Raw genomic sequence first — 144,179 nt, 5'->3', positions numbered from 1 at the left:
GGTACCATCCTATTAGCAGTTTGGTAATGTAGAAGTTAAAAAAGATCTCAGATGGGAACTCATCAAATCCCGAGATGATGCTCAGCATCCCAACAGAGACAAGCTGATATAGGAAGGCAAAGTGATACAGCCGGGCAAGAATTCCTGAGAGATTTCTGTTTTCTTTCACAGAGCTTATTTATAATCACACTTCTTCCCATTGTTTATTACTTCTTGGCTGTGATTTTTCTATACTATCCCCTTTCTTCTTTCCTTCCTCCCAGGGACACTTTTTAGATGAGAATATAGTCATTCTCCTTTATGACATTGTTCTAAAGAGTAGTCATTGCGCCCATTTTATTCACAGTCCACCTTGAGTCCCCACATAAAACTGCTGGCACAAATTCTGGTTTAATGAAGCTGAAACACGGGAAGTATCATTTATGGTGTTTCTACCTGTACCATGTGACCCATGACTTGAAACAAGGCTATTTAGCGAATGCCAAGAGCCTAAGTTATTCTAAGTTTTAACAAGCATAGTAGGTTGCTGAAGTACTTAGGACATGAGCCAATTATTTGTAACCTCTAAAAGTAACATAGACTCAAATCATGTAACACCTCTGCTGTAAGGTCTTGATTCTGACCTTAAGCCATGAAGGACTCCTTTCTTTGTAGTTCTCTATGTATTCGGTGTGTTTGTGTCTTTTTTTTTTTCTCAGACAGCACTTCCTACACCCTGGGAGTAGTATTCAGAGACTTGTCTGAACATAAAGGCCCAAATTCTATAAAGCACCAAGACTTGACATTCCCATTCGGTCTCTAGCTCCAGAACAATGTCCCCTTTGATTATTTGGTTTTTTTGTCTGTAGACATTTCTGACTCATCATTTACGCAAACAACCAGACTGGTATTCTCACCTGTGGGAATCATGCAACTAGAAAAGACTGCCATAAAGTCCCGCTAACATTGACAGACATTTTGAATGGCATCACCTTGGCATGAACAGTGATGGATGATCACTCTAGATTCCTTTTGGCTAATCATGGCAGTATCTATGCCATTATTAATTTTTATTTAACTGACAACAATGAAACAGTTCAGGAAGAACAGAACAGGTAGTCCTCAAGGAAAGGACAACTTATTTCTCTAACTGAGGTTGATCCTCACGGCCTAGATTTTCATTGCTATGACAAAAAACCTTGGAGATACCCAGGATAATCAACTAGAAATGGAGGAAGGTCTATTTTGGCTCATGGTTTTGGAAGTTCTGGTTCACAGAGATTGGCTTTAGGTTGGTGATAGTTTAGAACGTTGTGATTGATGTACTCTGTAGAGAAGACCTCTCCAACTCATGGTACTGAAAAGAAGGAGGAGGGAGAGGAGAAAGGAGGAGGGCTGGGAGGAAAAGAAGGAGAGGGGGAAAGGGGAAAAGAGGAAGAGGGGAAAGAGGAAAAGGAATCGGGGAGGCAGAGCGGGAGAAGAAGGAGGTGGTGGAAAAAAAGAGAACCTGAGTCATTCTAAGTTTTAACAACCAATTTAACAAAGGAGATAATTAGTTCTAGCTCCTTTGGGTCACACTTCCTCTGACCTTACATGTTGCCATTAGGCTCCACCTCCTAAAAGCGTAAAGGCTGGGTACCAAGTATCTACAACACATGGGATTTGGGAAACACTCAGTTTTCAAGCTGTAACACTCAAATAAATTTTCTTGACCTGGGTTGTCAACTAGACTTTCCTGGGTCCATGTATCTTATAAGAACTGCTAATGTTTTTTTTTTGTTTGTTTGTTTGTTTGTTTGTTTGTTTCCTTTTGGTTTTGTCACTTTGGTCATTATTACATCTTTGTGTTTTGCCCAGAGGAGCTTCTCTCTCCTCAGATTTCCACAGTGATGATGACAAGCAGTTCAAAATGAGTTCACACGGCACTGAATACAAGGGGAGTGGACAATCCCTAAAGCATTGTAAGCTGTAACTCCAGCTTTTCGTGATTATGTCAAACTTCACAAGTAGAGTAACGCCGAGAACATTGGAAACCAAGGAACTGAATCTACAGACAGATTGTAGCCAGGCAAGAGAACTCTGTCCCACAGCCTCTGTGGCAACAGCCAAGACAACCAAACCACAACCTCTGCCATCGGTATTCCACGATGGGCAGGGAATATTTAGTACTAAGAACGTCTGTTTGTTTGTTTGCTTGTTTTTTTTTTTAAGATTTTATTAGTTTTTTATTAATTCGTTTAACACAAATAAAAGATACCATTAAATGGTATCAATGAGATTAATAAATTTAATAAAAGATCTGTGATATTAATAATGAAAATATAAGAAATAAAGAAATGTGTCAGGTCTGCACACTGGAAGAATTCATCTTGTAGCATGCGTCAATTATTCTTAAACTTAAGATATGAAAATGAGAATGAAATGATGTTGGAACTACATTATTGGACATATTGACTTTCTTTTTTTTTTTTTCCAGTATTCACCCATTTGACTTTATAGAAGAGATAATTTAAGAACCTTAAATTACTTTCAAAATTGGAGGAAAACATGGAGTTAGTCAATTGGCATGGAGCACGTCTCGCCCCTGGGGGCAATGGTCTCCTGAACCTACTCAGACCTCGGACACCACCACTGCTAGTTCTAGAACTGATGCAGGATGTTCCAACGAGGGGGTTAAGGCTTCTCATAATATTTCCTATAAGCCCACACCTGTTTGTCTATATCCCCCATTTTTATTCATTATTAGCCAGATAGAGCCAAGTAATTGTGGTAATGATACTTGCTTTTTTGCCCAATGCTGGAATGCTAGTAAATTTAGGTATGCCCTGGTTACTCGCATGCCTCACTGGGTGCCTGTGCCCGTTGATGCCCCTCACGCTATGACTCTCTTCAGACAGAAAAGGGATCTTGGAACCACAGCCACCATTGTTACTACCATCTCATTGGCGGCTGTTGGAGCTACCACCGGGGCATTAGCCATGAGTCATACTGGGCAGACTGCTCAGACCCTGAATAATCATTTAGCCAATGTAGCTCATGCCTTAGTTGTACATAAAGGAATTAATGCTCAACTAAAAGGAAGCTTGATGGTGGTGTTTGCTTGTTTTTTGCTTTGCTTTTGATTCAGGATCAAGCAATGACAGACACAGACTCATTGCCTGCTGGTGTCAATGCACTCAGTCATTCCCTGCTCCAGCTTCCCAGGGCTGGTCATTTTAACCAGCTCCTGACATTTTCTCTTTGTTCACTATCAAGATTCCCCCACTTCCCTGCCTGTCTTTGAACCTCTGCTAAATGTGCTGCAGGTGTTTTTAGCTCTTTCTTATTTCAGCAGGGAGTGATTGGCCTCAATCAAGTCTTCATCCCAGCAGTCTTCAGTTATTTCTATAGCTTCCAGAAGTGGCTGAGCCTTGTTTTATGGCATCCGTAACAATGGACATAAAGACAGCAAAATCATAAAAGCACCGTCAAGCATGAAAGGTGACTTGAGATAATAAGGAAAGACTTTGTTCAAGTGAAAGAAAACAAATAGTTTCTGAAAAATTGCTTAGGAGCACTCTGGAAAATATGAAAGGGAGGAAAATAAGTGATTTGTTTGACTTTATAAAGTGACTTGATAGAATGGGAAGAGTCCTTACTTTTTACAATAAGAAAGAGGAAAAAAATGTTCACCATTTTGTATTTGAGAGCAATCTTCTGTGAGCTCTCAAAGCACTTTGAAAAAAAATTGTCCGGTGTCAAGGATTAAAAAAAATCCTTTTCAAAAAACAAAAAATGAGAGCACAGTTGATTTTTCGAAGAGAATCAAATAAATTCTTTTTGTGCATCTTTATTAGCTATTGAAGTAATCATTCTGGTATAATGAGGCTAGTCTGTTTGGCAGGCTTCTATATATTATTCATGCTATGTCAACTCCTAACAATAGAAAATTCAATGAAGAGTCACTGACTTTTAAATTGGACATGCCTCTTCCCACTACATAAAGAATGGTGGTGCTGAGCTACATATTTATATAGTGTGATTATGTGGCTGGAATTAATCCCTCCCCTGACCTATGGACAATGCCTCCTATTGTCTTGGGTTCGTTCTCTCTGTCTTGCTTCTATGAAGGAACAACAACCGAAGAACCACTGTCACCATCTTCATTTATCTGCTCTTGTGTGGAAGAATTGCTTTAATATTAAACCCTGCCCTTTAATTCTTAAGAGCATAGTTCCTCGTTTTAGATTTTATCAGACAAGTTTCTCCTTCTTTTGTAAAATATGACTTACGCATATTTTACGTGAATTGTATATGTGGGGATTTAAATAACAATGATTACTATATTCTCATATATTTGAATGTTTGGTTCTCAAGGAGTGACACTACTTGGGAGGGATTAGAAGGGATGGGTGTGGCCTTGTTGGAGGAAGTGTGTCACTGGGGCTGGGCTTTTCTTCCAGCCACATAATCACACTATACAAATATGTAACTTAGCACCACCATTCTTTATGTAGTGGGAAGAGGCATGTCCAATTTGAAAGCCCAAGCCAGTCCCAGTGTCTCCCTCTGCCTGCCACCTGAGGATTCAGATGAAAAACTCTCAGTTCCTTCTCCTACACCGTGGCTGCCTGTGTGCTGCCGTACTTCCTGCCGTGATGACAATGGACTAAACCTCTGAAACTGTAAGCCAAGCCCAGTCAAACGTTTTGCTTTGCAAGAGTTGTCATGGTCATGACATCTCGTCACAGCTATAACACACTAAGACAGTATATAAAATGCAAGCTGCTGTAGATTATCTGACCTATAAAAAGACCAATATTGAAAATGATAGCAAAAAACATGTGCCAAGGGTTGTTTTTGTTTGTGCGTTTTAAAGCAAAGTCAGCTATAATGGAATAAAATATCAAGAGGACGTGATATTCCAGGAAGCATGACAGTGGGCTCTCCTAACCTGGCTTCTTCTTCATGGTCTTGTTTTCCTCACTGACAGTCCTGGACCAGGACACTGGACTTGGGATTACTGCTGGCTTGTTGGATATTGTAGACAAATTATATCTGATTTGTTTTTCCATCTAGGGTTTCCTGTATATGTGTGTGTGTGTGTGTGTGTGTGTGTGTGTGATTGCTAGAGAAACTGAAATCAGTTACCTAAGGTGCCCTGTATTCTACTCAGGCTAAGCTTATCTGCCTGGGTGACTTTTCTCTGAAAATCCTTTCACATCTTCCAGAAAGCGCTTTATTTCCTTCTCTATTTTACTTTCTCTCCTTAGTCACACATCTACCTATGTTACTCACACTTTTCAAGGCCAAAGGAACTGAGAGTTTTTCATATGTAAATACGAGTGGGTTCCTTCCCTGTCACAGGTCTTTGAGTATAAACACAAGATTACCTCACTTGGCTCCCCATTTACTTTTTTCTTCTTGATACTTTTGTAATACAACTAAGGAAATGTCTAATTTTTTTTTTTTTCTGTAAGACAGAACCTTTTCACCTACAAAATTTTAGCCATGTATCTAAAAAAATTCTTATGGACCACTTGCTGTGTGTTCATAACATACTAAGGGTGCAAAAGATGTTTGAGATATGACCTTGGCATGAAGAATTCACAGTGAACCAGCGAAGATCAACAAGTTTAAATCAAATGGTGGTTTAGGTACTCTTTCCTTAAACATTTAAGTGAAACTACTCAAAAACCTATTGACTGTGCCAAGGCCAGGAGCTGCCGTTGTCCTCTTGAAGGTTTGTTATGGCTCTTATTTTAGGTTCCATGGGCTTGCAGTCTTAAAGTAACCTCACTCTCATATCCTGGTGAGGCTAAGCTCTTGATTTTGAGTCTTACCTTCCACGACTACTCTATTTTCTATGTTCTGCATGGACCCAGGTGTGGAATTCCGGGTCCTGTCCTGGATTTCTTATCTGACGAGCATGTGTATGACAATCACATGACTGACAGTTCAGAGAAGGTTCCCGAGAAGTCTGGAAAGCTTTGGCACATGATTTGAATTAGTCTAGGAGCTGTGAGTAGTGTGCTGATAAAAGACCACAGAGGAAATAATTAAATGTGAATGTTATCTAATCCCTTTCTGATATTTCAGACCACCTCCATTGCCAGGTGGTGCTCAGTTTGATCTCTCTCTTTCCTAGCTGTGGAAGCTGCTTGGTTATTCGCTCTGTCTACTCTCCTATTTTTTTTCCCTGCCCTATGTCCACGCTCCCAAATTCCTACCCATTTTGAAGGCAAAGTAATTTTATTCCCTCTTTGCTCTACTGACCTGTTCGAACTCATTCTCTGGATGTCTCTTTCCTCCTGTAAACAGCTTTGTTAAGTAGAAGACTTTCTGCTCACCAGAGACAATTTTACCTCTCTCTTTGGGCCAAAAGTGGAAAGGCGGCTCCAGTCAATGTCAGTTTTAAATAGCACTGCAGTTTTGCCCTCCGTTACATGCGAAAATGATACCCTGCTCTAGCAATCACTATGGAGACCTCATCAGGGCATGCTGTGCGCTTTGACAGTTCAGAGAAGATGCCCGAGAAGTCTGGAAAGCTTTGGCACATGATTTGAATTAGTTTAAGAGTAGGAGGCTGCATTTACCTCTCAGAAAATGCTGGTGTATGTGTGTATGAGTGTGTGTGTGTGTGTGTGTGTGTGAGAGAGAGAGAGAGAGAGAGAGAGAGAGAGAAAGTATCTTTTATTCTAGCTTACTGCATACATACTGGTAGAAATAAGGGGATCTATTAGCTGTAATTAATATAGCTAGAATAAATAAGTTTTCATGATTCATATATTAAGAATACTTTACTTGTTCTTTTATTGTTTAATCTGTTCACAGTGTTCTTATCTTTGGAGGTAGTCTATGTCCTCCGTCTTTGCTGTGTTTCTCTTCATTGAACCTTCACTGTCTCTCTCCTCTCCAAATCTTTGCTGTGTCTTTCTTCTTCTCTTTGTCTGCCGCCTTGTTGTCTTGCTCTGCCTTATGTTCTACTATGTCAGCTGTGCCCTTTACTGAACTTGACTCTGTCTGCTTTCACCGTTATCTTACACTGTATATCAGTCTTAACACTGGATATGCCCCAAGGTTTTCCCTAGTTTGGTTGCATTGTTACTCCCCCAGAGACAACGATGGAGTAAGAACTGAAGGGAAGTGAGCTCTTGCTCCATGCTGCCTGTGCTTTCCCATCCCTATGAAATAACACCAAGTGCAGAATCATTTAGCTTCTTATTTACTCCTCAGAAATAAGAGCAACTCAGGCCCCGTGAGATGGCTCAGGAGGAAAATGAGTTCAACACCCAAGATCCATGTCAGAAGAAGAGAATTAACTTTTATAATAATCTAGACTCTGACCTCCTTAGTGTGGATACATGTGAACACACACACACACACACACACACACACACACACACACACCAACCCACAAAATGTAAAATCTAGAACTACAACGGAGCCACCTACAGTAATATTGTTAGGGTGAGATGGTGAGAGTTGGGTAATCCCAAGCAGTATCCTGCCTTGCTAGACAGGGCTAAGAACTAAGTACTAGTCTGTCATAGACTAAGTACTATTCATATCCTCCTCCCACTTCTCTCTTCCAAGGTGCTACTTAGGACACCGTCAAGGTTTTCTTTTCCAATTCTGAGTCAAATGAAGATTTAATTTTCTGCGATTATCCTGTCTTCCTAGCAGCTTTCTAGCAATCAAACAGAAACCGTTCCTCAAGCCTCCTATATCTTCAACTATAATTTTGACTTCATTCCCATTGTCCAGCAGTTTCTTCTTTTGTTAACACTATTTGTAGACCATTTCTCCTCAGGTGTCAATACAGCACTGGACTGTCAACTTCAGCAAGTAAGCCAGTCACGTCTTCTCTTCCTTTCAAAGGTGGGAACAAGCTGTTAAGACAACATCACTTCTGAAATATCTTTATTGTTTCTGTTGATTTCTTTGGCTCCCCGATGCTGACTTCATGGTCTACTCTTTATGCTGTTCTTCACCAGTCTCTGACATTTGACCCTGAAATGGTCCTTTTTGCCTTCATTTTGCAGCCAATCTTACACTTTCCAAGTTCCAATGCTCCATTCTACAGAGAGGGTTTACTCATCAGTTTTTATAGCTTCCACCATTGTCTTTCTGTTTTTTAAAAAATGTTATTCTTTTCTCATTTTATATAGAGAGGGTCTAGATATGTAGCCCAGAGTTTCTAAGAACTCATTATGTAGCCCAGGCTTCCCCAAACCTTGTGATTTTTCTATCTCCTAAGTGCTTAGAGTAAAGGTAATCTAAAAATCCCCCAATCATGTTACACATTATCTTCATTAGTCTTCCCTGATAAGGTACGGCATGGCCAAGAGTAGCATCTCTCTACCCTGGTCTAGGGTGATAATTGGCCTGTCTTTTCTCAAAGGGAATAATTAAGAAACTGGTCTTAAACGGAAAGCAATTCTACTAAAATCAGAAACAAATTGTCTATTCTCTGTATACCATTCAAGGACACTAAGAGGATACAAATGAAAAAAAAGAAGCCAAAGTATATTTAAGTGCAGATAATATGATAGTATATCTAAGTGGCCCTAAAAATTCCACTGGGAAATGCCTACAGCTGATAAACATGTTCAGCAAAGTAGTGGGATATAAAATTAAATCACAAAAAATAGTAGTCTTCCTATGCACATCTGATAAATAGACTGAGAATGAAATCAAAGAAATAACATCTTTACAAAAGCCTCAAATAATATAAAATATCTTGGGATAACTCTAACCAAGCAAGTGCAAAAGACTTGTATACTAAAGGTGTTAAGACATTGAAGAAACAAATTGAAGAAGATATCAAAAGATGGAAAAGCCTCCCATGCTCATGGATCAATAGGATTAACAAAGTAAAAATGGCCATCCTCCCAAAAGCAATTTACAGATTTAATGCAATCTGCATCAAAATTTCAAAACACTCCTTCACAGATCTTGAAAGGATAATTTTCAACTTTATATGGGAACACAAAAAAACCCCAGTATAGCTGAAACAAATCCTGAATAATCAAAGAATTTCTGGAGATGTCACCCTCTCTGACCTCAAATTGTACTACAGAGCTACAGTAATAAAAACAATGATACATTAATCAATGGAGTCAAATTGAAGACCAAGACGTAAATATACGCACTGGTGGACACCTAATTTTTGATAAAGGAGCCAGAAAAAAAGACAGCATCTTCAACGAATGGTGCTTATCAAACTGGATGGATGCATGTAAAATAACACAAGTAGATCCATCCTCATCACCCTGTACAAAACTCAACTCCAAGAGGGTCAATGACCCCAACATAAAACTAGTGATACTGAATCTGATAGAAGAGAAAGTAGTCTTAAACTCATCAGGGAAATGCAAATCAAAACTACTCTGAGATTCCATCCTACACATACCTGACTGGCTAAGATCAATAAAACAAATGACAGCTCATGACGGCGAGGATATAGAGCAAAGAGAGCATTCATCTATTTCTTGTGGGACTTGTACCAACCTTATGTAAATCAGCCTGGCAGTTCCTCAGAAAGATAAGAATCAAACTACCTCAAGATCCAGCTGTACCACTCTTGGGTATGAAGGACACTTCATCCTACTACAGAGATACTTGCTCAATCATGTTCATTGGTGTTCTATTTATAATAGCCAGATATTGGAAACTACCTAGATGTCCCTCAGCAGAAGAACAGATAGAGAAGAACAGAAGAATGGATAGAGAAAAATGTGGTACATTTACACAATAGAATATTACTCAGCAGTTAAAAAAATGAAATTATGACATATAGAGGTAAATGGATGGAACTAGAAAAAAATCACCCTGGGTTAGGTAGTCTAGACCAGAAAGACAAATATGGCATGGTTTGCTTATATCTGGACATTAGATCTTAAGTCAATGCAAGCTACAGCCCATAGAACTGCAGAGGTTAGTTGTAAAGGACTGGGGGAATCGGGATAGATAGATCTCCCTAGAAAAGGTAAATAGAATAGACAGGTATGGATGGAGGGAGGATTAGAACAGGAAGATCAAGTGGGGAGGATGAGGGAAGAGGGGGACAAAGAAGGACATAGAAGGAGAGACAGCTAAAATTAAGGGGCATTTAAGGTGTAGTATGGAAATCTAATAGAATGAACCTAAAGCATATACATAAATAAAGATGATCTAGTTGAAATAATGGAGGTAGACAGAACCCCAACTGGGCATGTCTTGTCATCAAATAAAGCTTCCCATACAAAGAATGAGTTATATCTAATTTGTTGCTCTCCACAAACTGATAGCAAGGCCCTATTGCTGAAGATATCACCTATACAACCTATTGAATATGGGGAAGTCAAGCGCTCTTTCCCTAACCCTTACAGGCTAGCATCTTTAGTACAGGAAGGTACTCTGCAGACTACCAAATGAGGAGCATGACAAACCCTTTGATCTGCAATGGTTTCCTGCCTATAAGATACACAAGTGCAATGGTATCACAAAACTTGTGGGAAAAACCAATCAATATCTTATTTGACTTAAGGCCCATTTCTCAGGATGGAACCCATACCCAGAATTGCTTGGGTGACCAAGAACCCAAGACTAAATAGCCATGGATCTATGAGGAAAAAAACACAAGTACTATTGTTCTACTAAAAGAACGTGGCAATAAAGTGACTTGTAATGGCGTTCTATTATACGCATAGATCCGTGCCATGCTCAGCTCTCGCCAAAGAAGTTTCCTCCTGCAGTGCAGAGAGTAAGAGACCTTGGAACACTCATCCCCAAATGGGATCTCCCTCAGATTCCTCCTTTCAGGGTTCAGGGAACCCTGCAGAAGAGGAGGAAGAAAGTGTAAGAGGCAGAGGGAAAGCAGGACATCAAGGAAACAAGGCCTCCGAGACATAATAGGATTAACGTACATGTGGATTCACAGAGACTGAGGCAGCGTGCATAGGACCTGCATGGATCTGCATGAAATGGGGTCCTCTAGACGAAAAAAGTGGATTGTTGGTACGTTCTGACCGCATGCTTTAAGCTCTTTCTGCCCTTATTTCCCATGACTGCACCCTGAAATTATGAGCCAAAACAAATCCTTTCTCTGTTAAGTTGCTTTTCTCTGAATATTTTACCACAGTAACTGGAAAAATGGTTCAATATATTCATGACCAAAGCAGCTTGGGGAGAAAATGGTCTATTTGGCTTACATTTCTGCATTACTATTCATCCTTGAACGAAGTCAGAATAGGAACTCAAACAGGGCAAGATTCTTGAGGCAGGAAATGGAGAGGCCATGGAGGAGGGCTGCTTATTGGCTTACTTCTCATGGCTTGCTCATCTTACCTTCTTATAGGACCCAGGACCACCATCCCAAGGATGGCACGATACACAGTGGACTGGACTTTTCTTCAATCACTAATTAAAATTGCCTACAGGCTTGCCTGTAGCCCTATCTTGTGGAAATATTTTCTCAATTGAAGTTCTCTTCTCTCAAGTGTTCTCTTGATACCAAGAGAAAGAAAGAAAGAAAAAAAAAACTTGTTTGTGTAGGGGGTTTTCTGGGAAAGAATTGACAGATTTTCAAACGGATGGAAGAGTATGCTAACAGAAAACGGATTAGGTCTAAGACTTTTCAGCCTGGACTCAAAGTTAGGCATTTGTGAGACTAGAAGGGAGACTAGAGGCAGAGGTAGATATTGAAGCCAAGGTGTGATGGGGAAGAATTCTGGACCCTCTTTCTCATGAGGCCCAATGCAGGAGGGAAGACATGTTCTCAGCTGCTCAGCTCAGAGATGGGAGTGGTCCGCATACACAGTCCTGAGGCAGCTTGCTTTACTGTTTTGTGGACTCACCCAGGAAGAGTTTCCTTCAGAGTTTAAATAGCTGATTTGTTCTGTTTGGGTAGTTTTCTGGTTATCTGTCACTGTTGATCCATTTGTCTGGCTTGAAGAAACCTCCATGGTTCCTTAGATAGTCTCTGTGGCTTTGCCCGGACCCTGTCACCTGAGCCTGATGACATTAAGCTGGTAGTAACGGTTGGGTTCCCTGACAGCAAAGCTGCCAGAATCAGTAAGGAAGCTTAAGGAATGAACCAGGCTTCTGAGCCCCTTTTGTTGGAAAAGCCTGGCCTGTCATGAAGTGGCTCTTCATTTCAGCTGCTATCTGGTACCTGCTGATGCAGCTACTGGGATTTTAAAGATGTGGTTGTTAGCCAACTAAGGGAAAAAAGGCTACTGCTCCCCACCAAGGCTGTCAGCCGTCTGTGCAAGTCCTGTTGGCAATGAAGGACTAGTAGGCAGAGTATCTGTCCAAATTAACTGTTTTTAGCGTAAAGGTGCCGTCGAATGTGATAGGTAGAAAGAAAAATGTCATTCTCTCTATAATGTCAAATGTATAAATTGATTGCAAAATGTGCCTCCACTTCAGAAACATTTAACTGACTATGAAATCTTCATTTAGTGATTAAGGAAATAGGAAAAGTTTCTGGCTACGTGATGGTTAGGTTAGTCTTGCAGGATTGATGATATTGAGATCAAGTTGTGTCCTGACCTAAGTTATTCTATATTGTGTGAAACAGTGTTTATTGTTGGGTTTTGCAAGGGTAGGTTATTTTAGGGGTGATTATTCCTTGCCCCAAGGGATTCCATTTCACAAGTACCACTTGACTCCATCCTGAGGGCAAATGCAGATGGAGGCCATTCGGCACCTTGCTGGATATGTAAACAATACTGTGTGTCCAACATCAGAGGCACAGACTGATAGTAATTATTCTCCACAGTAGAAAGTGTGCCACCCTGTAAATCTACCAGAGTGAATTGGGACTACAGGGACATGTGAGCATGTGCGTGTATGAAAATCGTATCAGGAAAAGCCAGGCCTGAGAACTTACCCAGCAATAACAGGATAGGGTGTCACAACCTCACCTGGACCCCATGAAGAAGAAGACACACAACGCTGATGACAATGGCCACCACCGATATGTCATCAGACCACCCAATGTATGTGCCAGGAGACTCAAACCACCCAATGTGTGTGTCCTAGCTTGCTCCTGCTCTTGACACTGTCTTCTCCAATTGGCATCCATCCAATTGAAACTTCTTGAACTCTGATGTGGCCTCTTAAACTCTTCATAGCCATTCTATTACACACCACACACACACACACACACACACACACACACACACACACACCTTACTGTATGATATATCATGTGTGACTTGAGAGTTTATATTTGTAATAAAAATGCGAATAAAAACAACGAAGCCTCTGTTTACCTCAGCCAGCTATCAAGGAAATTGGGACTACTTGGCAAATTCTTGCTCACATCCCCCCTATCAAAAACCCAAGCATATCTTGTGAATGGCTATCATTCAGTAAAGTTTGACTGCTGCTCTACGCTCTTCAGTTTCCCATGAGTACCCAGTAGAACCCTCTGAGCGCTTTCTCTGAGGTCCATCTGAACCTTCAGCTCACTTCCTTAGGGGAAAATCTTTAAAACCTTCAAAGCAGCTTTCCTGTGAGTGTTTCATATTCAACCAACAGGTTTTTCTCACCCCACAACTTCAGTAACACAGGCTAACCCAGTGCGGAAACCGAGCCTTCACTTCTCCATCAAAGCTGCAACTGTTCAGGACAGTGCCCCTTGCCCCATGGGCTATCAACTGTGCCTTCAAACTCCAGGTAGAAAAAGGAAACTATGATTATAATGTCACCCATGAGACAAAGGCTCCCACTAGATTGTCACTACCCCACAGCACCCCATCGAGTTTTCTTAGCCACTCCAACCTCTTTTCATAGGCTAGAGCTAATGAACCACTGTGGTCTACCAAGACTTCTTTTTGGAGATGACTTTTTGTACTCCTGATGATGTTTTGCTGATGGTGATGGTGGTGGGTGGTTCACATTATCTGTGATTTGCGGAGCATTAGCAGAAGAGAATGAAGAGGAAAAACCTGTCTATTCGACCTTTCATTTCCTCATTTCCTCAGCTCTACTAGGCTCTACGCACAGGTTGTCTTCAAAGTCCCTGTCCTTGGCTCTGCACTCACCATCTCACCACGACTGTTACGGATGCAAGATTTATAAACCTGGTTCACATGGTCTTAGAAAGAACTGGAGATCAACTCAAAGGATGCCGCAGCGGTGCCAGTATGATTCCAGTGTGAAACGAGGAATCAAGAGCTTTCTCATGTTTCCTTTTAAATCTTTATCTTCTTTTTAAGCATAATTAAAAAGAAACCATTACTGTTAGACAAATGCAAACTGAAACCACTTAAAAGACTTTATTTCCTTTATCAATTAATGAGAAAACTCAAAAGATAGCATAACTTTCAAAAAAATCCCTTGAGAAGCTAGGAATTTATAGGCAACTTTGTAAAAACACCATAAGGTAAGATTGCTAGTTGGAGAAGAAAACCTAGTTAAGCCCAACAGGGCTACCCACTTTAACCTTTAGAGTCATCCTTTCTGCTAGACAGATTTTATCTTTCTTATGATGGCAATTCACTCACCATGGGATCTTCAATAGCAGCAGCCAAGAGTGAAACAAACCAAGTTTATTTCCACAGATAGAACCTGAACAGCTTCATCCCAGCACCTTACTGGGGGGAATGTGTGAACTGCAAAACTTTCCCTTTTTCATGGTTTTCCATAATGGCTTTACTCCTCTCTGTGCTGGTTGTTTTGATATATAATTTTTCTTGGCCACTCAAACATCTGTAATTTCCTCTCCCATCTCCTTCCTATCCTCCCCCTCTTTCTCCTATACTCCTCTTCTTCATCTTCGCTGTATTTGACTTTGTCAGCTGGAGGCTTCTCTTTTTCTTGTCATTGGCCATCCCAGTGCAGAGTCTGACATACATACATACATATATATATATATATATATATATATATATATATATATATGTCATGAGAAAGTCCTCTGGTTTCACTGATTGCACTGACTTGTGTCATGTGTCACTCATAACACAATTGTCAAAGGGATTAAACTATATGAAATGGACTTTTCTAGGACTTGTTGTCTTCCACTCTATAAAGGAGCTGATTTTTCGGGAGTAGATTTAAGATTTGGAAGAAGGAGAAGGGCATGTTGTGAAGGAAAATGCATGCCCTGGGCATGCGCACACTCATTCTCCAGCCCCTGCCAGTCTTTCAAGTGTCTTAACACTTAGGAGCCTCATCAGAACTCAAGAACCGCTACATCCAGGCTAATTACTTCCTACTCCCAAAGGCATTTACTGGCCATTGTCTGGTCTTACTTGATGTCCTCTGAGGGTGTATCAGTCTCTCTGCAGCTGTGCCCTTACTACCAAGGGCAAAGGCCTCTCAGGGACAAAATTCTGCAGTGGCTGTGGGAAAGTGAAGACATGCTAACCTTCCTCTTTGTCAGAGTTTGTCGGAAGGGTCACAAAATAGTCTGACTTCATATTTTTCATAACTTCAAAAAAAGAAACCCACTATCTCATATTTTATTAATTAAATTTAAATTTAATTAAACTAAGTTGAATAATTACTCAACTCTCCGTTGAAGTCAAACATGCTGGTAAGGAGGCAAATGAGGACAATAAACATGTTTGTGCACTCAAATGTCTGACCTTTGCTGCCCTAGGAGTCAGGCTGTCTTCTCCTGGGTGCTGTTTACCAAAGAAGCACCTGTGTGCTCCTGCAGTGGCCAACAGGCTGACTGCCACAGTAGTTGACTAAACATGCCCAAACATGACTAAACATGTCCAGGTGCTCAAGCTAGGAGCTCGGCTTCCAGTAATGAAGTCATCAAGCGCCAGCACAGAAAGCAGCTGATATATTCAGATCTATTCAGATCCGTATCACCTGGCAGGCAGAGCAATGAAGATTGATAGAGGTAAAAGAGTCTGGGCTGGATCATCCACTTGTCATGGGCAGAACTAAAACAGAGCTCAAAATACCCTGAGGCCTTGGCTCATGTTCTCCGTGTCCTTAGCAGATGATAGCATACTGCAGTCACACTCATGCCCAGGAAACTACTTCCTGCTTTCAGGATGAAGTAACATTATACACCCATCTATAAAAAAAAAAATGGAGGCAGTAGAATTTATTCAGAACAATCAATATATGTGGGAGATCCGCCAATCTAGATGGTAATGCTGTCAACTGGAAAACACACAAAAAAGAAAAAAAGAAAAAGAAAGACGGTTATCCCCCACGGTCCATTCTTTCTTCTCTTGACTCCAGTTAAATCATGAGCTTTCTGGTTTGTGCCATTCAGATATGAGGTAAGGTTTGGCAGGTCTCCTGTGCTTGCTTTCTTCATTATCTCTCCAGAGCAGTGCAATCCCCCTAAAAACGTATGAGGGAGTATTCTCCTCTGATACTGAAATATTCCATAAAAGTAGGAGAAAGGAAAACTATGAACTGAAGATATCCGAACCAAGAGAGACAGAGCAGTAAACCGTAAGAACTGGCTTGAAATGGTCAATTAAATATTTCTGTTGTCACTGTAAACTGGAGGTGGGAAACCAAGTTCAGGTATAGAAGAGAAAAGGAAGTCGACAGCCTTGTGGTCCCTGGTTATATCACTTTACTTAGGAGTCACATATGTTTTTAAAATGTCACCACTAGATTAATTTTTTTTTTTTTGAGCTCAGAAAAACACGACCTAGCCTTTGCAAAGGCTGGTTACTAAGAGCTGGCTGCCTTATCTCATGGACCCTTTGTTTCATGGGGAGCCACGGGGGCTTAGTTATTTCACTGTAAGCATTTCTCATCTAATTATAAAAATGAAGCATCTATAGCCCCAGGTATGCCCCTCAATCACGTAATTTGCATGGACTTAATTAGCATCTTATGTTTAATTCTTAAAAAAGAAACCTAACCCCAATGAATACCTGTGTTTATGACAGCCGAAGAGATCTGTCATAGTCAGTCTATCTCTGTGCAAAATTCATCTACCACTGATGCTCATCAGGCAATAAATACCAGGGGGACAGACTGCCAAACCCAGGGCAGCATTTCCTTCCTGCAGTAAGCACATTCCAAATCATTTTTCTTTTAGTCTCTCCCCTTCCTTGGTTTCTAACAGAAGAAGGTGAGGAGAAGAGTTAGTGTCACCCTTTTCTCAGTCACTTGGTTTTAAGTCACTCCTCCCCAGGACAAAATGATGCTATGCCCTTCCCAGCCCTGGGACAGGAGATTTCTGAATGGCTTAGCAGGGCATCAAGGAGTTGTGCCTCATTTTTAAAACTGCACTTCCCCCTCTTTTTATCTTAAAGGGAGATGGCAGTATTTTAAAAGTTAAGGCTTAATGGCCTGTGGTAAACACACACTTAATACTATGGTTTTCTTGAGATAGGAGTTTCATGTCGCCCAGGCTGGCCTTGAACTCCATGCCTCCACGTCCCAAGTGCTGTGAGCATAGGCATGCATTTACATTTCATTGCATGACTGGCTTTTGCATGTCATGGAGCACATGCTTTCTGGTATCCTCACCCATTTTCTAAGACATTCTTCTATTCATATACCCTGCCAGTGTATATTTACAGTGACAAGAGCTCCCTGTTTGGAAAGAGGTCCCTTTGTACTGGAATCTGAAGGAAGCAAAAGTGGGAGTTTAACTCGTCCATATTTAAAAATAATTGCTGGACCCACATACTTGAAACAAGGTTTCATTATCAGTCATCATCCCTCTGAATTCTTCTGTATCCACTCTATGCAATCAGAGTAATCCTAAAGTCAGGGGGCACAACTTCAGTTTGTGGTAAAAACTTAAGAGTTGGCTTTTATGGCATGGGATTGAGCTAAATATCTAAAATTCTCCTTCCACAGTTAAGGGTACTTATTCTGATAAGTCAACCTTCAATTTTTCTTTTGGCTTCAATTACTTGAGTAATTCGGATTATAATGTTTATATATATAAAGTTGAAGTCAAGGCTGTTCTGCTGTAGCTTTCTTGAAAGGCACTGTTATTATTTAGCTTCCCACTGAGCCTGGAAGTGCTGTCGGGGTTCTATCAATTGTCAAACATCTTCAGTGGTTTAAAAATCTGTTTTTTTTTTCTAGCAAAATCCTTCCCCCTTTTGAGATTCCTAATATCAAATAGCTTCAGATTTCTTGGTGTTCTTCAAGTTGGCTATCTTGTTCTCTGTGGTCTCATTGTTTCCCTGATGTCTCCTTACGTTATCAGCCTGGGTGACTTGAGAGTCTATAATCTACTATCTTGGTTTCCAAGTTGTCTGAAAGCCTTATTTTCAACAGTTAAGGATAGACCACTGCAGGCATTCCCCAAGCTCATATCATCACATGCAACTGTTCTACCTCTGAAAGTCTGCATTTATTCAAACTTCATTGAAAGTTCTACCATTTCATTTTAGGTTTCCCATCCGTTATGAATTTCCACCCCATTCAGATTTTATTTTACTATAGGAGAGAAAAATTCAGTTAATGCTCTATTTTCAATAAATAGTTGTTCATTTGTCTCATAGGGGTAACTATGAGAGTTTTATAAACTCTGTACTTAATTGGCTAGAGAGGTTGCAACAAAGGACCACAAGTTCAAGTGGCTTAGACCACAGAATTATATTGTACATATTATATACACTGCACACATATATGTATTACGTATATTATACACAATTATATTATATTAATGTATACATATATCTTTATCAGTCTAGAGATTGAAAGTCCAAGCTTATGGTGCTAACAGAGTTTGGTAGGGAAAGAATAGATCATCTTCCCTTTAGTTGCCATTGGTTTTCTGGCCATTTTTTATATTCTTCAGCTTTAGTCTCTGCCTTTATCTTCCCATAATACAGCATAGATTCTCTCTGTCTCTGCCTTGTTTCTGTTTCTCTCTCTCTATCGCTCTCTTCCCCTCTGTATGTATGTATGTATGTTTGTCCAAATATCTAATTTTAAAAAGCAACTTGTCTAATTGGATAAAGATTCCCCTTATGATCTTATTTTGCCTTGATTGTCTATCTCTACCTTAAATCTCCATGTCTACGTAAGTTAACTTTGTGAGGTACTAGAGGTCACAGCTTCAACAGATGATTTTGGGGAGCTCTAATTCAACCCCTAATTATACCTTAATGCCATGATAGCTCGCAGCATGTTCTACCTTTCTTCTCTTACCTTTCATCCTTAGCTTAATTGTTTTGATTTTTGTGCTTCTGCCTCATACTTCAGAGAAAGCTACTGCACTGTTGAGCTTGCAGACAGGAGGCAAGCGGAGATAAGTATGTCCACACTCTCCAAATCAGCTCCTTTTTCATAGGAAGGCAAACCAGACTTAGAGTTTCATGTGTTTCGTCAGAACTGTGTCATGAGGTAACACTCAGATGGAAGGAAAACTGGGAAATGAGGAGTTTTGCTTTCTAGTTTCAAAAGTGGAAGAAGAAAAGAGAAAGGGTGGTTAGGAATTGTTGTTACGACTCCATATAGCTTTTCGTAACACCTTCAGCCACTTTTACCAACCCTATATGATCATGTTGTTGCACTTGTTTTGTTCACTCATAGCCTTGGGTGGCACAGCTTGATGTCTTCTCTACTATGTTATCCAGGCCCAAAGAACTTCAGGAGGAAAATCACAAACTTTCTTAATTGGGATCAGGTAAAGGATTCCAAAACACGGGACTCTTCGTATTATTTTAAAAATACTTGTACACATCTTTGATCAGCATCTTCATCTGTTTAATCACAGTAATACCAAACTTCGATGCTTTTCCTCATTTCTTCTCCTGGTACACACTCTTTATCACTAGAAACCTGTATGGCTTTTGTGCATGCTGTCACAGTATCTGTGAGTTCAGATGTGCCAGCTAGATCTGACTAGCATTCATGGTTCTGGAAGGCTCTTTACAAGCAACTGAAGAAGAAAGATAATCATCATTATGAAACAGCTAGAAATCCTGTGACCCACAACAATGACCTGCCTGCACGATATACTAATGCAAAAGTGGCACAGATCTTATGGGAGTAATTAAAGACTTTCAGGTTGAATGTAATACCTACTCCATAAGATAGAACCCATATCTGACACTGCTAAAACTAGATAGGTCATCGCCCTAGGGGAAACATCTAATTATTGATCACTGCCATAATATCATCCTGCATTTGAACACATCATTCACATTCATCGTGTCATTTAAAGCTCATAACAGCTGGGGAAATTAAATCTTCTGGTTAATGCATATATTAGAACAAAGTAAGAGACTGGGTGTAATTGTATATGTTTGGGAGTCAGAAACTTTAATGGACCTGCCCAAATGGCACTGATAAATGGAGATACTAACAGCCTAACCACATATTTTATATCAAAACCTATTGTTCTTCTTACTCCACTAAGGCGTTTGCCCATTTATACATTTCTGCAATGGCACACAGTCTTCAAAGATACTGGGACACAAAGATGCACATACATATATATTATTTTTTTTAAAGTATAAAAATAGATATTATCAAATGCTGACAAGCACAAGAGCCATGAGAAGCACCTTGTGGGAGTGATGCCCATCTTACGTTCGTTAACTTGTTAGTGTCGGTCCTGAACAGATAAGCATACCCTGATTCGTTATTTTTTTCCTCATGAAAGAGCAATGGCTTAAAGGAGGTTGGAAAGAGTTTGGAAAGCTTTTTTACTTTAATTCTGTAGAGGGTGCAGCTAGTTCTTCTTCCTTGAAGATGCAGTTTAGCAATGACAATTGGGGACAACTTTCATTCTGAGTTTGAGGGCTGCATGATCTGCATAGTGAGACCCTTACATACGTGTGTGTGTGTGTGTGTGTGTGTGTGTGTGTGTGTATACACACATAGCCTCAAACTCAGAGGTCGGCCTGCCCCTGCTTCTGCAATGCGGTGACTGAAGGTATGCGTCATCTTCATCACGCCCAGTGGCAGCTTGGACTTTCATACTTTTCTGGGTCTTCCATTGTTTAGACTTAGGGCCACAGCTGGCACTGTGGTTTCTGAGTCACAAACCTGTCCTGGGGAGAGGAGCTTCTACCCCATGTATTTAATGTTATTTTTCATTTGCCCACGAGGCTGATATTCCCTCCCTTCAGCTTTATCTGAAATTGAAGGCTGAAGCATCCCTTCTTGAGTGTGTTATTTTTAGCAAGCTGGTGAGCGGGCAACATTTACCTGCACTCTCTTCATTCCCACTCCCCCTGCTGCTGGTGCTCACTGCTCCCTCCGCCCCTCACGCACTCTCCCTGCGCAAAGTGCCCTGCATCTTCTCTGCTCTTGTTAGCAAAGATGTTTTTAAGCAAGGAAAATAGTAAATGTAGCTATTTCTGTTATGGACTGAATTGTGCTCTCTAACAATTCATGCGTCGCAGCTTTTCATCCCAGTACTGCAGAACATGATGACATTGGAGAGAAAGACATTTAAAGAGATGACTGAATTTAAATAAGGCTGTTGGGATGGATCCTAAGTCAATCTAACATCCTTAACAGAGGAGAGTGGAACACAAGGATGTGTCTGCACAGTGAGAGACCACGTGAGGGCATGGCAAAGGTGGCTTACAGATCAGAAAGGGAGGTCTCAGGAGAACCCAAATCTAACACCTTATCTCAGATTTCTCTTCTCTGGAGTTATAAGAAAATATCATGTTATGATTTAGGTCATTCAGGTTATTATTATTATTACTATTATTATTATTACAGCATCCTAGCAAACAAATTTGATCATGAAATTTCTGGTGTCTTGTGAGGTTGGATTCTAGCAAAAAGCAAAGGCCAGAGAACAAAATAGCTCCAGTCAAGAAAAAGAAGGGGGAAGATGGGGAAGTAGATGAAGTAGATGCAGTCTACCTGTCTGTAAAGGCTTCCATTACTACAATCTAGGCGTCTCAAAGCTATTTAAAGGAATGTTCGCATCAGCAGCGTTTCTCAAGTGTCTGTAGAAGCATGGTGTGGAGATGGTTTGAGATTTTCCTACATTCTTGTTCTCACATCGTGACTCCACTTGACTTCATCACGCCCATTCCTGCACGATCAATCAACACTCTCTTCCTCAAAGCTGCGTGAGCTTCCTCATCCTCATCCTTACCCTCAACTCCAGAAATTCTGCTGACTTAAACATTACCACTGCATCAGGAATTCAGGGAGGCCTGATCCAAGCCAATGCATCTCTGGCAGTCTCTTCATCTCTGTTTCCCTGAAACTGTCACCTGAAAATGTTTCCCCAGATGTCTTAGTTTAAGTTTATAATCCCTGGTTGGTTTTGAAGAACATACCGGGCCTTAGAGTTGGAAGGACCTTGATGGGTTGGCTTATTCCTGGACCCAAAGCCTCCTTTAAAATGTTCTTTACCAAGATGAACATTTCAAGGTATCAGAGATTTTTAGAAGAGTCCATTCCCATTTCAGGCAGTTTTGATTTTTATTTAGCTGCCTTGGTTGTGTATATCATAATTATTTATGAAGTTGAGAATGTGCAGAGGGCAAGTATGAAGGATATTTGTTTATTTATTTGTTTGTTTGATTTGAATTTTAAACAAGGTTCAAATTCTCTATTAGCTCACGGGGTGGGGCGGAGGAGCCATGGGGATGTGCAGGCCTGCAAACCTTAGCGAAGCCTCTGTTTTACACTGACACCTGGTGGTCATGTGTGATCAGCCACTGCCCCGACAGTGAAGAATTTTATTGGAGCAAAGATTTGGCTATGTTGTGTCTAGCTCTTGCCAGTAAATATTCCAAAGCATGGCTATTTATTTTTCATTTTCCGTTGTTATATAAAAAATCAGGGTGGCTGTTGGGATTTTACTGTAGTTCTCAAAGATTTAAAAATATTTAAAATATTTTGGCTGAGCACTTCAGCTTTTCTAAATGGGTCTCAAGGAAACATGCAGACAGATTTATGTACAAGCATGTTTCTCAGTGTTATTTATACCAGAAAATTTTGGAACACCCCAAATGTTCCAAAATAGGGATTCTTAAAGTGAGTGTTTCATAACACTCTACTTTAGAAAAATACATAATGAGACAGGAAATGCTTATAGTCCACGTGAAGTACACACAGCTACTGAAAAAGTCTCTTTTTGGATTTCTGTATATTTCCCCCTTTCAAAGGCATAGACCTGAGAGTTTTGAAAGCAGAAACAAAGGAACCCAATATGGTACGTACTATGTGTGCCTTGTTAATCACATGGGAGAGTTTGATCTCATTTCTTTTTCAAAGTAACAAGTCTATTGCAATCTTTCCCCCTGAATCTGGGTGCATAGATTTGCCAATATAGAATATTGGTGCAAAAGGTCACGAACAATGGCTTTGCTGTTCTGAGGCAGAAATAATCAGGGAAGCTCACACACACAGCTGCCGCTTTAGGCGGCTAATGGGTCTCGTGGCTGCAGCAAAGCATGCTATTTCTTACATGGCCCCAAAGACTCATTAATTTCTTCAATTAATTTGGCTTAGGTTTTTCTTCCATGTGTTGGTCAGGATGTGAAAGGAGATATGAACTGAATCACTGTGCATAATAAGCAGGAAGCAGAACTGTGTTTTAGAATTGAAGACTGTACATCTCTTCAAGTATTTCTGAGACATAGGAATGCACGAATAGATTGCTTCGCCTGCTTCACTGGTCCTTTGACCATGAAAAGAGAGGCGAAGGAAGCTCACAGTTTTCCTTTGAAGACCTAAAAGCAGCTGCCTGTGGGTAACAGAAGTAGCCTTAAGGATGACCAGACCTATCTGAAGGGGCCCTCATAAAGCATTTTAGCTTTCGCATTGGTTTACTAAATACTTTCAGACAAGGTTTAAATTTTTTAATTGATTATTTATTACCATTTATTCACTTTGTATGCTGGCTGTGGCTCCCTCCCTTGTTTCCTCCCAATCTTACCCTCCTTTCCTCTTCTCCACCAATGCCCCTCCTCTAGTCCACTGATAGGGGAGGTCCTCCTCCCCTGACCCTAGCCTATCAGGTCTCATCAAGGACTGGCTGCACTGTCTTCCTCTGTGGCCTGACAAGGCTGCTCCCCCATCAGGGGGAGGTGATCAGAGAGCCTGCCACCAAGGTCATGCCAGAGACCGCTCCTGTTCCCCTTACTAGGGAACCCACATGGAGACTGAGGCTATGGGCGACATCTGAGCAGGGGTTTTAGGTCCTCTGCATGCATGTTCCTTGGTTGGGGTATTAGTTCCTATCCTCTCCAGGTCAGACAAGGCTTTTACAGAATGATTATTCTGTCACATGTGTCAGCCCTGTGAGCACCAGGTGTCTGCTCCAAGTGGAAGATCATTCCCTGCTTGTCTAATCAGCACTTTGAGTTTGTCCTCATGAAATGATTAGCCTGTTGGCTTTTTGTTTTTTTTTTATTTAGTCAGTTGGTCAGCAAAACTGTGGTGCCTATTGCAGAGAAGTTCATGATTTCTCGTGCGCATTTGATTTCCCAAGCACATATGGTTTCCCATTCACACCATGGCCCTGCAACTGATTTCCAGCTCTGGTTCAAAACAGATCTTCCAGGTCTGCCATTGAATGATTTCTTCTGAATTCTTAGCTGTGGTAGACTCAGCCTGGCTGCTTTCTGTTTGCAGAGAAGTAAAATTTATCCGAGTGGTAACCATTAGCTGTGTTTCTGAAGCCAATGTTCCCAGTCACCTTCTATCAGTTAAGACTTATAAAGCGGAGCTTAACAGCAGACTTTTAGGTAGGTATTAAAACTTTTAAGCTGTAGACTTATATAGCTTTTGTATGGGAAGTGTTTTAAAAGTTCAATGCATACTCATCTATTTATCAATGTATTTTCTACATAAAACACATTCTCAAAGCAACATTCATCAGGAGATATGAACTCAGGCATGAATATTAATTTACACATAGATTTTAGAGACTATCATTCAGTGTCAGGTTCTGGAGTTGTAACAAGCATACCTAAGATGGGAAAGATGGAGAAAACCATTGCCCAAGTTACAGGAAATTAAGAGGAAAACACCTTTTAAATTTAGACTCTTCTTAAGCCTTACTTATTCAGACTTAAAACAGAACATTTGGCCTTCATAAATGGTTTCCACAATTGTTTCTGTCTTGGTTACTCTATGCATTTACCTTCTGCAGTTTATTGCTTTTCAAAATTCAGAGAATGTATTCTTTCTTGTTTTTGGATCAAGAAACCACAAAAGAAAGAAAAAAATTCCTTCACTTAAATATCTTGATACTAAACTATTAACCTAAAATTCCAAATATCACTAGGGCACTATTTGAAAGTAAAATGTTACCTTTGAAAAAGTTAGCTCTCAGGCTTTATCCATTGGGGAGAAAATGAATATATATATTTATGTATGATAGTTCAACATGTCGAATCCTACTACAGTATTTTTTCATGTGTTAATTCACTGCTTATATGTATCAGTGCTGTGAAAGCCCATTTCTCCCCGCTCTATTTAGTATTGCTTTCTAGTATAACATTTGATCATGATGGCGAAGCTCTTGAAGTAGGGCTACTGAAGCTGATGGACCAAATTTTTAGCTTTATTTAATTTTCCTCAATTTCAACTAAAATCACCGCTGTGGCCAATTGTGGCTGTGAGAGGGCAGCCTAGGGCAGCGACAGGCTTTGCTACCTCCAGGGTATCTAGCAGACGCTTTGGTTCTTTTACATCTGTTTCCTCGTTATTCTTCTCTTCCTCTCCGAGTCATAAGATCCTCTCCGAGTCATAAGAGTCTCCATCTGTGTTCTCAACAACAGCATTCCCACGAACTAGAACAGTGCTTGCTTGCTAGTAGGCACTCAAATTATTTATGTCAAACACTCGAGAGTATCATCATTAATAGGCTCCAAGGACCCAAGCATAAACATAGCTCATGGAAGTTATCATGGAGGAGGGCTATCAGGAGCCTTCCAGTATATCCTCCTGGTTGTTACTATAACTGTGGTCAGACTTCAGCCCTCAATAACTACTCCCCAAGGGTGGAAACTTCTAGTTGGATCAACATTAACAGCTGACTGAAGAACTGTGATGAGGTTTGGTTGTTAGCTTTCTAGACTGTTTTATTTGCTTTTAGTTAATGCACTATCCCAGAAATTTAAATGCCCAAATATTAATGTCTCCAGTTAACACTTTAACCTAGCCTTTCCCAGACTGTGTAAACCACTTCATATTCTCATGCTCTTTGAGGTGCTATAAACTGCCGAGGTTGTTGGAAACACAGTGTCCTAGAAACATGTTTTTCCTAAATCAGGTTTACAATATATAAATAAGAAATACATTGGTTTTTCTTGTTATTTATTTTGAGATAGTGTGTGTTAGAAAGAAAAAGTAAGTGTGTCAAAAGTCCTAAAATGTTACATGAAGGGATGCTAAGGCCAGGGCATGTGCTCTGACACAGAGTTGGACCACAAATGCATCGTTAGGTTAATGTGCACAATCCCCTTTGGATGTTTGTCTGTGTTGTCCATCTTCCCACACACTCATGCATGAGAGAAAAGAGTTACGTGAAGACTTTCCAGTTGATTTAAACAAACAAATCAATGTTTGAAAAATGTGAATAACTGTGCACACTGGTTTGCTAAAAGTTAAGAAGTTTGATGGGGCTGGAGAGATGGTTCAGTGATTAAGAGAACTGCTGCTCTTAAATAGGATCTGGGCTCTCAACGCCCATATGGTAGCCCACAACCATAAGTAACTCTGGTTCTACAGAACCTGACACCCTTTTCTGGCCTCCGTGGACAATAGGTGCACACATGTGCACAAGCAAAGCACACATAACGTAAGATAAAATAAAATAAATGACTCTAATAAATTATACTAAGAAGTTTGCTTTTTCACGACAACACAGAGATTAGTTTCAATGGCCCCGAGTGAAACCTATTAAATACTGACAAGTGTCAGCTTTATGCTCTTATCTTCACTCCATACACGTGAGCAGACGGACATTTTCAGAGGATGTCGTAATGGAAACAATATATAAAGCAGACTTGTGACTGGGTCTGATGGATGCCCGGATATGGAAACGGCATCCATTTATAAATTTAAAGCACTGTTATAAAAACTTAACACACACGTAAAATGATTATTTATATTTGCTCTATTTTGCCTTTGACATTTTCTTGTGGGGCTGTAGGTTGTACTTGCGCAGGGACAATCCTGGTTCGATTCCTAATAAACTGGTGAAGGGGCAAGGGCCAGATGAAGGGCTGGGTCTCTCAGATGCTATGTGCGATGTTTTGCATGTGTTATCAGGAGTGTTACTGTTCGAGGTTAAGAATCAGTCAGAGTTTTTTAAGAGTAAGATAAGGAGTGCAGAAAACCTGAACTTGATTCTCAAACGTGATAGTACTCTCAAACGCTGAACAGCCCAAAAAAGCCCGAAGGATTGTCTTGAAATGAGACCACTGTTAGAGATAAAAAGCACCTTGAATCTAGGGGGTCAGCGCGTGAGCTTGAGATCATTTAACTAATTACAACAAAGCTGCAGCAGCATTGGTACTCTTGGATCCAAATAGTTTCTCTTCACGATACTCAACCAACTTTTCTTCTTGTTCTCACCATGGGAAGTTCATCAGTGATCATTTACCATTTTAATAGTGGTTACCAAGAAGCTGTAGAATCAGATGTACCCGGGAGAGTTTTGAACTTTTATTTTTACTATGAAAAGAGGTGTTAATAGCTTCTTTAGGTCTGTAGATTTTAGTATGTTTATCCTATATTAGATGGCTAATATCTGCTTATAAGTAAGGACATACTATGAGTGTTTTTCTGTCTCTGGGTTATCTCAGGATGACTTTTTCTAGTTCCATCCATTTGACTGCAAATTTCATGGTTTTCTTGTTTTGGGTAGCTGAGTAGTATTCCACTGTGTAAATGTACCACAATTTCTGTATCCATTCCTCAGCTGAGGGATATCTAGGTTGTTTCCAGATTCTGGCTATTACGACTAAAGCTGCTATGAACATAGTTGGATGCTTAATTCTCATTAAGAAGGGAAAACAGTATAGACACCTGAAGCAGTAGAAGAGAACAGGTCAGGAGCCTACCACAGATCTTCTCTAAAATACTTCACTTGGCAGGAGATTGAAGCAGATGCAGAGACTCACAGCCAAACTTTGGACAGAGTGTAGGAAGACTTAAGGAAGAAGGGAGAGATAGAAAGATCCAGAGGGGACAAGAGCCCCACAAGGAGAGCAATAAAATAAAATAAAATAAAATAAAATAAAATAAAATAAAATAAAATAAAATAAAATAAAAAAGCTGCCCCAGGAGGGACTACAGAGACTGATGCATCAACCAAAGACCATGCATAGAGAAGACATTAACCCCTTGCCTAGATGTAGCCCATAGACAGCTCAGTCTCCATATGGGTTCTATAGTAAGGGGAGAAGAGCCATTCTCTGACATGAACTCGGTTGCCTGCTCCTTTATCACTTCTCCCTAGTGGGATGACCTAGCCAGCCTGCCAGAGGATCCAGACAATCCTGATAGGCTAGGGTCAGACAGTAGGGGAGAAGGACTTCCCCTATCAGTGAACTAGGGAAGAGGGATAGGGGAGGAAGTGGGAGGGAGGGTGGGACAAGGAGGAGACGAGGGAGGGATTTACAACTGGGATACAAAGCGAATAAATTGTAATAATAAAAATATTTGTTAATAACGTCTTTGGTTTTCTGTGGACATCAACATAACGGGTATATGAAGCGCTCACCATTTCGCTGCCTGAGCCAGAGGGAGGATGGGTTTACAGGTGACAGGTTTTATCAGCACTTTATAACCCGAAAAAGCCAACATGTATGTTGATCTCTGGTGTAGAAAACCTGATTCTCTGAGTTCTTGACATGTTCATGCCCGTGCTATACAAATGCACACGACACTTGTGACCGTTAAAGGTGAAATAACTTCTCCCTTTGGACCTGCTCTTCCCGCTGCCCCGCCTTAATGAAGTCTTAACATTTATTTAGACTGACAGAAACAACAACACGACCAAGGTATCTCGATTTAGGGAGGCTTCCCAGACGTGTCAATAGTTTCTTGCAAGTCCTGTGGAAAAGGCAGGTTTGATAGAGAGTGCCCAGTGGAGTCTTTGACCTGTGCTGTTTTCCACTTCTATTTGTTTTAAGCAGTTTACGACTTACTAGGATACATTACTAGGGAAGGAATCCAGGGGAAATATGAGGATCAGCTCGCTGGGGACCAAGTATTTGTGGTGAGTTACAGGCAAAGGCTTGTTGTCTCGGTCATCATGCCTCAGAGTGCTCACAGTGTAAAGAAGAACAGACCCCCCCCCCCATCCTTGCCACAGCATCAGGATAAAACATGCATTTCAGAATTCACGCCCACATTTCCGGTAAGGCTCTCACTGTAGGTTGCGGCATATTCGTGTTCCATTCCATCTCACATCCTTTTGATTTTCCGACGGCCAGTCATATCCCTACAGCAAGACTCCCTGTCTCTGTCACTCTCTTCCACTAAACAATGTATTTTTATTTTACCAGTCTCTCAAATGTTCTTCTTCTAATAGAAGCCCTGTTCAGCCTCTAACCAATCCCAGAATGTTCTGTTTCTGTGAAAGCTTCGAGATTTTTTCCTATGAATCTTGGAGTGAGTACCACGTGTGTTTTTCCCTGTGACAGATGCTTGCATGAGCTGTAGAACAAAGAATGGAGCCTGGGCTGCTTGTGCGATCTCTCTAGGTGTGTCATTTTGTGGATGTCAAATCGTGTTCACATTTCTGGTTTTGTTTGCTGAGCTGGCAGTGACATGCCCCTTTCTATTAACTGTTAGTGTAATTAAGACTTTTGTTTTAATAACTTAAAGTTTTCCCTTTGTTACTTGGGGGTTTTTCATTCAGTTACCTTTGTAAACATCCAATAAAAGAGCTGACATTCAACCAAGGACCATGTATGGATATAACCTAGAACCTCCACTCAGATGTAGCCTGTGGTAGCTCAGTAACCAATTGGTTTCCCAAAGTGAGGGGAACAAGGACTATTTCTAACAGGAACTCAATGACTGGCTCTTTGGTCTCCCCACCCCCGAAGAGAGGAGCAGTCCTGTTAGGACACAGAGGAGGGCTTTGCAGCCAGTCCTGAAGATACCTGATAAAACAGGATCAGATGAATGGGGAGGAGGTCCCCCCCTATCAGTGGACTTGGAAAGGGTCACGGTGGAGATGAGGGAGGGAGGGAGGGACTGGGAGGGAACAAGGGATCGGGACACGGCTGGGATACAGAGTTAATAAAATGTAACTGATAAAAAAATAAAATAAAAAAAGAAAGAAAAAACAAACAAACAAACAAACAAACAAAAAACCCCCAGCTCATCTGGGTACAGAACAGCCATTCAAATAGCTCACCTGTGTTTTAGACTTTATATTTTTGGTGATTTCTAGAATTGGTGCTCACCGTTGGATTTTACATTTCTCAAACCCCTTTTTAGGTCATGTGGACACATCTTAAACCAGGAAAAAAAATGGTGATTCATATGTTCCTTGCCTGCAGTTTTTTTTTTTTTGACAGCCTAGGTTTAGGTGTCAAATGAAATCAAATTATTGAAAGTTTAAATTGTACAAGGCACTCTAGTAGGCATTGAGGAGGAAACGTGAGATTTACAAAAACAGGTTATAATCTGATTAGAAGATGAAGCCTAAAAGTGGGAAAAACCTTAATTCATAGCAAATGATATATTACAGCTCAACTAATCAAATGCTCTAAAATGGTCTATGATAGGTGGCCACATCAGCAGGAAATTTAGGCACAGCTGGTACTGTGTTTAGCTGGTATCAGGATGGAAGCTGGAGTAAGGGGCTGACACAGGCGAAGATGCAGAGAAGGTTCTTTAAGCCGGAGTCTCATTGCTCACCTGATGGCGAAGCATGGATCCAATGAAAGGCAAGGCACGTGAGCTTTTAAAAAGCAGTGCTAACACAGGGGTCTTTCCTGAGGCTCATACTCCAACCAAGTACCATGCATGGAGATAACTTAGAACCCCTGCACAGATGTAGACCATGGCAGTTCAGTGCCCAAGTGGGTTTCATAGTAATGGGAATAGAGACTGCTTCTGACATGAACTGATTGGCCTGCTCTTTGATCACCTCCCCCTGAGCGGGGAGCAGCCTTACCAGGCCACAGAGGAAAACAATGCAGCCACTCCTGATGAGATCTGATAGACTAGGATCAGAAGGAAGAAAAAAAGGAACCCTCCCCTACCAGTGGACATGGGGAGGGGCATTCGTGGAAAAAGGGAAAGAAGGGAGGGTTTGGGAGGGGAGGGGGGAGGGGACTAGAGGTGGGATATGAAGTAAATAAAGTGTAATTAAAAATAAAATAAAATAAAAATTAAAAAAGCAATGCTAATTTCTCTGTCTCAGTGAGGTTTGGTGCTGTGTTGCGTCTCTCAGTGCCTTCCTCTGTCTTCCAACTCTTTCCTCATCTGTTCAAAACTGAGTCAGCATACATTTCAAACCTGCTTTCGGTTATAATCAGTGCTAGACCATGAATCTGCTAACCTCTTTCCCATGGCATTTTCTTTTTTCATGATTACTTTAAAATCATTACCTGCTTAAATAGGCCTCTGCTGACTTAATGATTTGAGATACTGCTGTAATTCAGTGTATTAGGATTTGTATAAGTTCTTGGGAATTTGTATGTCACTAAGCCTTCTTCGAGAACTGGGTTGGCTGTGGTTGACTATTGCTATCTGGCTAACCCAGTGGTAGAATTTCTTACCCCCATCTTAAAGCTCTGAAATGGAAGATAAAGTTTCTTGACTCATTTGGAAGCAAAACCTGACCTCAGCTAAGATAAGGTTATTTATAGACATTGTTTAGTTCACATGGTATGAGTGTTTGTGTGGCTGCAGAATGCTAATGCATTTAATTATGGGGTACTGCCCTAGGCTCTTCTGAGGGTGTTAAATATTTTAACACACACACACACACACACACACACACACACACACACACACACACGCAAATAATTTCTGAAGAGATACATCTGTCCTCAGGGCTTCCGGGAAATATACAACAGTATATAGGAGTGTTCCACTCGGGAGCTGGAAGAAGCTGAGGGTCACGGGGGATAGGGTAGAATTTCGAATGTAGGTTTGTGGTTCACATGCACAGCTCTTACAACAGAGAAGCGCTCTTGCATCCCTGAGAGAGGAAGCGACGGTGGTCTAGGGTTGGGCATGGGTAGCAAATCCTTTCCACACTAGCTTCCTGGGGATCCCTGGTGTCCAGCTAGAGCTGAGAAACAATGACACGAACTAACGAGTCTCCAAATGGAGTTTACTTACCCTTTCCACGCTCTGGAAGTTATGCCATCTGGTAGTTTGGAGGTACACTTTTCCGGGATGAACACAAGCCATTTTTCATCGGTGCTGAATGTGTCGAAGCTCTGGCTGGTGTTGGGTAGGGGGTGGCGTGGGAAAGGGAAGTCAAGAATTGCTGAGCGTGATACCCAGCTAGGAAAGAGTCTTACACCACAAGAAAAGCTTCAGCAAAAGGTTGCGATTTAACAAAGAAAAATAAAAAATAAAAACAGGCAACTGTGAAGGTTTTCTGACACAAGACCTGTGCTAGAGGTTGGAAAGCCCTCTCCAAAGTAAATGGAGTCTGCTGCCAGTTTTGGTCTGACCTTTGAGAAAGGGGTTTTCACCCTCTCTCTTTTATTTATTATATCTTATTCATTATGTGATTTTGGGAAGTGGGGCTGTAAGAAGAGGGAACAGTATTTTGAACTCTAAGGTGTTTTGACGTGTAAGTCTAGAACAGCATGGAGGCAACTGGGATGCCTACTTCACAGTCCGTGGAACAACGCTGCTTATTTTGCTCTGATGGGTTAACATGGACTATTTATATTTAGTGTTTAAAGTAGACTTTTTCCATTCTTTTTCTTTTCTATTGCTAGCAGGGCAGCCAGCGGCCCTTCAGCAAGGATTGCTGTTTCCATGGCAGTCTCATGGTGAACGCATGGTACCAGGTGCAGGTTCTTGATGAAATACTGGTCAAAATTCATAACAGAAGAGAGTGAATCACCCTCTGGAGAGGGCGGAGGAAGGTGTCAGCTGTGGAATCAATCTGCCTTATGCCAAGAAACACAAGAAATTATCACACAAAAGCTTTCCATGCCATGCTGGCTGCTCTCCACCTTTGAGTGTTTGGCTTCATGGGTGGAACGCCATTCCTATGAGCTAGATTGGACATCCTCCCTATTTTAATTTATAGAGGCACGCGGCAGCCATAAATTATAAGCTCTCAACCCTCGCCTCAGTAATGACAAATGAATTAGGTCATGTGATGTACCTGGGTAATGTGTTCAGATACTGTCTCCTGTAAAAGCAAACCTTCCAATATGTATGTATGTATGTATGTATGTATGTATGTATGTATGTATTTCCCCTTTGGAATATTTCAGATGCATGGGTGCTTTAAAATCCAGCAATAGTATTGTGTGGGCGTGGAGTACATGCTGCTCTTTAGTTGTCACCATTAATGGTATTATTGCCATTTATGGAGGTGTTGGGAAGCTGATGAAGTTGTAGTACCAGATACCTTGAAGGTACGAATGTGTATGTCTCAAGCAGACCAACTCCCTTCTTGTCACCACTGTCATAGTTCTTGTTCAAGTTTGTAACATCGTTTGTATCCATTTTTGGAGGAAGACCCAGTACGTGACTGATGCTAGCTTAGCAGAGGTTCCTGGGTTTCAGGTCTGGAAAGGTCATCATGGAATAGAGGTGCAGATCTGGGGTTGGGGGTCAGGACCCATGTTCCCTTTTGAGTTTTGTTGTAGACTAGAGCTGAGGAAGTGCAGGTCGGTTGCTTCTTTCCTTGGTCCCGTGTCTTCAGGGATAAAAGGGGAAAGCAAAACTGAGGGACTGCTACAGATGTAAGCACTTTAAAGATAATTGATTGTGAATTTAAGAAAACCCAACTCAGCCACGCATGGTGATGCACACCCATAATCCCAGCACTCTAGGAGGCAGAGGTAGACAGATCTCTTTGAGTTCAAGGCCAGCCTGGTTTACTGAGTCCAGAACAGTCAGAGCTACACAGAGAAACACTTAAAAGAATAAAGAGGAGGAGGGTGGAGGAGGAGGAGAAGGAGAAGGAGGAGATCCAAGTCAAAAGGAGATGACTTTTAAGAACCCAGAGGTCAAAAAGTTGGGTTTCCAAAGCAAATATAGCTTGTCAGCCTTTGTTCACATTTGAGCTAAGAAAGAATTTTCCCACTTTTTAAAGTTATCATATTTAAATGGTTATGGTAATGTAGTGTAATACTTTAAATTTGCCTCTTGAAATGCAAAGCCTAAAATATTCACTATCTGACCTCTGAGAAAAGTCACCCAATCCTTACTCTTCACACCCTATGTAAGGAGTTCAGAATAGAGAGCCCATGGAGAACTCCAGTTAAAAAAGGGTAAGGTCAGTTCTATTCTAGGCATCAAGATAGATGCCTAGCTTGTATTTTTCCATCAGTCAAATTAATTGCTCCCTTTGATTTTTGTCTTAATGCTTTAAGATATCTTAAATTGTTACTTTATCAAAAGAGCAACAGTTTCTTTTATAAATAGATATGAAATATTCTAAGTCAAAACATTTCTTTTCACCTCTTTACCTTGGTAATGGCTTCAGCCCTCTTGGTTCTTTTATGGAGTCTCTAAAGAGAATATTTACAGTATTTTTCTTTCCAAGATTCCTTTAGCATAGCTCTCTCTCTATCTTTCTCTCTCTCTAGGACAGCCGGCACAGTGAGTCCTAAGATTTCCCTGGCCAAAATTGGGTGACATGATTTGATCATTTCTGACTGTGAAGATGGAAGGATACAGGGGCTGATGCTGCCAGGGCCCTGTCATTAGTCTTATTGACAGGCCAGTCTACGGCAGGAGAGAATGCTGGTGACCTAGACAGACCAGAATGCATGACCAACAGAGGGATAGGAAATAGTTAGCCTAGACTTCTGCTTCCTTGAGTGGCTAGTCCTAAGAGGTCCAACTTTTCCACTGGCCCAGTTTAGGCAGGACTTATTTACCACCAGTTGTTCCTGATGAAGAGTGTTTTTTACTTTTAAAATCCCCCTTTTAGGATGTGAATATCAGAACCTAGAATATGATTTTACTTGGGAACAGGATCTTTTCAAGTACAATTTGCTAAAGGTTGTTGAATTTAAGACCGACCTCAAGCAGTGATGAAATCCTTGTAGGACAGTGGTTCTCAACCCGTGGGTTATGACCCCTTTCTTCTGTCTCCAAAAATATTTACATTATGACTCATAACAGTGGCAAAATTACAGTTATGGAGTAGCAACAAAAATAATTTTATGCCTGGGGGGGGAATCACCACAGCATGAGGAAGTGTATTGAAGGGTCACAGTATTAGGAAGGTTGAGAACCACTGGTCTGGAAGACAGAGACACAGAGAACAAGAGCATATGAAGACAGAGGCAGACCCTGACGTCAGTTGCCCTGAACAGAGAATACCAGTGCCACCAGCTGGAAGAGGCCAAGAAGCATTCTTCTCTTAGGGCCTTTGGAGAGAATGTAGCGCTGTGGCCACTTTGAATTTGGATACTTATTCATTTGAGCTATAAGAGAATTCATTTTTGTTGTAAAAATCCTGCCTGGTATGTTGAAGTTCATGGTGGCAGTCCTAAGAAATCAATACACTCTCCCAGTAATAGGCCAAGGAGAACACAAACAGTTCCGGTTTCTGCAAGCATCTACTAAATGTCACTGCATGTGGCATGTATGGCAGTGGCTCCATGGCACACTCTGGGGCTGAGCTTGTACTTCTGGTTTCTCTGCTATGGTGGTATGTTTCTCCATAGGCAAAGACTTTAGGCTGTCATCTAGTTCTACTCCTCTTCCAACCAGGCCTGGTCAGTCAGATAAATGTAGCATAAAAGGTTGAACAAACTGATGATGTCCAATGCTACACTAAGCACCGAGGAAGCATAATAATAAAATGCTTTTTTGTCCCCTCTTCCCCGCTACTAAAAATTTAGAATTGGGATGAACAGGAAAGACAGACCAGATCAGATAAACTTTGGGGTCCTAAGGAAAAGCACTGTCAGTAGAGAAAGGAGAGCTAGGAACACATTTGGATCGCCAAGCTCAGCGTACCTGCCCTTCCCTCAGCCCATCCAGATCTGCTCTGGAATCAGCCTGACAGTTTCCACCAGCCTGACCCCGCTGTTTCTGAAGCACACACCTCTCTAAGAAACCCTGGGACCTGGTTGTTGGTGTTTTTTCTTTTTTTTTTTTTTTTTACATGACCCAACTAAGTTAGGACGTGCCCAGTTTGTAGACACTGTCCAGCAACTGGCAAGGCTCACAGCTGCTGGCTCATGATTACTATTACTCTTCCAGTTCTTTCTTTCTTTGCATCGTTACTCCACCCAGCTATACCCCTGCCATCACCATGTGCACGGCACATTTAAAGCCTGATACAATTTCCCTCCCAAATTTAGTCTCTCGTTCTTGAAGCTCTGTTTTTTCTGGGTACCCACACTAAAAGCGTTAGAGGCTGATGTCAGTTTTTGTTCATATGAATGCCCTGATAAATCCCATGTGCTATCTTACCCTTGCCTGCTTTAGGTTTAGGTTGTCTACTCTTTGTACGCATGCCCTTCTAGTGCCCTCTAGTTCTAGTCAGAGCCACTAGCGAGACAGCTGGGACTCTTGTATTTTTTTTTTCAAGAGTCAGGAATGACATTTTTAATACTCAGAATCTGAGGCATATGTTTTATAACAGTAAAGCATTATTTCTTTTTTCTTTTCTTCCTTCTTTCCTTCTTTCTTTCTTTCTTTCTTTCTTTCTTTCTTTCTTTCTTTCTTTCTTTCTTTCTTTCTTTCTTTCTTACATTTTATTGACTCTGTATCCCGACTTTATCCAGCTCCCTCATTCCCTCCCAAACCCTCACTCCCTCATCTCCTCCCTGCCCCTTTCCAAGTCCACTGATTGGGGAGGACCTCCTCCCCTTTCATCTGACCCTGTTTTATCAGGTATCTTCAGAAATGGCTACAAGTCCTTCTCTGTGGCCTAACAGGACTGCTCCTCCCTTGGGGAGTGGGGAGGTCAAAGAGCCTGCCATTGAGTTCCTGTCAGAAATAGTCCCTGTTCCCCATACTATGTGAAACCAGTTGGTTACTGAGCTACCACGGGCTTCATCTGAGCAGAGGTTCTAGGTTATATCCATACATGGTCCTTGGTGGAGTGTCGTCTCAGAAAAAACACCTGTGCCCAGATATATTTGGTCCTTGTGGAGCTCCTATCCTTTCCATGGCATACAAACTTCCCCTTCTTTCATATAGTTTCCTGCAGACTCTTGTATTTTTTAAAGGTAGCTACAACTTGGAGTTAAAAGTGTGGTGTGAATTGTTTGTGTTTAGTGTGCAAGAGATAGACAATATAGGTATTCAAATCTATAGATACATACAGTTCCTTCCCTTCATCCTTCCTTCCCCTCCCCTCTTTTACCCTTCCCCTCCCTTCCATTCCCTCTTTCCCTTCCTTCTCCCCTTTCTTTCCCTTCCCTCCCTTCTTTCTCCCCTTTCCTTTCCTTCTCTTTCCTTACTCTTCCTTCCCTTCTCCTCTTCTTTCCTTCCACCCTTTCTGTTCTTTCCCCTCCTCTCCCTTCTCTCTCCCTCCCCTCCCCTCTCTTTCCTCCCTCTTTCTCCCCCTTTCCTTCCCTCCTTCCCTCTCTTTTTCCTTCCCACTCTCCTCTTCTCTCTTCCTTTCTCTTTCCTTTTCTCTCCTCCCTCCCCTCTTCTCCCTATCTCCTCCTCTATTTCCTTCTCCTCCCTTCCCTCACTCCCCTTCCTTTCCATCCTTTTCCTTCCCTCCCTCCCTGCCTCCCTTCTTTCCTCCTTTTCCCCTCCCTTCCTCCTTTCTTTTTTCCAATCTTCCTGGCATGGTCCCACTGTGTCTTTAGGCTAGGCTGGTACTCAGTACATCCCCCAGGCTGTCTTAGAACCACCACCATCCTGCCTTGGTTTTCCAAGCTTTGAGACCCTTTGGTGAGACCCTTTGGTGTGGTCTTATATTGTATAAGACCACTTTGTTATTTCTTATACAATATGTTCCCTGAGGTCCTCAGCATTTAGCGCAGTTTCCATTTTTCTTTTTCCACCTAAAATGATGACTGTTTTGAAAATCACATATATTTTCAACACACTACCACATGGAAAGTATTCATTTTGTTACTCTTGACTCCAATAAAGCATGTATCTGTGGGAGCTCCAGGAGCCAAAACTTTAGGGAATTACTCTCCTGATATCTTGGTCCTTCTTAACCTGCAATCCCATCACCAAAATGCCAACAAGGTCTGACGTCCCAATAACTCAGCTATCAAATATTTGTCATGTAAAATCACTTCTCACACTATCCACTGTTGAACCCCAAGTCTAACCACTATTGTCTTTCACCTGGACAATTTGAAACAGCTAATGCCTGCTTTCCCCGTGTTGCTCCCCATATTCTATTCCTTGCACAGCATCTAGAAGAACAGTTTAAGCTGGAGTAATGGCCATAAACCAAAACTCCACTCCTGTGAGGCTCTGTGGGTTGGCTGAGGAATTCCCGCTTCAGACTATAGCTCAGTCATGTGTGCGCCTTTGGTTCTGAGAACAGCAGCCATCAGGGCATGCCTTCTGATGGCAGGTGCCATAATACACGAGAGGAATCAAAACTTCTGGGTAGATAGGATTTTATGACATGTAATTCCAGACAAGTAAGGCAAATGAAAGGTATGTGCCCAAGTTTGAAGTTGATGGGAGGAGTAACAGCTGCCCAGACTGAAACTATGGAGAAGGAACAGAGAGCTGGGGAACAGACATCCCCTACACCATTGGCTCAAATGTGTGAGCACGATCTCCTCTGCCTCACCAGACCTCATTTCCTCATTGCATCCACCCAAATTCTTATTCAGGTATTACCTCACACGAGGACAATTCCTTGACCTATCAATCAACAGACTGCCAGAAATCCATCACTCTCTACTCTTTGTCCTGCTCCATTTTTTTTCACAATAAATCTTTCTTTAAAATATTGCATATACTTAATATGTCTACTCCAAGATGTTGTCTGCCATTCTCCATATCTGTATCCCCATTCTGTGGGACACCATAGGACCCAAAATGAGACCTTAATACACAGTGGATAAAATACTGAATTAGGCAGCAGTAGCAATTACTTTTATTTTTTGGTCCAGAAAGATCACACTTTCTTGGGCTTAAAGATTAAAGCATACACACTTACTCCTATCTCTTTCTCTCTCTTCTTTGTGTTGTACATGCACAGACACAATTATGTGTGTTTTCTACTTTTATTGGAAAGTTACTTCAATTCCTTCTAAATTCTCATAGAGAAGTAGATGATGTTAGCTTAATAGAATAATGGAAATTTTTAACTTTTATAAAGCTTAAAGTCTTTATCCCTCAAAATCTGTACTTTCTCCTGATTTCATCCATTTTTTTAATTAAGTTGGACTTAAATTCTTTTACATTTGAAATTCTACAATTGCATTTGGTATTTACTTTTTTCTTTTTAAATTATTATCATTTATTACAATTTATTCAATTTGTATCCTGGCTGTGGCCCCCTTCCTCATCCCCTCCCAAACCCACCCTCCCTCATGTCCTCCCATGTCCCTCCCCTAGTCCACTGATAGGGGAGGTCCTCCTTCCCTTCTATCTGACCCTAGCCTATCAGGTCTCATCAGGACTGGCTGCATTGTCTTCCTCTGTGGCCTGGCAAGGCTGCACCTCCCAGGGGGAGGTGATCAGAGAACCTGCCACTGAGTTCGTGCCAGACAAAGTCCTGCTCCCCTTACTAGGAACCCAACTGGAGACTGAGCCTATGGGCTGCATCTGAGCTGGGTTTTAGGTCCTCTCCATGCATTGTCCTTGATTGTGGTATCAATCTCTTCAGGGCCCCCAGCGCTCAGTTTTTATAGCTCTGTTGGTCTCCTTTTGGAGCTCCTGTCCCCTCAAGGACTTTCTATCTCCCCCTTCTTTCATAAGATTCCATGCACTCTGCCCAAAGTTGGGCTATGAGTCTCAGCCTCTGCTTCAATATCGCGATCAGTAGTCTTTCAGAGGCCCTCTGTGGTAGGGTCCTGTCCTGTCTTCTCCTTCTTCTGATGTCAATCACGTTTGTCCTTCTGAATAAGGATTGAGCATCTTCCCTAGGGTCTTCCTTGTTGTTTAGTTTTTTTAGGAGTACAGATTTTAGTACGTTTATCCTATATTATATGGCTAATACCTACCTATGAGTTAGTATATACCATGTGTGTCTTTCTGCTTCTGGGTAACCTCACTCAAGATGATCTTTTCTAGTTCCCACCATTCGTGTTTTTTTTCCTTCTTTAACTTTTTTCTAATTTAGTGTTCAACAAGGTAGACTCCTAAGCACCTGATCAAGATCTCTCAGCCTTTCACGTTCGTATATCTTATTCTACCTTTTCCTCAGAGTTTCTGAGCTCTCCCTTTCCCTCAACTGTGAAACCTTGACACCATTTGCTGAGCCTATGGGCCAGAACTTTTATCCTAAGGTGAATTACAGATATGGTACCTAAAACTGAAGCATTCACTTCTTTCTACCTGAAGGGCATGTGATGAGAAAACAAACAAGCAGACAAAAAACACTCTGGCTGATGAGTCGACTTAGTGGTAATGGCCCTTGCCACCAAGGCTGGTGACGTGAGTTCTGGCCCTGGAACCCAGTGCAAAAGGAGAGAACTGACTCTGTAAGGTGTTCTAGGGTCTCCACGTGACACAAATACCATGATGCCCCTGCACCCCATCTGGATAAATAAATGCATGTAACAGGAGAAAGGAAGGAAAGAAGGAAGGAAGGAAGGAAGGAAGGAAGGAAGGAAGGAAGGAAGGAAGGAAGGAAGGGAATTTTTTTTCCAGTTCATTGTTGCCTTAAAATGAGTCACTTCCCCCAACCATAAATATAAAGGATTACTTTGAGGGGTTAAAGTGCAATTCATCAGAAGAACTAAGCCTAGAGTTACTTATATACTAGAAATTCAGATTTAACTATCATCTTATATTTTCACTTACTAAATCTGTAACACTTCTTTGAAGACAAAAGCAGGGGAATTTTCAAGAATTATCTAGAAGGCAGTGAAGTAAATCCATCATGGTGGAGGGTGGATCACAGGGCTGATGTGGTGCTGGTGGAGAGATGGTGGTGGTTGTGGTTTCTGGGGCCCCTCTCCCTGCATGGTCACTTTAGATTTAGTAATGTCTTCCAGGAATTCTAAGCTCTCAAAGTATACAAGTTTCTGGGTCACCACAAAGTCCTTTATATTAGATTCCTCCAGAACTTTAGGAATGGACCATTTGATTGAGTTATTATTCCCAGTCTAGAGATAGGAGGGAGTCCAGCTGTCAGGCTTAGTTTATCCCTTTGGAGCTGTTCCAAGCAATGGATACCTGCCCTGCAGCCAAAGAACAGTCATGGCAACAAAGCTTCATGTTTCCTATCTTACTGAGCCACATAAAATTCCCGGGAGGTGGTTATTGCAGGGGAGGGCACCAAATTCAAAGCAGGGTAATACACTTAAAAGTCACTTGAAGGAAGGCCTGTTTTATTTTCTTAGGAAAAGCAATTAAATGACAAATGTGAGTTCCTTTGACGTGATGTAAACTCTCTCCTCTCTGCCTGTAGAACACCGGTGATGCAACTTTGGTGCCTCATGGATAGGGTCCAACTTTTAAATTTGCCACTGAGGAGTAACTGAGAAAAACCCGCACTGACCGAGTTTTTAAACAGTGTGGGCATTTAAGTAAAATTTATTTCTTTAAATACTGCTCTAATAATGCAGCCATGTTTTGAGCATTTCTGTGCGCTGGCCATGGCTAGGTGCTTGGGACTTAATCGTCAAAGGAAGTCTCAAAGTCAAATGGTTTCATCATCCTGTTACACTCTAGCTGGTGTGGCCTGTTTCACCTGATTCACAGAAGTGCTTGGCCACAATCTCATTTATTTTCCAAATGAATCTCTGTAACACTCAGGTGGAAGGATGCTCCCTTTAAATCCACCAACCTTCCACTTCACTGCTTTATTTCCACACACACACACACATCCTCCAATTCTGTCATGGTTGCTCTAGGATCCCAAGGGCGTACTGGTATGGTGAAGGCTGTTCCATCTCTCACAGGTCAAGCATTTCGTGCACAGACGAAACACCCCTGTGCATCACATAAAGTGAAACAAGTAAGTTTTCTGAAAGATCAGTTATAGTTAATTAGTCAGGCGGGGTGGCCGTGTAGGTGGACTTCAGTTTCATTCCTGGGGGACTGAAGAGAAGGCTTGTCAAAAGTTGAAGGTCATCCTGGGCTATATAATGAATTCAAGACTATATAGTTGCGGTCTGTCTCAAAAAAAAAGTATAAAAGTGTGTGGAGGGTAGAGAGAAACTTGTGCTGATATATTTGTGCACACATACATACATGCATGTATATGTGTATACATACTGGAAAATATATACATGTACGTTAAACACATATTTATGCAATTTAAAAATGAAAAGCAGATAGAAATGTGCTGCAAGAAATTGTTCATAGCTGTAAACAGATGGCTTGCGTTTTCATTTTTCATTGGCTTTTACTTTGAGGAAGGGCAGCAAATAACCTTTTTTAAAAAAACAAATGTAGGTAAGAACTCACCGCTTAATACTTGACAATTTGCAAAGCAAAACAAAACAGAACAACAACAACAAAAGGACCAGCACTCCTGTGTACTCCAGAGAATCCCAGAAGGTTCAACAGTTGGAGGGATCCATCTACAACCTCAGAAGTTACAGCAGGGGATAAGGTTAAGAATGGGCACTGAGTCCATGTCAGAAGAGACCCCACTCTCTCCTTATTGCTAGGGACCTACAAGAAGACCAAGCTGTCCATCATTTACATATGTGTTGCAGCTCCAGTCCACGTATGCTCTTTGGTTGGTGCTTCAATCTTTGTAAGCCCCCAAGGGCCCAGGTTATCTGACACAGTTGGTCTTCTTGAGGGGTTCTTGTCCCCTCTGGGACTGTCTATCCTTCCTCACACTCCTCCACAAAACTCTCCTACGTCCACCTAATGTTTGGCTGTGGGTCTCAGCATCTGTTCTGCTGCTCGGTGGAGCCTCTCAGAGGACAGCCTTGCTAGGCTCCTGTCTGCAAGCATAGCAGAGTGTTATTAATAGTATCAGGGGTTGGCTTTCTCCTGAAAGGTAGGTCTCAGCTTGGACCAATCATTGGTTGGCCGTTCCTCTTTCTCTGCTCCATCTTTATCCCTGTACATACTGTAGGCAGGATAATTTTTTTGTTCAAAGGTTTTGTAGGTGGGTTGGTGTCCCCCCTCTCTCCACTAGAAGTCCCACCTGGCTAGGAGGTGGCCCCTTCAGTTTCCATGTCTCTCGAAGCTAGGAGTCTCAGGTAGAGTCACCACTGTATCCTCCCAGGAGCCTACTCTGTTGCAGGTCTCCAGCTGGTCTCAGAGATGTCCTTACACCTTGGTTTCCCTTCTCGCCCCCAGCCCTCTTGACTCCCACCTCTACACTCCCCATGTCTGATCCCCACCCTTGTTCTCTTCCCCACACCTTCTCCCACCCAGTTCCCTCTCTTCATCCACTTTCAACATCTATTCTATTTCCCCTTCTGAGTGGGATTCAAGTATCCTCCCTTGATCCCTCCTTGTTATCTTCTTTGAGTCTATAGTACAGGTTGTCCTGTACTATATGGCTAATATTCACTTATAAGTGAGTACATGCCATGTGTGTCTTTCTGGGTCTGGTTTACCTCACTCAGGATGATATTTTCTAGTTCCGTCATCCATTTGCCTACAGATTTCATGATTTCCTAGTTTTTAATAGTGAGTCGTATTCCATTGTGTAAATTTACCACAATTTCTCTCTCCATTCTTCAGTTGAGGGACTATATGGGCTGTTTCCAGTTTCCGGCTATTACAAATAAAGCTGCTATGAACATAGTTGAGCAAGTGTTCTTCTTATATGGTGGAACATCTTTTGGGTATATGCCCAGGGGTGGTATAGCTGGCTCTTGAGGCAGAACTATTTCTGATTCTCTGAAATCTGACAAGGACTTGGTTGTCTGCGCTTGGATCACTTTCCCCTAGCTGGTCTGCCTTGTCTGTCCTCAGCAGAAGAGAATGTATTAAGTTCTGATGCCATTGGATGAGTCAGGGCGGGTTTGTAAGGGGGTGTGTGGCTTTTCTGAGGAGAAGGGAAGGGGATAAAGCTTTAGAATTTCCTCTCATACCTCCTCCCTTACTTGTCTCCCTCCTTTTGAGTTTCCTTCTTGACATTCTTCGGGTATCTGGCCTCTGTCCTCATCTTTCAACACCTTGACCACTGTCTCACCTTGTGGAGCTGCAGCATGCTGCAACCCCAGCCACACAGACACAGACTCACCCTCTGGATGACATTACTCACCTATACTGATAGCCTATACTGATATCACCTATACTGATAGTTTCACACAGAATCTTGCACAATTCCTCTGTGCCAAGCTGGGAGGTCTAGCTCAGGTTGGCATAGCAAAGGAAGAGAAGGAGAATTCAAAGTAGTTGGGGTAAGGAGGCAAGAGATGTAGCTCCAGAGTCACGACAGGACAGAGCCATGCACATATGTGTGTAGGACTGAGTATATGTGCCTATGCTTTCCCAGGTGAATCCATAAATAAGTGTGCCTGGGTTTATGTACAATGGCATCTCTCATGATGTGGATCTTGCCTGGTACATCGGGTATAATATGTTGGCTGAGAGGCCCTCAGTTGTTAAGATGTGTTCATGATGGGCATGCTGCCCATTAAACATGATATGCTTTTTCTTTTTCTTAAATATATTTTTTTTATAATTTATTCACTTTACATGCCAATTGTAGGCCCCTTCCCGGTCCCACCCTCCCTTCTTATTTCCCCCTATCCCCTTCTGCTAGTCTTCTGAAGGACCCATGTGACCCCAGCCTACCAAGTCTCATCAGGACTGTCTGCATCCTCTTCCTCTGGGCCTGGCATGGCTCTGACATGCCCTCTGTTGTCTGATCCTTGATCACTTTCCCCTGGCATGATATGCATTTTCAATGGTCAACCTGAGCATATATGTTGGTCTGGTGCTTTGTATTCTAATGCTAATGACTGGCCCCCAAGATCTGGTTGCTGCCCAGCACATTCTCACAAAGACAGGTCTTTGTTGTGTAAATTTTCCTCTACCTAATTGAAAGTTAATTGGTTAGTAAAATAGATAGAAGCCTGTAACTGGGCAGAAGAGAAATAGGACAGGTTCCCAGGCTTGGAATCAGAGAGAAACCATAAGGCCACGAGGAGAAGAGAGAGAAAGCAGAAGATGTATCAGGAGGAGAGGAGGCTGGGGTAAGGAAGTATTGGCCATGAGTATGTGGCCATGGGGACTGGCCTGACAGAACAGAAGCAGCCCAGACACAAGCGATTAAGGCAAGTAACATGGGGAGTGTAGCTGGGAAATAACAAAATAACTTAGAGGGTTGATACCTGCGCAGTTATTGTGCTTTAAGGCTTGCATAAATCCAAGAAGTCTCTGTCTCATCTCGATTATTTGGGAGCTAGCCAGGGCAGAGAAGCCCTCTAGAGTCTAATATCCTATTTCAAAAACACATATATGCTGGGAGGAGGAGTCAGCTGTTACAGTGAGTCTTTAGATATGCTAGTTCTGATACTTAGAGGATCACTATGAGATGTGCCTGAGAAATGAAAACTCTCACTATCTATCTCTTCTGTGATGAGAGATCGTGTGTGTGCATGTATGTGTGTGTGTGTGTGTGTGTGTGTGTGTGTGTGAGAGAGAGAGAGCTCAGGAAGGGTGTGGAAAGCCTGTGTGGGTTCTGTCCACTTGTATATCTCTACAGTGTATATTTTCCCAGTTGCACTCAGACAGTGTCAGAACTAGGCAATCTAGGACATTTATTTGAGTTCTTGAGTGAGAGCCTGCACTCCTTAACGTGAAGCACAGCACTCGGTTAAAGCCCTCGCCTTTTTGCGAAAGGTGTGGTTAGTGAATTTGTTTTGTGGATCCTCGCCAGCTTTTTTAGTGGAGACAACTCAGTCTTGGACATTGGTGCTGAGTACATTTTCCTCTGGGCCACACAGAAGGGCTGCACCTGAGACCTTTCGGTCAGCTGCTTTCTGAAATGACCGTCACTCCAGAACTATAAATGGCTAATGACATAGTGCCATCCCATATGCTACCCAAGTCAGTGTGGCCTTAATTATTTCTCCTGGGATGAGCTCAAAGCCTCAGAGATTCTCAGGAAACTTGGAGTGAGACTGTGACTTAATTTTTAGCCAGACAGGGTGTGATTGGATCCCCAGCAGACCTTACAGCTGTGGCCTATCTGCTTTGGAGTGATGATATACACAGCTGTTGCTATGGTGACTTTCAAAACTCAGAGGGTGTGGGAATTTAGGGATTCCCATGGGAACACTGCAGTTTCTCACACCAGGCCCCTGTAACCTGTCACTTACAGGCCTTCAAATCGAAGTTGTACTGAGCAAAATTCATAAAACTCTAGTTCCTTGGTATCTATATGCAGCAGAACCATGACATTTAATGGAGAAATTAATTTGCCTATACGTATGAATGTGTGTGTGTGTGTGTGTGTGTGTTCGTGCATGTGTGCATTCTAAGCCTGTGCAATAATGTCTTGCAACCCATGCATCCATTTTGTTTCCGACAATTACAGCAATTTTCTTGATCTTTAGTTAATCATCAGAAACCCAAAGTTTTCTTCTTTTTTCACTCTGCTTTTTATATTAGTCCTTTGCAATAGTTTCAATTTTAGTAATAGTTTAATTTTGTCTACCATGAACTATTGTTTCTACCCTGTGTGTAGAAATATATTTTACGTTTGTTTTTCATATGTGAAAAAGAATGGTATGCGAAGAGAAGAAACGGTGATATGTAGGGTCTTCTTGTGCAATTTAATCCTTGAAAAATCTTTCAGCACGGGCCAGTGAGGTGGCTTAGTGGGCAGAGACATTGCACAAAGGCTGGATGGCATGAGTTTGAGTCCGAGATTCCATAAGGTGGCAGGCGAGAACCGACTCCATTTGAGAGCTGCCCTCGGATCTCATGTGCACTATAGCATGTCCACATATGCATGCAAAATTAATTAACTAATTAATAAATTAGATTGATTTTCAAAGAAATTTAATTTTTTTTAAAATACTCTAAACAATCCAACAGATCTGTTAGTGAAGTAAACATGAAGAAATGATGCATATCAATTTACAAAGTCTGTAAAGGAAGAAAACTCCTTATGTGATTGATAATCATTGTTCCCCAGATCTCAATGTTCAATGATGAATAATGAAAACACTTTATTTATTTATTCCTTAAGTCAGTCAGTCAACACGCACGTCTTGAACATATGCTCTGTAGAGGTCAGGTCCTCTACATAACCTAAGGCGTACCCTAAGTTAGATACTTTGTTTTCATGAGCTTGCAGTAGAGTGGAGGAGTGAGGACGCCGAACAATGTGGCACATCACTGCAGTTTGAAATAGACGCAGTGGAATGGTAGCCATGGACAGCAGAGAGCTGGAGAACTACTTAAACATACATGAAATATTGATTGTAAGAACAGGCTTGGATAAGTGTAGTTCTCCTCCTGCCTGGGGAGCTGTCACCCACCAGCCCACCAGCTCCTCTAGGAGGAGCACTGGACAAGGAGCAAGGCTGGAAAGGCTGGTGAGCATGTACGGAAATCAAACACTCTAGGAACCACTTCATGGAGCTGGGGAGTGGGCGGGGGGCTCCAAGAATAGGTGTACATAACTGGTTGGGACTAGGCACTTCAAGGATGCTTGATTTGCATTAAACAGCACACTCCTATCATATGGATGGAAACATAGTACCTAATTATCCTATAGGCACAGGGAGGGGAGGGCCAGCAGGTAGCCGTGTCACAGGCCGTTATCAAATGTGGTTAGGGACATCTGTGTCTAGAGACACTCTTCAGATGGAGTCAGGCAGAGAGCAGGAGGGCCTGCTGGGAAGAGGGCGTCCTGCACCTCAACAATGAGCTCAAAATGGCTATCCGCACTGAGAGGACAGCAACCTCAAACCCTAGGGTCCTTCCAACAGATAAATTTAGAGCTTATGCAGACTCCGAGCTGTAGAAGATAGGGACTTTTGTACCCATGTACAGAAATACATGCCTCACTAGCACCTGGAGAGCTGAGTCTGGGGCCTTATATTTCAGTGAATGACCGAGGAAGATGTGGAAGAGGAGGCATCTACCTACAGCTTCTTCTGATACCAAATGAAGATTTTCTGTAGGTAAGAGTGGCATGTTGAAGATGAGGCAATCTTTTGAGCTATGCTGCAGGAGAAAAAGCCTTTGTGTAGGATAGATCCTTAGGAGAAAAGCCAAGAAGGGAGAAAAAAGAAACGTAGAAAAAGTAGCTATCACAGATCAGGCATTCTGCTTAGCAGAGGTGTTCTTTTCTGCTAGACAGACTGGGAAACAAACACACAGAAAGTTAGACGATTGGCTCAGGTTTTCATAGCAATACAGCAAGAGGATAAGGTATCTGGAGTTTAATTCCTTGCCTGCAAGACTCCATAACTTGTACCCTGAATTATAATCAGCATTTCCATGTTCTCTAAGTCACAGATGTGTTGGGCGTTGGTCTGATGCTTGTATCTTGAGGCCAGTTACTAGCTCTCAAGATCCGGCTACTGCCTGGATAAACCTGTCCTTGTTGTGAAATCCTGCCTAAGACATTATACCTAGTAGGTTGATATAAGGACTAAAACCTGGGCAGGGCAGAATGAGGTAGGCGTGGCTAAGGTCCCTGGGCTTTGGAAACAGAAGAATCATGGGAAACAAACAGGTGGGATGGAAGAGAGGAAGAAGAAGGATGCCGGGATGGGTTAGTGTGGGGGAAAAAAATCTTCATGGACTGGGAGTAAAGACTCCAAGGATGGCGTAGATGGAAAAAGACAAAACAAAACAAAACACCAAATAAAAGCAAGTATTTGTGAGATCCCAGATAAGGATGGTTACGGTGGATGGCACTGGATGGGGGCTGGGAAGTGGATGATGAAGTTATTGGGATACTTTAGGTAGATATAGGCAATTATAAAATCTAACAGGTATCTGTATCTTATTATTTGTGATAGTGGGTTAAATAATAGCGTCATAATAATTACAGGGCAAATAATAAGCAACACATAGCCCGACACATTTTATTTACTACAACGCAGATGCATCACCTATATGTAGTTTACAAATAACAAAGGTAATTCAATTTATGATGTATTGTCTGCATATATCTTATTTACATTTTGCATTTCTCTGTAGCATGATGGTATACGATATAATAGCATATATTAATAATTTAAATGTCGCTTTAAAAGCTCTGAAGAAATAAAATGTAAGGAAAAGCTATGTTCCTAAGTTGTTTAATAGAAAGTATCTTTTCAGTTGAGGTCCTTCTTCCCAGACAGCTCTAGCTTGTGTCAAGCTGACAAAAGTCTAACAGTAGAACATTACAACACTGTTTCTCTTCAGAGTACAGAATGTTATCCTAATCTAAAAAAATATCAAGTTTGTGCAAGCTATTAAATTTTAGCAACTTTGCTATTTAAAAATTTTAATATATTTATATTTAATATTTTATGGTAATGCCTATTATTTGTTTCAATTGAATTAAAAAGAATCCAGATCTAAAGAGTATACAGTGTATCATTTGTTTTATAAAAGTCTAATATTTTCCCATCTTCTTAGAGTATATCTTATAAATTTTTGCTTTAAAATATTTAGGACCTGTGACCGTTATCCTGAAATAGAGTCAGATACTCAGATAGGCAATTGTCTTAATCGAGTTTCTATTGTTATGATAAAACACCATGACCAAAAGCAGCTTGGGGAGGAAAAGAGTTTATTTCATCTTATATTTCCAGGTATAACTCATTGCTGGGAGAAGTCAGGGCAGGTACTCAAGGCAGAAACCTTGAGGCAGGAACTGAAGCAGAAGCCAAGGAAGAGTGCTCCCTACTGGCTTGTTCAGCCTGCTATTTTGTACAGCCTAGAACCACCAGCCCAGCTGTAGCACCGCCCAAAGTAGGCTGGGTCCTTCTACTTCAATCATTAATCAAGAAAATGGCTCCAGATTTGCCTACAGGGCAGTGTGATGGAGGCATTTTCTCAAATGAGGTCCCTCTTTTCCCAGATGACCCTCTTTTATGTCAAGTTGGTCAAAAACTAACAAACACAGCCATACATCACCATTCCACTTAAGAGTACATAATTTTATCCTAATTTGAAAAAAATATGAAGTTTTTGTGAGCCAGGAAATTTCAGCTAAAGAGAAGCCTTCAAGATCTCATTATGTGTCTATGATCTGTTTCACTTGAATTAACATTAATGAGCTGAAACTCCAAAGCCATTAAAAAAATGCCTGGCAGAGTGTAAGTGCTACGTTTGAGTGATACTGAGCAGACGGTTTCCACAGAGATCTCATGGGTTATTAAGCTGAGAAATGATTAACTGTGCCCCCAAACAGGTACTGGGCATTGCGTATTTTAGGAATAGAATTTCTACTTGGTTACACAGAGGAGGTGGGTCTTTTGCAGGCAGATGCTTTCAAAAAAGAGTAAATAGCAAGATTATTTAGACTGCAGACAGTTGAGCTCCTGTTGGTAGGCTGGTTCTCCTATTTATACACTCAGAAAGCGAGCTAGGAGATGCACTGCTGCTCCGGTCTATCTGCTCACTTCAGTAGGTAAGCCTTTCCCCGACTGTACTCTGAGTCAGCTTTCTTAAACAGTTCTTCTCTGGGCTCGGAGTGTTTCCTTTCTGCGGTTTTGATAGGATCTGAGAGTGTCCCACGAGGGTCGCTGTTAGAAGCTTCCTCTGCGCTACGGAAGGGTTAAGACGTGGTCTCTAAGGAAATTAATTCTCATTAGAGTGGGTTGTCAGAAAGCAACGGCATCCCGCATCCCCTAGTTTTCTGTGTGGCCCGTTTGTTCTCTGCCGCTGTATGCTGCAGACCAGGTCCTCACCAGGGACTGAGCGGATGAGGCTACCCAATCTTGGACTTTTGAGCTGTGAGCTACATATACCCTTATTTTAAAAAGTTATTATTATAACACATGCAGCTTCAGATATTTTGTCTCAGCAACCGAGTAGTCTAACCCCACCCCTAGAATCATCTAAGTACTACTTGATGGGCGTGAACAATGGGTTAATTATGCGGGAAGATGCATTTCTAAGCGAACACCGGTCCTGATACAGCCACAGTGTATCAGTCTATCAGTTACTTTTCTGTCACTCTGATGAAACACCATGACCAAGGCAACTTAGGGAAGGGAGTTTATTGTGGCTTATGGCTCCAGGGGGTTAGAATTGCAGTGACGTCATGCTAAAGACTGGGCAGCCGGAGCAGAAGGCGGAGGTCTCACATTCTTCACTGCCGAGCAGGAAGCCCAGAGAGTGACGTGGGAGTGACCTGAAGCTCTTAACCTCAAAGCTTGCCCCTGGTAATGTATTTCTGCAAGACTGAACCACCTAACTCTCCACTAACAGCGCCACCCGCTGGGGACCAAGAGCTCAAATACGCAAGACTATTGGGACATTTCTCACTCTGTTGGGACATTTCTCATTCAAACGGACACACACGGCATGAGCTACTTGGATTCCCTTTCAGGAAGGAGTGTGCTTTGCTGGAGGCCTCTAGCTACAGAAGCGCCGAGTCAGCAAATCATTCACATTGATGCCAATGTCGTTCTCTAGTAGGCAGAATGTGTTGCGTCTGGGGTAGCCACGTTTGCCCAGAGGTTCCAAATGACCCTCTGGGTTAGTCATGTCAGCTCTTCACCACACTGTGTGAGGCTCTCCCATATCCATTCTGCTCCTTTTCCTTCCTCCTCCTCAGGGTCTGGGCTTAAAGGCTTTCATGGCTCCTTCCTCTTCTTCTTTCATGGACTTGCAGTCCTTTCCACAGCTTTCCATTAAAGCCCTTGCCTTTTCAGTCTGTCTTGGTGTTTGCCCCTGGAGATCCCACACTGGCACTTTCGTATGGATAAAACAGTTTATCTACACCTGCTAGAATTTATTTTCACCTCTTCTGTCTGATGCCAGTGTTGCTGCTGCTGCTGTTGCAATTACAGTCACGGCTTGAGTGTGGTCTTCCCTCTGTGTGCGTAAGATTCATTAAGATAATCGGAGATTTATCCTCGCTTCCCAAGAGCATCCGATCCAGACGTTATCCCTGCTTCCACAGATCCTCTTTCAAACTCTCCCCATACGAACTCAAATCCAGAAAGTCCTCTATAGCACTCCCATTGAGACTGGCTCCCACCTGGTCCCATCGTAGTATGTCATAGAGACCATTTGTCTTGGCTGTGGGGATAATAAGTCAAACTTGCTCAGCTTCAGTGCGGTTTGGGTGATCTTTGGCCCAAGGACAGTGACAAACTTATTCTAGCAGACAATTCTCCAGAGATTCCCGAAGCCCCTGAATTTCCTCATTTACTGGCTTATGCATTCTGCACACATTTTTTGAGCAATTATTTTATACTGAAGACTTGTAGACAGTGGGATGTGAGATGGACTGTGTGCTGATGTCTTTCATAGTGGCTTGGTGCCTGGCACTGTGCTAGCTGCACTACTTAGATAGCCACCAGCCCTTCCATTATCTGGCCAAGAAATAATCATTATTTGACTTCTACAGGTGAGAGCACTCAGGGCAGAAAAAAACTGAAATAAACTTAACTGGAAAACTGTGTGTGGAGAAGGGCAGGGTTTACAAAAATGGTCTTGTTCCATGCTGTCACACTGTGCCCAAAACCTCCTCTAATACTCCACATAAAATGGATCTTCTACCTCAGATGTATTTATAAGTCAGCATCGTTTTAAGAAAGAGAAGATTTATAGATGTCTAGGGTTATAAGGTCTTTTGCTGTAATGTTAATTAATCACCATCATTAGTCACGTTTATATAGAATTAGTCACTGTATTAATATAATTAGCATTCTAATAGATATTAACCATTGTATTAGTGGCTTAGACTGTTATAACCATATACCACAGCTGGAATAGTCTAAAGAACAGTTAGTTATTTTCTTCGAGATCTGGAAGCTGGAACTTCCAAGATTAAGGTCCAAAGGGTGGGATCACCTCCTGACCAAGGCCATCTTTTTGGCTTACAGACTCTGGTTTCTGTTCTTGTAAAAACCAACCAACCAACAACCAAACAAACCTAACCTCATCATAAGGGTCCCACGCTTGTGTCCTCATCTGATCCTAATTATCTTCAAAAGATGAATCTCCTAGTCCCCTCTCACTGGGGCCAGGGTTCAATATCAAGTTTTACAGCATGAACTTTCAATCCATAAATCTAGCACATGTCATTTCATCCACTGTGGACTCCCTCATATCCTAAAGTATGTCTTTGCATCTACTCTGAGGTTTTTGGTTTTTGTTGTTTCTTCCATTTAATCCAAAACTACACAGCTCTGGAGGCTGCGTGACTTACTGTGGCCCTTTCATGAAAGTTCATTAACAGTCTTACGGCAATCAATGGTGATAAGGCTGTTTGACAGGAGGGGAGGGTGACCTTGTGTCTAACTCAGTTCCACCTTACTAATCAAATCAGGGTGGCCTTAACAATAAAATAGAATGAAAAAGTGAAGAAAAGGCAAAACACTGTGCCTCTCAATATGCTCCTGTGAATAGTGAAGTATTCTAGTCAAACCACATTCCTTTTAAAGTCTGTAACTCCTGGTTGGAAAATTCTCACATTAAACCATGTTGGTGCTTTTAGATATCTTTTAATTAGAAGCTAAATACACAAGATAACATTTGCAACACACACAAAAGTAAATAATAGCAGAATGAACACTTTGTGTCCCTGGCCACATCTTGAGACATGGAACATAGACGGTGTGTTTTCATGGCTCCTGGAGGACTGTTGTGCTGTAATCCATACTCTGTCTTCTCATAGATAGCTGCGCACAGAATTTGGCAAGGTTTTTAAAAGTGCTTTTTCTTATCCTTACATATTTTTGCTATATGTATGCTAACATCTCTAAGTATTTTTAGTTTCATATGAAAGCAAGATGTATAATAAATGCATATGTTCCACTTCAAAACATTACTAAAAAGTATTATTTATAAAAAAGTCATAGATATCTCATTCCAGATCTTTTCTCTCTCTCTTTTTTTTGTTTCAACTAAATATAGAATAGATGGGAAAAAAGAAGAGCAATAGCAATGTTTTGTGTTTTTAATTGTAACTTTTTTTTTAAATGTAGTCTCATGAGCCCAGATAATTTGATGTAGCCAAGAATGGCCTTGAACTCCTCCTCCTTCCACTTCCATCTGATAAGAGCTGGAATTCCAGATGAAAGTCACCTACCCAATTGTTCTTCTTCAAGTGTTTTTGTTAACATATATTAGTTAATATGTTTATGACATTTTCATATATGTATATGTATGTATACACACAAACATATATGTATGGGTCTATGGGTGACATTCACTAGCCTCTTACCCTCTTTTGTCCCCTTCCTCTTACCTCTAATCTCCTTCCTCTTCACAAGGAGCCTCCTTTATCTTCCTTGTCTTCCTATGTTGACATTAGTTCCTTTAAGGTTGTCTTCAGGAACATGGGTGTCTTACACCACTAAGAAGTGTCTCTGTAACTCCATCAGACATTAACTATAAATCCCCAGGGAGCAGTGAGCACCTGTGCATCACAGGGTGGTGATGTGCTCAACTTGTGGAACTTTTGTGCCAATAGTCACAGCTGCTACAAGCTCAAGAATGCAACAGCCATGTTGAAATATCTGAAATCCAGGGTTCCATACCTTTCTTCCTCTTCCTCTGGCTCTTTCATTCTTTCAGCCCCTTCTTTCAAGATGGTCCCTGAGTCTCGGAGGGGTTGATACAAACATCCCAAATATGACTAGCCATTTACTTTCAGCACTTTAACTAGCTCTAAGCCTCTTCAGTCATTGATGACCAGTGTGAAAAGAACTCTTTGACCAGAGCTGCCAGAGGGACTATCAATGGGCACAAACATGGTTATTTAGAAGGAAATTAGACAGGAACATCATGTCCACTTAAGGAAGCAACCGTAGGATCTTCCCCATGAAGGTCTATTATCCCCATGGGGCTTTTGACCAGGTCTATAGCAGGGGATATTAATTCCCTCTTGTAGAGTGGGTATCAAATTCAATTAGAAAGTGGTTAGTTACCCTCATAAAAGCTTGCTACGATTGTACCAGTAGGCTAATTCTTCCTGCCCTGTTAGTTCCGTACATGGCGTTGACAGCTAACTAATACTCTTGGTAGTGGTTTTTCCCCAGAAGCGTGCTTAGCACATTACAGCACACTGAGGATAAACCAGGAGAAATGACAGTTCTAGCTTTGTTTCACTATTTGGCCTATATTCAAACCATTCACATGCCTTACTCTCCAGCTGCACTTTTCTACCTCTTGAATCCATGTGATACATGGATTCTGTAAGGAAATCCTGGAGAGGGGAGAGCTAATGCTGGAAATTTCCTCAACTCCATGCCTGTGACATGTGACTGAACTGACCAGTCAGAGAACTCTATTTCCCTCCACAGAGGTAGGTGCAGGGTAAACATGTGACCAAAGTCCGATCAGTAAGAGTCAAGCAAAGACCCACAGATTCTGCTGGGAATGCCATCAGTCTCAACTTTGTAAACTATTGGATGGTCACTATCACCAGAGCCCAATTATATGAGTAATCACGATTATAGCAACACAGTGCTTTGGTTAATGTGAAGGCAAACAAGAAAAAACGGTTTTGAAAAAAAGGATAAAAGTAACTTATGAGTCGGCTGTCTTTATTTCACAAGTCAAGGATGTATCAACCAGCAGACACTCCTCATTCAATAGCAGTTAACCCATTCACTCTCAGACAGGAGGCCAGCTTCCCACATTCTATTCACTAAATATCCTACTCATCAACATCAAGATGAAACACATTTGTTTAAAGAACTTAGTGAAAGTAGTGAGGGTGCTCTCACTAGAATAGGCTTCTGTAAGTGACGTCACCCCACATGCCTGGCTAGTTCTATTTTTAGACTTCTTTACGTGATGTATGAGCTTCTGTTTTCACTCTGAAACTAGCTGTTGTTGTTGTAGTGTTCAGAACCTCTTTTCATCTCCAGGAACTTCAATCTCAAATCCTAAAGTTTGCTCCAAACGTGTGAATTCTTCCCTTTCCTAATTCCTATTCTCTCTCTCTCTCTCTCTCTCTCTCTCTCTCTCTCTCTCTCTCTCTCTCTCTCTCTCCCTCTCATATGTGTACATGTATAAGTAATAGAGTGTGTTTGTTGATATTAGGTGTATTCCTTGACTCTTCTTTCTTAGCTTAATGAGACAGGGCTTCTCACTACCTCTAGAGCTCTGTAATTTGCTTAGATGGAGTGTGTAGAAGTTTTCAGGGATCCTTCTGTCTCTGTCTCCCCAGTGTTAGAGTAACAGGTGTGTGCTGCCACATCTGGCTTTTTAGGTGGGTACTGGGGAATCGAACCTAGGTTCCCATGTTTGCACAGCAAGCAGGTTAGTGACAGAGCCATCTTCCTGGTAGATTCTTCTCCTTTCTTATGTTTTAAAATTCTGGTCACCCTGGAACTTGATATGCAGACTATGTTGTCCTCGAACCCACAGAGATCCACATGCCTCTGCCTCCCAGTGCTGAGATTAAAGGTGTGTCACCATGCCCAGCATCCTCTCATTTTTATTAGCACTTTCTAGCTTTCAGGAATCCACTCCTGCCTGTTGAGCCGTATAGAACAGCATGGTTTGGTGCTTTGCGTTTGATGGTTACCTATGCTTCTCCCGAGGTCTGCCTGCTGACACTCACGTACCCCCAATGAAGTTTGTAACCTTGCCTAAGAAATTATTTCCTGCTTGGGGTGACATGGGTGCAGAGGAGAGCTATCCCTGCTCCTTACCAACTGCAGCACTTGGGAGAGCGGGCCCTAGACCAACGACTCATTGCAATGAGTATTTGCAAGTGCAGATGTGTGGACAAAGGGACATACTGCGGGACACGCTGTTCTACTGCAGCTTCCACAGGAGATGTGTCCAGTGCTCTGTTTTTGTTGCTGGGACAGTGGTATAGTTTGAATCTTGATTACCTCTGAGAGCCCACGTGTTGAAGGCTTAGTCCCCAGCTGCAGTAGAACCTTGAAAAGATATGTCTGTATGACTGGAAGTTAGGTCATTGGAAGTGTGTCCCCAAAGAGGACGCTGGGTTCCTGGTGTCTGTCTTTGTCTTGCCCGCTTCTTCCTTTCTTCCATGAAACGAATAGTTCCCTTTGCTATGTGATCTCACCAAGATATGCTTCCACAGAAGCAAAGCGAGAGAGGCAAGCACGTGTTGATTGGAATTTGTGAAACCAGGAGCCAACATCAACCTTTCTTCTGTTTAAATTATCGCAGGTATTTTGTCGCGGTGACTGAAAACAGCTTAACACTAGGTGATGACAAAGATGGCGGTACCAGCTGCCCCCACATCCGTAGTCATGGGAATCTCACATTGAAAGCTGTAGACATCCGCAGTCAGAATTTCTTTAACCCAAAGGGCAAGTGTGATCCAATTTACTTTAACGAATACATCAGAACTTCGCCTTTTCCCTCCAGCCAAAGCATATTCTGATTCAAGAGAGTCTAACTGCCTTGTGAAACTGTGTCCCCAGACTCTTGCCTTTGTTCTCTGCCTTACTCCAAGGCTAGACTTCCCGAAGAGTCTAATCCCTCTCAATTGACTATATTAACTATGGTTTGGGGAGTTTGATATTTTAAAAGTGACTTTTGTTAATAAGAAGGTAAGAAGGAGGTCTGGACAATGGCCTGGATCTTCCGGATGCTTTAGTAGGAACTATGACATTGGAGATAAAACAAAATCTATACACGTCTCCTCACTATCTATAGTTCCAGAAGCAGAAGTCTGATTCTGAAACAGGATGAAAGGTAGATGAGTTTGCTGAGATGAGAAAGGTTTTCAGTAGAACATAAAAACAAGAATGAAGATACTGGGGCTGGGTGGCATGGGGGGAGGGGGTGGTCATTACATTGTCATCTTCGATTGTGACTCCACCGAGGGAAAATAACACTCAGGTCACTCCTATACCAGGGGAAATGTATCAAGATGATTTTTCTGTAAAAACTAATCTTATTTTTATACTTTCTGCCAAGGAAAAAGGTGGGAAGTCTTTTTTCTCGGTGGTGTGTAGGGGACAGAGGAAGCCCAAGTGAGTGAAGGTGAACTCTGCAGTGAAGGTGTATTTTGACTTGAGCACAGCCTGTTGAGGACTCCAAGAGCAATTGACCTATGGGATAATGGCAAAAAAAAAAAAAAAGAAAAAAGAAAAAGAAAAAGAAAAGAAAAGAGAAAAGGAAAAAAAAAAGAAAGAAAAGGAAAAAAACCCAAAAGAACAAACAAACAAACAAAAAACCCCCATATGGATCAGGCTCAAACAGAACAGCAAAATTTCCCTCTGGAGCCTGAGTATGAGTGTTTATGAACTATTGTGTGTATTCAGTGTATGAAAAGACTAGCGGCTGTAGCTTCCTCTGTTGTGGATGTAAGCATGTTTTTGTTTTAATCGCAGGTGTATGATATGGGACCGATTCAGACTGTCCACAGCAGCAAACTATTTGCCTCATGTGAGCTCTGAGAGGGGCTCTTTGCCAGCTGCAGATAGTTTAAATTTGAGGACTCTGGAGATGAAATATATGCCAGAGCCCAGAGCGTGTTGAGGAGCTCCAAGAAAGAAGAAGGCTGCTGGTGCTTTCCCCTGCTGCTCCTGGTTGCTGTTGATGCAGTTTGAAGAGAAGTCAGGAGATTTTGTGAAACAAGGATTGGAATTGCCACAAGGACCCCAAAGACCCTAAGCAGTAGGAAGTAGCTAAGGAAAACTTTGCCCCTTCTCTCTACTAACCTTCTTTCTCTCCTACCTGGTGTTGGAAGGGATTGGGGTGGAGAAGGGAGAAAGGGTCGTTAAGAAATGTAAGCAAAACAGTTAAAAACTAGCACCAACATTCCTTCTCCAGGATGTTTAGAGCCTGAGACTGCTCATCTACAGACAGTATGATGATCTAGCAGCCTTCTCTTGTTCTGCACCTAACGAACGTGTTCCAGGTTGCTGCAGCAGTGTTAGATCTAAGGTTTACTGTACATGTGTCTGTCTTTTTTTCATTCTCTCACAGATCCTAGCCAGGGTTCCTGGCCCAGCCTCGTGGGTTGTGGCAGTGTGGTTGGAGGACCAGGCAACTGAATCTACAGTACTATGTACTTAGCATGATCATTGGTCTCCATCCAATGTCAACTGAGGCAGAAGCTCTGAGGTCAGAGCTATGCATTTTAAAATACATTGCCCAGGAAGATCCAGTGCACAATGAAGTTTGAGAGTTACTAACTCAAAGATAATTGATAACATGCATTCTCATTTTTTAAAAAAGAATTGAAAAGCACTTTCATTTATGAATCAAATATCTACCATAATCATATTGAAATAAAATATGTACATGTACATATATACACACATATATACGTCATAACATGCAAATAAACATACTTTTTGAATCACAGACTCTCCATAGTTCCTTGTCTAAATCAAATATGAATTCCAAATGTAAGTGCAAATGACTAAAATAAGAACATAAACAAACCACAGTAACAAAAGCTCCATTTCACTAACCACTCTATCTTCTCTAGAATCTACATTCTGAAAACCATTTCCTGAGCGTCCTTACACATTGGTGCCTGTAAGGCTACAGCTGTGGAGGAGTGCTTCTCTTCATTCTTCCACCATGTGAGTCCCTCTGTTTAGTATTACAGACAAACAGACACTTCAGGATAGCTAAAGGAATTAATTCCCATCTTTGTCACCACAACTTACCCACTGTTATCTACTTTTTACTGTGCCCCCAGTGGTCTTTCTGACATTCCTCCTGATCCTTTTTTTACAAGGATAGAAAGAAACACAGAAGCCGTGTGTATTCTTCTAGGACCACGTTTGACCGAGTTTTGCCATCTTTTTTCTTTTTCGTGTTACAAGGTCACTATAGCCTTCTTTAGACCAAAGTTTATTTTCCAAGGTTGGCTCAGCTCACAAATTATCTTTGAAAATAAACAGACACAGGCTGAAGACATAAGGGCTCTACTGAGAATGTTCTGTTTTATCTGCTATGGTGCCCTGGAAAGCTTCTCTGGGCTTGACCAACTTCTGTGTTAGACAGCTTATTATTTGCAAGGACTCAATAACATGCATTCTCTTTCACCCATTTTCCCAACTTCTGATGTAATTAGGGAGAAATGAAGTAACACTGAAAAAGTCCAGGGTAGACTCAGGTGATAAAAAAAGACACTTGTTTCTCAGTGTGTTTAAACTGAACAACTAAAGAATAAAATAGAGGGGTGTTTCTATTCATTCTTAAGGGCATAATCTCATCTGACTTTGAATTTGAAGAATTGCCAGTTTTAGAAATTAATTAATATCATGAATATCAAAAGGCACTGATTGTAAGTAAGATAGGATGAAGGATTTGATTTAAAAATATCAATATTAGCCCTGAGTCTGTCTGTTTCATCTTCTGCATTGCTGTCCTAAGGGAAGAGAGTTGAACAAGACATACCATTTAGGACTGAGTGTTCCAAGGTCTTCCATTTTTTTCACATTGTCCAGTTGTGGGTCTCTATATTAGTTTTCGTCTCTGCAGGAAGAAGCTTCTGTTAGAATGAAACTCTGGTCTAGGATTTTGAAGAAAAAGCATCTGATGGCTAATTTGTTGTTGTTGTTGTTTTAAGACAGAGTTTCTCTGTGTAGCTTCGGATGTCCTGGATTCTCTTTGTATAGCAGGCTGACCTCAAACTCACAGAGATCCACCTGCCTCTGCCTCCCTGACTGCTGGGATTACAGGTGTGCACTACCGAGTCTGGCTCCGATGACTAATTTGTAACAGAAAACATGGCTTGAATTTGGAAATTATAAGTGCCGAAGAACTATCTGACTTATAGTCAGAGGGAAAGGAGCTTTAGGGAGAAGAGGACATTTGGAGAGACTCCATTATGTGTGGGGAACACTGCAAGCCTTCAAAGGGAAAAGGGAGGAGCTTTTCTCTTTATCTAAATGAAAAGTGAAGTGCTGTAACAAATTCAATGTGACCTACAAATTTATATGTTAAAGTTGTAAACCCCACGGTGATGGTATTAGGAGATGGAGCTTTGGGTTGTGGTTAAGTGATAGGGGTTAAGTTCTACCCTTACAGTAGGTAGAACTGATATCCTTTTAAAGAAGGCCTCCATGTGAGATAGGAGTGTGATAAGAATGCAGGCCCTCAACACACACAGAATTTGCTGTGGACTTCATAGACTCCAAAACTGTGCCCAATAAATGTATTGTTTTTTTTAACTGTTTTTTAACTTTTTTTAAATTAATTACACTTTATTCATTTTGTATCCCCCATAAGCCCCTCCCTCCTCTCCTCCCGATCCCACCCTCCCTCCCCTTTTCTGCATGCATGCCTCTCCCCAAGTCCACTGATAGGGGAGGTTCTCCTCTCCTTTCTGATCTTAGTCTATCAGTTCACATCAAAAGTGGCTGTATTGTCCTTTTCTGTGGCCTGGTAAGGCTGCTCCCCACTCAGGGGGAGGTGATCAAAGAGCAGGCCAATCAGATTATGTCAGAAGCAGTCCCTCTTCCCAATACTAGGTAACCCACTTGGACACTGAACTGCCATGGGCTACATCTGTGAAGGGGTTCTAGGTTATCTCCATGAATAGTCCTTGGTTGGAGTATGAGTCTCTGGGAAGTTCCCTGTGTTCAAATTTTCTCGTTCTGTTGCTCTCCTTGTGGAGTTCCTGTCCTCTCCTGCTCTTACTATTTCCCACTTCTTACATAGCTGTCTACTATATATTTTGCTATTGTGCTTTGAGAAGCTAAAGGATCGTGCTCACAGGGGATTGTTGAGAGTTTGCTGGGGTCATTATGAGTTGCTAGTAATTTAGACACTCACAGTGACTGCTTGTGTCCTATCTTCAGATAAAGCAGAGAGAAGTGTAGCTGATGGATCAGTGGAAGGGCACTGCCTTCACCCACATGCTGCAGAAGTATGCCTGCTGTTCTCCTTCTTCCAATGTCCACTGTGCATAGCAGGAAGGGTGGATTACATCCAGAAGGTCCCCTGGATGGCCACAGGGGCTTCCTTAAAGAGGAGATACTGCAGATACAGCCAACTTCTGTGGTTCTTGATGACGGGGTAGAATCAAGACATGTACCCTTCCTAATTTAAGGTTACTTCAGGTTAATCACCTTTATGATGGAAGTTTCTGAGCAATCAGTTAATATGCCCAAACAGAAGGAAAGCCAGTTTGAAAGATTGTCAGGCTCCGGAAAGCCAAGTTATAAGAGGAGCAATCAATTTTCTTCCTCTCAGCTCCTTGTATACAAGTCTTCAGAAATAGAAGCTGACTATAGAAGAATACAAATGAGGAAAAGAGTGGAATCCAGCCATCATCCCATCATTCCCCTTCAACCCTGCCCTGGAATCAGGACCTGGCATCGGGGGAAGTCTCTTCTGGAAGCAAGGACCACACATTCTATCTTTGAATTGATGCTGCATGGCATCTCCAAGGAATCAACACATTTCATATCATTTAAAGGGATTTAAAGAGAAATCTCATCTTACGAGTAAAATATTACACAATAGAATGAGATCATCAACAATAAAAAGAACCCCACGACAGAAAAAAAAAAGCTTCTTCTATAATTGTGTCCCATGAGGTGGTCTTGAGAAGTATAGATATTTGTATTTATCTAGTACAGATATAGAAGCGGGTGTGACACAATCATCAGCGTAGGTGTTATGCTTTTTATTTGGTTTCTCAGGGAGAAAAATACAGAATTAATGGGGATACAGCTTTTACAAAATCTGAAATCTTAGGGGTCTTCTAACAAGATTATATAATTATAAGTCCAAATTTGCCAAGTCTTCTCTCAAAATGTCTAGAAAACCTCCCTTCCAGTCTGTGATGTTGACGTACAGGCCTCTTAGATCCTTGGTGCATCCCGTCTCCGGAAGTCAATTTCTTTGTCCTCCATCACACTATGTAGATCATCAGCGAGCCCCACAGCTCTACTTTCAAAACATTTCTCATGCTGTTATGTTACAACATGGCACTGATTGTATTCTGAACTACTACCGTTTGTCACTTGGTCTGTGTGGTCACTTTTAATTCCTGTCTTGTAGTCCACCACAGTTCACTCTTACATGTTTGATAAATGAACTTGTACGAACATAAATTAGATCCTTATATAATTTTCTCTTCTGACAAATTTTTGCCAAATTTTGTTGTGTGTGTGAGAGGGAGAGATAGAGAGTGGGCGAGAGAGAGAGAAAGAGAGAGAGAGCGAGAGGGAGAGAGACTAGGGATTGAATCTTGGGAACTCACACATTCTAGGCACATGTTCTACCCCTTAGTTATATCCCAGTCCTTATGTCAAACTAGGAAAGAAACTCAAGCTATTATGCCCTTACATGATCCGGCCCTCGATAATTTTTAATGAGGTCTTCTAATATTCTTCCTGTTGTTCACTATGTTTCTATCATGTTGGCCTTATTAGACCTTAAGGAGCACAAAGCCCATGCTCACCCCAGAACATTTTCACTGGTTGCTTCAGTGCTGGCAATACCATTTTTTAGGTGGTTTCATACTTTGCATTTCGCATTTTGCTTCAGAGAATTTTCACCTGAGAAATTTACCTAAGATAGTTCAAGCGCGCGTGCGTGCGCGCACACACACATACACACACACACCACTTTTTTTTTGAGATAGGGTTTCTCTGTGTAGCCTTGGCTTTCCTGGACTCCCTTTGTAGACCAGGTTGGCCTCAAACTCACAGAGATCTACCTATGTCTGCTTCCCTGAGTTCGGGGATTACAAGTGTGTTCTACTGGGCATGGCTCACACACAGTCTTTATATCTGTGTTTGACACTGATTTTTCAACCCTTTATGACACATAGCATGAACAGGGTCTAAGATGACATTGATTGCATCACCTTCATTGTGTCTTTTCTTCACTCTCCTTACTTAATACTGCTTCCAAATCTGACTACAATGATATTTCACACACAGAGGAGATGCTTAGGCCATATGTGAAAAATATCAATGAGTGTACTCTAAAGTAAAAATTATGGAATCAAGAAGTCCTCCAAGCACGTTGAAAGACAGTGGTTTCCTAGTAGTTCACCAAGCTCTCTGTCATGCTTCCTAAGATGACATACATCCCTATAAAACTGAGCCTATTTCTTGCTGCTGTCAGTAGGCAAGCCTATTTCGCCTATCCTAGCCTATTTTGCCAATTAGATATATTTTGGAGCAGCATTCAGTGGAGCAAAGGAAAAGGATATTGAGTTGTATAATTTCTCTCTGTGAATATTTGCCATGTTACTAGGAGACAAAGCCATACCCTTGCATCCAGGAAGTGCTATCCAAGGACATATACATGCTGAAGGGACACAGAGAGAGAGTGATGAGAACAAGGTAGGACCAGCCAAGGTTCTCCAGAGAAACAGCCAACAAGAAGACATGTACTTACATGTATATGGAGAGGCACAGAGTGGGAGAGAAAATGGATATAAGAAATTTGCTCACACAATTATAGGGGAAGAGAAGCCAACTCTCAATCTTCCATCTGTGAACTAGAGACCCAGGAGAGCTAAGCAGCATTGTCCAATTCTGAAAGCCTGAGAACAAGAGAATCGGTGCTGTATGTTCCAGTTCAATGTTCCAGCTCAGGGGTAAGCTGGCAGCAAATTCTCCCTTCACTTGCTTTTTGTCCTGTTCAGGCATCCATTATTCCAATATATTTGGGTTGGCTGAGGCCACGTGTACTGGGGACAATATCCTACTGATTCAAGTGCTGTGCTAATCTAGAGCTGTCTCACAACCACACTCAGAATAATAGCTAACCAAATATTTGGGCAAACCATGGCCCATTTGAATTGACACAATGGGTAACCATCATACAGATTAAGGAAAATGGTTTGAGAGAGATAATTGCCTAAACAAAAGGCAATGGGCCATGACAGTGCCTTTAAAGTCTCCTCATAAGTCTCTGTTAGTTGTGATGGGGCAAAGCCTTTCCATGTGATATCATCTGTTGTCCTCGTCACAGACACCATGCCTATCCCGCGCTATGTACCTTCTGCATATTACTTGCGCAGTGAACCACTTCACTGAGATATCTTTACATGGTTCTCTGCATCAGTTAAACTGAATTTTTGACACTGCACCAGCATGTAGTAAAACACAATTGTCAACAAGTCAAGATCATAGAATGCCACATGAGCACACCAGTCTTCACGGATCTCTTGGTCTAACTTAAATACCACAGCAGATGTGGAAAGTTGTCTGGGTTCAAATCAGAGCTCAAGGTAATTAGGAAAAAGTGACGTGGCCAGCATGCAGTAAGAGTTCTATGAATTTTAGCTCTCTTACTCTCGCTCACTCTTTTTATTTTCTTATGGCTGATGTCCTTCTATTTATCATCCTTGTGAAAAGCTTTGAAGTAATTTTCTGCTTTCCAATTATACAGTATGTTCTGAGAGCAGAGGCTGGTTTCACTGTGTGTCCAGAGCCTTGTAATATGTCTCAGGGCATAGTGGGTACTCTCCCTGGATTGTATTTGAGTATAAAGAAGGGGCTTAAAAAGAGGGGGTTGAACAAATGACATAAAGTACCTTGGTGTAACCCTAACCAAGCAAGTCAAAGACTTGGGTGAAAAATATTTCAAGTCTCTGAAGAAAGAATTAGAAGAAGATATCAGAATATGGAAAGATCTCCCATGCTCATGGCTTGACAGGATTAACATAGTAAGAGTGGCCATCTTACCAAAAGCAATCTACAGATTCAATGCAATTCCCATCAAATTACCAACACAATTCTTACAGACCTGGAAAGAAAAATTCTCAACTTCATATGGAATAACAAGAAACCCAGAACGGCTAAAACAATTCTCTACAATAAAAGATCTTCTGGAGGCATCTCCATCCCTGATCTTAAGCTGTATTATAGAGCAACAGTTATAAAAACTACATGGTACTGGCATAAAAACAGAATGGTGGATCAATGGAACCGAACATAAGACCCAGAAATAAACCCACACACTTATGGACACCTGATCTTTGACAAAGATGCCAAAACCATACAATGGAAAAAAGATAGCATCTTCAACAAATGGTGCTGGTCTAACTGGATATCTACATGTAGAAAAATACAAATAGATCCATACTTATCACCCTACACAAAACTAAGGTCCAAGTGGATCAAAGACCTCAACATAAAACCAGACACATTAAATCGGTTAGAAGAAAAAGTGGGGAAGACCCTAGAACTCATTGGTACAGGAGATAACTTCCTGAACAGAACACCAACAGCACAGGCTCTAAGAGCAACAATCAATAAATGGGACCTCATGAAACTGAAAAACTTCTGTAGAGCAAAGGACACTGTCTTCAGAACAAAATGACTGGGAAAGAATCTTCACTAACCCTTTATTTGACAGAGGGCTAATATCCACTATATATAAAGAGCTAAAGAAGCTGAAAAGCAGCAAACCAAGTAATCCACTTAAAAAATGGGGAACAAAGCTAAACAGAGAACTTTCTGTAGAGGAATATCGAATGGCAGAGAAACACTTAAAGAAATGCTCAACGTCATTAACCATTAGGGAAATGCAAATCAAAAGGACCCTGAGATTTCACCTTATACCCATTAGAATGGCCAAGATGAAAAACTCAAGTGAGAACACATGCTGGAGAGGTTGTGGAGAAAGGGGAACCCTCCTCCCCTGCTGGTGGGAATGTAAACTTGTACAACCACTCTGGAAATCAATATGGTGCTTTCTCAAACAACTAGGAATAGCGCTTCCTCAAGATCCAGCCATACCACTCCTAGGCATATATCCAAAAGAGGCTCAAGTACACAATAAGGACATTTGCTCAACCATGTTTGTAGCAGCTTTATTTGTAATAGCCAGAAGCTGGAAACAGCCCAGATGCCCCTCAACTGAAGAATGGATGCAGAAAATGGAGTATTACTTTGCAATGAAAAATAAGGAAATCATGAAATTTGCAGGTAAATGGTGGAATCTGGAAAGAATCATCCTGAGTGAGCTGTCTCAGAATCAGAAAGACACACACGATATATACTCACTCATATAGACATATAACATAGGATAAACCTACTAAAATCTGTGCATCTAAAGAAACTAATCAAGAGAGAGAACTCTGACTAAAACACTCAATCCCCATCCCTAAAGGCAAAGAGGATGGACATCAGAAGAAGAAAACTGTAAACAACCTAGGAACCTGCCACAGAGGGCCCCTGAAAAGCTCTGCCCTTCAGACTATCAAAGCAGATGCTGAGACTTATGGCCAACTGTTGGGCAGAGTGCATGGAATCTTATGTAAGAAGTGGGAAATAGTAAGATCTGGAGAGGACAGTAACCCCACAAGGAGAGCAACAGAACCAGAAAATTTGAACACAGGGATCTTCCCAGAGACTCATACTCCAACCAAGTACCAGGCATGGAGATAACCTAGAACCCCTGCACCAATGTAGCCCATGGCAGTTTAGTGTCCAAGTGGGTTACATAGTAATGGGAAGAAGGACTGCCTCTGACATAATCTGATTTGCCTGCTCTTTGATCACCTCCCCCCTGAGGGAGGAGAAGCTTTACCAGGCCACAGAGGATGACAATGCAGCCACTCCTGATTTGATCTGATAGACTAAGATCAGAAGGAAGGAGAGGAGGACCTCCCTTATCAGTGGACTTGGGAAAGGGCATGCATGAAGAAGGAGGACGGAGGGTGGGACTGGGAGGGGAGGAGGGAGGGGCTTATGGGGGATACAAAGTGAATAAAGTGTAATTAATCAAATAAAATTAAATTAAAAAAGAGGGGGTTGAGACTGTTTGGTCTCTGTATGTTGTGCATGTGCACCTGGCTGGAAGAATTAGGAGCGTGGAGGTAAAGTACCTAGGGTGTGTTATAACAGTGAAATAAACTGTGAAATAAGCTGAGATAAATCTTGACCCCATTCCAGAAAACCTTCCGTCAGTGCAGCAGGCTCTTTCTAGTCTTTGCTTCTTGGTATATAATCTGTAATCTAGATGACCTTCAGGCACGGAAGCCTGGTAATGAATTCAACTCATCTGTGAACAGACTGTGATAAACGAAATACTGCACATCAGGAAAGAGGGGCAGTCATGAAGCAATTAACCTCAGTCAGCGTGTTATGTGATGCTGGCCCAGGGACAGATAACAAACAAGGAAAAATGCCTGCACTGAGAAGAGGGCTTATCATCAGTGGGAAGTGGGGGGAATCTCAAAAGCCGTGGAAAAGAGCAATGAATTAAAGAAGGCAAAAGGGGCTGGTACTGAAAGATCACCCCACAGTGAGGAGGTGACCATGGCCAAACATTGCAGGAGCCAGTTAGGATGGGGAAGGAAATATTTAGGATTTCAATTGTTCTTCATTTTTATTCTTTTTTTCCCCTATTTTTCCTCCTCTTTTTTCCCTCCCCCTCACTCATTTTCCCCTCTTCTGTTTATTCTCTCTCTCTTCCCCATCCCCCACTATCCCTTTCCAGTTTCAGCATTTTGTTTAGCATACATCATGCTTTGATTGATATGTGATCACCTCTCCCGCCCCCCCCCTTCAGTCAAGAGAGATTCCCTAGGGTTGTGACAATTCAGGAAAGATACAGCAAAGATGGGTGGTCATATCTCATCTTCCCTTCACATTCAAGTTTCCATTAGGAAGTATGAAAATGTGTCAGAGATCCTTTCTGAATTCTTCACCATGTCTTTGGCCTATTTTCTGATTTATCTACGTTAATCTTGAAAGCCTCAGTACCAGCCTTGAGTTCACAATGACCCATAAAAAGGCTTTGACCTGGAAGAGTTTTAACTACTATGGTTTCTGCTTCTCTTAGGCAACACTGGTACCTGAAGGGCCCCGTGGCCATTGCTCACTCATTCTTGTCACTATTACATCATATACACAGACACACAGAGAATCAATGAGCTATACAACACACTTTGCATTATGCACGATGCTGAGAATATAAGTATATTCTCTGCCCCTTTGTTATCCACGATGTTATTAAGAAAGGCAAACCACCACAGAAACAAATGAAATCAATATAGCCACCATCATGATGAGTCAGAGCCCTCTTCAGACTACACAAGGGCAGATAGTAGTATGGAAATCTTCCACCAGGAATTAGACACTAAAGAAGAGCTAGGCAGGTGAGTCAGCATCCTGAAATGGGAAGTGTTGCAACTAAGTAAGAGAGCACAGACATTTGGGTCAGCAGAAGATGCTTACCTGTGTAACCAGGGAAATAAAAGCAGTTCGAACAGTCCATGCTGCCTGGAAAGAGGAGCAGTGGTGGACATCATCGGAGATCAGGGCTGAAGGAAGGTCAGGGGCTACATCTCCAGTACTTTCACACACACTGGGGCCAGGCTTGTTGGGGTTGTTCATTCATTTACTTGCTTGTCGTCTTATAGGATAAACATGAATGTCAAGCATGTTGCATGCCAGCCTTCCTTCAGGTGACAGAGCTATATCAACAAACAATAGATGAACATCTCTTCTCCTGTGGGTTCATTTCTCAATTTATTATATGGCATAATAAAAGACTATTGAAAGCATGGACAGATAGAGGAGCAAGGTAGAAGGGAATAGTAATGTCATGGTGAAGGAAGCAATGGAGTGCCAACTAGCAAAGAGAACAAAGAGAATGAGGAAGGTTGCAGAGGGAGGTAGAAAATGAAAACGGGAAGAAGAGATGTTTGACCGAGAGGCCCAAATGTGGGAGAAGGTACAGAGGGTATGAAGGATCCTACTGAGTTCTGACATCACTGAAGCTCAGCAATGCATGGGGAGTGAGGTTGAGATGAGGTCAGGGAAAGGGGACCATGGGCTTTATTGATCATTGTTAGCCTTTTGCTTGTGTATTTGTGAGGAGAAAGATGCGCACATGCACACATACACACATGATAGAGAGAGAGAGAATAAGAATAATGAGGAGAGAGGAGAAGAGAGAAAGAAGAAGGGAGGGGGAGTAAAGGAGTGACAAGATCTAATTTAAATCAAAACAACCAATGAATTATCATGAATTGACATCGCTCTGAAGGGGCAGGAATTGAGGTCGGCAATCTCATCAGGAGCCATTTGCAACAGTCCATGCATGAGATAACGGTGATTCGGAACAAACCCATACACATTGAAGAGATGTGGACTGACGGATCTGAAACAATCTGCATTTCCACTGAAGGACGATCCAGGAGCGTAGAGGATACATTTTTATGTGAAGTTTATATTTCTTAAGTGCTTCCTAATTGCTGCTCTGTTGTTTACACACATTCTGTACATTCACACATTTTGTGTCTGAGCACAATGACGTCAGCTTTACATGGTAAAAGACTGAAGCAGAGAAACGATGCTGGCTTCATGGCCCCTCAGCCGGGGGTTGCCAGCAGAGATGTTAGGACTTAAGCTGATGCAGTGGCTTTGAGCAGGGAAAAGGAAATAGGGCTGTGAAGAGGGAGATGGGTTTCCGTCTCTGGCTGCCTTACACTCTTCTTTCTGAGAAAGAAGTTTTATAAAATCTCCTAAGCCGGTGCAGGCAACTTGATTCTCTTCCTGGATACGAGCACATTTGTAGACACTTTCTCTGCAAAGACAGGGGAGATGCTCATTGCTAGAAGAGCTATCATTTTGATATCATAAAAAAAAGTAGTCCAGTTATTAATAAGGACCTGACTGAGAATAACAGCAGTGTAGATACATCTTTAAACTAAGGCACATGCAGATACAAATACGTGTGCACACAATGTAAAAAAAAAATTAGTTGACAGTCATCTATTTATTCCAGAAGACCTGTTGAGTTGCTCATTTTGACAGTTCACTGTAAGAGAGGGGTACAACACTTAAAAGTTATTAAGGCTTATAAGTGTCATTTGTCACCATGGCTGCAAGTTTCTTTCACTAATAGCTTTCCAGTCTCGATGAGCGCTCAGGCTCACCATTCATCTTCCTAGGCGCCAGCCGTACCTGAAGAGAATCCTCCCCCATCTCTTCTGTGTGTATAGTTTTTTTCTCCATGTAAATGCCATCTGATGTTTTTCTCAGTCTGCCAAATCATTTTGTGCCCTTAGGCATGAACTTAAGAATATGTTCTAGATAACCTACAGATTTCTACTTGTGCTGAGTGAAAATTTAATATAACTTACATTAGAATGATTTGATAGTTGACAGTGGCTGGACCTTGTTGATAGTCCGCAGAAGGCAGAAATTAAGAGATCGTATTATTTTTGAGAACAGGGGTCCAGGGTTTGTAATAAATACATTTAAATTGTGTTTTTTATTTCTATGGGAACAAATGAGTATATAAATATGATGGCCCATGAACTCAAAGCACTGTAGTTCCAATCTGAGGATGCCTAGAGTGTGAGGGATATTCAGCTGTTTGGAAGTTAATTAATTTATTTAAATTATTTATTAATGTCTAATTTTTTAGAACCATATGGTCACTTTAAAACCATATTAAAGGAACAAATATTACCAACAAATCTTAGCGTTAGGATGAAGAAATGATGTTTGGGGTTATCTAGTCTTTGAATTCTGGGGTTTGTTGGTTAGGGAGATGAAATTATTTGAATTTTTCTTTGTAATACACAGTATGTACACACCCAGTGCCAAGAACCTGCTATGTTCCTCAAAAATGTATTCTGTTATCAGTACCTTAGACTGTTCTCTTATTTTATGGTGGATCCAAAATTCACCTGCCTCTTTCCCTTAGCTACTCACTGCCGCCTTCTGGACTGACAGGTATCAATACGTCTCATTTCCAATGTGTCAACTCTGCATGTATTTGAAGACGTCTGTCATGCCAGCCACCTTGTTCCCTCCGTCCTCGCCCCTGCCCTCTCTGTAGAAAGCTGAACATATAGAAAAGGCTGTGTCAGAGACAAGAATGCTTTCAGGCCTGACAAGTTTAGCAGTCTGTCATTTGCAAGACGTGCATTCTTCTCTTTGTGGATGATTAAAAATAACCCTTCTACTCTTCAGTCCTTTGAAGCTGATTTCAGTAGATCACCCTGAGCCCCCCTGGGCCCCTGGTGTCTTGGGTTACAATCAGGGTGAAATTACAGCACTCAAATTCATCAAAGGCGTAGAGAAATCTCAAGACCTCCACACCCTTCTTAGGTTTCCACGTACATCCGGGTGCTTTTCCTGCCCACTTCGTTTTCCTCGGTGGGAAAAAAAAATTACATAACAGTAAAATAAAAAGACGGACCTTATCTTAACCCCTGCCCCCACTACTGTTTAACCCTTGGTAAGTTTCTGGAAAGTCACCGGATTTGAAGATTGTGCCAAGAGCTGAGAACCTGAAAACAGCAGAGCTCTGCCACCCGGTACATGTAATGTGGTGCATGTTGTCTAACTCTTTGTCCTAGTTGCCTTGAATGTGAATTGAAATGAATATAACCAGGGGACGTAGTTCACAGTGTACCGGGCACGGGCTTAAAAAGTGTGTAGAGTGATTCCTCGTACATGGGTAAGCATCAGAAAATACCCAGCTCTTACTTTAGCAGTGTAGTCCGAGTGTCATTATTCTCCTTTGAATCAATGTCTCCAGAAGACTCGTGTGGTATTACGTTCTTGGTTCCCATCAAAGTGCTACTGTAGTGATTGAGTGTGGAATTGTGGTGCTGTTATTTTAGTAGTAGATCCAGGTAGGCGAAGGCTACAGGGAGGCTCTTAGATCACTGGGGGCACGCTCTTGAGGGGTTGTAGTACCCTGGTCTCGTTCTCTTTCTCTGTTTCTTGCCTCATGAGTGGGTGGTTTGTTGTAAACTGTGTCCTCTTCATGTCAAGGCACCCTCACCACAGACCCTATGTGATGTGGCCATTTGATCTTGCAATAGAGTCTCTGTAGCTATGAGTCAAAATAAAAAAATTTTTTTTTCTTTACGAATGGCCTCCAGTATTTCCCTATAGTGATTTAAAGTTAATAAGAACACTCATATATCTTTAACCGAAGAAAGTCTTCCTCGGCCTGTGGAAGTGACCTATGGGCTAGTTAGGGTGAGCAGAAATACTCGTTCCAGAATAAATATGGCTATATTTTGATGCAAGATGCTACAAGTAGAATGTCCTCATCGGGGGTGTTTTCACGTGAGTAACACCATCACTTTCTAACAGAAGCCAAAATCCAAAGTAGCTACTGAGCATGTATTTGATGAACTGGAACATATGGACATGAATAGAGACAAAAATGTTCCTTCCCTTGACAATACTGCTGTGACAGTACGTGGCTTAGGAGGGTACTCCTCATCTGAGCACTTGCTTGCAAGATGACTCCCTAATGCATTTGACTTCAGTTTCCAGTCCCATCTTTGTGTAAAACTCATATTCTTGGCCCAAGAGTCTCCAAGTGTACACATTTCACCCTTCCTTGACAAGTTGCTTCCTGTACTCTTTATTCCAATGGCCCTTATGGTTGTGTTGGATCTAGGGGTAACATTGAGTCTATCTTGACTGTCACCACTTACTGATATTTGAATACTATGAGCCAGGCACCATGATGCATGCCTCAGGAATCTCTCACTTAAATTTTTATAAGAACGCTGTAATTTTCTACTTGAAAATGTGGGCATTGGGTTGGAAAAATTAAGTAACTCATCCTAGGTCACATAACTCATCAGAAACAGCCCTAAGATTTGAACCAAGCCTGTGTCCTTACTCAGTATTTAAATTTTAAGACTTTTCTATGCTTACTTTATAACTTGTTATGACTTCAGCATAAATATGATGGTACTGTCTAAAATCTTCTCCCAATTATTTTTTTTCCAGAATCTTTATTTATGTTTTTATTTATTACAATTTATTCACTTTGTATCCCAGCTGTAGTCCCCTCCCTCATCCCCTCTTCTCCTCCCATGCCCCTCCCCCAATCCACTGATAAGGGAGGTCCTCCCCCCCTTCCATCTGACCCTAGCCTATCAGGTCTCATCAGGACTGGCTGCATTGTCTTTCTCTATGGCCTGGTAAGGCTGCCCACCCCCCCTCAGGGGAAAGTGATCAAAGAGCCAGCCACTGAGTTCACGTCAGAGACAGTCCTTGTTCCCCTTACTAGGGAACCCACTTGGACACTGAGCTGCTATGGGCCTCATCTGTGCAGGGCTTCTAGGTTATCTCCATGCATGGTCCTTCCTTGGAGTATCAGTCTCAGAAGAGACCCCTGGGCTCAGAATTTTTGGTTCTGTTGCCCTCCTGTTATTGAGACTCCCAACTATTTTTATCGTGGGATTTATTATAATTCTCATGATCCATTGCTAGCAATTTATGTTGATCTACAATGGTGTGTTAGTTCCCTTCTGTATTGTCTGATAGAATGTCAGACAGCAGCAATTCGAGGGAGGCTTATTATTCAAGGGTATAGTGCAGTCTACCATGGGAAGTAATGGTGCGAAAACCCCGTTGGGAAGATATTTGGCTGAAATGGTTCAGTCTGTGATAATGGAGATTGGGGCAGCTGGTCACACTGATGACAAACAAAACAGAGAGCTCGTTCCTGAAACAGGACCAGGCGTTAACCCTTCCCTCTCAACACCATAGCTTAGATCAATCAGCTGGAGTCCAAGTCAAAATGTTCTACAGCCTCCCTGTAGAACATTAACGCCATAAGCTGGGAACTAAGCTCTTAAACACAGGAGCCCAAGAAGATCATTTCACACCCAAACCATGACAAGGAAGTTCTTTATCTGTCCCTTCTTTCTTCATCTGCAAAGAGGAATTCTAGTAGGGCCCAAGGGCAAAAGGAATCCTCAGATTCACCACTGGGTCACTTTGGTAAGAGAACCAGAGGCCAGCTAGGCAGTTTTCTTCATGGCCGTGAATGCTCATTTGTAGAATTTTAAAGCATCACAGGTCAACGATGAGGCACAGGGTGAAGGAGACAGACTGGGCAGGCCAGTTTTGCCCCTGTCTAGGTGGTGGAGCACTCTTGTCCTTGGAGTTGGCCTCCTGACCTCCTCTTGAAATATGTGATAAAGTTTAGAATTAAAATGTGACTCAAAAGGGCTTAGGGGCAATGGAGTGCCAGGGAGAGGATTCACTGCTGCTGCAGAGGACACGAGTTCAGCTCCCAGCCCCGACAAGGTGGCCCACAATCAGGTGTAACTCTTCCTTTAAGAGACTGGGCACCTCTGGCTTCTGTGGGAACCGCATTCATGTGCTCACAGTGTGCCCCATGCACATCATCTTTAAAAATTAGCAAATGACTAAGAGGAGAGGCAAGAAAAACAGGCAAGTGCCTCTTTAGGCTCATTCTGCTTGGCTGATTGTACGTTTTCTGGGAAAATTTACCGAATAATCAAATGTGGAGCCAATGGCTTTAACAATTTAATTGGCCAAGAATATGATGACATAGCACTGACTCTCTTATTCCTACATTTAAAGCTCTGCAATACAGTTCCCTTTCTTGAGAGCTAATTTAGAAGCTGGGGATATACGAACTTTCTAAACTGTGTTACAAAGTTTTCAGAAGTCTTGCTTCCCACTAGAGAAAGAATTACCCACTGTACTCATTGCTAGTACTTTTTCTCAATTCCAGTCATCTGGAATTTGAATACCCCTAGCCTGGACTTGTCCAGTTTGTTTGTTTTTGTTTTTGATTCCTAACCTTTAAGGCTGTGTGTGAGTATGTCACATAGACAACTTGTTGGAGTTCTTTCCTGCTACCATGAGTTCTGGTGATTGAACTCCAGTGCCCTTGAGTTGGAAACAGCTACTCTTACCACTGAGCCATCCTGTTTGCCCTGGCCTGGTATTTTTAAGAGCCCTAATATGGTCTGATTGTAGTCAAGAGTGGTAACATATCATATCACCAATGTAGAAATCCTGCATGCCAACTCAGGCTGGGAAGAAAAGTGGATCATGGCCTGGAGGCTTCCCTAATTAGAATGGATGTTGTCACCGTCCTGAATGCAGGATGATCATGTCACGTATGCAGTTATCTTCCAAACATTGCTATTTGCTTCTGCAGCTTAGCAGCCCACAGAGAAGCTTCATCTTCTGGAAGCAAATTTTGTCACTGACTATGTATGTAATATACAGCCAGGAATACTTACATGCTATCCGTCTTTATGCAAACAAAATCAACTCACAGCCTCAGGTTTACACTGACACATGGGGGCTTTGTAAAATCAGTAGCTGGCATCATCACCATTTCTCTGCTTAAGTTAACCAGATTTCATCTACACAACTAGATGAGGGAGTCCACCCTCCCCAGTTCAGATCTACACTTGATCCTCAGTCCAGAATTATGCCAAGCACATGTTTATTTTCAATGAAATTTTATCTTTTTTCTTGGAATCTGAGACAGGAAGAACGATTGATTATACGGAAGGCAGAAGGTGTCCATAAGCAAAAAGGAAGCCAAAAAAGTCTGGGTCTTGAGTTTTTCCAAAAATCCACGTGTTACAGGCTTGGTCCCAGAATGACACCTGCAGAAGAATACGGTGTGTTATGACCTGGGTCTCCGGAAGGAGGTTCTTAGATCATTGTGGCTATGACACTGATGTGGATTGCAAGATCTATCCTTTCCCCCTTTCTGCTTCCTGGCCACGAGGTAAGTGGTTTTCATCCACCAACCACTCCAGTCACCACGTGTTTCCAAGCAACAAAGCCAGTTGATAAGGGCCTGGAGCCTCCAAAACAAAAGCCTTTGTCTCCATCAAACCATGGATGGAAGGAGAACACAGAGAGTAAACACACTCACTTCAGTTCTTCCTCACTCATCCCTTTGCTGCGATTAAACCGCTTGCCCCGGCTGGCTGGGCTAGCTGAGCCTGACTCCCTAGCCAGGAAGTAGTCTTCAGGACGATTTCGGCAGCAGTCCGGGATTGTGTGTCTGTCTACACTGCGGCACTGAAGGGCACCAGTGTTTTAACTAGTTAGCTTTCTCAGGTAACTTCTTTCTAGTCTTTGCACAGTGTCTTAGGGAGCTTTACTTGAAGAAGTCAAAGTAAATAAAGGAGATCTGAGCAGATTTTATAGGGTGTGTCTTGTTTATCTCTGAAATCACTCAGCCTGGTCGGTCAAAGGACTATAAGCCCCCCAGTTATCAAGTATTGGTAAATTTATAATTCTGAGCATTCATTGCATGTGTTTTGAACTCTAATATGCCTAGCTTGTAGCTTGTATCACTTTTAATGGCAGTTAAGGGAGACATTTTTCAAGTAAAAATAAATGTTCATCAGTACTTATTACTTAGAGTTTTACTTTTATCCCACTGAAAGAAATGTTTTAGTAGTGGCCATGCATTTTTTTTTATCACATGTGGTATTATGTACGCATTAACAGAGAATAAAAGTGATAATCTTAATACTTTCTAAAACTTTGAAAGTTCCAGCTTTTATTTTTCCTCATCATTTTCCATTTTAAACCCTGATGATCCAGCTTTTCCATCCATATCCTCCTTCACACCATTAAAGGCATCCATGAGATCACATTACCTAGTGCTGCACTGTGGCCTAGAGGGATGTCTCATCTTTGGGACTATGCAAATGTGGTAACGGCGTCATTCTAACTCTTGCTTGACAACAGTGGACAGTTGTATACTAATGTCAATGGTGTAACAGTGTGAAACAATATGTACCTCAGCGTTGGACAGTTCTAAATCAGCAGTGATTGGTACATCATCACCACTGAGAACAACGCTGGCTTTATTTCATAAAGTTAGTACTTTTTTTTTTTTTTTTAGTTTGTATTTCCGTTTGCATTGTGGATTACATGTCTTTTAGTTTTTAACAATAACTTTATATAAATGATCATTGTGTGCTAATCCCAATAATGAATTTTTATTAAAGGTTGCTTATAGTCACTAATTGGGACATCAGTAGAAACTTTTACTAGCTTTTCAAGATAAAGACAAAAATATAAGCATTTTCTATAGCTGTCGCATTTGTGATTCACTGAATAATTTCTAATGTGCCAGGTTTCCACCTCAGAGGTAGACATCTATCATTGTGTGCCATGAAAACTATGCCAGTCTTTCCTGTTACATTCTGTAGATGAGGAAACTGAGGCTTGGAGAAGAAAATCATTTGTGATTCATCCATTTGGTGATTCAGGTCCAGTTTGAACAGAGTCCTAGAACAATGGCTCATGATATTCCACCTCCGTTATCCCATTCAGAGGAGTGTCTACCCTGATGGGAACCTGGCAGCGTGCAGGAGGACATGAAACCAAACCACAGTGGCAAGCATATCAGCCAGGGATGCTGGGGCCTTGTCACAGAAACTTGAGAGTGCTTGCTTAATTTGCATCCCCCCCAACAGAGGATTTTTTTTCTATAGCATTAATAATTTGATTGAAGAAAAAGGATAATAGCAAATCAAATGTATAATATTTAACATCCCATAGGTGAGTATGTTTGAGATTTGCTAAACTCTCATTTAGCTGCTCTGTAGAAAAGATAACAAGAAAAAAAAAAGATAACAAGTTGGACAGACATTATATAAAAATGTAGATCTGCAAAATTCTGTATAGGAAGGTACCCTACAGTGGTAAGACAGACAAAGGAAAATAGGAGTGAGTCTTCCACAGAAAAATGTGACTGTAAAACACAACCAGGTTAACAGAAATTTTTAGCAGTGATTTTTAATCAGTATTTTATTAGACAGTAACTTGAAATTGTGGTACATTTAAATAATGGAATAGTACTCAGCAATTAAAAACAAGGAAATGATGAAATTTGCAGGCAAATGGTGGAATCTAGAAAAGATCATCCTGAGTGAGGTATCCCAGAAGCAGAAAGACACACATGGTCTACACTCACTTATATAGTGGATATTAAACATATAATATAGGATAAACATACTAAAATCTGTACACCTAAAGAAGCTAAGCAAGAAGAGAACCCTGGGTAAGATGATCAATCCTTACTCTGAAACACAAACAGGATGGAAATCGAAAGAGGGAGAAAACAGGAAATAGGACAGGAGCCTACCACAGAGGGCCTCTGTAAGACTCTACCCAGCAGTGTATCAAAGCAGATGCTGAGGCTCCTAGCCAAACTTTGGGCAGAATGCAGGGAATCTTAGGAAAGAAGGGGGAGATAGAAAGACCTGGAGGGGACAGGAACTCCACATAGAGAGCAACAAAACCAAGAAACCTGGGCCCAAGGGTCTTTTCTGAGACCGATATGCCAACCAAGGACCATTCATGGAGATAACCTAGAACCCCTGCACAGATGTAGCCCATGGCAGCTCAGTGTCCAAGTGGGTTCCCTAGTAAGGGGAGCAGGGACTGTCTCTGACATGAACTCAGTGGGTATCACTTTGATCACCTCCCCCTGAAGGGGGAGCAGCTTTGCTAGGCCACAGAGGAAGACAATGCAGCCAGTCCTGATGAGACCTGATAGACTAGGGTTATATGGAAGGGGAGCAGGACCTCCCATATCAGTAGACTTGGAGAGGGGAATGGGAGGAGAAGAGGGAGGGAGGGTGGGATTGGGAGGGAATGAAGGAAGGGGCTACAGCTGGAATACAAAGTGAACAAACTGTAATTCATATAAAAAATAATAAAAAAACAGTAACCAGGTTAATACTCAATACCTTAAAATTTCATTTTGTCACTATACCCCAACAATATAATTTGAAATATGTTTGTTCACTACTCTTACCGAAGTAAGCCATACTTGCTAGATAGCCATGTGGAAACCAGATGCCAGGACTGCTGAATCTATGGTCTACAGTTAAAAATTTAGAGACTATGTTGACCCAGAATAAATGCATTCTGGGATCTTCCTTCCATCACCATGTGTGTCTGTTTATGTGTTGTGACCATAAGTAACTACGGGCTTATTTTGTCTTGTCCAGAGGAGGGGGAGGAATGTCCTTGATGGAGGCTACTCTGTGTGGGAAGAGGAAAAGGCTGATGCTTATAGGCCCTTCAAAGGAATCTCCTTGAGCCTCATGCCAGATTTGGGAGGGCTGCTTATGCCTGACTAGTCCTGACACAAGGGTGATGTCATCCAAACAATGTCTAGCTCTGTGGATGGTGGATGCCAGTTCCATTTTGTGGCTCCTGTGCCACGTTAAGCTGTTCTTCTTCGGTTATAGCCCAGCTTATGATCTGAAGACCCGAGACACACCTTAGTTACACAAAAAGGGCACAGGAAGATCAATGCTCACCTCCAGCTCTCTAAACTTTAAGCTTTGGATTTCAGATTTAAATCCCTCCCTAAACAAATAGAGTGATGGTGAGTGGGGAGGAAAAGGAGAAGGGGGAGAAAGAAAGGAAGAGGGGGGGAAAAGGAAAGGAGAAGGAAAAAAAAAAGAGAATGGAAAAGAGGAAGAGGGATTCTCTTGACCTTGAAGAGATTGGCTCTAGAGGACATATTCTTGGGAACATTTTATTTTATTTCTGCCAGTGAATAAGGCTCTCATGGAAAGACACTAATTTATCTGGCCTAGTTAGTATATTAAATTACACTATTTCATCCTCTAGTGGCCTGAAAAAGTTAATTTACCATCTGAATGTCGGGAATGCTAAATGCATATATCATGTCCTGGCCCTCTATAATTTCTCAACAAACAAACAGTATCTTTTGCTTAGGTGTGCTTTTTTTTATTAGTATTTACAGATGCCAGGATAGGAAAAGAAGCCGTGGTAAGAGGGCAAATGATGACTGTGGTGCCATCTCAGAGGGTATCTTGGTATAAGAGAGGGGGAAGATGCCAGGAAGAAAAATAGGCAGAGACATGGTGAATGAGTGCAGTGATTCTAAACCCCTGCTGGCTTCCTCTTCTCTGCCCTTTGTATCATTGGTGCATGACTAATGTTCCCTAGGCCTGAGATGCTCTCAACTTCACTCTCCCACTGAGAAAGCCCCTCTCCCAGGGCACTAAGGGGAAACTAGAATGGATGAATTTAAAAATCGAAGAGCCAATTTTCATTCTGCCAGATACGTTTGCTGCCTAAGGCTCTAAAATAATTAAGGTTGGTTTAGAAATGAAATATCACTTGCTTAATTTATATAATGGGATGTGAAAAAAGGGGGCAGACACCTGACTCACATTCTATAACTTAAATAAAAATGCATTTATTGTACGTTTGGATGTCAGAAATGCAGCTTCTGAAGGTAGGAGGTTTATATGTGTTGTTTTTACAAGATCAGTACGTCAGTATGCAAGACCCAAACTTTCCGCTCATTTCTGAGGCAAATATGTTTATACTATAAGGTAAAACTGGAAGTTCTTTTCCTCCTTTTGAAAGCTGTTGAGTGTGTCTTCGGGTTTCAGAAAGTGCTTGAGGCAGAACAACTTCCCATAACTAGGTATGATGCAGTAGGGATAAGGCTTGGCCATCACAAGAAAAGGAAAAAAAATCTTATTTGGAAAGATCCAACTAGAATTAAGAGAGTAAATAAACGAAAAATGGTGGATAAATAAAATATAAATGACTTTCTTTTATTTATCTGTTTACTTAGTTGATTTGTTAGCAAGCTAGTTTCTGAGCTAAAATTGTGCTGTGTGGGCCAGGCTGACCCTGAGAACTAGCTATCCTTCTGCTGGGATTACAGGCACAGCCAGCTGATACATGAAATTCCTAAAGTAGATCGTGGTAAGCTAAAATCCCCGAATAATTAATAAATTAATATAAGACACTGAAAACTGAGACACTACCTTTAAGAGTTCTACAGACAATGACCCTTGAGAAACTGTGTTAACTGTCAAACGCCCGAGTTTGTTGGGGGTTTTCTTCTTCTCTTTCCTTGTGTGAGTTTGGCTCTTGTCTCCTTGGCTCTAGCCCTGAGCCAGAAGGAGTGTTCCAGAAATGGTTGGCTCTGGATTTTTCCCTCAGAGGACTCCATGAGTTGAGGCCACATTCTGCCCCTCTTCTGGGCCAAGTTTACCTTGTTTACTCTCCCAGTGGGAGAGAAATAAACAGTCAGGTGCGTCCCAGCAGGGGGAGTGGGTGAGCTGGCTTTATGGCCCTCTGAGTATGTCCTCGCATGAGGGAGGGTATGGGTGTGGGGCAGCTGGGTGGAAGCGGCAGCGTGCTGTGCAGGCTACCAGCACCGACTGGTGTGCCTCTCCGGGGGTGTGTGCAAAGGCTCCAGGATAAATAGCAGGCTCCCAGCTCTCGGGCAACGCTGGAGCCCTCTGGCTGCCCGCCCTGGGTGTTTCCCTGCCCCGTAGCCAGGCTGCCTGCTGCTTAAGTTTCGCTTCCTCCTGGCTCAGGGATTAGTTTCCAAGCACCCTGTCGGTGCCGGGGGCCCCGGGAAGGGCACGAAGAAGGAGCAGGGAGACTCGTCCAGGGGCTGCCCTGCCCAGCACAGCAGGGTTGATGGACTCGGCCGTCCCGGGCAGCAGTGTCAGCAACCTGCAGCTGTTACTGGCCCTTGCCCTGGGTAAGTGTCCATTACGAGAGAGCTACAGATCAGGAGGAAAGACAGGGTGCTGGAGTCGGGCGAACCTTGATTGGAAGAGTGAAAAAACGAAGTTAAGGTCCCGCCTTTGGCTTGCACCTGCTGGAGGCTTCCCTGGGTGCGCTCAAGGCCGGGTGGCGGTAAGACCCTGCCGGCCCGCTGGGCTGAGGCTCAGGTGGCAGGGCCAGCATGGAGTGCCAGGAGCGGAGGAGGGAGGTGCTGGCAGAGACACAGGAGGTGCTCAGCAGCAGGTGGGTGAGGTGGGAGGAGAAGGCAGGAGCAGGGAGTCTGCACTGAAAAGGATAGCAGCAGGAGGCAGAGGAGGGAACTCCTTTCTTGTGTGGGCTGGAGAGCAACATGCCTCTCTCTCTCTCTCTCTCTCTCTCTCTCTCTCTCTGACTGTCTCTCTCTGTGTGTCTGTCTGTCTCTGTCTCTCTCTCTCTCTGTGTTCCTGTTTTCCAGGAATGTGTGAGAGACAGGGCTGCTTTTGAGACTAACAGTGGTTTAGGAATCATTATACACACACATACTTTTTCTCTTTCTTCTTTTTCTTTCTTCGATTTGAGAGTAGCTGGAGCTGGGAGGGAAAAGCGCCTCTTTTGAGATGTTTATGTGACTCTCCCACTTAGGAAGAGGAATCAAAGAGAAAAAAGTACCAAACTGCCTCACTTGGCACCTGTTGTTTCCTATTTGAAGAAATCACCAAAGGGAATATTTCTCTTCATTTGGAAAGTTATGGCCAGTAGGTTGAGAACCACTGGATGTGACATCCACAGGAGAGAAGAGTGGAGAGGCAGGTCCCCATGGGCCAGTACTCAGGAAGGAGAGCTGGAGCTTTAGGTGTCATCCGCCCTCTGGGGAGGGGACGAGAGGACAGCCTGTTGGGAAAGCCCAACCATCTCATGACCTCTGCTTCCAGGTCCCCAAGGGTTCTGGAAGGGAAGGGTGTTTTCTAGCCTTAGATGGAATCTAAGGAGGATGGAGAGAGACATTGGGAGAGATGTCACTGTGCTATCACATGTTCTTTTCAAGCCAAGAGAGGGCTACCACCTGTGAAAAGGGGCGAGGTTGTCTTTCACGGTGGAAAAACAAATTAATACAAGTGCAAATTTCATCTGGCTGGGTCTCCAGAATGGGAAAGAAAGATAAAGTGGTTGTCAACCTGCTGGCAGGTGGATTGAATGTGGGACCCAGGTTCAAGAGGAAAGACTGGCTCAGCCTGCAGTGGAAGCAGCCCATATTAGCCTAGCATAGAGAGATGTGGACCAGGAACAGTGACGCACCAGAGAAGAAGGTGTAGAGGAAGCACTGGTGTCATCATCAGCATCACTTGAATGCAACCGGCCCTGCCATCCTCTACCTTGTTTGGACAGCCAAACCCTTCACTGTGCTACAGTGAACAAGATGCTAAAGTGTATAGGAAGTGGCAGAAGAGTGTTCAAGAGACTCTTAGATGTGATTCCCGCACTTACGTTGAGTTAGGAATGCTAACAGCGAGCTTCTGTTGAGTTGGGAATGCCAGAATGACAATACAAAACCATTAGGGAGAAGTTCAGATGAGCAGAGAAGGGAGAGCTCCACAGTGAATATGGAATGGCGAGGAGCTGCAAAGAGGATATGCAGGTACTTAGAGGACCTGAAAGAGGAGAGGAAGTCAGGGTAAGAGTAGGTAAGGCAAAGGCATTCATCAGAGGGAGGCTGATTCAGTGGTAATTCTGTATTGAAAAAAAAAAACTAATTGGATTGAGATAAAATATAAACAGATTATGACGATCCAAAAAGACAAGTCAAGTTAAAATATTTGATCAGAAATCAATAAGCAGTTAAGTAGGCTCAATTACAAGTCATGAACGGAGGGTGTAAACAATGAATCAGATAAAGCTGGCATTAGGGTGCAGTGTGGGAGGAGAAGGGGCAATGGGCTAAATGGCTTGATTGTCTTGAGAGTATGAGTTAAGTGTGAGCTATGTTTCTGAGCCAGAAGGAGAGTCAGGAAAGAAATGATCTTTCAGGGCTGATAGGCATTCCCCCCTTTCCTATCACAGTCTAGTCCATACCCTCAGCATGTCAAAAGGAAAAAAGAAATCTCTAAGCCGGTGATACAGTACACCGAGGGAAACCTAAATGAGCGTTCTTCTTGATGACTGATGTCTTAGGAGACTGGATCATCTCTAGATCCCTATATGCCTGCAAAGCGCCAAAGGATGTAATTTGTTGGCATCACTGTTTCTATTAAGTGTTCCTACTTCTATCACACACACAAAGTCCCATTCCTAATTTGAACCATATGTTATTTTACTTTTGCAAAGCGTGTGAGCAATGTGATGTGCTGTGGTATCACGTGATGTGACCCATGTGACAGTGGAAAGAACACTGTCCCTGAGCAGATAGGACACCTGGTTCCACCCCGCTCCTCTGTGACTCTGGGATACCTGTAAGTTACACAATTCTTGACATCGCTTTCCTCAATTTAAAATGAGGAGGTGCTATGTTTCCATCCTCACATTCTTCACCCCCAAATAAACAAAGTAACATAGGATCAGTTAGGAATAACACATGTGTTTTAAGTGTAGATACATCTACACTTAAAGGACAGTGGGCAGTCAGTAGATTGTATAAGGTAATTATCATTCTAATATACAGGAAAACTCTGTGATGCTCCCTTTAGGAATTTTATGAAGGAAAAACTGAGTTGGGGATAGAATAAAAGAGGTATAACACAAAACAATTAGTTTTATGTAGTACACAAAAATTGAACACATTATTAATCTGTATGTGTAAATACGTATTAGATATATACATGTACTTAGTATCCTTTATACACATCGATTTGGTTTTATTTTACTAAAACTATCCCAGCTCATTTTTATAGAGTCTGTGGAAATCTTGGCTTTGGTTTCTTCTCTGTATTCTCTTGTTTTTCAAATTCAGCTCTGAATAAACATCTAAACCCAGTGGTTGAAAGGGGCACCATTCAAGTAGAGACATTGAATGCTGACTTAAAAAAATATAGTTATGTACTTTACATCCCCAATGCACCCCCTTCCTTCTCTTTTCCTGGTCCTACTTCCTTCCCTCTTTGCCCTCTCCCTTTCTGTACTGTCTTCCCCCTGCCCCTTGTATTGTGTTTGAGAAATGAGCCTGATGGGATTTATCCCATCTTTTAGAATTACAGGAGATAAGATGTTGTCAGATCTATGTCCTGTCTAATTCTTTAAATGGCAAGGAAGCCAACCCATGAGTTCTCACTTGCCAAAAGAAGGAAACACCCTGAAGTGATTTCCTGCCAGACCCTGTTTGCATTTGCTCACTGTGTAAAGGCAGGCCATGAGAACCTAAGCGTGACTCTTGCTAACTTCAGTGCTCACACGTCAAACTGAAGAGGAAAGTCATCTGACTGAAAAGAGTATGCTTTCTAAGGCTAATGACTGTGTCTTAGGAAAAAAAAATCTCAGAAGCTTAGGTGAGTCCTTAGTGATGAGAATTTAAAGAAATAAAGAGAACATTTTCTTAGATGGTTGGACAGAGATGGGGTATTTAATCAGAATTTATATCAATTAAGCAGTCATCTACTTTGATTATCTGCTGTTCAAGTCAACTGACCATGAAATACCTTCGTTAATTCTTTACATTTTTGAAGGGTATGTAGATTGTTATTTACTGATCTGTGGGCTGGCTGCTGAACTACAGAATGAGTTTGCAAAGTGCGGCAGTGTTCACATTTAATTTTATGTTTGAGTGTGACATGAATTGTGTCAAGGAATGACTTGCTAATAGAACATTTTCATCTTTTCAAAATTCTGAGTTTATTATTTGGCCTTATTTGCTCGTGATGGCTTGCTTAAAGGATGCCTGACATAAAATAGGAGTTCAAAATAATTAGTTAAATGTGCTCACAGCTGTTGGGAAGCATGCATCCATTAAAAAGACAGTGAGTCGAATAAATCTTTTGATTTTATGTTGCAAAACAGTGGCCCAGAGGTCAGAGATGCTGAAGGACATGCGTCTTCATCCCTTGCCATGTGGGCCTTGTGCTGCAAGTGTAAAAGAGCCTTCAATCATTTCTTCTAGTCTCTGTTGAAGATTCACACTTACTCTATGTGTCTTATAGGTTTGGTTCCAGGGAAGATTTGATTGGCTAAAAAAAAAAAATCTTTTAAAAAGAAGTGTTTGGAGGTTTGCGATATACCTTGGTGTCCAGCATGTTCGAGGCCCTGGATTGAATATCTAAAATCAAGGAAAGAAAAAGAAGTGATTCCGTGGGGTAGGGAATGACAGTGGGCTTAAGGCAGTCTCCTGTGGTTCATCAAAAAAGTTCTTTGAATTTCAGATAATTTATTTCTTGTTTGACTAGAACAATGATTTCACCAGTAGTGAGTCATAAAATTGTTATATTCATGTGATAGTCAATAGAAGAAAAATTAACAAAATAGAGCTTTGGTAGCCTTTGTGGACACTGAAATAGATTTGCTTTTGAGGCTACAGCTCTTGGTCTTGCTAGTGCTGGAGAATTCTTCATTTATTCTATATCACATGCTAAGATGGTAGAGGCACCAATAGCCTCGTTTTAAGCACAGGACATACAATCCTTTATCCTCTCTTCTTTGGAGGAACTTCATGGTCCAAGTTTGTCCAGAGAAGGAGGGCACCAGGAGTGAGGCTAAAGGATGATCACAGAGCAGAATGAAGACATTTGGGAGGACTTGGACTTCACTTCCTCCTGTGTACTGTCTTAGTGCTCTGCCGCCTGGGCTTCTCATGGACACAGGCATGCTGCTGTGTGCTTAGATCTCTGCTTGGCCTTTAGCATGGAATTACAACATGGCTACTCTTTACCCTTTGGGGAGGTCTTTATAAAATCATCTCTACACCTAGCATCTCATCTGGTCTTCAGCACAAAAGTGATAGCACACCAGTATTGCTGTACAGGACAGGTGCTGGTCTAAAAGACCGATAACTTATAAACGTTAATTTCTAAAACATTTCCACCTAGTAGGGGGGCTGGACACCATTATTATCCCCATTATAGAGGAGGGATATAGCTAATGCACATCATGTAATGAGCCCATGTTTCTGACTTTATTGAGGAGGACTTTTAAAGTGTAAAGTGAGTACCTGAGTCCTAGTAGTTAAGCAGTTACTGCTGGATGGAGCTGCTGGATAGGATGCTAAAGGCCAGGGGTGCATGTTGCATTAACATGGAAAAACTGACACTGGTATCCCATATTCTTGGTTTATTAAAAAAAAATTGAAGTTCATCATAGACATCTCCTCACCTTCAGTTTGTTGCCTCCCTGTGTGTTTCTGTCATCTTTGGCTATCTCATGTGTTTGGAAAATTCTGGCTCTTCAATCCACACAGGTAACCTGCTTGCGCATGACTCTGTCCTGGGCGTTCCTGGTTGGTAGTGCTAATTTGTAACCGATGTTTACTCTGGTCTGTGACTAGCATCACTCCAGAGATTCTAGTCTGATCTACACTTACATAAACCTGAATAGACAGGGGTGACTCCTATTCCTTCCCTGATCTGTATTCAGCCATGACCTTCCCTGGTCTGTATTCAGCCATGACACCCACATGCTTCTGGGGGCAGTTGGGGAATGACATTGTTTTAGACTATTCTAGATGAGGTCCACCTGCCTGTTGCTGAGGTGAAAAGGTCTATCCATTCTGGATTATTAACGGAGTTACGAAGTAGACTCAGGCAGACCATTGGCTTTAATCCCTGGTGCTGAGAAATGCTGAATCTGGCACCTTGGTGACTTAAACCTCCCCATCCTTAGCACCCTTATTTACAAAAGCCGACAGGCACCAAACCAAGGCTATTGCGTGGATAATCTTCACCACTGTGTGAAACACCTACAATGATTCCAAACAATAAATTTCAGATACGCATAATCTATTATACCAGACAATAGGACATCACAGAAGAAGTCATTATGACCATATCTTCTTAATATTTCTGTTGCAATTATGAGTCTGGCTTCCTGATTATAATCAGAATTTATCAATGAAAAAAATATTTTTGTCTATATTTTTCAAGTTTCTGATCTTGCAGGTTATCAAATAGGTAACAGATAAAGATCCCCCAAAGGACTTTGCTTTGCCTGATTTTGTAAGGAAAATGTTCAACTTAAATTTGTAAAAGTGAAATGCATATCTACCCTCTGAATATGAACTACCTCCATAGATTCTTTTTTTACCTGCCAATTCTGATCCTGATTTTATGTAGTTAAGAGCTTCACAGCACTATATGACATTGACGTGAGGCACAAAGTCATTCTGCTTTAGCTGAATATATTTAAAAAGTAATTTTGATGTTTGAAGTCATTGCATCACAATGAGATTGTCTCAATTTATTTGAATTACAGAAATAATTGCTTCAATTAAAAAGGAATGGAACTGTCACTTTGGAGGAATTCATGGTGATGCAATGTCAAAATTTATTTCTGAATATCAGAAAAATGTAAAAGATGTTATTTCAAAATTTTTAGCAGAAAACTCTAGATTCTTTAGGGAACCATTCATAATATTAAGTTGTTCAATCACTGGTTTACAACAGAGATACTCATTTAACTTTTCCACATCTCATTCTCTGACATACTAAAAAAAATCATCATCAGAATCACTTAGGGACATGGGATCATTCTGAGGACAGTATAGAATAATAAGGAAAAGCTTTTACCAGAATAATTGGAAAACAAATGTCCAGAATAGTACTAACATTCAACTTTGTGAATATATCAATAACTTTCAAAATATTTCATAGTTATAATTTTAAAAGTAGAAATGGAATCATTGCATTCATTAAGCCAAGTGAAGTGATGGATTTTACATTTTGAGCAAAGGAAATTGCCACCCTCTGGAGGAAAAAATAAGCAAGGACTCTTTGTCCACAACCACAACAGAGGTCTTTTCTGAGTGTTGTGCACTTATATCTGAGTGACCAGAGTAATGTGTCTATGTAGGAAGTATGCAGTAAACACTTGCTGAGCAAATGAATGTGAATTAGTCCAGGAAGTCTTCCTAGACATGGTATGCAACAAGCATTTGATATAAACTTTACACTATAACACACACATACACACACACACACACACACACAAACACACGAAAGAGAGAGAGAGAGAGAGATTGAGAGCTTTGATCACCAACATTTAAAAAGCCTGTACTTGCTCTGATAATCTTTGAGATATATCTTTAGATTTGCTAAAAAATGACTTATTTTTTCTAGATAATTTTTTTAAACCAAAAATGGCATCAGAATTTGATCTCTGAGTGAAATGAACTGGCAAAATTTGACATATTCTTGGACTTTAACAACCTGTCAGTTTACCCCAAAGTAGGACTCTTGCATATGGTGCAGTGCTTGGGGTAAACAACAACAACAACAAAAAAAACAACAACACTATTGTTGTTTATAAAGCATAATAACAATGAGAAAGATATAAATTGATTTTAATTTTACAATTTTACTGTTTTAAAGTATACCTACTACTACTTTGAAGTATGTTTATGACTATTAGGTATCAATGAACCAAAGAGAAAAACGATTGTGTCCTAAAATAAGTTTATAATGTTTTGTTAAAATGCTCAATCACAAGTGAAAGAGTATAGACTGATTTAATTACATGACACAGGTTAAATACGAGCCTCATAGCAAGAGAATTTAAGGGCTGAGTGATTGAGAGAATCCGCCAATGGAGTAGAGACTGGAGGCAGTCCTTCCATGGAGGCAATTCTTCCATGACAGTGGTTGGGGCGTACATAGGAAAGACTGAGAGGTGGAAATATGAATAGGTGAATATTTTTCATGTGTGCAGCAGAATGAACGAGATACTTCAATGCTTGGAAGTTAGTTTTGTATTGTATCGAGGGAAATACTGACTATAGAAGGAGTGGCTTTCTAAATAAAGCCTGTTATCAGGACACTGGATTCTTGCCACAGTGCCCTCTCTTTAGGGTTCCTAGCAACTGGAGACAAATGATTTTGTAATTCAAATAAAGTCATGTTTTTAATGACAAGTGAGACTCTAAGCTATTTTTATGGTTTCTTACATCTTGAATTTGTTAAAATGTCGAGGAAAAATGTACTCTGCCTTTTGCCTTTTGTTGATGGGCTGCCTCACCTTAATCAGAGGTCTGAACCAGTGCTCTGACCCAAGGTTCTTTTCCTTGTTTTATGTTTTTTGTAGACATGTTCTCATTAAAGAACTCAGGCTAGCCTCGAACTAGTCTTCCCACCTCAGACTCCTGAATGCTGAGATTACAGGCATACATCACCATGCCCAACTTCCCTAGTCTCCAACTACTCACTGCTAGGCTTTATAAACTTGGGGATTGCTCACAACTTGAAGGTAGCATCAAGCCCATCTTGCAGTAAAAATAGAATCTTTTAAGAGAGACTAATGTTTTAATAATCAATAGAATTAACATTTTAATGCTTATGATATAGTGATGTGTTTAAGAGAATTGATTCATGACCGAGAGAGAGAGAGAGAGAGAGAGAAACAATATAAAGTGTGTTTTATTCTTTTTGTATGTTCATCTTATTGTATGGAGGCTCTGTATCATCCAGGGAAAGCCTTTTTTTCCCTCTTACTGATGTCTTATGCCTTCTGAAGGATGTAATAACAATGGATAAGGGTACTAGGTTGGTGTACTCAGTCGATGGTAACATGGTTAACATAGTGTTTTAAGAGTGATCTTAGCGTACAGAAGAGCAGATGAGAAATGAGTCAAAGGCCAGAGAAAACTCCGCTGATCAAAAGCTTGGCTGCAAGAAGAGAGGGAAATTTATAAATATTAGGGCATCATCAGGTATACTGACAGGTCGCAGATGCATACAGGAGTAGAAACAAAGATTACAGACTGCTCCAAAACCGACAGTTTGTACTGAGAAGGTGTGTGGAACCATATTTGGCAGAGGGCAGTTTTGCTGCAGGGCTGTTGTCTGCTTTTGAGACACTTGATGCCTGATCAGGATCTGAAGCCATGGAGGCCAACTGGAAGTGAGGGCTGTGGGATTCAACCTCAGCTGTTTTCCCAGGGAAAGTGAAATGTACACAAAATCATGCCTCATCCCAGGCCTATTAGGCTCTTCTTTAGTGTGATCCAGGGACCCTGCATTTTATAAGGGCTTTCTAGGAGAACAATGTTTCTTTATAGAGTAAATGTATGTATTACTCCTTTCGGGAGATAGAACTTAATTTTTTTCTTTCTTTTTTTTTTTTTTTTTAACTTGATTTCTTGACATCTTTTACTGGAGACCTTTTTTAGTGACTTGTTTTCAAAGAATAGGCCAACAACCCTCATGGAGAGGTTCTGCTTTTTTTCAAGATGGACGATATCCTATTTCGTGTAAAATATATCACATTGTCTTTACTCATTTATATGTTGATGGACATTGACACTGTATCCATGTTTGGGGATATACTACTGCTCTAGTGATAATGGGGGAAACAGTTACCTCACAGAACTATTGATTTCAATGTATTTGCATATATACCCATGAAAGGGATTGCTGTGTTTTCATGAGTAAAGTAGTCCAAACCAGAACCAGGAATGATGGCTCATCAACTCGGAAGCTGAGACAGGAGGATTACTTTCAGTTTAAGGCCAACCAGGGCTACTAGTAAGACCCAGTCTCAAACAAACAAAAATAAAAACAAAATATTAAAAAAAAAAACCCCATAGAAGCAGAAAGTATGCTGGTGCTTTTTACGGCGGAGGAGGTTGAGAAATGAGGTGTTTCTCTAAGGGTGCTAGGATTCAGTTATGCAATGTGGTAATCCTACAGACCCATCATAGAGTGAATGCAGAACTTGACATCACTGTACCAGGTACTTAAAGCATTTGCTGAATTCCTAGCATGTAACAGAGTGTGAAAAGGGGGAATATAATGACTGTATAGTGTGGAAGGCCGGTGTGACCACCTCAACCAAGCAATCCAGGTTAACACACCTCATACTGTCATTCAGATGGTATGGCTTCTTTCCTAGATTATAATGTGAAGAATGACTCACCAATGTATTCTTTCCAATAATTACCACCACAGCTGAGCTGCGTAAAAACAGCAGACAACCCAAAAATCGGGGAACAATCTAGAGAGATATTCGATATGTCCATGAGGTTATGAACACCAAGGAAAGCCAGGCCTGTAACAGGGCAGAGGGCACTAAGAACCTTGACTCAGAAAGACAAGAGCAACAACTGATACATGTATCATGGTAATGTGACCGAGTTACATTGGAAGCCGCTCAAAATGAGACAAAGGTATACTGTTGGTGTCATCATACTCATGAGATATAAGTCAGAAAGCGGGGTGAGGAGGAGGGGAAGGAAAGGGCCAGTCTGGAAGCAGAGAGCAGGAATGTTTTTTTCTGGGCGGTCTGAGGATCGCATATGGAATGCTGGGGATGAAGAGGATGAGGCTGCTGGTGTTGAGAAGTGAGCTGGGTACTCACTTCTACTGACTGGCTACTGACTGGTACTCTTGAAAGCTCAGGAACTGGAGGCCGAGGATAATGGAATATGTCAAACATGCACAGAAACAAGTTGAGGAAACAAGATGGGTGCTGGCTAGGAAGGGAAAATCTCAGTTTATCAGAAACGACAATATATTTGAAAAGCAACTTCGACAAAAGTTCCCTCCATGTGGTACAGAGTACAAGTTAGATTAATGAACTCAACATTTAGGAAGACAATCTCAGGTGCACACCTGTAATCCCAGCACTTAGCGGAGACAGAGGTAGGCAGAGCCCTGTGAGTTCAAGGCCAGCCTGGTCTACAAAGTGAGTCCAGAACAGCCAAGGCTACACCGAGAACCCTGCCTCTAAACAAACAAACAAACAAACAAACAGACAGACAGACGAGGGCAATCTCACCTTAATCCAGGAAGAAATCTCTCCCCATATGAAACTTTGAAAACAAAAATGGATGCATTTCTCACACCTGGGCACACCGGGGGAGTTCTTAGCACTTACGGGGAGCATGCAGAAGTGATCTCCGGCGAGATGCAGGTGGATCAAACGACTTCCAGGAGGCATCATGCAGGCATGAGTAAAGAACAATGCCAGTTCACCTTGAGGACGTTTTGAAAGCTAGGGGATTTCACCTGCAGAAGCTGCCAGTCTCCCCAGGGACAAAAGAGGCAGAGCCATCAGAACTGGAGGCCAACAGTGAAGAAGATTATTTGATTCCTTTCCCCTCCCAAACTTGGGTTCAGTGACTTTTTCTTCTCATGGGCCTCATCTTGGCACAGAACAGCAATCTTATGCCTGAGGATGTTTCTGTTTTGAAGACGCTGCAGACTTGATAGTTGAATGACAACTGTCAGCTGGACTTTAGCATGAAGGAAATGGCAGTCACAGCTATATCTACCACAATATATTAATGAAATTCCAACTATTGCTATGTCAGAGGCCACTCTTTTTCTAACCCAACCCCCTTGTAATAGAAAACTGGGAGAAAAATCTTCATATTTGAGATAAATTATAGTCTGTAATGGAGAGCCAGAAGAATGGCTTTGAATTGATCTGGTGGCCTTGTGTTGTGGAGTGAGATTGCACACATCATTGTAAGCCTCACTTTCTTTCTTAAAAAAGAAAAGCCTACTGAAAATACGGCCTTGTTCTTTCTCATTGATTCCTACCCAACAGTAGTTGTCACTGTTATGCATGAATTGAGTGGTTTTCTAGTCTAATCAGCCTCCTAATATTGAATCTGTCCTTCAGGATGTGGTGAGCAGGCATTTCAGAGGCAACTAGAAGTGTGTGGTGTGTCTGTTAATGAGTCTTTATTTTCCCAAGTCACACAAGGAAATCAATTGAATTATTTCACAGTCACAGCACACGTGTCAAGGGGGCCCTTGATTCTTGAGACTTTTTCTTTGTATCATTTCTTCTCCAGCCAGACAGCTTTGCCCACCATCTCTAACACACACGGAGCTCATTTCTACATCATTGCCTCTGATTCATTTCCGTTTCCTGCTTCTTAATTGAATTTTTTTCTTTAATATCACTCCAGCTTAGCATATTGTTTCTCTATAGGATCCCAGTATAACTTATTTTCCATGTTCCTTTCACTTGGAATATACTCTTAATGTGTTTTTCTTTCTTTTTATTTTTAGTATTTGTGAACAGTTTTACTGATAAAGATAATAATAGATGAGTGCTAAAGAGAATTGGCTTACTCAGACTTATTTAAAGAACTCTGGGACTTTAAAGATACTATTGTTAAGGCTTGGTGTCTTGTTTTCTCCTTTTTTTCCTTTTTAAATGCTGTTGTATTTACTTCATACAATATATTTTTAAAATTTTATTTACTTCATACAATATATTTTTAAAATTTTATTTTTTATATATTAATTACTGTTTATTCATTTTGTATCCCAGCTGTAGCTCCCTCCCTCATTCTCTCCCCATCCCACCCTCCCTCATCTCCTCTCATGTCCCCCTCCAAGTCACATTTCCTCCTCTCCCAACTCCTGCCATATCCTTCCCCTCCACCCTTCACACCCTACTTCTTTTTTTTTTATTTGTTTATTCACTTTACATCCCAATCATCACAGGCCCTTCTTCCTCTCCTCCCATTCTCATCCTCCCTCCTACTTCCCCTCTATTCACCTCCCCTACTCCTCAGATAAGGGGAGCCTCCCCCCTACCAACTCAGACCAGCACATCAAATTGCATCAGGACTGCACATCATCAGGCCTTGCGAGGAGGCAGCCCTGCCAGGAGGAAGAGCAGGGTCCATGTCAGGAAAAATAGAGTCCATGTCAGAGACACCCCCATTTCCCCTTTCTAGGGGACCCACTTATTGGCCAAGTTACCTATTGTCTAGGCTCTCTCTCCCATTGGGTGGGTCTCAGGTTAGGTCAGGCATTGGTTGGACATTCCCTCAATCTCTGCTCTATCTTTATCCCTGTACATCTTGTAGGCAGGGAAAATTTGGGGTAAAAGTTTTTTGTGGGTGGGTCGTCCAGTCTAGTCCAGTCTCTATGACCCCTAGTACTAAGAGTTTAAGCTAGAGACACTCACCAGATCCTCCCATGAGCCTACCCTGATTTAGGTCTCCAGCTTGTCACAGAGATACCCCTACCCATAGTTTCTCTTCTCTTTGCATGTCCTCTGTCCTCTGATCCCCTCTCCCCAGCCTGATCTATACTCTTATTTCTCTCCACGCTCATTCTTCAACCCTGTTCCCTCTCTTCAACCACTTCTTCTATCTGTTCTGTTTCTACTTCTGAGTGATATTTAAGCATCCTCCCTTGGGTCCTCCTTGTTACTTATCTTCTTTGGATCTATGAATTGTAGTATGGTTGTCCTGTACTATATGGCTAATATACCATTCCGTGTGTGTGTGTGTTTCTGGGTCTGGTTACTTTACTCAGGATGATCTTTTCTAGTTCCATCCATTTGCCTGCAAATTTCATGATTTCCTTTTTTTTTTTTTAAAGCTGAGTACTATTCCATTGTGTAAATGTACCACAATTTCTTTATCTATTCTTCATTTGAGGGACATCTGGGTAGTTTCCAGTTTCTGGCTATTATAAATAAAGCTGCAATGAACACAGTTGAGCAAATGTCCTTGGTGTATGGTGGAACATCTTTCAGATATATGCCCAGGAGTGGTGTAGCTATTCCCAATTTTCTGAGAAAGCACCAGATTGATTTCCAAAGTGGTTGTACAAGTTTGCACTCCCACCAGCAATATCCTCCCCCTCTATCCTCCACACCCAAATTCTTGATCTTCTCTTTAAAACAAAACAAAAAGCATTAAGTTCGGTTTGTGTTGGCTGATGACTCTTGAAAATGGAGTATGTCTTGAAGCATGGCTGAAGAAAATTGATTTCCCCTCTCACAAAAACTGTCAGTTGCAAATAGTTTCTTGGGTAAAGGTGGAACTTTGTACCCACTTCTCTCCCTTTGTGTTGACATTTTGTCTGGTTTGAGCTTGGGTGGTGCTTGCATATGCTGTCAGTCTCTGTGAGTTCACATGCTCATCTGCCCTGTCTGGAAAATGCTGTTTCCTTGAAGGCATCCACCACCTCTGGCTCTTACAATCTTTCTGCCTCCTCTTCTGTATAGATCCCTGAACCTTGAGAAAGGAGAATCACATAGAGATCCCAGTTGGGGCTAAATGCTCCAAAGTCTCTTATTTATGTTTATTAGTTGTGTGTCCCTGTGTTAATTGTGATCTACTTCAAGAAGAAGCTTCGCTGATGAAGGCTGAATGATGCACTGCTATCGGGGGTATAGCAGATCATCAGGAGACTTTATTATTATTATTATTATTATTATTATTAGTAGTAGTAGTAGTAGTAGTATTTGCTGCTATGTTCATTTACTAGAATAATAGTAGTAGGTTTCCCCTTAAGGCCCATAGCATGAGGATTTTGGCCTCATTATCCATGTCAAGTATGGTTTCCATCTCATGGAGCAGGCCTTAAACCCAACCAAAAAGTGTTTGATTACTCCCATAACACTCATGGCACTAAGGTGTCTTATTATAGCTCAGAGATTGTGCTATTGCTGGATTCAGAAGCCAACTACACAATTCCTTCTTCCTGTGAACTTGGATAATCCTTCTTAAAAGTAAATTGTCCTTTTTTGTTGATTCCCTTTCTTCCTCTTTCTGAACTAATATGAACTTGAACTAATATAAATTCAGTGGGCCCAGAGATTTTTATTTAAAGTGATAGGATGCCTGACTATCTGGTCTGGTGTTATTTATAAAGGAATCAAATTAATCAAGCTTTGATAAGTGGTCATTTAAGAAACCAGATCAAGGTTTGCATGGGATTCAGGTTAGTCACCCATCACACATTCAGTAACAGTAAGGGTGAACCAGAAATGAGGTTGATTAACTTGCAAAGGCACTGCTGTGAGTCAACAGTTCTTCAGGACAAGAGCTACACGTTACCTGTAGTTTATATGTGACATGTTATTTAATCACTTCCCATTCAGGGCTTTAGAAGCAACACTTTGGATAAATTTTATATGTTATAAATGCTATTATCTATCATTCCTAGTCTTCATTAGACACTAAGATATTTTAACAAAGTTTCATATTGGAGGAAGAAATGCTTACATTTTACTTTTCTGATTTTGAACGAATGTGATGCATTTGTGAAGTCTCTGTTGGCTGTTTCTCTTTCTCCATGCCTCCCCCTCAGGCCCTGCGGATCCAGAAGCCCATCTTTTCATTTGACTAGGAAGTTTCCCAGGTGAAATCATTTGAAAGAACTTGGAAACTCCACTTTACCTTGGAACACTTTTTCACTGATTTCTAATGGATATCCTGCTGCCTGTAGGGTTCCTGTGCTAGACCACAGTGGGCTAAACTTAAGTGGTTTTCCACTGTCTCCCTTGCCTCTTGGTCAGCTTCCCAGACACATAGGTTGCCCCACTTTGGACCTTCGTTAAAATTCCACACCCCACAGCATAAGTCCTGAGGAAATTAGCACCCAGCAGAAGGAATTTTGTCATCGGGGAACTGGTGATGAACATGATGGGGTCAATACGTTTCTCGTTCTTTCTGTTTTCCTGAAGTGTAGCTTAGATTTGGGGACTGTCTGAATTATTTATGTGTTGGTAAACATAGCATCTGTGGGAATTCCTTTATTCCTGTATGATACAGTGAAGACAGATATTTTAGTACCCCCTTTCTCTTTTCTGTTTCTTTTTCCAGCATTTTCATGGCCTTGGTGTTGTAACTCCTTAATTTACTTCTCAGTCTATGTTCTAGGAAAGTTCTTCTGAGCTAATTTCTCTTCTAGGTTTGCTTTGAAAACAAGCTAAGTGATTGGAGCAGTATTTACAAGGGCAATAGTTTATACAACAGAAAAGGTGGAAAAGGAGTTAATTTTGTTTTTTAAAGATGGGCACAAATACTAAATTTCACCACTTCACATTTTTTATCTTACTCAGGCACACACCCAGTGTTAAACAGCAGCACTGCCCTGTCACTGTTTCCAGCTTCATGTTAGCTATGACTTCTTTCTGGACATGGGAAACACTCAGTCCACACATTCCAGATTCTGTTTCTCCTCTTGGCAATGAAGATGCTATGGGGAATGTCCTCCAGTGCTTACGATTTTTCTCCATGTATTGTTTAAACTGTAAACAAACTTTATTGGCTATGCCTTTCGGAGTCCAGAAGAATGACTGTAATTCAGTTAATTGTTACTGAATTGTAGCAGCTCAGATTTGACCTTATCAACTATATTTGTGCCATTGACTCAACCAACCAAGTCATAAACCCCAGCTCACACAAACGGTGTGCTGACTCACAGAGCTATGCCAAGAACACAAAGACCCAACACATTAGAAGGACCGCATACTGCTATTAATCAGACAAGACCTACTAACTTCAGACATCTAAAAAACGAAGCAAAACAAACAAAAACACTGGGAAGAAACAACACATGAAGATACCCTTACATAGTTTTTTTCCCATTAACTAAAAAACACACTGCAGTGATGCTGTGTGTGTATTTTGTTGTTACTATATTAAACATATAGTACCAGTGAAATCACATTAAAAATGTAGAAGTAGTATTAATTTACTATTTATTAGAGTGAGGATATAGCTTCCTACAAAAGCAAAAAGCATTTACCGTAGTCAAAATGTACAGTTTCTCTCCCCCTGTTTGTCTAAGCACATAGCTAAAAATCCCTGCCATGACATGTGAGTTAGACACAGTAAGAACTCGGGAGCTCCATGGTTAGTAATAATCACAACCACAAATCTATCAATGAAAATGCGGGGCTAGAATTCAAGTCCTGCTCCATCTGATCTTTTCCTGGTGCTCAGTGCTATTTCCCTTTAATATAAACGAGGCCCCAGAAGCTTGAATATAAAAGAGTCTTCCGGTTCCTAATGGGACCTGGAGTGTGGTTCAGATCTTAAAATTGGTCTGATAGAAGAAATTTTGGATGCAGTAGATAAGCAGAAGGCCTTCAGTGTATCTATGAAGCCTTCAGTCATTAAGCTAGAGATAAATGAACATCTTGTGATAATATAATTGTTTTTAAAAATGCAAAACGTTCTTGGCTTTAAAAATGGAAAATTTGGCTCAGAGATGAGGCAAATACAACGTCCATGCTATTTAAGTTGGTCACATACGATCATTTTAAATAGTTGATCCAGCTGGCTTGCCCCTTACCTCAGCGCCAGCACTGCCTTTGAGACTGTGTGTCATAGGCCTGTCAGGCTGCCTTCTTCTGAATGCTTGTATTGTTCACACTGACTTCACTGCCCGTGCTGACTGATGGGGATAAGACTTTAATACGTTCTGTAATTTTCTTAACTTGACGATCTCACAGGGCATTAATGTATGTGGGCTTAGACTTAACTGAAGGAGGGCTGGATTTCTTCTCCCTCTTTTCTTGAATTTTATGAGCAAAACTGATATGTAAAAACTAACTCCAGAAATAAGAACTCAACTTCTATCTACTTAACAAGTGTAACTAACAATGTACCTTTGTTTCATTCTATTTTTACTGTTTTCTCTTTGTAAACCTGAGAAATTCTGTAAGTCATGTGAAGTAGAATATTTCAAAGGCTCAATAAAAGAATACAAATGCAAAAGAAAAAAGTTGTGAATGCTTTGACAGTTAAAACTTTATACAGTGAATTTAAAAAAGGAGTAAGTATTAAAGAAAGCTACCTGCCTGATTAAATACAAAAGATGAAGAAAATGAGAACAAAAAGAGGAGAAACATACTCATTTAGACATTGATTCCCAGAAACATAGAATTTAGTAGGTGTGTTTTATTGTAGGCAGAATAAAACTCCAATATTTATTGTGTCAGCCCAGAATGGCTGATAGACGATGGGTTTGCATTACTAGAATTATTGGAGGCTGAGAACCCCACTCCCGTCTATCTTTTTAAGACCATGTTGGGTGGTACTTTGCTTTTAGAAGATGACAAGGCTTTTGACATTTAATAAGTTGTGCTTGAAGGAGCATATGTTAGCTTTATAAGAGAAAGCGCCTTAGGAAAACTTGATAGCCAGATAGAAATATTTCATAATCTTTTGTGGGAAAGAGAAATACTTATTTTAGGTGAATTCTGAAGAGAAAGAGCAAGAAAAACGAGTTGTAAAGACAGAGGCAATTGCAGAGGTGTAGAGAAAGGTGCTTCAGAGATAGGTTTGAATGAATGAATGACTGTGATGGGTAGCATGTATGAATGGTCTTAAGATTGACATGCCTTAGGGCAACTGGATCCCACCATTGAAAAATTTTTTAATTCTTTATTAATTACACTTTATCCACTTTGTATCCCCCCTGTGGTTCCCTCCCTCCTCCCGTCCTAATCCCTCCCTTCTTCTACCCTCTGCATGCATGCCCCTTCCCAAATCCACTGATAGGGGAGGTTTTCTTTTCCTTCCTTCTGCTCCTAGTCAATTAGATCTCATCAGCATTGTCTTCTTCTGTGGCCTGGTAATGCTGCTTTCCCCTCAGGGGGAGGTAATTAAAGAGCAGGCCAATCAGTTCATGTCATAGACAGTCCCTGTTCCTATTACAATGGAACCCACTTGGATACTGAACTGCCATGGGCTACATCTGTGCAGGGGTCTTAGGTTATCTCCATGCATAGCCCTTGGTTGGACTATCAGTCTCAGGAAAGACCCCTCTGCTCAGATTTTTTTGGTTCTGTTGCTCTTCTTGTGGAGTTCCTGTCCTCTCCAGATCTTACTGTTTCCCACTTCTTTCCTAAGATTCCCTGCACTCTGCCCAAAGGTTGCCCATAAGTCTCAGCATCTGCACTGATAGTCTGCAGGACAGAGCCTTTCAGAGGTCCTCTGTGTCAGGCTCCTGACTTATTCCCTCTTTTCTTCTTCTGGTGTCCATCCTCTTTGCCTTTCTGGATAGGAATTGAGTATTTTAGCAAGAGTACTCCCTCTTGATTAGTTTCTTTAGGTGTACAGATTTTAGGGGGGAAGAGCCTTGAACTCATTGGCACAGGAGACAACTTCCTGAACAGAACACCAACAGCACAGGCTGTAAGAGCAACAATCAATAAATCGGACCTCATGAAACTGAAAAGCTTCTGTAAAGCAAAGGACACTGTTGTCAGAATAAAACGACAGCCTACAGATTGGGAAAGTGTCTTCACCAACCCTGTATCTGACAGAGGACTAATATCCAGTATATATAAAGAACTAAAGAAGTTAAACAGCAAAAATTCAAGTAATCCAACTAAAAAATGGAGTACAGAGCTAACCAGAGAATTCTCAATAGAGGAATATCAAAGGGCAGAGAAACACTTAAAGAAATGCTCAACGTCATTAGCCATCAGGGAAATGCAAATCAAAAGGACCCTGAGATTTCACCTTATACCCATCAGAATGGCCAAGATAAAAAACTCAAGTGACAACACATGCTGGAGAGGTTGTGGAGAAAGGGGAACCCTCCTCCACTGCTGGTGAAAATGTAAACTTGTACAACCACTCTGGAAATCAATCTGGCACTTTCTCAGACAACTAGGAATAGTGCTTCCTCAAGATCCAGCCGTACTACTCCTGGGCATATATCCAAAAGAGGCTCAAGTACACAATAAGGACATTTGCTCAACCATGTTTGTAGCAGCTTTATTTGTAATAGCCAGAAGCTGGAAACAGCCCAGATGCCCCTCAGTGGAGAAATGGGTGCACAAATTGTGGTATATCTACACATGTAATATTACTCAGCAATAAAAAAAAAAACAAGGAAATCATGAAATTTGCAGGTAAATGGTGGAATCTGGAAAAGATCATCCTGAGTGAGCTATCCCAGAAGCAGAAAGATGCACATGGTATATACTCACTCATATAGACATATAATATAGGATAAACCCACTATTGAAATTTTAAATATGGCTTTGCCAGATGTTTTGAAAGAGTAGCTTCTGAGCTCAGAGTTGGTGGTAGGCTGTTTAAAATCCTTTGGAATTCTTAGTAATTTAGTATAATTTGTGATGTTTTGATTGGAAATTTTGTGCTTTCTACATACTTATATCATTTTTTTAGCTATGTCTTTCTCCAAACACAATGCATTCTCTGTCTTATAAACACTTTGTAATTTTAATGATACATGCTTCTTAAAAATATTTGTTTTTCCTTGACTGTCATGAACGGGATTATGGGATGTGCAGAAAACCTATAACACAAGGTTTTTTTTTTTTTTTTTTTGAGGAAAAAGATAATTTCTTCATTAGCTCAAAGTCACATGGTGAACTGATAATGGACTTTGGGGACCTTTCCATGAGATGGTGACAGTTAAAAAAAAAAGAGCTTATGAAGTCACAGTATGAGCCTTTGAAGGCTGTCCAGTGTGCAGCTGGCTCACAGGAAAGGGGGATGGTAAAGGTGCAAGCTGCACTCCAGATTAAAATGTGTAAAGTGGGTTGGAGTGAATCCCGTTGTGATCACCTGGAGCAGTTTCCCTGACCCTAGGAGCATTTGGCGATGTATGGGCATTTTTCATACGGACAGGTCAGGTGTGCTGAGCAGAGGGACACTGGATACTATTGACAAGGGGAAGGCAGAGGCCAAGGTCAATTAATCACCCTGCAATGCACAACCTCCCACAGCAACGATGTTTCCAGCTCTAGACGTCAAGAGTGTGATCAGTGTAAAATCCATAGGGCGCCTTTTCTTTAAGCTAGAACTTGAATTTCCTTAAACAATGTCTTGTGTAGCATATATTTAAGCTCTTATTTTCGTATGATTTTTAGTTGTTTTTTTTATTCCAAGATTACATTTCACTTGCCCGCAACGTCTATCTTGACAGCAGATACTCAAAGTGTAAGGACCTGAATAATCGCTATCATATGTCCCAGATAGTGGCTGATTATTGTCTCTAATACTATGATAGCTTTTTAACAAAGTGATCAATATTTGCCTTTTTATGACCACACAGATGCTAACTACTGCTGCAACAGATAAAACACAGTGATTATTTTGTTTACACATTTTTAAGCAAGTAGTTGACACTTTAAACATCACTTATTAAAAACTCATCATAAACCTCAGCTTCGACATAAAAGAAACCTGTGTTCCCAGGGAGAGTTGACTCCCTTTTGGACTTTCTCTCGTGTTGTCTCTTACCATGCTAATTGTACAGCACCTTGAAAATGAGATCTGTGAGGTTAGACGTAATATCTCTGAGCATCAGTACCAAGTACAAAAGTGTTTAATGAACATTTGTTGATTAATGGGTGGAACAAAGGTGTTCTTTGTAAAGTACCCTGTAGTATTTGGTAACTGGCTTTGTGAACGTTTCACTGATTTTTCAGGTTCTTCTTACAAATAATAAACTCAAAGCCCTGTGATGACCCCAGTAGTTAAATCATGACGTCTGTGGTCCTTAAGGTCTCCTGTTCCAGCTAGGTACTGGGAGAAAAGGTTATCATCTTCTGTTACAAAGATGCAGGGAATAAGTTCAGATTTGAGAGAAACTGCCTTTGCTCAATTATTAGAATCTGGTTGGGCCAAGGAGATGTTTCCTGTTCTGCTGGGTTTATGCTCACTAATTACTAGCTGGAGATGGTTTGGACGGCAGGGAGAGTGTATGTTGTTTATCAGGCTCTTCTTGAAGTGGATGCTGGTTTGCCTGAAGAGACCTTCTTTCTTGTCCCTGTCTCTACCTCTGAGGCTGGTGACCTCATCTCGTCAACCGATGCCAGAATGTGGAGTGGGGATTAACACAAGGACCCTGGCTGTGGGCCTGAGCCTGGCATGTTTGAATAATTGGGCAGTTTCAGTGGAATCAGTGTTCCCTCCGGTAGATAGGAGAGTAACATGTTAAATTATAAGCAATATTAGGAATAAAGGCAGCTAGGTGGTTTTTTTTTTTTTTTAGTATTGTAAGTATTCTTCCTTCTTTCCTTCCTTCCTGCTTCCTTTCCCCCTCCTTCTCTCCCTTCTCTTCTTTACAATAATTACATGTGTGTACATACGTGTGTGTGTGTGTACATATGTGTGTGGACATGATTGTGGAAGCCGGAAGTTGAAGTTGGACTTCCTTCTCTGTTACTCTCCATCTTATGTTTTGAGACAGTGTTTCCTACTGAAGCTAGAGCTCACGAATTGGCTAGACTGGCTGGCAAGCAAGCTCCATGGACACATGTTTCTTTCCTCTCCCTCAGCACCCAGAATTTCAAATGCACACCACCATGCCGACTTTTTACATGGGTGCCAGAGGATTTGAACTCAGGTCCTCATGCTTGTGTGGCTGGCTCTTCACTAACTTAGCCATCTCCTCAGTCCATCTTTTCATTAGTCTTCCTCCCTGTCTCCCACCTCTGTTTCTCTTTCTTTTTAAGCTATTAGAATACATGAACTTTAGAGTTAAGGCCTCCACATTTTTCTCCAGGGGGGAACACCCAGTCTTGAATTGGATTTTAGAAATGAGTTAAGTGTGTTAATTCTTTCCCAGCAGATCTGAAAACTCTTTTAAAAATGGACTGTTTATTTACCAACTCTGTATGTGTCATATTTTGTGTTAGGTGCAGAGACTGCAAAGATGAGTAGTCTAGAATTCCTGTGCTTGAGGAATCCACAACAAGTGTTTTTTTTTTTTTTTTCTGATTGTTCGAAGTAGGGAGGGAAGAACAGATGCTAGAGAAGAAGTGTAAATAACGGAAGTGTGGTGACCAAATTTTGATATTTTAAAAAAAGATTCAGTCATTTTTTTTTCTCCTCTTGCAACAATTGAAAAAGAAAGGTAAAACTTTTAAAAAGTGTTCCAACGAGCTGGATTAATTTCCCATTTATCTACCTTTTGGATATTTATATAAATGAAGAAATATACTTTACATGCACATAGACACACAGATTCACACACACACACACACACACACACCACCACCACCACCACCACCACCACACTAAATCATCTCCCACATTCTGTTTTCTTACTTGGAAATATACCGATATGTGCTATTAAATTTTTGACGCCATTTTCACGATTGATTAGCATTTTATTGCATAAAGGTGGGTCAAATGTGCATAATTAATTCCGTATGGCCGGACACTTAGGTAACTTTCTGTGTGTGTGTGTGTGTGTGTGTGTGTGTGTGTGTGTGCACGTGTGTGGGGGTACAACCTCACAGAAGCCAGGAGAAGATGCGGATATCCAACTCTATCGCGCAACGTCTCATTTCTGAGTGAACTTGGAGTTGAGCTGCCAGCCTGGGTCTTGACCAGCCAGAACCCAAGCTCTCATGACTATGCAGCAAGTGCTCTTACCCGCAGAGCCATCTCCCCAGCTTCCTGTTTAAGTAGCTCTTAATGTTTTATCACTTGAGTCACACAGAGACCTTTGTAGGTAACGTTTTCTGTGTATATCCTGCATTATTTCCATATAAGAACTTACTAGTTTGTAATTACTGGGCATGAGGAATTGCATGTGTTTAGCTGCTTTTTTTTTCTCCAGAGAACAAAGGTACATTTGCCCATCACCAGTCAATTTGAGTTGTCATGTCTGTTTAATTTCTCCAACACTTGTTACTTTCTTTTTCTTTAAAACAGTGTTTTTCAGCTTGATAAATGGCAAAGCTGCTGTTACAGAGACTGCTCTGGGAAAGTTTTGCCATTATAATTTGCTAGCCATTGTTTCCTGGCTCACTGCTATGGTTTTGTGTCATGGTTAATTGGTTGGTCCCTTATCTGCCATACAGCTTCAGAGCATCTTGAGGATCAAGTGTATCCCATCCACCTGGTTATCTCCAAAGGCTCATACTTGTTTGTTGGATTGGAAAGAGCTGGTGAACACGTTGCTTAGAAACTGTTGGCCAGATATATAATTTCCAACAACCAATAGGAATGCCTATCATTCCTGTCAGCCGCATAACAATTAGACATTTTACTGAGCCCTGATTATATGCCAGGGCATGTTTAATGATCTGTATCCTTAACACATACTTCACATTCTTAACACTGTCAAACAGGGCCTTGAACTAAGGAGCAGCCAATTCCCAAGACATCTTTCTTATCCTCTTCTTGTTTCTTCTGCCCTCTCCTATTCTCTCTCTTTTTTCATCATGGAAAATTTTGAACTAGAAAGACTGGCATAATAAACCTTGACCCTTCCAACAGTCAGTTCCAACAACTATTTACCTGTGCTGAGTTCTACTTCATCTTTGCCTTTCTTTCCTCATCTTATACTGTATTACCATAATAGATTATTTTAAAATAAGACTCAAGGCTAGTGTGGCTCAGTCGTGGAGCACTTTCCCAGCATTCCAAAGGCCATGGGTTTGATTGTCAAAATCACAAAGTAATAATGATTATAATATTAAAGTGAATTTTAAGTACTTCCTTTCATTAATGAATATTCAAATATATTTCTGATACATGAATTCTTAACATAAAGTACAATGCCATGACTGTGTTTTGAAATGTTTACATCAGCTCTTTAGTAGGGGTTATATCCAGTCAGTGCTAATTTCCTTGATAGTCTTACATATGACTTTTCATACTTAACACAAGTACCAGTTATTGTTTTATAATATTCAACCACAACACACTTCATTTTAGAAATTATTAAGTTAAGGGACTTAAAATTCTTACAGAACCACCACGATGAGGTGAGAGTATGGGTTGATGGTGGAGAGCTTCCCCAGTATGCACGAAACCCGAGTTTACTACCAACAAGAAAACATTTCTCATGGATTTATATCTATTTGACATCCCTCCAATGGAAGTATGCTTGGAAGTTAACCTCCGAGAAGCCGCAGAGCTTTGTGACTCTGGGGGATGGAATATCTCCTTTGCCATGTGGGCTCATCATTTACTCTCTCTGCATCTTCACCCATGAGTTTATCTGGTGGCTGTGCTCCCGTCCCTCTACTCTCTGCTTTTGTGATGAGCCTTCCCTGTGGACGACAGCCAAGTCTCCTCCCTGAAGAGGTGTGTGTACAGGAAGTGATACTGACTTGAAAATTCTGTCTTTACACTCAGATGAACACATAAGACATGATGCTCTCTGATCCCCTTCTTGCTTGGAAGAGGATAGCGTGCAATGGAAGCTACAGGCTTAACTGTTTTTCATAGTGGGTCATGACATTGAGGGGATGTTTTACATTAAGCTAAGTTTTAAGTTGTTTTCTGGTTCTGTTTTGGATCTGCAGGTCTTGCAATTCTCCACTGTGTGGTGGCAGATGAGAATACAACCAGAACGCCTGAAACCAATGGCTCTTTCTGTGGAACTCTTGGGGAAAACTGCACAGGTGATGTTTATACTCATAGTTAATCCTACAAAGTTGAGGCTCCCCCAGGCTTAATCTTTTTTTAATAGTATTCATTATACTAGGTGGTTCTCTGTGCATAGAGTAATAATACTATGTACTGTGCTGAGTAACATGCATGCCATAATTTATTCTTGTAAGGGTTTTCTAAGTGAGGTAAAAATTAAAAACAATATACTGTATTTATGTATTTATATTATAGTATAAGAATTATATGATGTAGTTTTAAGCAGATGGGAAAACTCAAAGTTACAAAACCCCAAGTTTACCCCACAGAAGTTCACACAGTCTATAAATAGCAACTCTGTGATTTGAGCTCAATGCTTAACCATCATGTGCTGGAGGTATGTCTTAGTTACTTTTCTGGTTGCTTTGACAGAATACTTGATAAAAGCAACTCCAGGAAGGAAAGATTTATCTGGGATCACAGTTTGAAGGTACAAGGTACCATGGCTATGTGGTCCTGGAAGCCTGAGGCAACTGGTCACATCACACACACAATCAGGAAGCCCTGTGAGGTGAACACTGGAGCCCTCTGGCTTTCTCCTTTATATTTGCTCAGGCACACTAGCTAAATCAAAGCTGCCACACACATTCCGATGGGTCTCCCCATGTTAGTTAAGTCTCTGTGATAACACCCCCGGAGACATGCCTAAAGGTGTTTCCTGAGTGATTCTGAGTTCTGTCAAGTCTTGAGTGGACATTAGCCATTTCTCCCACTGTCACAGAGGCATGGTGTTCCAGACTCCCTTGTGTGACATGTTGGCTTGGATTCATGAATTCTTGATGCATTCCACCCTTTTACGTATGTATGTATGTATGTATGTATGTATTTATTTTTGTCTAGTCTATACCCCAAAAGGGGGTTTTATCTATTTTAAAAAGAAGGAAAGGAGTTTTACCTATTTTACCTTGGAGAGGCTTGATTTAATATTCTCAAAGGTGTTAGGCTAGGGTAACAGGCTGTGCACCAAACTTGGTCCTCGAACCACTACTTGCTATTGTTGGTAATTGCTAATTGTTAGATTATTGCTAATCTAAGTTGCTTTTGTTTCTACATACATTTTCGTGATCTGACCCTCTACTGGAATTATTTCTAATTTTAGGAAAGAAATTAAAAACTGCAGGTCACTTTAAATATTTGGGTATTGTGGAGAAGGACCTGGTGCACTCCCTGGAAGGTTCACTGATGTGAGCGTTCTTTGACTAGTACCCTGGGAGTACTGTCACAGAGCCAAAGACGTGCTGAGCTAGTCTTCCTTTTGTGAGTCACCAGTTCCGGCCCAGCAGTGGGTGGGCTATATGATGAACATGGGCCATGGCATCTGCTGGGGTCTTAAGTCATGCTTTTGGGGATCTAGGCTTGTCACTCTTTTTAGCATAACAAGGTCAATTTTGTGTTGCTGAATGTTTTTCTTCAGTCTAGTTTCAAATATCATAAATATTGGCCCATTTTCCACATTATCCCTGGAAAATTTTTCCATAATCTTATGATTGAAAATGTTCAAAAATCTTCCTTGCCATACTTTGTCACAGTAAGTACATTTGACAGTTGTACTATTCAAGCAAACTTTGAGGTATATTATACAATCATTATTAAAATATTGATTTTACATAACAGATATCTTGAATTTACTCATTGTGTTTAATTAACATTATGCCTATTGTATATCAGCTCCACATGTCCTTCTTCTGAAAGATGCTGGCATTCATGATTCTGTTGTGTGCTGATTTAGATAACTCAGAGAAGTGGGATCATACAGGATTGTAACTTTCATATAGGGGTCAGTCATACAGGACATTGTGACTGTCCTGTTTAGTTTAGCATGATGTTCTTCAGGTGAATTCAAGATGCCATGTATTCAAGGGTTTTCTTCTTTTACATGACTGATTATTGCCTTATTGTATATGCTGCATTTTCTGTATCCACTCATCTGTCAATAGACACTATCTATCTATCTATCTATCTATCTATCTATCTATCTATCTATCTTATACATATATATATTTGACTATTGTGAAGAATGCTACAGTGGACAGAGAATGAAAATGTCTCTTTGACTTCCTGATTTTAGCGCTTTAGGATTAATATCCTAAATATTAATATTTAGTGAGGATCCTGGGTAATATGGTTGCTCTATTTTAATTTTGCTCAAGGAACCTCCACTCTTTTCAACAGCTGCCTGAAAGATTACATTCTCAACAACATGTTATAAGGTTTCAGTCTCTCTCCCTCTGATCCTGGCAAGAGTAAGGTGATATCTTACCTTGTCTTTGAGCTGAACGGTCTAATACCTCTTTTACATTCAGTAATCACATTTTCAACTGCAAGGGTCTCTATTAACACCTGATTCCCATCAAGGTTTGATACATCTTTATTCACAGCTGAAAATGATCTTTGCAAGAAATCTGTGAAGGCTTTCCTAGAACCTTGCACAATCTTAATAAATGAGGTGGACTTTCTCCCCAGAATCTTCAACTTTTTCCTAAACTCTTAAAGCTAATAAGTGATATTGTTTTATAACAGTCTCATCAAATTGAATTTATCTTTGTAAATCAGAGTACTGTCCTTTACCAAGCAACTGATTTTTGACAATATTCATTCCCTTGCTCTATTTTGCTGTTCAATATTCACTGCTACCTCCCTCTACCTATTTAACCATTGTAACTGCCTATCAGCCTCTAGTATAGCTGTTACCAGACCCTTCCAATCTTGGCAAATAATTCTATTTTGGATAGCCTAGTTACTTAATATTTGTTTTACATAAGGTGAATGCATCCTATAGGAAATCAGGGCCTCTTTAAAATCCCTCAGTTTCATCATTCCTACAGGACACCACGCTATCTCATCATAATCATAATCTGTACCGTTAGTAGGCATGAGCTGTATGATGACTGGAAAAAACAATGGTGGTTTTGTAATCCCAGGCCACCCCTCTTCTGGTTGTGCAGTCAGCTCAAGATTACCCCCTTCTTTCAAGATGAGCTGTTTTCTTTAACCCTGTCATCCTGAACGGCCTCTTCCTCTTTCTGGCCACACACCCAGCTCCCCACCCCATCCAGGGACTTTGGGAATTTAAAATTGAAACTGTGTAGCTGGGTAGGGCTAAGATCTATTGTCTAGCCTGGTTTGCTTTCCTCTTGCATACTGCGGGAAGCTCCCATTTTCTCTTGTTCAAAGCAAAAAAGATTTGAGCCCTTCTGCTCTCCCTTTTCTAGAGCTTCTCAGTTTTCAAGCACTTCTGCCTCTACCTGCAATTTTTCCAGTTGCACAGCCAACTCTGCAACTCTTTCAGAAATGAGACAGCAGAGTGATTCTTATGGTTTTCCCATTTTAGCCATTGTTTGTTTCTCAGGTTCCTCACTTGCCAATCACAATTGTTCCAATTGCTCAGCCACTCTTTCAACCTCTTTTTGAGACAGAATATAGGGCAAAGGAAAAGAAAAAAACCCCAGAAAATCCCCTCTGGGAGCAAAGCAGGTGAGAGCCTAGTGGCAGTAGCCATACTAACACCTTGAGACAGAGTATTCATCCCTTCATCTCCTGCCATTTGCTCTACAGTATTAGAAATCAGATTTCCCATTCTGCCTAGCCTCACATCTGGGCACTTGTAGCTGTAATATTTGGCTATTTATTGGGTTCCTTTTATTTAGCTCCCTACACCACCCCTATTTATCCCAATCCCCCAACATTATGTAGGGGAAAAAAAGGTTAGAAGGGGAAGAGGGTGTCAGTATCATTAGACTACTTCCTGCTGATTGAGTCACTGAGTTCCCTGGAGCAAATTTGAACTCTGTCTTCAAAATATCTCCAACCAGCAACCAGCAGTCTAGCAAATAGCAACCAGCAACAACAGCAGGAACAAACAGCAACCACCACCAGCAGCAGCACGTTTGCTTTTTAATTGTTTAATTTTTTACAATTTATTCATTATATATACAGATTGAAGCTCCCTCCCTCAATTCCTCCCAGTCTCACCCTCCCTCCCTCTTCTCCTCTATCCCGTTTTCCCTAGTCCACTGAAAGGAGGCGTTCTCTTCCTCTGCCATCTTCCCATAGCTTATCAAGTCTCATCCAGGACTGCCTGAATGTTCTTCCTCTGTGGCCTGGCAAGGCTGCAGCACCAGGAGCAAGTGACCGAAGAGCAGGCAATCAAGTTCATGACAGAGGCACCCCCTGCTCCCCTTACTCGGAAACCCACATGGAGACTGAGCTGCCAATTGGCTACATCTGAGCAGGGGATCTAGATCCTCTCCATGCATAGTCCATGGTTGGTGCATCAGTCTCCACAGGATCCCCTGGGCTCCGATTCTTTTAGCTTTGTTGGCCTCTTTGTGGGGCTCCTGTCCCCTCCTTGTCCTTCTATTCCCACTTCTTCCATAAGACTCCCTGTGCTCTGCCCAAAGTTTGGCTGTGAGTGTGAGCATCTGCTTCGATTCCTGTTAGGTGGAGCCTTTCAGAGAACCTTCTATAGTAGGTTCCCTTTCGGTCCCCTCTCTTCCACAGCTTCTGGTGTCTATTAAATGCTAAAAATATAAAACTGTCTTCTCTAGATTTTGGCGTGAGGAGATTGTAAAATGAGGAAACCTCTGCTGGAAAGAGGTCTAGGAGCTTAGAAGTGGACTGTTAAAACCTTTGACGACACTTATAGGCTAGAAGGAAACTTAGCCCCAGTTCTTTGGGGATCTTATGTACCTTCTTATAGGCATGCTCCTTCCTTTTAGAGGTCAGATACGTGTGTGGGAGGATGAATTTGTAGTCATTTGTCTTCCTCCCCCTCTCCTTCTTTATGTTTGTAAGACTTCTATTTCAATATTTAGCATCTGTGGTTAGTTCTATTACATATGTATCTGAGGGGTTAGAAATAGTATGAACTTATAATCACCCCAGTAAATATTACAAAACACATTGCTGGGCCAGCGGGATGGCGCAGTTGGTAAAGGCACTTGTGCTTACGCCTGAGGGGTGGAGTTTGATTCCTGAAACCCACATGGTAGAAGGAGACAACCAACTGTGTCAGGTCGCCTTTTGACATCCACATGCATGCTGTGTCACACATTCAGTCACCCACCCTGTGTCAAGTGTTCACCCGGGCGTATACGCCGGCAAGTGAACCAGCTAATTAATATAACAGCACGTTTAAATGTCATGAGGATTATAGTGTAAGTTACTCTCAGAGTTAGCTGCCTGCTGAATAGTCATTGGTGGCATGCCGCTTGCAGAACGATTAAATACACTTGTAGCAAGCACTATCGCACTAGTCAGTGAAGGTTTTATGAAAAATAAACCCAGCGTCCATTCTGAAGAGTTTCAGTCACAAATGTTACAAAAACCTCTTGTTTGTATTACAATACTCTGCTATGTAATAATTATGTATTAATAGTGTAAATGGGTCAGACTCGGGAAAATTCCATATCAGAACTAAATTATTTCGTTGTTTTCTGGATTTCTTTCCAATGGCTTATCCCACAAGAAACTGTCACATCTAATCTAAATAGGCAAATGACCCAACAAGCACTTGTCATCAAATGGCCCATAGGAGCCAAGAAAGATGTCTTTGTTTCTGATCCCCACTGCAAAGTTTTTAAACAAAATTTTTGCATACTTTGATCTGTCATAACTCTAATAGTTTCTGACTCAATTAACCTTCAGAATCGTGAGAAGCCAGAATCCTGCAACAGACAGAGATGCAGCCTTTGTAACTGCTCTACAAGTCGTAGGTTATGTCTGTGGCCTGGCCAACTGACAGGTGTAGTCGCTCTGTGAGATTCTGATATACCACCTTCCCTCCAAGGGAATACTTCAGTTTGGATAAAGTGAATTGAAACAGGTGAAGGTAAAAGGAAAAAGACCAAGTAAGCTGACTCACCTCTAAAATCATGGAAGTTGTTTTGTTGTTCCAATTTTAGGAGGATGTCATTCCATTTTCAAGAGAGAAACACAAGAGTTGGGACTGATAATACTTTTGTCATAGGATTAACTCCTTTAACTCCTTCTTGAAAAGTATTTGTGCATCTGAAGAATGGAATGAGCTCTCCCTTGGCTTCTTTCTCCCAGGTTTCTTGATAGTCAAAATACAGCCTCCCAGTTCAACTTCTAACAGTGTGACCACTGTTATTCTAGATGCCATTTGCAGGGAGAATGCTGACAAACTTTCTCATTTTCAAAGAGAATGCAAGACAGGTTTTTGTTTGCTTGCTGCTAAACATCAAGATGTGTGCTTTACTCCAGTTTCAGCTCTGAAAGTTCCTTAGAGAAATCACCAGACATTTTCTGTCTGGTGGCATGGAAAGGGTTTTAAATCCAAGTAACTCTGGGAATAGTTAAAAGCATGCTTCTTTGGCGAGGCAAGCTGAGCGATCAAAACAGGGCCTGGCAACTGCTTGGCTGGCACGGATTTGTGCTGCTTGCCTGGGCAGAGACTGCTTAAATCACTGCATCCAGCAGCTGCTGGTTAATTTGCGTTTTGGAATAATATTCCATGCGGTGTTTATTGAAGGTCCTGGTGCATATAAAAGAGCCCAGCAAAGAGAAGAATTAGTGGAGTTTTGGATACAAAGCCTCACGGCTTAGATTTAAAGGCAAGGGTGCTTTGCAAATCAGAAAAGGCCTTCTGGAGCATATGTGCCACAAGGACTTTCCACATCTTGAATTTAGCTCTTTGTTGTCCATTCCCTGGTCCAGGCCCACAACGCACTTGTCTAAATGCCCCAGTATTCGTTGGCATTCTCCTAGTTGCCAGCATCTCCCTACGCTAGGGTAGTCCACAGTGCCTTTACCCGGTAGGTGAAAGAGTGCCTTCCTGTGTAGTGTTCATTTCTTCCAGGTCCCATGGGACCTCGCTGGTGCAAACCACTCTCTGTTCTCTCTTGCGCTGCCTGTCACTGCAGCCTCTAACTCCATCCCCTGCAGTTTGTGCTGCTCCTGACAAGACCCTCTCATTTCAGTACATCTGCCTCCCATACAAGATTTCCCTTGAAACTTGAAATAGCCAAGCTTTCCAGGACCTAGAATCAGCTCATTTGCTGGGGACTCTAGCTTTTTTTTTTAGGGATTTTTTTTTTCACGTCTTTGTTTATACCTCTCAACAGCCAGTGAAGGAAGACCTTATCATTTTCACTTTGCAGCTCAATTAGGTTATCTGGACTCAGCTATTGAAGAATAGAGCCCAAAATTACACACTGCTCTTTACTCCCTAGTTCAGGGTCCTTTCCATTTTTCTTTCCAGTGCTCTGCGACTGTTTTTGTGGTTACTATAGCCATTTTCCTGGCTGTTCATTACTTTTAATGTTTGCTATCACACCAGTTAAAACAGATAGAGGGTGCTTGTTCATTGATGCTTCAGTACCAGCACTTACAGGGTTAGAAAGCACTCAGGTGACGGGGGCTGACTTATCAAGGCGTTTGGCAAAATGCACAGGTTTTTGCTTTGACATGCTGTGCAGTAATTTCTAGGAGAATTACAGTCTTTCCAAAGAGTCCCACTCACTGGCGTGCATGAGAGCAAAGTATCTGGCATGCACAAGCATTCAGCTTGGGAGTCAAGTGATTCAACAAAGAAAACCAGGTCAGCCAGCATCTCAGCAGCAATCTGGCATCTGCTGAAATTGTAGAGTAGCCCTTGGAGCCTGTGAGCTTTGCATGGATTCATTCATCCAACTGTGGCTCAAACCTGGACTAGGGATAAGCAGACTATCATATACCAACAATACAGCCTAGTAGCTTATTTGACATTCATGTTACGTTGGGTATCATAAGTAATTTAGAGATGATTTAAAATATAGAGAGGACACATACATACTATGTACACAGGTTATAACATGTTATTTAAGAAATTTAGGTTTCTTTGGGTTAAGGGACCCCCGTAAAGGGCCTGGGATCAATCTCCCATGGATCCCAGAGATCTGCATTACCTCTTGGTGTCAGAGAAATCTATGTCGGCTATCCCAAACTCTGCCAGATTCTTCTGTCTGCCCCACGGAGTCTTTATCTATTAGGTTAATATTAAGAAGTATGGCGGTTATTGCTGTTAACAAAATCACAACTTAATATCATTGGCATGTGGGAACTGGGTCTCTGCAGTGCAGCGACTGCTGTATCTGTTTACATTTCTGCTTTCTCTCCTCTCCTCTATGTCTCAATCCTGCAAACTGTTGGTTACACTATGGGCATGGAAGTTTAGCTCTGGGTGGGAGTTGGCTTGTGGCTCTTTCCTCAGTATCAGGCCTGTATTAGTTGTGATTCAAATGAATGAAATGGGGAGTTAGAATTTTAATGCTGCTTTCTCCTTCTCCAGGTACCACCACCAGACAGAAGCCGAAAACCCACTTCTCTCGGTGCCCCAAACAGTACAAACATTACTGCATCCATGGGAGATGCCGATACGTGGTGGACGAGCAGACGCCCTCCTGCATGTAAGCAGAAGGCCCTGTGCCCATGAGCAGCATACTCTGGTTGGGGCTTGACAGCATTGGAAAGTCTGAGCTAACCCACCCATCCGTCCGGACACAGTTCCGTCTGGTCCTGCCTTCAGCCACTTTTTTAAGGGCCAGGCTCAGCACCCACTTGTGGAGAAACTGACACAGATTTTCCTCCTGAAATATGAGTGTGAGAATCCAGACCCAGTTCCGCACGTCTGGTGTCCTCTGCTCCCTTGAGCAAGCAAAGGCGATTCTAACTGTGTTAGGATGCTCGTCAGTTCCAATCATCTCCTGGGTGGTTCAAATGAGAACAGATTTTTTTTGGCATGCCTGAGGCGGTTCTGTAGTTAACGTAAATACGAAGGGATTTCTGCCAAATTAGATGCTGTTTCTCTTTTGCAGTTGTCAGTAAAGTGTGAGGAAGTCAGACCTATTTCTGATTAGAGAGTAACAAGGCCTATTTAACCCAGTGGGGAGTAGGGAAAGGAGTTGACTTTTTGAGTCTTAGGTAAAGAGCTCAGGTTTCAACTTTGTGTATGTGTGTATTATTAATATTAATTTTCTCCTAATGTGATCTCTCTTTAAAGAGAACTCTGGGATTTTACTTCACAGAGGGATCAAGTGATTCTTTAAGCATAATTTTGACCTTAAGTTCACAGAATATGTGTGTTCTTCCGCACAGCTTCCCGAATGTATGTAATTTTCCACAAGTATCTCACAAGCATATAAAATCTCACAATCTTGCCTGAACTTTAAAGGCCATGGACTTCCTAGAAATTTGATTCAATTCAACTCTAAGAAGAGATATGCCCAGATAATACTTAGAGGTGGGATAAGAATTGGTTGTCTAAAAAAAAAAGGGTGTGTGTGTGTGTGTGTGTGTGTGTGTGTGTGTAAGATTATTTAAAAATATATATATTCAGATATATTCAGTTGTTTTACTAGGTTGGAGACAAATACTGAATCTTAGAAAAAGATGAATGCCCTTTGGCCCAGTTCATTTTATTCTCATTGGTTCCCGTGTCTGCAGATTTATGGTTCTTTAACTGTGCTGTCTTCAGAGATGAGAACCAGACTGTGTGATTTCACTGCCTAAGATCAATTCACAGTTTTGCCCGTTGGCCAGGAGGTTAGCACCTACTTCCTTAGCCTGAAAACTTCTGATCCTGAATTAACTTTCTTCTTCTATTTTTCACTGAGTTTGCAGATTCTCTAGAATTCTGTGCTTTTTTTTTTTTCTGCCCAGGGTTTGGTATACAAATCCTTCTGTTAGCCTAGAGAGCTTTTTCCCTGCTGGTGATGTAAGAGGACTCAGCTCTCCCTTCCTCTTACTTTGCACATGGGAGATGGTCAGTGGAAATAATCAACAGGTGAAAATAATCACCAGATGACGTGTGATTGGTTTGTTCACGGGTGAAAGTGACTGGAGACATGCTCTAGCCACGCTAAAGTTTGACTTCCAGTATGATGTCATTGGGCTACAAACTACAGGAAGTTCCATTAAAGCTACGTAGGGAACCCAGAGTTCAGAGTTAGACAAAGGTTTCTGAAGAGCAGTGCGTAATAGCTGCTCATTTATGGGCAAAACGGTGGTTTTAAAGAGTCATGTGGTAGGCTTGTAAAAGAAATTGTTATGCTAATTAAGAGCATGTTTGTAAGAGTTCGTTATATTCTTTATAAACTCTTAAAAGCATTCCCTGCCACAGTCAATTAATCCTAATCTTAAAATCCTAATTTTAAGAGTGGTTTTTGATATTTTTAGTTCTAGTTCTCAGTCTACAGTTTTCAAATTAAATAGCTACTTATTTTACTTTCTCTGTGTGTGAGCATGCACGAGCGTGTACCTGAGCGCATATATGTGATATGTGATGCGCATGTACACAGGAGCCTGTGGAGGCCAGAGGAAGGCATTGGATCATCTGGAGCTGGAATTACAAATGGCTGTGAGCTTCCGTGTGGGTGCTCTGGAACATGGGCTCTCTGGAAGAGTGGCAAGTGCCCTTAACCACTGCGACATTTCTCCAGCTCCTTAGCCTGTGTTTTGACCTTCAAGTGAAGACACCCAGTGTTCTTGAATGAAGGAGTTCTCCTGTACCTGTCCAGAGATCCTCTTGTTGCATCCTCGTGGGAGCTTCTCCGCCCTGTGCACAACAGTTTACATTTTCATTGCTTCTACGTCTGTGCCTGTTGGCTTTTGAAGCATTTTGTCAGCTACGATGTTGGCAACTGGGATCGTCTTACTGAAGCAGTGCTGGCTTTGTGGGAATTAACTGCCCTAGCTCCTGTCGGGCATCAGCTATAGAACAGCTTGGCAATAAATTCCGAGGGTTGTAACTAAGCGAGGTTGCCCAGAAATCTTTTCAAGGTGCAGGATTCGGTATTTTTGATATTTAAATGAATGTGCGTGTGACTGGTATTTCTTTGTGTTTGAGGTTATCTATAGAGAATAAGGGTAACTATCAATACAAAGATGCTGATGTTGCAAAGAGATACATTTGACTCAAATGCACCCAATTTTTCATGTATCTTTTAAGGTTCTTATAATAACTCAAGAGAATTTTACTCAGAGTCCATATGTCATCAAGCCATTAGATCAAGGAGCAAGAATAACTCTCAACTTGGCCAAAAGTTTCTTTCCCTAACTTACCCACAGACTTAGGGAATCTGCCAAGTTAAAGTATATCTTGAGATTATATTGATAGAGAAGCGAGAGACTGGGGGAAGCCATAGCTCATTGCAACTGCTGACTGATCCCGGTAGTTTTTCTTTAACGGGGGCCATGGAATCCAAGGACACGGCAGTGGTGAACGCACCTGAAAATGTAAGCGTGCTCGCCCAGCAAGCAGAACAGGCTAGGGCAGGACTTGTGATATAGCTGTGAGGTATGGGCAATTGGATTGCTTCCTGATGGTCTCCCCAACCATAGAGTTGGGACTCTGTGTTGGGGAGATCCTGTAGAGAAGACCTGTGTAGGACTTTATGATTTTGAACTTGAAGTCATGGGATTTTATATACATTACCATGTTGGACTATATGAAATCCTGGAATTTATTTGTTTTTGTTTGAGATGTGTGTGTGTGTGTGTGTGTATGTGTGTGTGTAAGCCTGGCTATCCTGGAACTAGCTCTGTAGAACAGGCTGGCTTTGAACTCACGGAGATCTGCCTTCCTCTGCTTCCTGAGTGCTGGGATTAAAGGTGTGCACCACCACGGCTGGCTCTATGAAATCATGTCATTTGAAGGTAGAGCATTGCTGCAGTGGAATCTTTGTCTCACCCTACAACGAAATGAGACTTTGTGTCTTACTTGTCATGAGGTTTTTAATGAGTTGATAATGCTGTGGAAGGAATTTTAACATCCCCTTCCTCACAAGCTGAACGGTTAAAACTGCAAAACATTTTGATAGGTTGGCACAGTGGGGCAAGGCCCTGTGGCTCCTGAACACAGCGGAGGAGATCTTGTCTTCTTTAGTTTTTCCTTTTTTTTTTTTTTTAAGGAACCATGTTCTTTATTAAATAATGAAAACAGTGCCAATTTCTTCCAAAAAGAACTGGAGACTGATAAAAGTGTTTTTCCTGTGCAGCTGTGAGAAAGGCTACTACGGGGTACGCTGTGAGCGAGTGGACGTGTTTTACCTCCAGCAAGACCGAGGGCAGATCCTGGTAATCTGCCTGATAGCGGTCATGGTGGTGTTCATCATTTTAGTCATCGGGGTCTGCACCTGCTGCCAGTAAGTGCCTTTAAACGGAACCTTAAGTAAACCCAAGAAACTCTGTCTTGCTTTTCTCCCCTGCCCCTTTCTTCTTCTTTTCCTCCGTCCTTTGCTTTTTCCTACATCTCTTCTTTTTTGCTTTGACTTAAATAAATCAGCTTTTTGAGGCTTGTGTTTATTGATATAAAATTTTTATTAGCAGTGAAACACATTGTAGGTAAGTTTGATCAACTTACAGAAAATGAATAGAAGCCAAAACCAAATTCATAGATGTCTTTGGACTAAAAGTTCCAGCCATTTAGCTCTGAAGGCAGGGGTATTTTGTGTTTGTTAGTAAGTTAAACGGAATTTTAATTTTCCAAACTGTTTCATTACACACTGACATTGCAGAATACAAACAAACTGAAACATTTTTTGTGACCATTTAAAAATAATTAATTTTATGTGCATGGGTGATTCTTCTGTTTTCAATATCGTGAGTTTTCATTATGCATTTGGAAGTGACAGACACCTTTCTTTGAGGGAAAATGGGTTAGGACAATCGCTAATATGTGAGCAGTTTTTCTGAAAACCTATCATTAAGCTGAACATTTTCTTGCGTTTCGGAGCATCCCTTCCTAAACCATTCCATCCACTTTTGTGCTGTAGACTATGCCCAAAGGAGATGTGTCATAATTCCTTTATAGTGTTCTTGGGATAAAAGAAAGAAACAAAGAAGCAAAAACAAACACACACACACAAATCCCCAAACCAAAACAAAAAAAAATAATTCTGACAAGCTCCACAATTAGGTATTTTTGAACAAAATTTTTAATGTCTTTGAGCTTGGATTGCATTTTCTGCAAAATACAAGTATTCAACTAGATAATTTACAAGAATCCTAGCTATTAAGTTGAAAAATAGTTTTGAGTTTTTATAATTTATTATATAAAGGAATATTTTTAATGTCATTTTAAGGTCAGAGGATATGTTGAACACAGCTGGGAAATGACCTTCTTACATTAATTTTGAACCGTATTAATTTTGAAACTAGAGTGCAGCCCAGAATATTAAACCAATTTCTTCATTAATGTGTCTAGAAATTAGTAATATTTCCAGTGGCTACTGTCACTGTTTCAGTTTCTCATGCCTGTTTCCACTCCTTACTACTTCTCCTTAACACTGAGCAGTGCTAATTGTTCTACACCATGAAATAACTTTGCATGAAAAATTTCCTTCTAACCACTAACCTCTGTCAATAAGCAGGTACCAGATTCTTCATATGTATATAAATAAATATCACCCCACTGTGGACTATGCTAGCTAGCACTGAAACTTGCAAAAAGAAGTGTGTCAAAGGTGAAGCCAATGGATATAAGATAAAAAGAGAGAAGGTCATAGGTTCTCTTATTGACTACTTCCATATTGACATGAACACACATATTCAAACTAATTCTTTACGTGTTATTTTTGAAGTCCTCTTCGGAAACATCGTAAAAAGAAGAAGGAAGAGAAAATGGAAACTTTGGATAAAGATAAAACTCCCATCAGTGAAGATATTCAAGAGACTAATATTGCTTAATGGTAAGTATGCTAAGCATAGTAGATGGGAAACCTGGTGACTTTAAGTAGTGAGTTGGGGCTTAATTATGTCTAATAATTAGTGGCTGGAATTGGGTTATGTATACAAATATATCAAAAGATAAATTCATTTTCTTTTAGGTTTTGTCATAACTGTAGGATGACATAACAATCCAGAAAAATAGAAACAAACAACTATTTTTGTTTGATCATACTAAGATAATTCTAATTTTACGTTCAAAAGACAATTCCACTCTTTCCCTTAGGTGAATGTGATTACCACAGAAATAGGCATTCTAATGCTACATAGTTGTCATGGTTATTTTGTATATATAAATATTATTTTTTTTCTTTCACTCTTTTGAATAAAAGAAGAAGTATTTTAAATCAAACATATCATCTCAAGAAAGGAAATACAGTAGCAGTAGTAATCTGAAGGTGATGATGATGATGATGATAATGATGATCGAGACTATAGCTTTCATAGCACACTTATGAGCTCCTGAATTGTTTGTGAGTCAGGATCCCAACCGTAGTCACAGATCCAGGAGGACTACCATGTCCCTCAATTCTGGCATCATCAAGAAGCTACCAAATGCCCTATAGCTTGTGGGGTCATGGCGAGCATTAGCTGGTATCCCTCTAGGCGGAAGCAGATTCTGTGGCAGAAAGAGCCACTGCTGAACCCTAAACAATGAAATAAAATGCCCCAAAGTACCCCTGCTTTGGATCTTCTAGTGCCTGCCTGGCACTAGATGGCTATAACCCCGAACAAACCAACAGTGGATTGGAGGCCCAGCCCATGTGATCGGTAGCAGAAGCCCCTTGGAAAATCGGCAAGGGGCTCACAGAGGTCAACATGCAGAAGCAAGTAGGACAGTTGGGTTATAATGACATGAAATCCCACTAAGGCTGTTTAAAACTTGAGTAGTACGTTGACCCTCAAGTGGTGGCTGCATGGTTAGCGGCACTGAGACCCATGGTTAAAGAAATAGGATTCCTCTCTTTCTGCTACCTGTTCACAGCATTGCCTAAATTCCTGGCCAGTCCCTGGAGGTTAAAGCAGAGGCTGGCAGCAATCAGGCCTGGCATTCCCTTGTTCACCCTCAGCATGAGAAGGCAGCTGCTGTCCATCACTCTCCGTGTATACAATGACACTCCTTTCCACAAACATCTCAGGAGCCGAGAGTGGCTAATGACACTTGCTGAGGAATTACATTGTTCCTATTATTTAGTACAAAGGCAAGACTAATGACGCATAACACAAATGCCAACTCTGGATTAGCTATTATTGTTGTATTGTATAGTACTTTATTTTATAGTTGCTGCTCTTTTTTTTTTTCTTCTTTCTCACAGGTTATAAAGTTGTCATAAGCTGGTATGGCGAGCTACAAAAGATCTGACTCATTTGCAGATGGACAGAAGGTGTCTCAGGAAAACAGCTAGCAGAAATGAATGTCTAAATATTGTATTTACTTTTTTATTTGTATTTGTAACTTTGTGTTGTTTGTTATTGTTTTTAATAATGATGTTTTTATTACAGTTTAATAATCGAGAAAAAGGGCCTGGTTAGGTAGCAACAATAATAAGGGACATTTCAAGATAACTTTGTTGCCAGGATTATTAGTCAAGTAAAGAAAAAGTGGGCAAGAAGTTAGATTTTTAATAACTGATTATATAATACACCAAACAGTGGTGGCACACGCCTTTAATCCCAGCAGTTGGGATGCAGAGGCAGGTTTATCTCTGTGAGTTTGACTCTAGCCTGGTCTACATAGCAAGTTCCAGGATGGCCAGGGCTATACAGAGAAACCCTGTCTCAAAAACCCAAAGCAACTAAACAAACAAACAAACAAACAAAAACCTGAGTCAACACCAAGGCTTACCAGTTTTGTACAGGTACCATATGCTCGGAGTTTGAAATATATTATTTCATTTTATCCTTTCAGCGGTCTGTGAGATTGCATGTTTTTATCCTCATTGCCATATATGTCAGAGTTATGTAATCATTTAGATTTAGAGGCAAAAGAATTGATGGAGTCAGAACCAAGATAGACCCAGATTCAAAATGGTCTTGTCATTTTGTTAGTTTGAGTCCCTGTATTCTAACTCAATAGTATAACCCAGGATTTCCTTCTGAGCTGTACTTTGCTAATTCTGAGTTGTTAGCATTAACAGAGACTATGAAGTCCTGCCCAGTGCTGCTGCCACCATCAGGATTTCTGTGAAGTTGGCTTTCATCCTTACTATCATTTTGCTTTTCATGAAATCTCAGCGGCATGAGTAAATTCTTATATTAACAAAACCACCAGAAAAAGCAAATGACTGGTGTTTCTTAAACCTTCCGTAGGTGCTTATGCTCAGTAAAGTATAAACAGCACTGGAAGAGACTGTTAATATCAGTGATGGCAAAGCTGAAGAGATGTGACCATACCCTGCTCTCAGGCAAATTTTGATACCATGACATCCTGAACACAGCATTTATTATTTGAACTATTTTGCCATTGTTGTGTTCCTTTGACTTTGTGCTGTATTTAGTAGAAACGATATTAAATGTAAAAATAAAATAAAATTTTATATTTAGTATTTTGTATTTAGTCAGTATTCGGTAGAACATGGAACTCTTCACACTGATCAGGTGGTCACTTTAGAATGCCGATGGGAAGATGCTCCCACACAGTGGTGCTTCCTGCGTGTTGGGATCTTTGTAAACGTTACTTTACAACAGAGATTTCATAGATGTGAACAAATGTCTGAATTCCCTACGTTCTTTTACTACAGTGTTTGGAAGAAGTAGGCTGGGGTTTCATTAATGAAGATTACCTGCCAATTACAGCTAGTAATTCAAAGAACTGACAAGTTTCAAAATGTTTTTTTTTTTTTTTCTTGTGAGTTAATGGCCATCCTCGAAACGAGGCTACCCACACCTGAGTCAGATTCATGCTTTATTTAGTCTCCTTGGGCTCATGTATGTATTTCTTTCCAGTCGTTTTTTATGCTAAACAGGTTTGAAATAAATGACCACTAGAACATTGAAAAATGCCACCAATGCTGTTAAGTGTCTCTTCTTTCTCGTCTCTGGTGGCTGACCAATGCAGTCTCTAAAGATAAGACAATGTTGGGAAACTCTCGTTTTTTTTTTTTTTTTTATTTGAAACTTTTAATGGTGTCTCTTGAAATTCTGATATCAAGAAAGAAATTCAAGAACTTTCATGGTTTTTCAAAGTGTATTTTGTAATTGTTTTTGCACATACCATGTTGTTTATATAGACTGTCAAGGTTATAACAAAATAAAATAAATTTATTTTTAAACAAAAAAGCTGTATTTTTTCTTGGGCGTTTTCTATTGGTACCATGAATTATGAAAATAAATGTAAGCACAATAATTGCCTTTGAAAAGTTTTTCTTTATAGAAACCATTCATTGAAGCATTAGAAATGTACTTGGCTCATGTGTCTTCTCTTATAATGAAGATTTGGAAGTGTGACTATCTTCTGAGGACTCTGACCCTTTCTTTGAATTCTGCCTGCAGCTATATTTGCTTGGCTAGTTGAAGTAACTGCTGGAAAGCAGGAAACTTGAAATTAATTTTCCGTGGCTTAGGGATTATAAAAATGTCTGCTTAAAACTTCTTGATATCAGTTCATATCTAATAATGCTTCAGAAGCCATGTGGTTTAAGATAACCTTGAGAGAGACAGACAGACAGACAGAGACAGAGAAAGAGAAACAGATGGAAACAGAAACAGAGAGAGATACAGAGAAAATATTCTGAAACCAATTAATAGAAAATATAGTATATTTATTATTTTTAGTGTCAGGCAATAGAACTAATAAAAAGTAGGTGTCAGCAAGCATGTAAGCCTACTTCTGGATATGTAGCATATATATGCTATGTGTATATTACATTTTCATATGCATATATTTAAGTGTGTAAAATGCGTATGCTTTTTTGTGCAAGGCTTTGTCTCTGGTCATGTGGCTTTATAAGAAATCTGCCAATTCATGCCAAGAGACTGAATATTAGAAAGTGATAATAGTAATAAGACCGGTGAAGAAATTTAACATGTGGTCAGGAAGGGATATGGAAGAAAAGTCATAAGAATTTTTCTTAAAGTTGCTACCTCATGTGGACTGGAAAAGTAAATGAAACTCCTAGGGAAGATGGGGATGGAGAGAGAGAGAGAGAGAGAGAGAGAGAGAGAGAGAGAGAGAGAGAGAGGAGTTGCAGATGCTTCTAGTAAGTGCTCCATAAGCACCACTGCAGTCCTGGCCACTTTCAGTGTCATGTCTTAGGTTCACTCCTGTCTACGAGTTCCATGAGACATGTTAGTATTTCCAAAATAAATTCCTCGTTTCGCTTAAGATCATTCTGTCTGAGTTTCTTTAACCTGGAGCTAAGGCCCGAGTGACTCAGGTGTGTTCTGAGATCGTAGACAAAAAACAAAACCAGTGTCTTCTGTGAAAATGTTGTTTTCAAATATTGCCTGTTAGAGTAGAAAAGAGGGGTCTCTTCCAGCATCATTATTCCATTTTCACTGTCTAGCCATTCGGGGCAGCATGGAGAGGGAACGGGGCATTCAGAGAACGATGACTGGGCGGCACTGCCATACAAGTGCCGTGTCACCACTGGTGAGAACCGTAAGAAGGAGTAAGGCCTGGTCTCCTTAGAAACATCCCTCTGAGTAGGTGAACGAGCTGCGTGCTGATGATTTCAGTATGATTTGATGCTGTTCCTATGATTGTCAGCTTCACTGGGTAACGGGATACCTCATTACCTGGTAAAGTGTTAGTTTGGGTTTGCCTGTGAGCGTGTATCCAGAGAAGATTAACATGCGATCCTAAAAGGACTTGGTGAGGAAGCAAGCCACCCACCAAGTGGCTGCAACCTCTCAGCCAGGTACCTAAAGAGAACAAATGTGGCTGAGTTCTCTGCTTTGAGACATGAGGTGGATGTATTTTCTGCTTCCTTGAACTTAGAACTCAAAGCTGTTCACCCTTGAGATTCTGAATCTCCTGGGCTCTCAGGCCCTCAGCCTCACATCAAAACTTACAACATTGGCTTTTCAGTGTTAAGAGACTCGGATTTGAACGGAGCTACGCTGCTGTTATCCCAGGATCTCTAGATCGCTAAGCATCTGCTGTGCAGCTTATCAGCCGCCATAATCACACGAACCAATTCCTTTAGTGTTCTCACTCATGCAACCACATAGTCTCTTGCTTCTGAATCCAGAGAGCCCCAACACAGATGCTCTGAGGATCATAAGGCATCACAAGAGAAGGTGACTCGCAGAGCGCAGGAAGCTAAGGAAGGGGTCTGGAGGAGGTTATGCCAAGTTCTACAGGATTTCCCACGCAGCTTTAGTAGTTAAGGTGCCAGCGAGTATTGCTAGGAGAGAACAAGAAGAGAGAAGAAATCGAAGGTTTCATGCCTCATTCTACTTTGTCCTGGACACTGTCAGAGATACATACACTGGGAGGGGAGATGTTTCTGTGCCTGAGAGAATTTGCTTCCCTTCTGCAATGAAATAGTTAGGCATTTTATAGTTTCCACTCATGTCATTGCTCTTGATGTGAGCAAATTACATGAGAATCAGAGTGAAATGTTCCCGGTTAAGGGCTGGAGAAAGTAGATAGCAGGGCACTTCACTAGCATGCACGAAGAAGTTTTGAGTAAGATTGTTCTCCATTTTGTTTGGTTATGCAAGGTCTTTCTACGCAGACAAGACAAGGCTGGAACCCCCCATCTTTCTTCCTTTGTGTCTTGAGTGCTGGTATCAGCACACCCAGAAGTAATATTACCATTTACATACTACTTCTTATTTGTATACTTTGTTAATTCTAGCATACATTCATTCATTCCTTCATTCATCTGTACTTGAAACTAAGCTTGGGGCCTTGCACCTACGAGTCAAGTGCTATATCACTGAGATACATTCAGGTAGGAAGACATAGAGACCCACAACTGTGCAGAGTGCAGAGAGTGAGAGACTTGGTAGCACTGAGTGGTAAATGGGATGTGTCCGTCGCTCCACTCCCCTCATGGCTTAGGGATCTATCCAGAGGAAGGACTAGAAAGATTTTGAGAGCCAGAGGTGGTGGACAACTCAGTGGACACAGTGTCTTCCAGGCACAACAGGACCGAGGAACTCAGAGTGTGGCAGCATGCTTAGGATCTGCAGAAGTTCAAGCCAGATGCGGTCCTAGCATTGAGGAGAGGAAGTGGATATGGGGTCCCATTCCTAACCAAGAAGCTATATGCAGTTGATAGCTATTGGCTAAGGGACAACCATTTTTCTCCAATGGAGTGTCATTGGCTATATCAACCACACTTTAGGTCAGGAAACCATGCTCAGGAAGAGTTGTCCAGCACAAAACAAATTCTGTGTTTTTTTATGTTACCTTTCTGTTTTTGTCATCTTTTGTCTTATTGGTTTTGTTTGTTTGCTTGCTTTTTTTTTCTTTGACATACACACATACACTCAGAGAGAGAGACAGAGAGACAGAGAGGCAGAGAGAGAAAGAGGGAGAGAATTAGGGAAGAACAACATAATTAAAATATATCGTATGGAAATTATTTTAAATAAAAATATAAAATAAATATGAAAGAAAGAACAAGCATGAACAAAATTGCATGAAGGAAAGTAAGGATGTATTCAGTGTTCATGACTTTGAGATGAAGATATTTCCTTAAAAAGGCATTTATTTTAGAAGAGTCGTGCTGTAACTGTTATGGTGCCCTTGATCATGCCTTCATGCATCTAAAGGTATTTTTCAAGTATCTAGTAGGTGCCAAGTTCTGTTGGTGCCAGGTTTATACCAGTTGCGTAAAACTGTTAAAATGTTTAAAAAAGGACTCAGACCTCTGACCTCATGGTCTTTCTCCTAGTGAATTTGATCTTTCATAGTGCAGAATTTAACAGAGACTTATCCAAAATACCGTAGCCGAGGGGTGTTATTATGAGACTTTAAGCCTGTGACAGCTTTAGTTATTTCCAAGTGTTTTAATAAATTAATAAATCCTGAACACCGTCTCACAGTCTTAAAGCAGGGTGAAGCTTACCTCACGGAAGAGCCCAGCATATAGGGTTTGTGGGGGATTCCCTGACTCCCAGTAGCTGACCTGTTTTCTAATGGCTGCCAAGAGTACCCACGCATGACTCTAGGGCCTTGCTCTAAAACTAGCTTTTAATACTGCTGTTTGTTTTGCTTGAGGAGCGCTGGTGCTATATGGGGGCACCCGCTGTTCTTCAGAGCCCTTTCTTATGCGTCAATGCGATTCTTTTTCCCTCAGAGGAACCTGCTCCCATGTGATCGGCTTTGGCAGCCAAGCATTAGTGCCAGAACATAACGTGCAATTAGTTCATTCTTGCCTGTCTGCTAACTTTGCTGGGCCCTAGGAATATGTGTCTTATCATAACATCTAGCTGGCACTTCTCTGCAAGCAACTCATTCTTCCCAAGTCCCCGTCAGCCACTGACATTTCTGGAGTCTGAAACTCTTTATTAGGAAACTATACAATTCTATAACTCTGAAAACTGCCTCATTTGTTATTTCAAATGATAAATAATTAAGATGTTTGCTGGGCGTTTCAAAAGGTAGGTCTTGGGGTACAATTGGACAACAGTGATAGGACTTATATTCTAAGAGTTCACGGACTGTGTTCTCAAAGGATGTTCCCCTCCGTGTTTGTTATTTTTGCTGAAGTTTAAATTGCACAATAAGTGAATGTGTGGCTGAAACACACCACAAGCCTCCTTCTCTTTATGTTTTGTCTTCAGTTTATTTGAGGAAGTGATATCTTCACAAACACAGAGCTCCTTAACATTGCTTGTTATGGCAAATACATTTTTTTTTTTTATACAATGGATGCAGAATAATAAAACATTTTCAAGCTGTCTGACCCAAACTAGATAATGGTGCTCATTGTTCTGGGCTTTAGTGAAAAAATAAGGGAAACTTTTGAATTTGACTTGCTCTCTAGATTTACTTTTGAAATACGGCAAGGTATGAATTAATTAAAATAAATTTATTTATACTTTATATTTTTAACATCCTAGGAACATTTTGTCTACTCAATGAACTGGAAGCAAAATCTTTAAAATGTCATTTACTGAGTGGTTTTTATCTGCTTGGTTGGTTTTTATTTGTTTCACGTTTTTTAAAACAAGAATGTATTCTGTCTCTTAACGCTAATAACCAAATCAGTGCTTCTAATCACTTCACAAATACCGTGGGGAAGGGGAAGCTCACTTCTGAACTAAACTATTGCAACATGAAGGTCATGAGCATAGTCTTTGTGTAGACATTACAGCTTCAATCTGCTACCTGCCTATGAGGTCCTGGTCAGATTATCTAATCCTGTTAAGGTCTGTTTTACTCTCCAAAGATGAAACAGATAGGGAATAGGCCAGGCTAGGAGAATTCAATGAGGTTGCAGCAGTTAAACGTTTACTGTGACACTGGGAATATTTCTGGGCGCAGGGAATGAGTGCAGTTATGCTGGTTCCCGTTACTCAGATCAGTAACAACGGCGACTGTTTTAGTCACGGAAAGCCAGGGGCTCTTCTGTCAATTGGATGTCTTTCCGTTCCTGACAGAAAAGCCTGTGCTTTGGTGCAACATTCCACCTTGAGGAGCAGTCCTAGGGTGCTGGCTCTTTCATCAGCTTGCTTGAGTTCTATCTTTCCCTACTTTTTTCATCAGAGCATGAGGAAAAACATTAAGAAACAGGTATAATGTCAATGGTCAATGAAAATAAACACGAGGACTAGTGATTTTTAAACTTCTGCTGGGACAGAATGTAAGTTAGCACAAGGGATGGGCTTAAAAATAATTTGGTCCAGGGACTAGACTAACCACTCACAGCTATTCACAGTGAGGCATCGCGGAATCACTGTACCGTTTCCTAGAAGATAAAGTTGGTGAGGTTAAGGGCCAGGCCAAAGACCACACTGCTCATCTGTCATTGTCATCTGCATCTTAACTTTGGCATTTTCGATTCTGAAACAGAAGTACACTTGAACTAGCTGCCTTTCAAACTGAACTATTGTTCTGAGCTTGGGATCAGCTAAATAAATAAATCAGGAAGATTGTATAGTTGGACAGTTTAAAAAGTGAAAACCTAGACAGAGATACAAATCTGAGAACTCCGCAGCCTTTCACCTAGATTTAGCAGGGTTAGCTGTCTCTCCTCAGCCATGCTAACACATTGAAGCTGAGAGAAAGGAGATCCAATGTGACGCAGGTGAACAGGGCAGTGCAGTGAGCGCCCTAACCAAAGGATTCTCTTGCTGGAGAGCAGAGCTCCTTGGTGGATCAATGGGAAAATAATTCTTAGTCAAACAATGCAGTTTATGAAGAAGAAAAGTGTCAGAAAATTTGGGGGCCAAATTTTTCTTTTTCTTGATGTTTTTATAATCTGTAAAGTCTTAGGAAAATTGTTGCAACCAGAAAGCCAGTTTTTATTGATAACCTGAATGAACTTGCTACAGCTAGAATTTAAAATGGTATCATTAATTTAGTTCCCACCAACCTGAAATTTAATCACTCTATAGGCATGGTCTAGCACATGTAATACTTGAGAAAAAAAAACACAGGTAAAATATTGGTACTGTATTATAAAACTTTCTAACACTTTGTACTAGAAAATTGTACTTTAACACTGGCATTATCTGTAGAGTGATAATGCCACCCCCCCATGATAAAAGACACCTGTCAAGAACATGTCATCATATAGTCTTCCTTCAGATTCTAATCTGAATAGTTAAATTCTGAAAGCTGACCAGGGGCACACACTAAAATATACTACATGCAGGGAGAGGGTTCTGGGAAGAATAAGAGACAGTGCATGGGATGGACAGGGTGGGATGCTCAGGCAGAGTTGAGAAGACACTCGGTACCTGGCAGGTATCAGTGACCTGGCTAAGAGGCATACACTCCGCACCTGTAAGCAGGTACCCGGTGGAAAATAGTAATGACAAGAAGAACATGTATTTTTGTCATCCAAACAGAATGTTTGCTTTCATATGGGTGCATTCTGTTAAAATGCTCTCTAGGACATCTATGGCAGGGTCTGTTTAAGTCCTTAATTTCATCTTAGACTCATGGGCGCTATACAGAATTCAATTAGTTATCAACAGTGTTGCTCCCTTTTGGACACTGAAGCAAAAGGGAGGATGATTGCGTCTATAAACGCTGATCAAATTATGCTGCTGTTTGCACCAGGTAGAATGAAATAGAACAAGTTTTATCATCAGAAAGCATAACTGCGCAGAAGAGTGGTACTGCGCAGCTTCAGCTGCCCTCATAAGCTTGCTCTGCTGAGATCCATTGTTCACAGACCAAGGAACTGCAGCCTAATGGGAAACAGGCTGTCCCTGTGTCCCTTACACAGCCGTGTAAGGCTATAAAATAAGCTACCGTAGCCTGACTCTATAATTCTGATATTTTCTCCCATGTAGATTTTTATGTGAATTTCAGGTCTTTGATTAGACTCACACAGTTTTTGGCTTTCCCTTAAATATCAGAGAAGAGCAGTTCGAGTATCTTATTATCACCCGAGGCCGGACTGAGAACAAGGAAGCCAGGAGGTTCAAATTGGTGGTCTTTAGGTGAGCGTGGCGGTACACACCTTGAATTTCAGAACTCTGGAGGCAGAGGCAGGCGGAGCTCTGTAAATTCACAGCTAGTCTGGCTTACAGAGAGAGTTTCAGGCTAGTCCTGTGTCGAAATGGAACCAAACAAAACACCATAAAATCTTTATGGGATCACACAGTTTTCTGTAAACACACAAACATCTCTCCCTGAAGCTGAAGAAATTTCCATTTCCTTATGTCCACCAATATTCTAGATACTAACCCAAAGACCTTCCAGTTGACTTTAATGGGAACTCTGCTGCTTACTGGTAGTAAGTTAGATTAATTTATTCAGCCTCAGTTTTTTAATTTATGAACTTGATATAATGGTCCCCGTTCCATGTGTTAGTGCTGAGCCCATGAAGTCCCTGTTTGAGCTGGCTTTAGGATTTCAGACCTACGTAGTAGACAGAACTTCTACCTAGAATGGACTCACACTTCAGCTGCCTTGGCTTTTAGCAAAGGGTTCAGCATTGCTTTTGTACTAGAGCACAGAAACTGTGAAGCTGGCCTGTGGCAGGCGCCTGGCTCACAATATGCATTCAGGAAACACTAGCTCCTGGCTACGTTGTAGTTGGTTTGTGGATGTTATTTGATCGCTGGCCCTCTCCTCAGCCTGTGAGGATGTAAAGATTTGAAGAAAGTCTCGTTAGTTAAAGTCTTTGTCTTCTGTAAAGGCAAGCTGAAGATGGATGGGTCAAGACTGTGGAGAGGAATGGAGGAATCAAGTGATTAATGATGACTACAAATGCCATTGTATTCCAGACAAGTGAGTGCTCACCCCTCTTGAGGTGTGTGCTACATTGGGTTAAACATCCAGTTCTGAAAGGAGGGTCCCAGCCTGAGAACTGGCTCACCCTCAGAATGGCCAGATATGAAGGCGTGGCTCCTTCCACACATCCCCTCCCCAGGGCTCTGCCCAGCTACCCGCAGCATCTTTAGGTTTGGCTTCCAGTCAGTTCTGTCTTTCTGGCCATCGTCAGTTGGCACTGGCCCAAGATTCTGATGTTCAGAAGGTTCACACTTCATCAGATATGGTCTGTTACCCTGACCCTCTTCTTGCTTCCTGGCAATCAGTTAGCACTATTGTTTTTATTTCTTTCAACACCCAACCACAAAAAAGTTCATTTTCCTTGTTTTATTGGGCAATAAAATGATTGGAATTCAATTGCTTATGGTTTTATTAGTTTTTTTTTTTCCCCTTCTCATTCTTCTGGCAACTCTCCCTTCTCAGGGGTCAAACAAAATCTTATAACCTTCTTCCTGCCAAGAAGGGCCAAGATTTGGAAACAAAAACCAGTTTACCTCTGGGAGGAGAGAGAAACACATGCATGCAAGCTCTTGTAGCAAACCTGTTCCGCCAGAGTAGACGATACAATTTTATGTAGCTCAGTGTATTGACACCCTCAATAAATCACCCCGCTCAAACAAGACAGGGCTGGGACATGCTTTTCAGAGCTGTCTCCGTGGCTACTTTCATCTTTTCTGGCACTTCAGGGTCTCCTGCTTCTATGTTCTTAGGTTCTAGGCCAAGCTGTAGTTAGATTGACTTTTTTTTTCTTTCTGGAATCTCATCTACGCAGAAAGGCTTTGAGGAGCCCACAGCTCCCTTGAGGAGGTGTCTGGTCAGCTTGTGGTGAGAAGGCAGGGGATACCGTCTCTGTTCCAGATGCGGCTTTATCCACTCTTCCTCACAGCAGTGCGCACTGCACACCTGTGGGCAGACCCGTTCCATCTTTTAAAATAGTTTGGTGGTCATCCACTAAACTCCCCAGCTCAGAAGAGGGAGGAAGAAGGTTGAGCTGAACTCAGCCTTTCACGGCCTTCCAAGGGACTTGAGTGCCAGTCTGTAAGTCTTCCTCACCGTAAGTGCCTCCCCTTCTTGGACACTCTATTTAATAGCTCTCCCTGCAGTTCCCTCCTCCTTCCTTGTCCATGGCCGCTCTGCTTTGTCCCTAGGTCTTCTGATGTTTCTCAAGTATAGCAGTCCCAGATAGGGGATGGTAGTGTCTGTTCCCAACAAGGGAGGGGCTTTGTCTAGGTGCCAGCTTCATACCTCACCCTCCTAGGCAAAGTGGATGAATATGGCAGGCTGGTCTTTTTCTGCTAAGCAATGAAGTAAATTTGCCCCTAAGAGAGTTCAACTCCCATCATGCCCCAGAGAGAACTCTGCATGCATTTTATTGGTTTCCTCTCTTCATTTCATCTCTTGAAGTAATAAGAAGAGGAGGGGGAAAGCCTGGAGTTCATCTTAATACAGGGATGTAGATGAGTCGTGTCCCAGGATCGAACAGTGGTTGGGTCACACCTGTTGCTAAGAGCTAGGTCTCTGGGATGAAGGGGAAGTCATGGTGAAGATTTCCATTTAAAGGAAAAACACTCGCAAATGAGTTTTCATGGGCTTGTAAGTGGGGGGCCCATCTAGTGACTCCTGTGTTGATCTATTCTGCCAGGGAAAGGACAGGTAGTTGGTGACATTACAATTGTAGAAAAATAGCAAATAACATGTGTGTAAGCATATGTCAAATATTGACATTCAGTTGCACAGTCTGTCTGTATAATTGCTCTGACAATCCTCTCATGGAATAATGGAAAACTGTACGGAGAGAATGTAGTTCAAGAAAGTGTGACAGAGAGGCCAGAGTGAGATCGTACAGTGCCTGATAGGCCATACTAGGCTCCTGCACTTTACTGGATAGGGAAAATAAAAGGTTTGGGCTAGCGAGTGATGCCATGGGATGCATAATTTGGGAAGACAGTTCTGTAGAAATGGTGAAGGGTAAACTAAAGCCGGGGCATGGAGGGCAGAAGACCCTGGCATTGAGAGGTAGAAACAAGAAATCTGTGAGCTATGCAAGTCATTTTGGAAAGCTAACATGGTCTCACAACCTGCTGAATTTGGGGATGGAAGGTCTCCACTTACAGAAAAAGAAGCACATTACACAGGTTCTTGTGTGAGCTCATGCATATGTGTTCGTGTGTGTGTGTGTGTGTGTGTGTAGGGGCAGAAGCCCACCGTGGGTTTTATCTTTTAGATGCTGTTCGAATTCATTTTCTCTTGAGAGAGAGTCTTTCATTAACTTGGAACTCAACAAGTAGGCTAGAAGAGCTGGCTAGGGAGGGAGTCCTCTGTGCCCCGCCTCCACCTTCCCAGTGCTGGAATTCCAAGAGCACGCTACCATATCAGGCTCTTATATGTGCATTACTACCACCCCAGCTTCAATCAGGGAGTTCTTTTTCTTTTTCATAATTAGTTTTTTTTTATTATTTTTATTCATATCTGTGTGAGTAATGCCCTGTGTGGGTGCCCTGGAGATCAGAAAAGCTCATCAGATCCCCAGCAGCAGTAGTTACGTGCTGTTGTGACCCACCTGACATGTGTGCTGAGGCACAAACTCGGGTCCTCTGTAAGGACAGCGTGCACTTTGACCTATGACCCCATGTCTCTGTGACATTTTTCCTATGGTGAATTATGACATGGACTGGAGAAGGAAGAGCGCACTGAGACTGGAGGCCTGGATGAGGTAGGAGAGGTGGCTTTCGCTTTTAGTATAACAACATAGGTTGGACGGCTCTGTGAATAGCTTGCTGATCACCTGGAACTCATAAATAATTATGGTCTAGGCCAAGACAAAGGCTAGCTTAATCAGGGGAATGAGCTAGCAAAGCTCCAAGAAGAATGCCCCAGAGAATACTGGTTTCCCATGGCTAGCAGTTTTGTTTTTTCATGGTTGTGGTTACCTCTAGTTAACCATTATCCCAAAACATTAAATGAAAACCAGCAGAACTAGGCCTTGCAAGCTGTTCCAAGCACTGTGAGGAAACCTTTATCCTTTTCTCCACCAGCTGGAATATCAGTTATATCTACCCTGAGTGCATTACCTGCCCCTTAGCAAACTCTTAGGCGTCATCTGGGATATGAGACTGCAGGCCCCAGTTTCATAGGGCCATGTTCAAGTAACCCTTATTTCGCTTAAGAGCAAATAACAAAACTACAAGTTAGAAGATCACAGTTACAAAAGTAGTGAAATGGAAATTCAGGTATGCCACAAAAGAAGCCACAAAGTGCTTCCTTTGGCTGAAAGGCAAGTTGTTGGAATGATGAAGGAAAAAAAAAAAAGAGTCCTATGCTGAGCTCAAAAGGAAATCTTCTATCTATGAAATTGGAAAGACATAGAAAAGAAATTCCTATTAGCAATGGTAGCAGGCCTGAAAATATATTTGCTGCTTGTAGCTGAAGCACTCAGTCAAGATGGGGAAGGCATTCAGTTATGTACACAGGAATATGAAAATGAGTATGTTTAGGGCTTGATGCTTCTGAATTGAAAATAGAATAAAGCGTCCAGATACTGACGCTGAAAGGACGATTCACAGCCTCCTGGTGAACAGTAATTATGTGAAAGTAGGAAAGGAGAGCTAAGACATACGCCCTAGGCACACACACCAAAGGAAAAAGATCAGCAGGTCTAGGAGGTAGTTGGAGATGAAGAAGACACAGAGGAGGCATAGAGACACTGGTGTGGTGGACAAGGAAACTGGGCATTCTCAGGGCAACAAGTCCAAGGTGAGGAAGTGCTGAGCATGAGGGTGGAAGGTGGTCCTGCTGTGCATTCACTGAGCATCAGTTTGTCTATACAACTGTGACACAGCTAGCATCAATTAAACATCACAGTCAAGCCCACAGACTTTGCAAAGAAGAAAAACGTCATGACAAGTCATGATAGCATACCTTAAGATATAAACACAGAATCCAAATCTCAACCCTAAGAAATGCAGAGAATACCTTGAAAAGGCTTGCCATTGTGTGTGTTTTGACAAAAAAAAAAAAACTCACTGTCCAAATTGATTGCACAGAAAATACATCTAACACACTGTGTTTATTATTAATCATTTTTTCTTTCTAGCCATGCTCATTCTCCATAAAAGGGGGGAGGGGCAGAGAAAACTAAAGTAATTAAATGTCCCATCTGGTTTAAATTGAGTTGAGTAATTTAAAGGGGCTTTTCTAGCTTACTTGGAAAAATAAAAAAGCTCAAGTTCTCAGAATGTCTCCACTCTTCTGTTTCTTTACGTAGGGTTTTATGTTTGAGCCATGGATGGAGGTCTTAGGCCTTATCTGAGGATATGGTCCTGCCTCACCTGACTGTTGTCTTGTATTTTTGTCCTTGAATGCTGGATTCTGTGGCAGATACACTTATGATCCTATCTCTTGTGTGTGAGCACGAACCAAGATCTTACTCTGTCTTTTATAACATGACCTTTTTCTGTTATCTTGCTGGCTTCTCTCTTACTTTCCATCTTGGTTTCAGCCCGGCTGTCCATTGCACGAAGGCATCACCATATCGCCATAGCAGGCTGCAGTCTCATTCTAGGCTCAGTGTTTACTTCACACAGAGACAAAAGCATTCCCAGAGACCTAGTTTTCTGGATTGAGGTAACAGTGCATTCTGAGCAGAGAATTCAAGCAAGGGATTTGAAGAAGCAAAGGGGGGGGGTGAATTTTGACACGAATTCATTCCCTTATACTCCCATGCCATTTTTTTTTTCTGGGTTGGGGATATATTAGAACCCCCACATAATCTTTATGCCTCTGAGCATTATTAGTCTGAAGAGAGAAAGGTAGGGGAGTTTCAGCAATGGTTTGGAGGGAGAACCCAACTGAAGAAAGTAGACCCAACCATGGACTAGAAAGAAAAGCCAGAGATGAGAAGAAAACAAAGAGACTCAATGTAAAGAAAACTGACGCCAAAGCAGGAGGAGGCCAGCAAGCAAGGGTGAGCTGTGGGGGCATCGGACACAAGGGGGCTCACTGGGCTACAGCCACAGCCTCTTCTCAGTGCAGAAAGTGGCATGAGTCTGTCCGTCTGCACACGGTCCTGTCTGGGGTTTGACTTGAGTCAGCTGTCATCACACAAAGCAGCTCCATAAGGAAAAATTCCTGAAGAGAAATAACTTCAGTAGGGAGCTAGCTGTACAGGAGGAGCGGGTCTTGGCATGCTGGGCTGCAGTGGCGGGGATGATTTAGGACTTGGCTGCAGGCAGATGTTCCCTAAGTGCAGGGCTGAAGAGGGCAGGTAGGGTCATCTGACTAATCAAAGTGTTAGTAAATGAATGTATGCCTGTAGGTCCTAATTACCATAGACTCTCTGATTCAAGCTGGAATACACCCTCTCTGCATAGTTTTGGCAAAGAGGTGCATGATTGTCTCTGTGCTGTCTAGATATTGGGTAGTAAGACGTTCTCCTTGCTGTCCAGCATTGTCTGAGGTTGGCTTTTGGATTCTCTGGTACATTCTACCTGTGTGGACTGCACTTCCTGTTCTAATTGTGACCATCCCCTTCTTGGGGTCCCCTTTGAATCTTAAGGAAGAAAACCAACCCAGAGCTGTACCTTCCCACAACCCCTTTTCTCTTACGGTTCTTGATTAGTGTTTTAATCCGCACACAATGTATTGCTTTCCAGTGTGCAACTAAGAGTCACATGCCAGTTCTAGCTGGGGCTGTCTTAACCTCGTATGTCTTAATCTTAGATGGCTGCTGAGCCTCAAGTGCCTTGCAGTTAACTCTTTGATCTGGGCACACAGAGGCTCTGTTTCACGGATGGAACCAAATCCACAGTGAGGCAGTCATTGGATGGTAATGACCTTTAATATATCAACTTACTCTTGTTTTAATTAGCAACATTAATTAACAACTATTGATATTATTTGATAGAGACACTGATGCCAAGGAAGGAGTACCTTAATATTTCCATTTGAGTTCATTTAAAGCAGGCTTTGAGATGAGAACTGGAGAATGATTGTTTTTTAGAAATTAGTTTCAGGATATATGTGGGGAGCTAGGAAAGTTGAGGAGAGGCTTGGGAAGCTCTTAGGATTTATGTTAGTGAACGAATTTCTCCTGTGAACAATTTATCGCTGATCCCTCTGAAGAAACGGCCAATGCCTTCAGAAGTATTCCACCAAGGCTGTGTGAAGATGGACTAGTAATTCTTGGATGCATGTCCCTCCCTGCCTGAGGCCTATCCCTAACAGCAGCGTAATCGCCTACCTGTGGGCTATGTTCTTCCCAGATGGTCTGTTCTGTGTTGCAGTAAACCCTCAGGTAAAAAGAGAATCAGAGACCAGAGAGGTTATAACTCCATGGAGTGGACAGCGGCTCATGGTGGTGCCAGGCTTCCCTGCTAGTCAGTCAGGCCCTGTCTCTTGGATCTGTTCAGTGACAGGAGCAGACATCACTGCCTGGATGCAGACAAATGAGAGGGGCTGGAGGGAGGCATGGGTGTGGAGAAGATGCAGAGAGGGGCAGGCATAGAGAAGATGTCTTCAGCATCAAGGCAAGCAGCACAGATGGCTTATTTGGCTGGGGTAGTCATGAGTGCATATCTCCTTCTGTCTCTTTCTTCCTTATCCTAATACCCCCCTTATTGATATTAACCCTTCTTAAAATAATACTACTATCATGAAGGCAGACATTTTAAGAGAATTTGTGCAAAAATTAAAAAAAAAGTCTCTTTGTACTAGCTGCTTTCTGGGTGGCTTCCCTCTCCTATCAACCTAAGGCGGAGGGAAAGCAATCTCTTGCCTTCAGCAAATACACCAGGAAAGGAGCAATGAATACAAGTTGTCATGGAAACCAAGGCAAAAGGGAATGGAGTTAAGCCCAAATATTAAGGATTTGTTTGGCCTTACTGGGTATTTTTCTCCAATTCTGAGAAATTAGAGCCATCCTTAGCTCTAAGGTTCTGTGCATTTTAGTGTTCCTCACCCATCCCATCCTAACCTCTTGGAGAAATTCTTAGCATCACATTGCATATACTCCTGAGGGCAGCAATCATGTGGCAGACACGATCAGCCATGTGGAGTCAGACAGACCTAGGTAAGCGTGACACTTCGGTCTGTTCCTGACATCATTTGACATTGGCAATTCTCATTACGTGGAGCATCTTGACAATGAGTTTTGAAGTTAAACAGCTCTCTTTGTCTTTAAAAGATGAGAGCTTCAAGAGCCAGCACATTTTTTTTTTCTACATCTTACTTCTCATATTCAAGTACAAGGCTTATTTTCTGTTGTTAAACATAATCTTCTTAGTGTTGTAGTTAAATATTCTGACATTAAACAAGAAATCGGTGATCAAATTTCCACTGGTTTCTTTGGAGCTCAGAAATGTCTTCAGAAAATTCATCTTTTCTATTTGTAAAGGATGAAGGACATTATTGACAATGACAATATTATTGCCAATTAGCCAACGGCTTTTCTTTGAGGTTCCAGGAAGGCAAGTTTGACTGGCTCTATGGGGATGGATGAAGCTGGAGTCAGAAACAGTGTATCTGCATTTCAGATCATGATATCCCTTCCCACACAGTGGATAATTACACTTTTAGAGTTTCATTACAACTTTTGAGTCTCAACTTCCTCAAGAGGAATTATTTCTCAGTGCTTATTTGCTGTCCCGAGAGTTCTTTCTTTTCTTTCCTAGTACAAGCTGACTTTTGTGTAACAATCATTCTGCACCAAGAGTTATCCTAAAGCTTTTTGCCTGTTCTCCCAACCATCCCAATGTCCAGGAGCTTAGGTAATGCGATTCCAGAAAGGAAAAGGACAAAGGTAGATGTCTTGCCCAGGACTGCCCAGCTAGGTAAGTGGCAGATCTAGGACCCGAACCCTGGTCATCCAGCTCTGGATATTACCACTGCCCCTAACATGCAAGAAGTGCTAATGCACCAACTACCACAGTAGCATTTTACAAACACATTTAATCCAGAGACCAGGGAGGTGGGCCAGTAGAGTGCTTGTGTGATGAGCCTGAGAACTTGAGTCTTCTTTCCCAGAATCTTTGTTAAAATCCAGGCACAGTGGTGAGTGCTGGCAATCCTCATGATGGAGAGATTGGGGTGAAGATAAACAGATCCTATGTGGCAAAGTTCCAGGCCAATAAGAGACCCTGTCTCAACAGAGTGAGAAAGTACCTGTAGATGAGCACCATAGGTTGACCTCTGACCTTCATCCACATACTGCTCACCTATGCTTCTGCACATATACACTCACATAAATGCACACACACACGTTACTCCCACGTTACACACATGCGCACACACACACACTTATACACATAAATAAGACTCCATTACTCAAATGAATGCTAAGGGACAGGTGTGATGATCTTCGCTGTTGAACAGAGGAGGAATCAGGCTCAGGATCTGTGTTCAAGGAATGTGCCCACTGTCCTGCAATTCAAAGGTGAACTCCTTTTGTGTACCTTCTCCAGCCCTGCTCACCCTCAGCTTTGCCAGGCTAAGTTCTCATCATTCTTCATCTTGGTGGTGAAATGCCTCTCCCAGTAGCTCTCCTTGAGACCTCTACAGCAAGCTAGAGGTTTGAAAGTAGAATTTAAAACTACCACTATCATAGGTGGTTTTAGTAATCTGTATGCTTCTTTTGTAAGGGTCGTCATAATTTTATTTAGTTACCCTTATGTCACTATTGGATCAGCACCTGCCCCTCTCACCAGCAGAGCATTTCAAGATGGGGACCTTGAACTTACTTTTGATTAGAATTGTATCATCAAAACTTAACACATAGTAGGCGTGCAGCAAATACTTAAGAAATTGCTACTTTGTTCTTTTCCTGTTTATAAACATTAGCAGCTGTGACAGATAATAGGATCCTTTCTCCGTTTCCATGAGACTGGTGAAGTGAATCTTGAGAAGAAATGACATGGAATCAAAAGAAAGTCAGGATTTATGGAAAGTGCTGACCCTAGGGAAATAAAGATGGTAACTGAAAAAGTGTAAGTAGTAAGAAAATCAACTTGATGCAAGGAACAGGAGCTAGGAGGATCATTTTGTGTACATGTAAATTGGGGTAGCTGAACCTTTCCTTCCTAATTTGAGCCTGGTTGTCACTATTTTGACTCGGGTAAAATATCATTTAAATGTGAAGAGGAGCTAGGAGGATAATTTTGTATACGTGTAAATTGAGGGTAGCTGAACCTTTCCTTCCTAATTTGAGCCTGGTCGTCAATATTTTGACTTGGGTAAAATATCATTTAAATGTGAAAAGGTTTCAGTTCTCATTGAGGCAAAACTTCTCATTTTTAAGCTGTTAAATTATGGAAATTATGGTTCTGAGCCATGCAATAATTTGTCACAATTTGATGGAGGTCAACACACAGGATCCATGTCTTCCGGTAGATTTGTGAGGATGGGACAGGACACAGGAGAAGTGAGGGAATGGGGCATTAAGACCAAATGTATACAATCCTTTTCAGTTCTTCCCACCAGGGGTCTAACTGGTTAACCTTCCTCTGACTCTGTGCTTAGTTATGTATTTACATATACCAATAGGCTTGAAAATTATTTTCCCATTGGGACTGGTCACCTGCTCTGAGACACTGTTCCGGGGAAGATATGAACAAATAGTTACTCATCCCAGATATGGAACCAACGACAGATCAAAGTACAGGTACTAGCAAAGTCCATCTGGTGAATCAGTGAGTTTTATTGGGGCCACCTGGGGTTAAGTAAGAAATCTGTATGAGGGATTACTTATAAAAGCAGAAATGAAATCAAAGCAACTTGTCTTGTCTGAGAATCTTCTAGATAGCTCAGCTCATTTGGAAGTGTTTCTCAACAGTCTTTACTGTTTATAGACAACTGTGAGCAGGACAGACATTGCAGATCAGCTCAGTTTCAGGGTTTTCCTGAAGCTTTTGAGTCGTTTACCGCCCAGGTTTAGTGAATAATCCCTTCAGGATGGATAATTTCAACTCCCTTTAGACTATCCTGTACCTTAATGAATTTCTTTTCAGGATGCAATGTTTTACCTCCCTTTAAAATATCCTGTGCAATAAAGATCTTCCCTCTAAGACCAAATGTTTTGTTTCCTAGGAAATTGTTATACAACAGTGTTATACTGCTGAGAATTTGATGCCATGGACTAGGACAGAGGCTGGAGAGATAATTCAGCATTTAAGAGTACTTGTTGCTTATGTAAAAAACCTAGGCTTGGTTCCCAGCACCCATGTGATGGCTCACAACCATCTGTAACTATAGTTTAAGGGGATCTTCCATCCTCTTTTGGCCTCCACAGGCACCAGACATGTATGGGGCATAGAAAAATGTCTGCAGACAAAACACTAACAAGCATTATAAACACAAACAAACAAACAGAAAGAAGAACCTTGAGGGAAGATACCTGGGCTAGCTCAAGGATACGTGGGCTAGCTCAGGCTATCTCAGCATTGTCACAGCTGGAATCTAAATGAAACAGTTATTGCTATGTCATCAAGTTTTGGGACAGTTTGTTACACAGCAAAGAGAAAACCTAACAAAAGAAATTACTGAAACGGAATACATCCGTGAACAAAACCTAAAGAGTGACACTTATTTGGGGAAATGGCAGCTGGTACAAGCTTGAAAATCAGGAAGGAAAATGCTCAATAAAATCGCCAAAACAGTGGAGTGGAAATGTTAGTGGAAAAATGTTGTGGAAGGTAGAAAATGAGCAACAATATTATGTGGTAGCAAAACGGTTGCCTGCAGCAACTTGGAAGATAGGGTGTGTCCGATGAACTAAGGAAATGGATAGGCGAAGTGATGAGAGTGTCTGACAAGGGAAATAAAGAGTATATGATAACTGCTCGGCTCTAAGTAGAATTTACAGGAAATGCAGGGGTCTAAGGTTGTCTGGGTTGAGGAATAGAATATCTCCATCCCTGGTCTCTCAGGCTGTATTCATCAACGTGAAACAAATAGTGAATTAAAAACCAAAGCACAGGTGCAACTGCATCATCTTTTGGAAGACCTTGAACGTGTTTTTTTTTTGTTGTTGTTGTTGAAGATTTTATTAAAAATTACAAAGCACAATAGAACTTAAAATAATACATAATAAATAGATGATATTTAAGTGATCTAAAGGCATTGTGAGTAGTGTCAAGACTGACTTAGAGTTTTTATTGTTGTAATAAAACATCATGACCAAAAACAATTTGGGGAGAAAGGGTTATTTTATTTTATCTTAAACTTCTAGGCAATAGTTCATCTCTGAAGGAAGTCAGGGCAGAAACTGAAGGCAGGAACTGAAACAGTAGCTATGGAGGAATGCTGCCTATAGTCTTGCTTCTCATGCTTGCTCATCTTCCTTTCTTAAAGCACCCAGAACTACCTGCCCAAGAGTGGCACCATC

General features: G+C 41.4%; 1 protein-coding gene across 1 annotated transcript; it reads left to right on the top strand.

Moving 5' to 3' along the window:
- The first annotated feature begins 82,243 nt into the window (after positions 1–82,243).
- On the top strand, positions 82,244–124,657 carry Btc (betacellulin). Its single transcript, XM_021653901.2, has 6 exons — positions 82,244–82,404; positions 107,550–107,648; positions 115,964–116,081; positions 119,670–119,816; positions 121,254–121,361; positions 122,715–124,657. The coding sequence occupies exons 1-5, from the start codon at positions 82,341–82,343 to the stop codon at positions 121,357–121,359; spliced, it is 534 nt and encodes a 177-aa protein (XP_021509576.1). The 5' UTR covers positions 82,244–82,340; the 3' UTR covers positions 121,360–121,361; positions 122,715–124,657.
- Positions 124,658–144,179: the final 19,522 nt, after the last annotated feature.

Source organism: Meriones unguiculatus, chromosome 3, assembly GCF_030254825.1.
Source record: "Meriones unguiculatus strain TT.TT164.6M chromosome 3, Bangor_MerUng_6.1, whole genome shotgun sequence".
Classification (NCBI taxonomy): Eukaryota; Metazoa; Chordata; class Mammalia; order Rodentia; family Muridae; genus Meriones; species Meriones unguiculatus.
The sequence above is the reverse complement of the archived record's forward strand: the minus strand, read 5'-3'. Positions and strand labels throughout refer to the sequence as shown.

What these genes read in the sequence shown, in the direction of transcription:
- Btc (XM_021653901.2), top strand. Translation starts at nt 82,341, where the DNA reads ATGGACTCGGCCGTCCCGGGCAGCAGTGTCAGCAACCTGCAGCTGTTA. An exon ending in TCTTGGGGAAAACTGCACAG is followed by an intron (nt 107,649 to 115,963) that starts GTGATGTTTATA and finishes CTCCTTCTCCAG; the next exon opens with GTACCACCACCAGACAGAAG. An exon ending in GAGCAGACGCCCTCCTGCAT is followed by an intron (nt 116,082 to 119,669) that starts GTAAGCAGAAGG and finishes TTTCCTGTGCAG; the next exon opens with CTGTGAGAAAGGCTACTACG.